Source organism: Manduca sexta, chromosome 8 (assembly GCF_014839805.1).
Source record: "Manduca sexta isolate Smith_Timp_Sample1 chromosome 8, JHU_Msex_v1.0, whole genome shotgun sequence".
Taxonomy (NCBI): Eukaryota; Metazoa; Arthropoda; class Insecta; order Lepidoptera; family Sphingidae; genus Manduca; species Manduca sexta.
The window spans coordinates 2,607,357-2,751,535 of NC_051122.1; the positions used below are offsets into that span (position 1 = coordinate 2,607,357).

The following is a 144,179-nucleotide window of genomic DNA, read 5'->3' on the forward strand; positions in this document are numbered from 1 at the left end:
CGCCCACGCTGCTTTCCTTCTGATACATGAAGCCGATACTGTTTGAAGTGGATAGATGGACTCGTGAAAGTCGTGCTAGTAGCATCACGAAGTTGTCTTTCGTGAAAACGTGGTCTATCCTTTACTATTGTACCAGGTCTATGATATAATATTGGTCTAATTAGTAATTATATGAATTATTGTGTCTAGAACTCGTGTGCAAGATTTTATGCTTTCACATCTAGATCATGACCAGATTTTAGCTTTGGGTTATCTGGTTATTTGGAACTTTATTAAGTAAGACAGCGTGTATAAGAATTGGAATACAAAACGATAGATTTTTCTTGCATCGAGACAAATGTTCGTTGCATTTGGAATTATATTTTTGGTTATATTCCTGTATGCCTTATGATGTATAAGCATACCAATGTTTAATTAATTGAGATCACATTCCTGTGGCACACACGAGTGCAGTCACGCTCGTGGTCTAGTCAAACTGGTAGATAATGAAGGGAGCAGGCCGAGTGCGTCATGTTGATTAATTCATCTGTATGGTTTATGTAAATGTTGATCGTGGAGTGTGCCGCGGGGCGCCCCGGGTTCGACGCCGGCACACTGCACCCATAACTTAATGTAACGATCTAATTTATTTACATACGTAATGCGGTGGTTCTCTTCCCGTTTCAAATTTGAGGAATTTATAAGTTCGATAATTTTGATGTTTATTAGAGATATTATTGGGTTCTTTGTTGACGAAGAACACGTGCTGAAAAGCCGTTTATACAGGTTGGTATCGGGGTTAGCATATGCAGGTCTAAGGCATTGTTTTAGCATTTTCGAGGGACGTGTCACCCGATGACTCTTATTGGTCGATTCTATTTGTAACACACGTTATTGCTTATCATTGCTTACCCGAGAAAAAACAGACGAAAATCCTCTTTTGCATCCATTTGGTACATTGCACAATTATTATTGTAGTCGGTACCAACTTTAAGTATCTAATTATATAATTTCGTTTTGTAGTACTGGTAGAGTACTAGATTCGCATTATCATTGATTGGATTTAAATAAATGGCAAACAAATAACTGAAACCGAAAATACAGGATACGTTATAATATCGAATGAAGAATGTACTTGATCGATTATACATGGACTGCATATAACTTCAGGTGTTTGTATGAATAATGTAATGGAATAAATAAATCATAATATTTGCTCAATTAGAAACAAAAGCAGTAGCGTGCGGTTAGCGTAAGTGGCGCCGGGCGCGGGCGGAAGCGCTGCACATGAAGCGAGTAGCGGCGCTGGTGCTGGGCAGCGGCACCGGCAGCGCTCGCGCCGCCCGCGCCCGCGCCGATAAAGCTCGCGATTTCGCGTCAGTCGGGAGCGTGCCGCCGAGCCAAGCGCTCGCCACCGCCCCGTAGCGCGCAACGAGCGCGGATATCGTCATCCGGTCGCGTACGAGCATTCGCCCACGGCGCGGACCCCGGATTCCCCGTGAGGAGCCCGTGCGATGGTAAATAGTGTGTACATTCCAGGACACGCTGGACTCATGTCTCCTGTCTCGGTATCGTATTACGCAATGCATTGTATATAATTTACAACCCCTACGGCTTGTACTGTTATCAATTTGTAACGATATAATAAATATCGTAATTTCATGATAGATTTGTTTTAATCATAGATAATTAATGTTATGCTTCTCCATGGGTAATGTGCTCTATGTAAATAATAGGGCCAGGGTTAGGAGTCCCTTATCGTAGTAGGAACCGTCCGAAGGCTATCCGATTTGCGCAATCTCCGCGGCCCGTATCACGTCCGTCGCTAAATTAACATGTGTGGGAAACTTGTGATTGTAGCTTTAATTGTGATATACCTACTGGACGACAGGCACCCACATACACCATGTGTGTCATTTAGACAGTTTTATATTAAAATAATAATAACCAATTTATTTCGACCAAAGACTTGACATTAATAATTCAAATAAAGTGTTAGAATTTGATTTTATCATTGTAATTCTATTTTATCCCATAGGTTTTAGTAACATTTTTACACTAGATTATAATTGGTTTTTTATCAGAATAAACGAAGTCCAATATATTTTTTATATTGTTAAAAACAATTTCGTGTGGAGTCTTGAAAATTGCTTGTAATAAAAAAATATTTTTTTTTATGTAGAGTTAGCTTTAAAGCTCGTAGTGAGCTTCGTATTGTCTGGTGGTAGGATTATTAATTTACTTCACAGAACAAGATTCATTGAATGATTGATAATGAACTATCTGTTTGTTCTACATTATATTTTTATGACTCTACAATTTGATATCTTCTCGAAATTTATTTTATAAATGAGTATATTTATAGTATTATATAGTTTTTATGCTTGATGGAAGGTATACCACCCACTACCCAGTAGAATTACAACGCATTACAAATCTTTAAGTCTCATAATTATCAGTAATTACACTGTTTACAGTATCAGAATGACACAAAAGAGTACAACGTATATTGTTGTTTGGGAAAAGTACTTAAAGAGGTACCTACACATACAAATATATTACCTAGGTACTTGTAATTGCGTATTACAACTTAAATCGTTTAAGTCGTAGGCTTGTAACACACTATTAAAGTAAATTATTGTAGAGTTAATAACTTCGCAAATTAATTGTGTTCTAAGTACACTTTACACTATTAAGTTGTAATATTACTTGGATACTTATGAATTGTTGCAATATTATGATATGTGTTCTCTTCGTTATGGAATTTGGTAAGACCATTAATGGCAATTAGTGCTATACTTTATATAATATGAGCCTCGTATTGTGTACTGCCCACTTATGAGCAAGGCCTTCTCTACTACTGAGAGGGTTTAGGTGTTAGTCCATTACGCTGGCCTAGTGCAGGTTGGCAGACTTCACTTTCGCAATTCATATAGAGAATTGTTAGGTATGCAAGTTTTCTCACGATGTTTTCCTTCACCATTAAAGGGAACAATAATTGATAAATAATACATACGTAACTTCGAAAACTTAGAGGTGTGTGGCTTGGCTTTTGAACCTGCGACCCACGACGCGGCAGACCGATTCATTCCCAACTAGGCCCTCGTGCACTTTAACTCGTGCTGATTCATATTTGCACCGTGTTTAAAATGCTACTAGTTCTTGTCGATTTTTTGTAAGGCAGTGGTGCTATATTGGTTGCACAATGTGGCTTTATCATTATAATATTTGTTAAGGCCGAAGAAGCGATGGCGATCATAATTAATAAAAAAAATCAACTAAAGAGGTTGTGACGCTAACATTCTTCTTTTCACCGACTTTATTTCTGCCCCATTGTAATAGATGGTAAGTCTGGCGCCGTAATGTGAAGCTCACTGGCAGCGCAAATAGTTCAGTTGCAACGCTTGGGAATCGAATTAAGAATTACATAGTTCTCAGGTCTGGTATGCTGTCTCTCAATGCAGCTACATTAATGCTAAAGCGCACTAAAATGAACCGTCTGACTCTTCAACTGAACAGAAGTTTGTGTCTTTATGCTGCCACTAGGTCACCGAGTCGATAATAGGTATAATTTATAGGTCTTTCATTTCTATTAACGCAACAATCTTGCAGAGACAATCATCGTAAACATTAAAATCTTTGTCCAGAGCAGCGACGGTCGCAGCGCGTGGCGTCCTCCGCCATTGTTCGTTTTTATGGATGGTCGTTACTCTTTATTGCCGATATTTCTCGCGTTGTCATTTAAAATTTATTTCTGTTGTCAGGTGTTGGTTTTGAAAGGTTAGACTAGTTAATTGCGTATTTTGTGGGGTTTGAAAATTAGATTTTAATTTAAAATCCACTGCTATGATTAGATGAGTCATCAATTACCATTGTCAGCTTTAATTATATATTATATTGACTACATAAAGATACAAGGCTTGTGTCATGGGTACTTTAAAATACTTTTTTCTAACAATACTGCTGCCCGAAACAAATATTAGCAAATTAAACGAATCTTTATACATGAAGGTTGAAAACTCTGTTTCTTGTTCTGCAATCGATTCCCTAACTTTTGCATTTGGATTGCCTGTCGACGTATCTGCAAATTTTGTTTCAGTAAGAGTAGCACAATGCTGCGCCAATACAGCTAGTCCAACAGGCATTTTCCAAACTGGTGAACCGACTCTACCAACCCTGATCTTGACGACGTCAGGAAGAGAATAACGCATTTGGAGAGCGACAAAAGGCGAGGCGACGTAAACTTTGCACAGCTGCAGTCTGCAGCCGCGTCCGCGCGTCCTTAGTGTGCGTGTCCCGTTGACACACTTTGCACATATCGGTTTTTCGCTTGTGGGTCGCGTATCATTGTTTTCGTCGGGATGGCTTAATGGGATTTTTATAGTTGTTCCAATTTGTTCGCGGCTGTTTTTGATATTGTTTGCCGGACACTTATTTGATTGTGGAATTGTGTGGTTGATTATGTAACTGTAGTTTTGACTGTCTCGGTGATGTAGTTGTAATTGACGATACGCGTACGATTATCGCGCTGAGTTTGGTAAGAATTCTGGGTCGGGCCAAAAAAGTGGTCACTAGGTTTTTCTTGCGCCTGATCTCTCTCCGGTAATGTCGGATTGCCGTCTCAACGGGCTATGAGAGTGAAGGAACAGATAGTGCACCTGTGTATTGCGCACACGCTTGGGCACTATAATATGTCCTGCGTACTTGGCTGCTCCTCGTTGAGTTTGGCGGCTGTGGCCGAAATTCGGCTAGGAAGAAATCAACTATCGTTTTTTTTTTATATTACAATGTAGTTTTAACTACCAGTATTCCAATACTGTAATTGTATTCCAGTACAGTTGTATAAATCACAATTTTGTCAGGATCCATCTTAAGGAGTTATATGGTCTAAAGTTACAGTAGGTTTTTGTTAGATTACATAGTGATGCATGCATGGTTTCAAAATAGTGGAATACAATATAATAGTTTACAGTTTTAGAAATATGCTGATACAGTCGGATTAACACAAATACCTAGATTTATGTATGGATTTAAAAATATTGTGTAATTGTTATAATATGTATTTTATACAAATTTATATCATAGTGCAGTTACCATGGAAACGCTTTTGTAGGGTTATCACCCATTTAACCTCTCTGGGGTGTGGTAGAGAAAATCATTGCAAAGTGGTAGCGTAGCTGTTATGTAGTTGGCAACATATTATAATACAATAATTTAACAATGTACGCATTACATTAATGAATGCTGTACATTTTAAGTTGGTTGTGCATCAGAATAATATGACCATCGTTATACTACTGCTGTGGTAACTCAATGTATAATCTGAAATAAATAAAGAAACATATTCCTGATTGGTTTATGTGTATTCAATACCTCATCTAGTCACTTATCACCAAATGACCGACTTGTCCGTTTGCCCAGTTTCTATAAAAATAACTTAATTCTCACCCCACGCTGCAACACATTTATTAAATCATCAGATTTGTTATTATTGTCTGTGTTCAATAGTGAGTTATGCTCTTGTGCCGATTAGCGAAGCATCGACCTGTTTAGACAATTTACGAGCTCTCACGTGCTCGTATATTTGTTTTTGTTTATTCGTGGTTCTATTTCTCCGATGAACTCATGTTTTGTGGTATGTTTTTGTATTTTGAATATAATCAAAATACAATGGACTTAGTCCCAGGAGGTAAGTTTCTACGTTAAATGCGTGGATTTCTAAACAAAGTAAATTAGTTGTTAAAAATTAACAAGCTACCATAATGGACTAACGTTCGGACAAAATAATGGCACAAAAAGCTGCGATAAAGTTCGTAAAATAGTTTTATTTGAATGTCTAACATTCAACATATGGTATATATCTTAGTTTATATTGTTTTCGACATAGAAAAATATCGGTCTTGATCTGCATCCGGAATTACCATCCAAAAATGTTTTCTTTATAGGAAGAGACAGTGACCGTGCGGCCAATACTTGTAGGTTTGTAGTGTAGGTTAATACATAGGTTGCACAATGACTTTAAATCTTAGTCAACCTTACATTCTATTCTAGGTCTATGTATGAAATCCATTATAGAAACAAATATGGATCACATAAACACTTGTTTTAATGTATGTTCTCGCGGTCTCTCGTTTCATAGTCGCTAGCCGTCTGATCGCGCGCCGCACCACGGAAGCTGTCAAGACAGTCTTGCTGGATGTAGATTTAGATAAGATCAGTTGAGAACGCATTTGCATTGCAGATTTCTGTTTATATGTTTGTTTGAAGTTCGAATTTCACATCCATATTTTTTATAATTGCGAATTATATAGGAGTGAAAAAGCTTGTGTGGTATGAAGATGGTTGTTGATTTTAAGTATTCTAGTAGCTGTCACCTTAGGGCAGGCACAATGCAGTCGCATACAGGTGTAATTTAAAGTATTAAGAATTCAGACGTATGGCGAGTCTATGACTTGTAGCGTTTGCGGCGACTGAGTTATAACTTGCGAAATATAATTTAAGTATTACACCTATTCAAATATTGTCGTCATATAGCCAAATTTGTCTATTGTAGGATATTTGATAATAACTCAAAGTAGTTCGATGCATGTACGAGCAAATATTTAATCAGCTTATTTTATGTGGTGGGTAACTGTAGGTGTTGATCACATACATCCATAAATACTTATTAGTGACATAGTGCAAAATAGTCAAACCTATATATATCTTGAACAATTTAAGAAATCTATTCTTTATTAACATGGTATCGCTTCCTTGATTTCAATAGTTGTTACATTCCAATATGTGCTATATCTTAGAGCACACATTTGCGTGGTACATTAAGCTATCTGCGGCACTAAGTGGCCCTTTCATGTAACGCACACCGAGCCCGCTTCCTACTCTGTCAGACGTCCCTTTGTGTTCTAATGGACGATACGGTTACACTTCCACGTTGCTTTCATGTTCTATCGAAGGATTCAATGGGGATGTTTGATTCGATTTGTACGGGAATGATTTTAGTACTCTTCATAGTAGGCAAGATTTTAATGACGGATTAGATTTTAAAGGCTGTTGTTAAAACAATAACAATAAATCAAAACATTTATTTCAGTAATGGCTGATTGGAAGTGTCTAATAGAAATCTGAAGCGACAGTATGTATGGTAGAGAACTATAATGGCATGTTCTGCTCTATAAATAAAATTGGGTACCTTAAACCTCTTCCTGGGATTGAGGTCGTCAAATTAGCCTAATTTCAAAACGTGTGCCCATTTCCCGTGATCAATAAGTAAGAATTCATAGTGAATCCTTATAAATTAAGCGTATTGAATCAAGCCGCGTCGCCGACTGACCGACTGACTGACTGACTAATCTTTGTAGCGGACTGTCGCTCGTGCGGCGCAACCTTTAGCCCCCGGAATCGGATTACTCAACTGATATTAATCATTGTGTATTTTTGGGATTTCCTTGAGGTTCATGTAGCCTCATTTTGTTGCCTCTGATTTGGAGAAGTTATTCCTCCATAGTATGATTTGCAAGGAATTTTCTTTCAAATTGTGTTGACTGTGAAGAAAGTATGTGTACACACAATAAGTACATAGAACCAACTCGTTCTTTGTTCTCGCAGCGATAAAATTGAAATTCATATTGTATAGTGATCGGCCGTGACTTCGTTCAAGTCTAGGGTTGTTGCCGTAAGGAGACACTTCTTTCCAATTCCCAAGTCGAGCAGTTCTTTCTATAGTTCTGATATGATGTGCGAGAGACTGGCTTTACGGTTCTATAGCGTTCGTAAAATGGTGTTTGGTTTAGTGTCCGGACCGCAAAGATATCGTCTTTTCGCTATATTACTTGATTGTTACTTACAGCATAGTTCAAGTATAATGGCGCCCAACGTGTGACTTGTGTCTTTTTGTTACTAGAAATTATGCCAGTCCTAATACACCACAGTATATGGCCTAAATTACAATGAGTGGCCTTGACCTAATAATAGTGCCCGACAAAGATACGTAATTTCGTCACGTATTATATAGCGAGCGATAATGCTGTCTTTATCTAGCAGAAACCCGCGACCCGGCCGGACCTCACATTTTGCTTGGAAATAATAACGCGATATCGTTGTAAGTTGGTAGCAGTAGCTCGGGAAATGAATTTTTCGGATGTTAAGTAATCAAAATACTCGTCAATACCCAAAATTCCAGAAAAATCACTAATGCTGACGACCGTAAACAAAGGGAAATTTTCTAAACTTTGCTATTAAAGGTTGCATTACTTTTTATCATAGTAAAAAAAAATTTTAAGACTAGCTTTTGCTCACGGCTTCGCCTGCGTGAAGGAGTTTTCCGGGATAAAAGTCCCACTATATATTTTCCCGGGATAGTAGCCTATAACTTTCCCAGGGTCTTATACTATCTAAATACCAAATTTTGCTTTCTTATACCACGTCTTATGTCACGTCCCGTTCCCGTGGGAACGGGATAAAAAGTATCCTATGTCCGTCTCCTGGTTCTAAGCTACCTCTCCACCAACCAGCTACCTTTTCAGCCAAATCGGTTCATCCGTTCTTGAGTTATAAATAGTGTAACTAACACCACTTTCTTTTATATATATAGATATAAATACCATGTTGTTAGAACGTTAAAATAATTGTTTCGTACTTGAGTCAGCCTTCGAAATTATGAAATTAGAAGTTCAAATTTGCAACAGCATCGGTGACAATTCGTGTCAGTTTTATGTAAAACATTGGCCCAATACGGCCGAGCTTGCCGATTCATGCTACAACGTGACTAACGCATACCTAACATTTATAATATACTTATCTATACATAGAATGTAATGTATGTTATCAAATATTATTATAATTTATGAATGAATATATTTTATCAATTAAATACAGGCCGTTATGAATGTACGTTTTTAACCTATTTGTTTTAAAACAATTTATTTGTGTGTATATTATACACAAGTTTATAGTTGTAAGCCCGCCTAAGTAAAGGTGCAACTAGTTTTTCGGTATCTCAGACCCATCTCATGCACCAAAGACAACGGTCTCTTGTCGTTTTTCACCTCAGGTAGGTTACGCTTGATATTCTTGTCGCATTTTTTCAAATAGGTGCTAGATTCGTTGAGCTTAATTTTGTCTAATGGTATTATCGAGTTTTCCGCTTTGGGCTCAAATACAGTTGTGAACAACTCGCCTGTTTCTTGGATCAATATATTTTACAGTTTCGGGCTACCCGCGCGTCTTTTGGATCCATAAACTCAGTATTTAAGTCATAGAAATCCATTCCAAGATACCATCGATGATCGATTCCGTAGCAGGGGAACGAACTTTGATCTCATCGGTTGCACAGTCCGCACTACACGAATGAGGCGATGATTTACAACAGGCGTTAAAATTCTACATATTATAAATAGTGAGCTGTAAAACGGAACATTTTATTTGCGGAAAACGTAATGAACATAAACATTGTCGGTTAACATTTTACGATGGTTACTCTACGTTTTAATTTCTGAGATAACACTATGTTTGAACAAGTTTCGATTCCCGGAGAAGAAATATTTTGAGGGAAAATCAGTTTACGCGAAATGTCTTTCAACTGGGATACTAGTGTTTATACAATAATGGCGGAAATAGCTTGCATTTTCCGAGCCAAAAACACCCTCATATTATCCCCCTACTTTAATGCTCGCAGCGAATTGATTCTGCTGATACAGTGGGTGTATAAGACAGGTGAAGATGATTGATCATCATCAGCTCATTTGCCAGTATGTTCAAGATACCCATACAAACGTATCTAGCTATAACCTTGATTGAACCTGAGAATCGTACCGATTACCTCAAGTTTTATTGGAGCAATAACAGCTAAGCGAGCGTTGCCTTAAGCTAATTACTGTGGTGTCGTCCAGGCAGTCACACGCGCGCCGCCGCATCAATCATCCTGCCGACCATGCGGGGCCGACAGCCGCTATTGTAATTAGCCGCGTTTGTTTTACTTATCTGTATCCTGGCCTGATATGCAGGTATTTTGTTTTTGTGAATTTTGTGGGTAAAATGGTGTTGATTAATTTGTAGTGGTGTGATGTTTTGTGTTTCAAACATTTTGGTAAGTTTAGTATGTATGCAATTAATAAAAGGAAGGTAAATGTGGAGTCCTGTTTTGAATTTTAAGTTTAGTGCAGTATGTATTCAATTAATGAGAGGAAGGTACATAAATGTGGTAGAGTCCTGTTTTGAATTTTATTTGTGCTAGTAATAACCCATTATAGTGAATTTGGCGTTATTCTAACAAACAAAAAGGAGTTTCATGATCAGTTATGGAAGTTTAATAATATGATATTATTTTTTATTGCACAGTTAGAGATGAAATAGGTCATGTGACCAACAATTCGAGTACCTTAGGCTTCATATCTCTAGCATTTTATTTCATTTTCTTCAACCTGCACTGCTCTGTCATAGTCTCGTTTAATCGAACAAAGAAACTGACTACATTATGTATCAGTTAAGACTATGTGTCCAGAACGGGTGGAAGGTGCGTTTATATTCCCCAAGATTTATTCATCCCGTATGTAGTGGCAATTGATTCTTCATCATATCGAGCAAAGAAATATGAGCAACTTGCATCTCTATTACGATTTATATTGGGTTCATATTTGATAATCCCAATCCCAATATTTCAATAGTGTTACACCCTTAATACATCAGGTTTAGTTAAAATTATTATGGTGCATATCTCTGTCTATTCTTCCAATATTCCTTCTATTTCTTCAAAGTTCGTCATTCCTCTGGTGTTAGTTATCCACAACTGGTATAAGCATGTTACCCATTTTATTGCTATAAAAAGATTCCTCATTTATTTTCCCATTTGACATTTCATCAGAGTGACCATCAACTTGAGCTTTTGTGCGTGGATTCCGTAATTCCATTTGATAAGTCTCGCGCGCCAGGTATTAACTGGACACAGTATAAACTTACAGTATAGATCATTAATCTTTTTGACTGTGATCTGAGTTCTAAGTTGTAACTTGATCACTTACATTAGCAAGGATATTAATAGAGCGACAAGGGACTACGGCTATACCAAAGTCATCACTGTAATCATTTCAGGCGATATTTTTAAACGGTTTTTTTTTCATTCTTATTGATTTATTTTTCATATTTTATTATTTAATAGTACGATGGCCAGTCTGTTATAAAATTTGACCAGAACTCTCTTACCAGAAAAAGCCAATATTTTGGATATAAAGCGATTAGAGTGTGACTTTCTTTCACACCGCACCGCCGGACCGTACAGCTTTTGCAACTCTTCTTAATAACATACCATTGTCCATACAAGAAGTTTACAAATAGTACACCTTGCTTTGCCCAATTGACTATACGCATTCGAAAATACAGTACTGTTAAACTGTGATTAAAAAGTATTTAGTATTGCTGAATAGCAGTGGAATGTTGACGCGCATAATCCACGTATCAATGTTCGATCAATCATGATGTCGGGCGCCCGGCTGTCTGTTCGTTCGTCGACACCAGCACCTCGTTTGTAATGTTTATGTACGTGTGCTGCGATAGCCTAGTTGGTTGTGGAACGGACTGCCGAGACGAATGTCCGCAGGTTCAAATCACAAGGGCACACACCCCTGACTTTTCTAAAAAATTATGTGTGTGTTTTTTGTGAATTATGGCTTGCTTTAACGGTGAATAAAAAACATTGTGAGGAAACCTGCATACCTGAGAAATGGATTTTTGCTTTTACTTGTAATGGGAGTAGCTGATAGTGTCAACGTCACACGTCTTTTCAATACATACAATGTACTTCATGGCATTAAATTGTACTTTTCAATCGAGATGTATTATCTTGCTTCTATGTAAAGTATATTATATTTATTTGTCTAGTAATTAGATTTTTTTTTTCTATAACGTGAAAGTGGTTCATTTTATTGATTATGGGCTTTCCTTCTGCTTTCCGAGCGACATGTTTGCGTTAAAAAACTTAAACGCGATCGAAAACGTAAATACAGTGTTTACTGTTTTATGGTTGGTCTGTGGCCGATACGGTGGTATATTAATACGAGCTGTGGTTATTTGGCGTTTGTTTATACCAACGTTATGGTGGTGTGGGATTCTTGCATTTTATGGTACTGTTATGGGATGTTAGTGATTCTAATGTGTTTACGATGTTATTCACTGTTTGGCATTTAGCTCGTTATTTTGTATTTTTATTATCAACACAGTAATAGAATTACGATGAATATTGAAGTTTGAAATGTGATTCGCGTGTTTTTTCGTGACCCTATTATCTGCGATTGGTGCGGGAACGAATTAAACGTATCTCATAAACAATGAATTAACAGAATAGATATTAAGAACCCGTCACAGATGGTCAGTTTCGTGGTCAGCATATTAAGTACATTCAGAGACTGTAATTTGTGCTTTACGTGGTGATAGGTGTGCCCTCTATCACAGTATAGGACGGAATACACAAGGTGTGGAAAGTGCGGGCAACAGTTGGGTTGTCTACCCCTTGGGGAATAACAGACGTGAGTGTGTGTATGCGTCACTATAGGCCATTCATAAAAAAAATATCGCTATCATTCTATTTCTTTGGTTGCCGTCATATAGATTAAATGAAAAAAACAATACACATGTTAAAGGAATCCTAGACCTCATTTATAAATTCAATAATGTTTTGTTTGCAAGATTTTTGGAGAATAAAAGAAAGTAATAATTTTGTAACGCACATAAAACTGGAATGTTTTTGTTCCAATTTCTTGTGCTAAATATGTAAACATAAATATTTAGAGTGAGAAGGTAAAATAAAATGCATGTTACGTGATGATTTAGGATTTGATGCAATCTGAAATTTGTATTTATATTTGTTATCTCAGATTCATTGAAAAAGGGATTATTACAACATTACTTTAGTAGTAAGTTGTTTAATAAGTCCTTTCTTGAAGTCCCTAAGTTGAATATAGTAAGCGAAAATTGTCTTTCTGTACAAGTAATTCGCATGTCGATTGCGAGCAACTATGAACATTAATAAAACAAAACATTTATAACAATATTTGTTTTATTAAAATATTGTACATCCGTAGAAACGTATTTCTTCCACATTTATGTAATCCATAGGATAATATGCTTAGAATCTTCGTTGCCCCGTAAGCGTCTTCGTAGAACTTCGTATCACCCGCAATGCGCTGAGTAAAGCAGTGGATTCAATCCCTGCACAAAAACAAATGAACCGCATATAGTATGTTTTGGATTGTGGTATTAGAGTCAGCGAGTTCCCGAACTCAGTATAGCCTGATAATAATCGGATTAAGACATTCTACATTACTGATTGGTATATATTATATTTTTATGTGCTCCACATAGTTAAATGAGTATGATTATTGAGATTTGACTATATTATTGTGTACTAGTGGTCGTCCACTGGTCGAAATTGGACTGTCGAATTTTATATATTTGTAAAATATATTATACATAAATTCATTTTTCTGCATTCCGTAGGAATAGTTAGGAAGGATGTGTGGGGGAAGGACAAGGAACTATCTTAGGATGGGAGGAGGGGAGAAGACCAGGAACTGTTTGCGAGCCCTTATAGGCCTCAGTGTGAATTACAACCATGAGGTTTTTAGACTTAACTGTGCGCCCAGGACCGCGGCAAACGTCCAGCCGTGCATGGGCGTGCATTCGGTGTGGCACACACGCACAAGGAATTGCCTCGGGGCGGTCGCGCAATGTGTTTCAAATGGGGTACAAAGTTTTTTCTTTACGTTCTAACCTATATATTACATAATTTTTCTATCTACTCTTACATGTCTCTTGGGATTAGTCGAAACCATGCTAAGCCGGCCCAAAGGCCGTTCGGAAACAAATTAATTACATTATCTAGTTATTTATCGGCCGCCGCCCACGCTTAGACAATAATTAGGAGCCTTTAATCAACTCCACGTTGTAATTAATTAGGCCCACCGTGGCGGTGGTTTTATTTCTCGTATTGATAATACGGACCACCTTGATAGTCAAAGAACAGTTCGGTAGGGTTTCTATTTAAATCATTAGCTTCTATTCGTAGTCGGAGTTACTGGGATATGAGGTTGTTTACAGGGTTCAGGTGTGGTAAAATTTTACTATTAAGGGATTTGCACAATAAGAACAGTAGTATTAAAGACTGCTACGTTTAGATAAATATAAATTATAAATTTTGAAAACTTTATACTTTGTATTAAAATTTTCATGAGTTAATTATTTATTGTAAATTGGCCGGTGCTTTATTTACTTAAAAATTTTAAAGTATTTTCTTGGAATAAAACTGAAAAATAAATAGGTAGATACTTTTCATTGCTCGTATATGAACGGTTAATTCGCACAGAACAGCGTTCTCTTACATTTGTGTCTGTACATTTTATTGTTATTTTTGTTTCTGCTTTAATTACACAATGAAGACACTCATTGACAATTTAATTACTTCCCTACAAATTGCTAAAGACCCCATAATGTTATGAGATCTTCATTGTTACTTTATTTAAACATCACTTTATCGGTAGAATTTATCTGTATGTAAAGGGCTATTGTAGAGGTTATGATGTGTGTGTTAGCGATGGATCGTAAGAAGTTAGCGGCGCGGGCGCATCGGCGTGCGTTAATAATCGCTCAATTGGGGGCACTCGACCGATGCGCGTGCGCAGCGTACGCACCACGCGCGGGCGTTTTGTATTTTGATCATAGATAATCGTGTATTTTAAATGGCAACAGAACGCAATAACTTTAAAGAAAGACAGCTAATATAGCAAGGAGTTTCTAATATTTATGGTGTTGTTTAAAATACGGTGCCGAGACGTGGACTCTCACAGTACGGCTGGTCCACCAGCTGAAAGTCGCTCAGCGAGCTATGGAACGTGCTATGCTCGGAGTTTCTCTGAAGGATAAACTTCGTAACGAGGTCATTCGTCAGAGAACCAATGTCACCGACATAGCACACAGGATTAGCAAACTGAAGTGGCAGTGGGCAGGGCATATCTGTCGAATAACCGATAACCGATGGGGTAAACGAGTTCTTGAGTGGAGACCACGGCTCGGCAAACGTAGTGTAGGTCGCCCTCCAGCTAGGTGGAGTGAAGATCTGCGAAAGGTCGCTGGTAAGAACTGGATGCGACAGGCCGAAGACAGGGTAAAATGGCGCATATTGGAGGAGGCCTATGTCCAGCAGTGGACAAAGATATAGGCTGATGATGATGATGTTTAAAATGTTGTATTCTGTTATTTTTAGTATCAATCACAATCAACTACTTATGACTTAAAAAAATATTGTAACGATAAAATTTGAGAGTAACGGAAATTATTATTTTTTTTTTAATTCCCTTTAATTCCAGAAAAGTTTTATGCTTGTGGACCTCAGTGGACGGAGGACGAAGAACATAACTAATATTTGTAATGGTCACGATTCTGATTCTTTTTTGTAATGTTTTATATTATGTCCGCTCGCTAGTGCACCATGGTCTGGTTATCGGTATTGATGGGAGCGCGTGGTGCTCGCGAGGATTTTGATATGCCACCATCCATCATGCCGTTTGATGGACTCGTCGACATTAGCTATACAGGCCCGTTTCTATATTTCATCGAGATATGTAGTTAGATGTAGGAAACTGTAAATATGTTATCAAAATAAATAAATATTTACCAACTAGGTTTTACTCTCTCGTAGCACTTTCGCGTTTAAGTTTTTTTTCGGAACAAGAGCAGGATGTGTGCGTTTTTACGAATATGAATCGTGTTTTTTTTGGGTAAAATTAAAAACACTTTTGATATAATTAGCTTCAGACATAACTTACTATTAGCTATCTATCATTGAAAATCTTGTCAAAGTCGGACCAAATGTTACGAAGATAATCATAATCGGAACAAACATAAATACATATTTTTAAGCTATAATGTAAATTGTTCATCTGTATAGCATAAATAATAGTTATGAGAAGCTGTTATTTTTTAATTGTAAACGGTAATTTTCACATTATTAAAGTTTATTGAATAAAATAATTCCTAATCACAAAGTCGCACCCGAATCGAGATCTCTGTAAAACTGTGGAACGCCCACCTGTGTCGTGGCCTTGTGATGCTGTCCACACTGATTAAATTATACAAGGGCTAGATTAACTGTTGTCACGTGGTTCCACACTCCCACGTTCGTCTGATGAGCTGAAGATCATTTTTGATTGTAACAGCACGAATACTGGTCTACTATATTGGGATGATGTCAAGTCGAAAGAAAATTGAATGTCCTCGGAATGTGACATATAATTGGTAATTGTTGGTGTATACAAATTGTATCAAATTGTGAGATTTTAACATGTTTAAGATTTTTCATACCATTTCCTGCGACAATGAGGACTGTGCAAAGAAACTATAAAAATATTGAAGTCACTGTAATCAGTGGATAGTATTGAACTTCATATCTAACATCTCTGGGAGACGAGCTTAATGTAATGTCACGTAGAGCTTCATAATTCAAAGTTCATGTGTAGTGCTCACGATAATGTGCCGGTATTTTTATATCTATGTATTATAATGTGTTAATTATCGTATTAGAAATATATAATATGCTAAAAAAAATTAAATGTGCCAGATAGATCACTGTAAATAATGGAGCTTTTTAACCACTTGTCCGCTAGCTCATGTACTGAGCACGAGGCCGGTATATCTGTATTGATTAAATCGCATGCCGCCGCTTCCTCTGACTGGATGGCGCGCATCACTGATCTCATCACTTCCACGGCTCCGGTCACTACCACTTGCGAATCATCTTTCTTTTGTACTTGTTTGTAACTGATATTTGTGGTCCTTCGAGCTGGATATACTAATCTCTTATCATGGTAATATTTGGAGCATCAGCCTTCTATAACTAACCGTATGCAATATAAATTAAGGTAAACAAAGTCAGTATCACAGCTTGTATTTTGTTAAAGTTGTGGCTTACTGTATACATTCGTCTTAATATTATGCTTCAAATCGTAATGTTTATTTATCGAAGAGTCACGTTATTTGGTGAAAGTTCATCAGATCGTATTCATCGTGTGTTTATTTAACTCCCGAGGGACACAAAACGGTTGTGCGATGTCTCGGCCGGTGAATGATGAATGCGTTTTTGAGTTTATTTATGATGTTCCCGAAGGAGAGACACGTTTCACGCTAAGTGAAATATCGTTAGTTTGATTGTAACGGGAATCGGGCAACGCTGTGTAATCCTTAGTGCCGTGTTAATTGGTGTTATATATCTATAATCTACATCTATAGGTAAGGTGGTAGAGTAAGTAGTAGGTAGAGATTGTGAGGTTTGTAGTGGTTAGTCTTTGGGATAACCGAACCGATCCTAGGAATCTTTTTACTAATAATTGCTAATAAATAAAGAATGCTGCACTATTCTTTAAAAGATTTTGTTTTAATTATCTTTATTCTGTTATACACTGTGGCAGAGAAACAGACCTTCACATGTCCACCCGCATTTGATTATAATATGCTAATGAATATTACCAAAAACGCAATTAGAAACGTACACAATTAGTCATTGCTTAAGCTTAAATAATCTTGACTTTAGTTTTTAAGAAACATCTAGGTTTATATATTGTATTGGTAAATTTATTGGTTACAACACCGACTCTTTGTATTATTGTGGCGTTTATCAGGAGAAGGTAACATCTTTCGTTGATCTCATAACATACTGTATCTTCTCAGATGTGTCTCTCAGACTAAAAAACTAGTAACAATACAGATCGATTCGCCCATTCGGTAGCTCGCGGTGCACGGAGCACGGCCTCGTGGGCGGCGGCATTCGGCAGCGCTGACTCACGCGACAATGGGCGAATGGAATGGATCCTGTGATTGCCCGACACCCATATTATAACTATTACATTCATATACGTGATACGTAACATTTGGGTACTGACGTGAGACACGTGGCTATTGGGCTATAGCGGTCAAGATTTGTGGTTAAATTATAATATAATCTATGCATACAATAAAAGTTTTCAGAGTTAATATGTTTTAAAATAGTCGAAGTGGCTTTTTGCAATGTTGAAGTCTGTTTGAGTGGTAGAGTTGCTGCCGCTCGGCCACGACAGGGATCCGGCTTGCACCAAAATGAATGTAGGGTATGTTTTGCATTTGGTATCGACGTCTGATGCTAAGGGGTCAGACATCCGTAAATTTTTAGTTTATTGTGAAGTGTTCGTCAACCATAACTGAATACGACCACTCACTGTACTACCTTGCAGTCTTGCATGCGGCCGGTGCAACTTCTTAGCATGCTATATGTTTGGCAATAGTAGTACTATCTAATCGGCTATTTCTACAATCTTCAATGTGCTAGTATTTGTTCTTCCAGCTCGAAAGACAGAAATTGTAGATAATTACTAGGCGTTGCGAGTTAAATTACAATGTGTCCACAAAAGCAATGCAGTATCGGTTGTCGACTAGTGTTGTAATTGTTCGAAGAAGCATAGTGCTTAGCATCAGGCAAGTAACTCGCTTTATTCGTTCTTTCATTGTATCAAGGTCAGGCAGTAGTAAATACCGCGAATGAAAATACACTGTATTTTACGCACGTTTTTACATAGAGTGAACAATATGCATCGTTTCGCACTAGATACAGCAAGTTTAGCGTTAGGAGCATGTGCGCCAAGCTTTAAGCTCTCTTATTGATAATGACGACATTTCTAACCACCCGTACACTAAATATAGCCGCTATTGGTGCGTATAGTGCAACGGTGCGGGTCGACGGCCCTCGTTATCATTTCGGCACAGATTCCTTGACCCCCGCCCCGCTGCCCGCGCCAACCCCGCACCACCCCGCCAGCCGCTCTCGCCCTTCTCCCGTTGCACTATCTCGTAGCACTGAATAACTCTATGACGGCTGGATCTCACTTTCTTTATATTTGAAACGTGTCTATACTAAGTAGTGGTCGTGCAGTGATCGAAATTTAGGATTTAATCGTAGAATTTAATATATTTCTAACACATATTTTACATAATACAGTTTATTTTTCCGAACTCCTCTATATGAATTTTAAATATGTCAAATGTCACAGTCGTCCGTGCGTGCAATGGGCTTAATAGGGAGTACATTTTATTCTTCACGTACTAGTAATATTTATAAAGAAATATTTGATAGTTTGGATGTCGAAGGTAATCTTCAAAACTTCTGATCTGGTCCCGAAAATTTCTTTACATATAGGAAGTTGAGCTATCCCTAAATGTTACTTTTTGTTACGGGGATTTTAACGTGGGGCGCCGCAACGTTTTTAATAAAGTTCGACTTTGCTACGTGAATTGATGACTGACGTGTTCATTTTCATGTTGGTTGATCTCTCGTGTGGCAGTCTATCGGCTTCACCATGTTAAGTATATATTTTTGTCGCCGAACATTTTGCAATATTTTGATTTAAAGGACACCGTAGTTAGTATATAATTATTGGACATAGTACATTTAACGTGTGTGCATGACGTGCGCAGTGCTTTGTAATTCGAAGTAGAAGTCCTTCATCTCTCTAAAACTATAGGAAATAAATCACAATGTGACATCGCGTAACGACTTCCATCTCCACAACCATAATTTACAGACGTAGTAAATTCTTCACAATTTCGCGTTGCCTCATCCTAGAGCGGGCTAAGTACTTTTTAATAGTAACTCCAGCTTGGTCATCGTATACTGTGTGAAAAATAAGTTTTTACGTTATTTTATGTAACATCTTTGACAAGTTTATATTTATAAAGACTAGCTTTCATCTAGGTTCCGCCTGCGTGAAAATAATTTCTCGAATTCAAAATCCCGTTAATCTTAGATTTGGTAATCGTATGTATTATGTTCTGTTTGGTGGGCGTTTAAAACATGCGATATTTTTTTGTAGCTTTTTATTCTCATAGCTGATAAGCATTGGATGAAATCAATGTAAATACGAAAATAAACAAAACGTAATCAAATGTCAAATGTTATCTTGGATGCACCAGTTATTGATATGTATTATAAAACATGAGATTTGTGCCAAAATGTGCTCTCTCGATCGGCAACTTTAACGTCAAGGTCTTAAGATAACAATTATCGATGCATTTTTTAAGAAAACATCCTTAAAAAATAGATTAAGTGCGATCTTTTAGTATTTAAATTATTCTTTTGTATATAGCTTTTTCAATGTTATAGAGCTTTATTAAATAGTAGCTGCTTTTCCTGTTGATTCGTAAGAGACATGGAGTACTAAGCGTGTGTATAATTTTAAGAGAAATATTTAAGTAGAAAAATCTAAAGAGCAAAAGTCTTGAATCAGAATAAAGTAATGCATGATTGAAATAATCTTTTATCATACAAAATATATATTTTTTTAATTGCATTTTAATAGTATAAAAATAATAAAAAGGCTAATAGCTAGTTATCTTATTGTTGACGTTGTATCCAACAGGGTGATGGTGCCAAGATGATATCGTGGCGGATAGTGGCAGCATTGGCGCTGCTGGCGGTGGCCGGTTGCGAGCCGCGCTACCCGCAGAGCACGCTGCGCCCGCGCCACTGGCAGCGCGGTCCGAGGACGCTCGACGATCGCACTACCAAACAGTTTGTTGGGTGAGTTATCAGAACCATTATAACTATCATTATCAACATCTTAATAAGCAATTATAAATAAAGAAGTAAGTAAGAGCAGTACATCAACTTATTCGTGAAGTTGTAGAGGGTGTAATAGGCGTTGAAGCATTTTCACCATTTGCTAATAATAATCACATTGACTATGATGAAAGGAGCTTATACTTGTAGTAATGTAATCCACTTGCAGAATATTTTGTAGTCGAAACTCTTCCATAAAGCGTTACCAAGAACCTTTCGATAATGACAGGAACAACTAGTATGATCTACGATTTGTCCATGCAGTTGATGTATTTTATATTGCTACATTATAATCCTTGACTTCTATGGGGACATTTAATCATGGAAAAGTTAGTCAAGAACTAATATTATTTGTGTTATAACTTGTTGCTACATACTTATATTTTGAATATAACCATGTCATTAAAGGTTAAATCTACAATCACACACAAAGTGACTGTGTAATAACATTAAAGCTTTGACCACTTTGAATTCTCATGTTTGTCTGTTGCGCTCCATATTATAGGTAATGAGATATTTGCAATAAATTCTCTCGTATTTCCTAAACCATTTTTATGTATATAGATACCCACAGTTAAATTGGCTGTGTGTGTTCATGGGAAAGGGTGATCACCTACCATAAGGTGATCAGTTTGCTAGTTTTTCTATCCACAACTAAAACGTCCGATTTCGTATCTTGGTCGTATGTGACTGTGTTCATAAATGCATGCACTATTGTATTTTTGTTTCCAACATCGCCACTGGTCGGATCCTTGTTGTGTGGTCAAAACTTTACCCGAGTTGGATTAGCATTAAAAACGGCGTGCGACGCAGCGTCGCGCCGCTGCAAAGATAACCATCTATGTATTCCCGCTGCGTCGGGTTCCGACGACTGACGCGACGTGTTTACACGTCTTTCTTTTATAAGGATTGTTATAATATCTTTGTGCTTTGATTTACTTCCATTTTATTTTTATATATAACCACTAAATAAGTTTGAATTGGTACCATTAAGTAGCTCCTGACTTAACACTGTATGTTGTATCGGGTAATATTGCGCGGTTGTTAGCATTTAATTCAACCTAAGCTAAACTAGAGATCTACTTCAATTCCCACAGAAAATGATTACTTATGTGAAAAAAGATATGATATTAATTGACTAACCCTACATTGTAATTATAAAATAACACATCAATGATTCTTGGGCATACGCCGGGAAGCCAGGTTACATTTCGTAATTTTAAGACGACAGTAATCATGGATACAAGTAGGCGTTAAAATATTTTTTTTTTAGTATACAATATTTTGAAAAATATTGTATAATAAATAAAAATAGTTTGAACTAATCCTGACCAGAGCCACTGAACACAACCCAACCGTGCCATCACGAAACTCCACCCAACAAAGGACTTTTTTAAATTTCCACAACAATCAGCCCATAACGTAACACAATACGTGTGGGCGGTTCCGCGTTCCCGAATGTCACGCTCGCGGTCCAGGGAGCGAGGTTCAGTGGGACGGTGACGCTGCATGAGTCCAAGGTCGGTGCGTCACTCCAGGACTCCATTGAGCGTGCCTAATCGGCGAATTGATTCACACGGCTGTTGTCCAACCGGATATAATGCAATATGTACTGTTTCATTGGCCTAGTGCAGGTTTTGGTCTAACTCGTGGACTACAAAATTTCAGAAGATCCGATCAACCCTTACTGACATAATTTTTTGTATCCAATAGTGACTGACAATTATTGATATTCTGACGACTATTTTCGATAAAATTTGCTCGTTCATATCATCTGCACCAAGGACTACAAATTCCTTGGTGGTACGTGAGCTGTGAACTCCGCGAGCGAAAGCTTCGCTTATAAAGTTGCTTTATGTTGCATCTACTATATTATGGACATTGCCCGGTCATTTGAGAGGTTACTTCTTTCCGAAGACTTTCTTTTATACCTGTGTTATGAGTTTTGTCAGTAAGTCTATACTTATAATTAGGTTAGTTGGGCTACATCTATGGGATGTTATTTGGCTGGCTGTTCCCCATTTTCATATGTTTAGTAAAAAATTCGATTTTTTCAAATTCAGCATAAAGGTTATTTTCGTCAATTACGATAGCTTATCACTATCCGGAATGCAACGCCGATGACTTTCGTCAATGTTACCCGCTTTCGGCAACGTGACCCGTTGACCGTATCATAAGGTTACCTATCACGTGTGTTATATGTGTTTACCTTTCTGTATTTATACTCAAAATGACTAGACGACAAAGTCAGTGGATTAAGGTAGTTGCTTTTCCGAGCGGCACTTTTAGGAAGGTGGTAAAACGTGAAATCGTTTTTTTTAACATTTGAATTTTTGTCGCTAGAGCTTTCTGGCCTGTCCTGTCTCAATGTATGCGCGCGTGTCTTATTTTTAATTATTAAAATGGCCTTGTTTTTTGGTCTCGCCCGGAGCCTTGGGGGGCAAACATACGATCCGCCCTAAACGGCAAGAGCCCACGCTTCACCATTGGAGCATGCTGTTCAATGTTAGCATGCTTATCCATAATCAATCATAACATCTTATAGAAATTATGCTCAAGATTATAGGAGGGGTTGAAATTTCGATGCTTTAATTGCACGGAATACTGGGGCAGTTGAAATAAAAGCAAACAGACAATTAAAATATATATAATAGTTGGGGAATGAGTGATTGCAAAAGGTTTTTACTATTCCGTTACTTTTACATCCAAAATATTTAATATTTCTTTCAGATTAAACATCGAACCTCTAACTTTTCATCGCCAGAAACCTGAGGCTTAAGTAAATGTAACCCCAATGCAAAATGCATCGCGAATCTCATAGATACGTCGGTTGATATTAATTTGGGCTCAAGGTCCCCGCCGTATCGTAAGGACGCGCAGATACTCTCTGACCCGTTGGTCTAGTTTTGAATGTCGTTGATTTATTTCATTCCTATACATCTGTAGATCTTTAGCTGATAAACCAAACCTTGGGAGTTGCATTTGTAGGTATGGCAATTAATTTACTGATTTGATGATTGCGTCATATTTTATTTTGTGTTTATGGTTTTCGTGTGCGAGGGTCTGGATATCTACCACTACTTGTTCTTTCTGTTAGCATTGCTGTGTTCTCTTTTATAAGAGACTACAGTTAGTGTATCTACTGGGCATTATGAGACAATATGTAATGTGTCAACATGACAAGCGAAACGCAGGTTCTGTTGGTGTGGACTGTGGTTACTATTTATATGCAGTCGTATTGTTTCAATAGCTTAGCGACTTGTTCATTTACTTATTTAGTAGTGTTAAAATATTGGCATCCATTACAACTGAATCGCTAATAGTGGCATTGATGCTAAAGTCATTTTTCACGTCACCTTGAATTCAATGTTCAGATCTGTTAATAGTGCGACAATAGAATCTTTTAAATTATTTATCTTTCGCAAATCAATGTTTGCGTTTACTTCGATGATGCGGCCCGCGTCATGTTTCCCGATAACTTTATGTTTGTTGATATTTTTATCATCTTAATTCTTCAGGGCCGCGTAAGTTATTAGAATGATTTAAAAGAAATCCGATTACAATAGCGTTTTAAAGTAGTAACTTAAGTTGGATGAAAATATTAGAAATAAGATTAAGAGATTTAATATTTATTTTGTTTTCGCTACTAGAAACACAAAGCAAGGGTCCGGGCAACGTAGAACTTTAGGTACTAACGCTAAAATTATTTTCATCGACGTGACGTGAATGTGAACCAAGTAGCACATTTTGTAATGGCCAAGTTAAAGTTAAAAGATATTACATAGTACTGTGTAATATTCTAAATATATTATTTTGTTGCAGCCCCAACGTGTGCCGCAGCCGTAACAGTACGCATTGCTGTCCTGGCTGGACCTCCAGGCCAAACTCTTTACTCTGTCTTGTTCGTAAGTACTGATTCATGTGTGTTCACTTTTTGTTCCTTCTGCTTGAAAGTTTGTATATTAAAGCCTTATTGTATTTGATGGGATTAGTTATAATTGTCAAACTAAAGATTTAAATTTAATATTGTAATCAACTATCAGTGTAAGCCGATCGGCATTATCCATTTTCTGAATCTTATTTAATTAAACATCTGCATTGGATATAAAAATTTTTGAAAAGTCTGTAAAGAGATCTGTCTTGTATACCGAATTTTGTATCCGTTTAGGATCGACCCTATAAAGCTGTTATCAATTTATAAGAGAAAAGTCAAAACCTTTTTTTTGATTACAGCGATATGTCGCCCGGACTGCGGCTCGCCGGGCGCTTGCATAGCGCCCAACATGTGCCGCTGTCCCGGAGGAATGGAGGCGCCCTCCTGTGGAGTGGGAGGGATGTACCCTTACCCTGGTATGATTATTAGCATTCCTTTGTCACATACTACTATTAAAAGTTATTTTTTTACTAGAATATAGGATAATTCCGTTCATAGGTTTTAAGACAGAGTAACAGTAACGTTATGTAATGGTTTATGTTAGACGAATGTTTGTTGTAACAATGTATTGTTTGTATGCAGCGCGTACGCAGGGTGGCTGTAGACGGATCTGTATGAACGGCGGCACTTGCACCAACGGCACCTGCGCGTGCGCGCCCGGCTGGAGCGGCGAGTTCTGTACCGAACGTAAGCATATTTCAATATTATACAACTCATAATTAAAACACTACCAACATTCTCATTACCATCGTAAGTGCATACCAAAAATAGCAACATCTCGATCTTCATCATAATTGGTATCAATAATTAAGCATCATCATCAAAAGGTGATTTATCTTTTTATAGTAACCATAAGTTATAATTTGCAGCGATTTGTCGTGAGCCATGTCTGCACGGCGGGCGATGTATAGCACCCGACAGATGTGTGTGTTTCCACGGCCTGTCCGGCACGAGGTGTGAGATCGACAGACGAACTGGTGAGTGAAGGATCATTTAGATTATAGGGCTACTTGTTTCATATTGGCGTGTTAAGATATTGCGTGGGAAACATTGTAAACTGCTTGAATCAGGTCTAGTTAGAAATTGTTTTATTCATTCATAATGGATACTTCTGAGACTCTCTAGATTCATCCCCATTATTTTATGACCTAGCTTTACCTTAATTTAATCGTCATTTAGTGTTAACGACTACTTTCATTACGCTTGAAGAAGTTTGTTCCCTCATTCCACCGCACGTAGCTGTGGTATAAGTCAGGTGTTCAGGTAGTGATGGTGGCTTGTGGTGTAGGTCCGTGCTACACGGAGCAGCGCGGCGCGCTGTGCACGGGCGCGCTGGAGGGCGTGGTGTGCACCAAGCAGCTGTGCTGCGCCACCGTGGGGCTCGCCTGGGGACACCCCTGCGAACACTGCGGCGAGCTCGACTGCCCGCACGGACATCTGCGCAACCTCGCCACCAAGGAGTGCCAGGTCAGGACATTATCCACACAGAAACAATAGAAATACAAAATCACAAATTAATCTTATCGCAGATATACATAAATAGGTTTCTTTTTTATACAAGTACGGCTAAGTGCACCTGACGGCAAGTGAAGTGGGGTCCAATAGAATGTCGGATGATGGGACATGGTTACCCCTCGGCAGTCGAGACAATTATGCCAGCCTATTGGATCCGGATATACACAGGCTGATTTTGAAATGCGTCACATTTTAGTGGACCATTATTGCAGGTTTTAACACCTTGTGTATGAAGATCACTATCCGAGCGAATATAAAAAATATTCTACTACCAGCATATATCTGAGATCAGTTGTAAATGCGTCAAAAGCTTCAAATGATAGTAATTAAGGTTGAAGGAGAGCTTTATTACATTGTAAATTGATTGAACATTTCGTAACTGCTGCTGAGTTCATTAATGTAGTTATGTTTATAATGTCCATATGCATATGTGATGTGTGTGCAGGACATCGACGAGTGCGCGGCGGTGCCGGGGCTGTGCCAGGGCGGGCGCTGCGTGAACTCCGTGGGCTCGTTCGCGTGCGAGTGTCCGCCCGGCCAGCGCCGCCACCGCACCACCAACAACTGCGAGGACATCGACGAGTGCGAGGACCCCGACATCTGCCCAGTACGCGCGATACATTATTAATAGTACAATTACAGACCCACCTACAGAGGTGGCTTACCTTGGGAGAGGCTTATGTTCAGCAGTGAGTCTTAACGGGCTGAGGATGATGATGATTATTTAAATACTCTGAAGAAGTTCTTAAAAATCATTAACTAAATAAACTTGTATTTTTTATAGAACGGCAAATGTGTCAACACGGAGGGTGATTACTACTGTCTTTGTAATCCCCACTTCATCCCCACGCCGGATAAAAAGTACTGTATGGGTGAGTAACTAATCAAACATTGCATCTATTATATAATGTAAAATATATATATCGTGTTTTCTTATAAATATGAGCGGTCCAACAAAGGTCGCAATAACTTCAGAACTCATATTTGAAAACAGAAAAAAAGCTAAATCTGGTATGTTTAACGATAGCTAACTATTACTTACCAGTATGTTTAAATTTTTGTATTTTTTCAGAATGATCAAATATCACAATTTATATGGTTATTGTGTTTGTGTTTTTTCGCCAAGTTATTATACGATAATATGTCCGTTGGTGGCAGACGGTCGCGTGGGCAGCTGCTTCGCGTACCTGAGCGAGACGGGCGAGTGCGCCGAGCGGCTCCCCGTGCCGCTCTCCAACCGCGACTGCTGCTGCGGCCGCAACATGGGCCGCGCCTGGGGAGACCTCTGCGCGCCCTGCCCGCCGCGCGGCTCCAGTCAGTACACACAACTACACTTCAACCATGTAGCATCCATATCAAAATTATACATCATTCTTTCATTATTCATTTTAACGAGTATTGAGAGAATTGGTGAAGGCCCAACTACAATGTCCTAATCCTTGATTTTTAAAAATCAGATCTCATAATTTGACCGATATTAGACAGTTAATGGAGGCCTAACAGCAACTCTAATCCTAGTTTTTTCAAAATCTGATCTTATACTGTGACCGATATTCTTGAACTATATGACCACCTAATAAACAATAAGATACTCAAAACCGTGTAACAATGCGTTGGTTTGAGTAAAGAAGTCAGATTTTAAGGTTGTTTAGGGCTGTAGGTTTGCTTCATGTGGACTGTGTTGTGAATGTATTTGTGTGGTGCAGCGGAGTGGTCGCACCTGTGCGTGAGCGGGTCGGTGCCGCCGAGCTGGCGCCGCAACGTGACGGAGGGGGGCGGCGCGGGCGGCGGCGGCGGCGAGGGCGGGGAGGAGCCGCCGCGCGAGATCGCGCTCATCAACGAGTGCATGCTGCGCGCCGGCATCTGCGGGCTCGGGGACTGCGTCGACAAGGACGTCGGGTAACTACTTAGTCTGGCCATAAATACTGTTACACTTAATTATAAAAAAATATTACATTTGAATTTCGAATCTGTCATTTTTATACGATTGTTCATTGTGTTTTCTCATTTTGGCGCCAATACATTGTAAAATATTTTGCGATATTAAAATGGTGTGGGGTGATAAAGAGAACCGAATCGCTGTGATAGCATTACACAAAGTAGGTATGGAGCCAAATGCAATTTTTAAAACTCTCCATACACTTGGTATTAGTAAAATGTTTGTGTACCGGGCTATTAATAGGTACAATGAGACCTCCTCTGTTTGTGACAGAAAAGATCTGGCCGTCCACGTAGTGTTCGTACGAAAAAGGTGGTCAAAGCAGTAAGGGAAAGAATTCGAAGAAATCCTGTCCGAAAGCAAAAGATTTTATCTCGGGAAATGAAGATAGCACCTAGAACCATGTCGCGTATTTTAAAAGATGACTTAGGACTTGCAGCCTATAAGAGACGCACTGGCCATTTCTTAACTGATAATTTAAAGAAGAATAGGGTGGTAAAATCGAAACAACTACTGAAGCGGTACGCAAAGGGAGGTCACAGAAAAATTTTGTTTACGGATGAGAAAATTTTTACAATTGAGCAACATTTTAACAAACAAAATGACCGTATTTATGCTCAAAGCTCTAAGGAAGCTTCCCAATTAGTCGACAGAGTGCAACGTGGACATTATCCGACTTCAGTGATGGTTTGGTGGGGTGTTAGCTATGAAGGAGTGACTGAGCCATATTTTTGTGAAAAAGGTATCAAAACATCGGCACAAGTGTATCAAGATACCATTCTTGAGAAGGTAGTTAAGCCCCTTAACATCACCATGTTCAATAACCAAGTATGGTCCTTCCAGCAAGACTCGGCGCCGGGTCATAAAGCTCGGTCCACGCAGTCTTGGTTGGAATCGAACGTTTCGGACTTCATCAGAGCTGAAGACTGGCCGTCGTCTAGTCCCGATCTTAATCCGCTGGATTATGATTTGTGGTCAGTTTTAGAGAGTACAGCTTGCTCTAAACGCCATGATAATTTGGAGTCCCTAAAACAATCTATACGATTGGCAGTGAAGAATTTTCCCATGGAAAGAGTGCGTGCTTCTATTGATAACTGGCCTCATCGTTTAAAGGACTGTATTGCAGCCAATGGAGACCACTTCGAATAAGCTTTTTATATTTTTAATTGTTTTATATTTATGTATTAAACTGACACACTGTAAAAGTAATAAATGTTATTTGCAGTTAACAATTTTCTTTTTTCTTTATTACAATATTTATGGCAAGACTAGGTATAGCATCTTCATTATTACTAGCTTTTGTTCGCAACTCCACATGACAAAGTTTTTCCTGGATAAAAATCCCGCTACATAAGTTCTTCCCGGAATAAAAGGTAGTCTATGTGTTACTCCAGATTATAATCTATCTCTGGATCAAATCGTATCTAGTTCCGTTCAGCCGTTCTAGCATGATAGAATAACAAACAACCAAACTTTCGCATTTATGACATGAGTATAGATTATCCTATAGTATCAAGAAACGTGGTTATCCATGTTTTTTGGCATTGCTTTTTGTTACATACGGGAACAGTAAAGTGACCTCTTTGCACTTGAAGAATGGATTAGGATTCAGACAAAATATCAATTGACGAGAGATGATCATCCCTCGTTAGCTAGCCTGTTTGTAACTGGATATACCGTTCTCTTCTTTTCTCAGTATGTTAATATATCAACTCTAATTGTACATTTTCCTTTAAGATACCAATGCAAGTGCTACGACGGCGCCGAGGAAGCGGAGGTGGACGGCAACCCGACCTGCATCGACATCGACGAGTGCGCGCTCGAGTACTGCAAGGGCGGCACCTGCACCAACAAGCCCGGCGGATTCGAGTGCAGGTACTGTGACCATACTCTTCACTATGTTCTCTTCTATGTTCTATGTTGAGCGGCTCCTTTTTCTGCATTAGCCCGTAGTAGGTCGGACTCAGTTCTCTTTTTGCGAATCGTATTCTTCATCACTGAAGGTCGTGTTCTTCTTGAAATGTCTTGACGGAGTCGATGACGAGCTGGTTCCATGTCCTGTGTGTTTCTTCGGCTTTCCTCAGGGCAGTCGGAATAGGAAGTCCTGTTGTACTGTTTATTTGATCAGACCAGCGGGTAAGTGATTGCCTACCTGGTCTTCTACCGTCTACTTTCCCTGCAACCAGCTTTTTGTCGAAGTTATCTGGTTGTTTTCGTGCGTTGTGGCCAAAATAACTTAAGACTCGTTGGTAGAATATTGTGAAGAGCCTAGTCTCTCACGGTTATAGTGCTTCAGGTACTTCCTTGCTCAAGTGATTTTAAATAGGCGTGTAACAAAAGGGACGTGTGAGATATTAACATTTCAACGTTTAAATTCAAATAACATGTTATGCCATTTAGAAATGTAATCTAAAGCGGTAGATCGGCAGTTGTACCGCGTCAGCCATATAACTGTTTCGCCGAAGCAATCGTATATCCAAGTAAATGCAATGTCTTAAAATATTGTTTGGTTCCAGATGCCCGCCCGGATTCGATCCAGTGGAGAACGGTCTTCGCTGCAGCGACAAGAACGAGTGCGAGATGACCAACGGACGCATGTGCACCAACGGAGTGTGCCGGCACGACGGCAGCGGGTCAGTACCATAGTTTATATTTGAAATCAGAGCTATTATTTTAAGAGCTTTCACGTATTTAATAATCATCATTTATATGACAGATATTTTTAAATTTTCCCTATATTTCTTTCTTAAAGTGATGTTTAACAAAAAGTTTTTTTTTTCTTTTTAGTTTCAATCTTTATGTAAGCAGATGCAGACTACATAGTGTATCTACATGCAATTAAGTATAATTGTATTGCAGGTGGTCGTGCATGTGCAACGCTGGCTACGAGTCTACGGAGACGGGGCACGCGTGCCGCGACGTGGACGAGTGCCGCGACAACCCGCGCGTGTGCCGGCGCGGGCGCTGCCGCAACACGCCGGGCGGCTACACGTGCCTGTGCGAGCGCGGCTTCGCGCCCGGCGCCGCCGGCTACTGCGCCGACATCGACGAGTGCGCCGAGCGCGGCGCCTGCGCGGGCGGACGCTGTGTTAACGGAGAGGGATCCTTCCAGGTATTTACTATACTCATGTTCTAGGACTATGGTTTCCAACAGAGAAGACTATCTAGAATTGTCCTAACAGTCTATGTGATATGTCGTACGTCAAAACATTGGATTTTTAGCTATCAGAAGAAATTCTCTTCACCACATTTTTTTGTTGCCATTGACATGTCCCTCTCTCCGTAGTGCGTGTGCGACGCGGGCTACCGTCCGTCGCCGGCGCGCACGGCGTGCCTGGACGTGGACGAGTGCGTGGAGCAGCGCGTGTGCCGCAACGGGCGCTGCCACAACACGCCCGGCTCGTTCCGCTGCGACTGCCTGCCCGGCTTCACGCTGGCCAGCGACGGCCGCGCCTGTCTCGACGACGTGCAGGACCTCTGCTACGACCACTACGACGACGGACACTGCACCGGACACGGCGACAGCCCCGTCACCAGGAGCCAGTGTTGCTGCAACTCTATTAAAGGTATTGTCTTGTATAGTGCGACTATTTTTAGATAATAGCATCATTGTTTGGACTCCTTAGTCCAGCCAGTACAAGAGCCTGTGCTTTTTCATATTCAAAATGTTAAATTCTATCATTTTGACATGCTTAATGTTAAAATTAAAACCTCGTCGTACGACTTCGCAGGTAAACGCGGTTGGGGAGTGAGTTGCAAGGCATGCCCTGAGCCTGGTAGCGAGGAGTTCAAAGTGTTGTGTCCGGACGGCGTGGGCAAAGACAACGTGGGCACGGACATCAACGAGTGCACCCTGATCCCGGGCGCGTGTCCGCACGGCAGCTGCGAGAACTTGGAGCCAGGGTACCGGTGCATATGCGACCCCGGGTACCACCACGACGCGGACGGCACTTGCCGGGACATCGACGAGTGCGACATGCATCAGTCGGTGAGTGGGTCGGGCTTAGTTCTGCCTGGTGCTGCGCTCTACATTTGTTACGACGTACGTGTTGTTGCAGTACTGCACGGGCGGCACGTGCCGCAACACGCCGGGCAGCTTCACGTGCGTGTGCCCGACCGGCACGCGCTACGAGCCCGACGACCAGATCTGCCGCGACATTGACGAGTGCGAGGGTGAGCTCACTTACACGGACTATGACCGCGGCGACATACCGCCCATGTTCCCAAACACAGGTTACCTACCTTTACAACACGCACGATATATTACCATCCACACTCGCCAGCCACGCACCATCATCGGAACATTACTGGACGGCATCTGAGCGCTTACCATAGGGTATGAGATATTGGACGGCATTAAATCATAATTATACTATCGACCAATATTGGGTGACATTTGGGAACACACCATCATGGGCTGAATTTAAAACAGTATCGGTCGAATTGGTTCATCATTGATCGATATTTTTTATTATCAATATTTTCACTATTAAAAGATTAGTTTGCAATATAACCTTTGGACATAATGGGTCGACATTTAATCGCAATCGATCGACATTGGCTTGGCCATATCGAGCTGGTTCATGTAATACACGCAGTCGATACCATCGCACCGCTTATGGTTAACAACGTTTATGGGTAATGTATGTGACAGGCACAATTCGCATTTAAAAATACAAAAAATGTCTATGGCTTTGCAGGAGAGCAATAAATTTCAAGTTTTGTTACAACGTTAAAAATGTAAATAAGATATGACTACATATAATGGTTAAATCTAATTTTATTAACTTGGTAGGATTATATATTGAAAATATTTTAATGAACTTATAATATTTGGTATTTCCTGCGAACTTTGCCTAATATGCGAGAAGTACTCTGACTGAACATGTATGAGGTTTTCATTTTGGTGTTCATAACATTTGTTATGTCAAATAATTGTTATGAAGTCTATAGAAATGTAAGTTGAGAATATAATTAACAATGCAGGTGGCACTGCCTTAGATGGATATCTGTAAGAAATTATCTTATTTATCATAACATAGGATAGATAAGCTCAGAGATCCCTGGCTGTATAAATTGTGTGTCGGCCCAATCTTTTAGAAATAAAGGTCCGATTTTGTATCGACTTATACTAAATTAGTACTGCAAGGATATATTTATATATCGTATTGAAATAGATTTCTTATAGTCCTGGTATAGAGGTCTCGCACTTTGTGACACTACATATATGATTCATGGGTTATGCAGCAGTGGCCTGAAGAAGTTTTCCACAATTATGTTTCAATTAATTTTAATTATGACATCGCAATAGTTATTACGTTTCACCGATATATTTTATAAATATCGATAGTTTTATATCGATAACTTATATCCATGTGTCACGTTGCAGAGCAAGCGAACCCGTGTGACAACGGTCGGTGTATCAACACGCGCGGCAGCTACGAGTGCGAGTGTGAGCTCGGGTTCGTGCTCGACGCGACCGCACAACACTGTGTCGGTGAGTGTGTACATTAACGTTATTCAAAGAAAATAGAATATGTGGTAAACGAATATGTATGGGGATTATGGTCTTTGTATTTTGAGGTTCATCATTGATCAATTATTAAAACCATTGGTATTATATTTATTTGTGTAATTATTTAGGGTCGTCACAAAAAAGTTTCTTCGTCTAATTCTATAGCATGTAAATGAAAAAGGTTTTGTTCGTAAAGTATTTTGTTATTTGTAGACAACCGTCGCGGGTCTTGCTGGCGGCGCGTAGTAGACGGGTCATGCGAGGGCGCGGCCCCCCGCCCGCTGCTGCTGCAGGAGTGCTGCTGCAGCGTGGGGCTGGCGTGGGGCTCGCCGTGCGCGCCGTGCGAGCCGGCGCACTGCCCCTGCAGCAAGGGGTTCGCGCGGCTCGACGGCGCCACGTGCCGCGACATCGACGAGTGCGCGCTCGACCCCGACCTGTGCGTCGGCGGCCGCTGCCTCAACACCGACGGCTCCTACCGCTGCGAGTGCCCGCCCGGCCTCACGCTCGACGAACACGGCAACCGCTGCGTCGACACGCGCCGCGAGTACTGCTACACCGAGTACGTCGGCGGACGCTGTGCCAATCCCATGAAGGTGGAGGTGCATCGCGCTGTGTGCTGCTGCTCCTCGCTCGGACGCGCCTGGGGAGACAGTCGCTGCGAACCATGCCCTAAGAAAGGTATGTTTGCCTTTTCGTGTAACTCCAAATGTTAAAACTACGTTATCGATCTTTAAATAGAGAAAAAACATTAAGGGAAGCGGCTGTTCCCTCTCGAAATCCATTCTAATACTAGCAATCTCACTGTCCACGTCAAATTTAATGCCAAACCACAATTATATGTTGTACCTAACGTGTTGTTAGGAACGGACGCATACCGCAGTCTCTGCATATCGGACGTGACCGGTCTACCGCCCACCATCCGTGAGTGGCCACTAATGGGCAACGAGTCAGGCATCGGTGGCGGCATCGGCATCGGCATAGGCGGTGGCGGGAGCGGCGGTGGCGACGGGATGGATATCGGCGGCGGAGTAGTCGGTGGAGTGGGCGGAGGAGGAGTGATCGGCGTCGGCGAGCAGCAGGTCGAAGTGAACGAGTGCGCCGCCTTCCCCGGTCTCTGTGGGCACGGCCGGTGTCGCGATCTCGTCGGCACATTTACCTGTGACTGTTTCCCTGGATATGAGAAGGTGGGTTTTTAGTATTTATGCAGCTAAATATAGGTAGTATTACATTATAAACTTATTAGTGAAAGGAAAGCTTATATATGTGTCAAAAAATTATAAAAATTACAGACATCGCTTCTAGTCTCTTCACTTTTTTTAAATATCGAATTATTCAAGTATTTATAAATGTGTGTGTATGTATATCAGGACTCTAAGAACCACACGTGCGTGGACGTGAACGAGTGCGAGATCGTGGACGGCGTGTGCCGCGACGGCGAGTGTCGCAACACCGAGGGCGGCTTCACGTGCCACTGCCACGCCGGCTTCAGGGCCGACGAACTCTCCAAAGTGTGTGTCGGTGAGTGAACTTCTTTCTTGTTTTTTTTAATTCAAATACCCTTATATAATTTTTGTGATGTTCTATGAAATATTATCTTCATTAGCTTTGATTTAGTGATATAGGGAACCACTTATTTCCATAACAACTACATAGCTAGTTTTCCTTATCGGATGCTCATGAACATTGACTAGTTTAGAAGAATTCTTATAATGTCGACCCTCTGTAAAAAGATTGAAAATTGGGAATAGGCATTTTATGGAATTACCAGCACGACTAAACTAAACTAAAATCCGTGCAGACGTGAACGAGTGCGCGGACGAGCCGTCGCTGTGCCGCGGCGGGCGCTGCGTGAACACGCCGGGCTCGTTCCGCTGCGAGTGCGGCGCCGGCATGGAGCTCGCGCCCGACCGCCTCTCCTGCAAGGACGTCGACGAGTGCTCCATCACCTCCGGCATCTGCAGCAACGGCGCCTGCGAGAACCTCATGGGCACCTACCAGTGCGTCTGCGACGAAGGCTACGCGCAGATGTCCGTCAAGTCGCACTGTGACGACATCGACGAGTGCGCCGAGGACCCCACGCGCTGCCAACACGACTGTGTCAATACGCCTGGATCATATCACTGTACTTGCAAGTCAGTATTGCTTTAGCTTTTATGTTTTTAATGGTCCTCTAAGGTGATTTGATATCTATACTGAACATGGCACGTGTGCAGGGAGGGCTGGCACCTGCGCGCGGACGGGCGCTCGTGCCGCGACGTGGACGAGTGCGCGGGCGGCGCGCGGCCGTGCGGCGGCGGCACGTGCCGCAACACGCCCGGCTCCTACCGCTGCACCTGCGCCGACGGCCTGCTGCCCGCGCCCGACGGCGCCAAGCCCACCTGCCAGGACATCGACGAGTGCGCCGACGTCAGTACCAACACACTATACCTACACTACTGCTCGCCACTTATTGACCTGCCTCTAATAACAAATGCATTTAGTATTTGCAATTAGCTTTTGTAAACCTCATAACCATGTCATCTGTTGTGCAAGTTAAGTTTATAGTAAAAGGAGTATAAAAAGAACTTGTTCTAACTTGACTTCTTGCACAAATTATTTTGATATCGATTTTAATTCACAAATTTTTACAAGAAATTGTGCTATTAAAACTGCCAACAATTAACCTGATATTTCGTAGGTACCGGAGCTGTGCGGCGCGGGCGAGTGTCGCAACACGATCGGCAGCTTCGTGTGCCGCTGCCCCGACGGGTACAGCGTGAAGCCGGAGCAGGGCCCCGCCTGCACCGACGACGACGAGTGCGAGCTCGGCACCTGCGACTGTCATCCTGCCGCCGACTGCATCAACCTGCCGGTAACTTAATTTCTATTATCACATACATAGGTGGTATTTAAACAATTGATACATGGAAACGGTTGTGAATGTAATGTGAGAAAGAGAAAGAGTATTTTAGTGAGTTTTTATAAGTCTTCTTTAAATCTCTTTATACTAAGATAGATAGCTATCAACAGTTAATAAAAATAAATATTCTATTAGAGGTCAATAACTAAAATAATTGTGGTCATAAATTTATTTTGGTCCTTCGATCCGGATACACAAGTGATTATTTTGCGTGGCAGGGTTCGTTCCAGTGCCGCTGCCGCGACGGCTGGCGCGGCGACGGCACGGAGTGCGAGGACGTGGACGAGTGCCTCACCAACAACGGCGGCTGCCACCCGCGCGCCACCTGCCGCAACACCGATGGATCCTTCCAGTGCCTGTGTGATACCGGATATAAGGGTGACGGGTTAGTAACAACAATCATTAGTATATCTTAATTTTTTTTTGTAACATGTAAGTTACAATCAAGGCACAGTAGCTCGATCTGGGAAATCAATGATGTTCTTAAAGAGACAAGAGCGGTGGATAAAAAACCTTTTGTGCTTTCTCCACCAGATCCAAAGCAAAGCTGTTTCAGTGAGGGCTATGATTTATCACTGTCCCATTTTTATTTGGATATAACCTAGAAAAATTAAGTTAGAATTGTATTGCTTATTAGTCTTATACATTAAATAATTTGCTGCTAAGAACTTGGTTGTTACAACAAAGGAGAAAAAAAATATTTGGGAGGCGTTCATGTCCTCCAAAGTAATTGTTTTTCAGTAATATTGGATTACATAAATATGTAAAGTAAATTGAAAAGAGTCCATATTTAATGAAGTTAAAGTATAATTTGGTGTGACATGACTTGTTTGCGTCAGGTACTCGTGCGTGGACATCGACGAGTGCGCGAACGACCCGACGCTGTGCGAGAACGGGCACTGCACCAACACGCCCGGCGGCTACGAGTGCGACTGCGACGTCGGCTTCACCAAGTCGCCCGACGGCAAGTCCTGTCTCGGTGGGTACTTGGAACTAACGCATACACGTGGAAAACTCATCCTTTCCGGGGAGAATAGAAACACAATCGGTGGACTGCAATTTGTTCATTTGTATCCTTTTAAAATAGATGAGCTTTGGTAGTATGTTTAGAACATATTTAATAAAGACCTAACATATACCTGGAGATGTGTGATTCTAAAGACATTTATATATTTTATTTATTTATTCCACATACTTACTACTAACTACTGGTTACACCCATTACAGTAGTGTAGGACATCTTCAACATTATATTAAATACAATTAACCAACATTTTAACATATTAGGTACATTAATCTCGTATAGTATATGTTTTCTATTTGTTTTATATGGTCAGATATGGACGAGTGCGCGACGTTCGACAACGTGTGCGTGTTCGGTAAATGCGTGAACACGTACGGCATGTTCAAGTGCATCTGCGACAAGGGATACCAGTCCGATAGCGTCGACGATCGTGAGTGATCTTTCTTCTATGTTTTGTGTTATTACAAACTTTCAATTACAAAGTAATAATTGGAACTGCTTGACAGTCTTTATTGGCTAAAGTAGTGACTCTGAGTGCAATAAAAATAGAAAGATCTAAAGGTTATTATTATAATGAGTCGACTTGAATTGTTTTTACTAATGATTATAATTTGTTTATTTGTCATGAAAATTAATAGATATAACATATTAAACATACATATAGACCACCAATCAACTAGAATGAGGCTTCGTATAATGGCAATGAGTCGTTTTCAGTGATGCCCGGATTTAACTGCACGGACGTGGACGAGTGCAAGTCGCCGCAGTCGTGTCAGTACGGCGAGTGCATCAACACGCAGGGCTCGTACATATGTCGCTGTCCACCCAACTACGAGCTCGTGTCCGACGGCACCGCTTGCTTTGGTAATTATATCTTTTTTATTGTAGGGTTGTCAGTAAGAAGTAAACTAGGGTTGCCAGTAATCAATCTTTTACTAAAATTACTGCTATCATGATTATTTTTAAAGGTAAAATTTTTAAAAGCTTTATGTTTGAACGGGATAATCTTTCGGATTATTAAATCGACTTGAAATTCTTTGCCACACACACAGCTACACTGTCGAAACAATAAAATATCTTCAGAAATGTTTTGCATTAATTATATCAGTAAATATAGGATTATGTATGACTTTGCGTGTTTACATTGTAGATCCTCGGAAGGCGCGGTGTTACGGCAAGGTGGACCTGCGCTCGGGCACTGAGACCTGCCAGGAACGCGACGAGCTGTCCGAAGACGGCACCATGGCCGCTTGTTGCTGTTCTGTTGGTCAGTTATATTGTATCACTTTTTTTTTTTTTTATGACATAACCTAAATATACGAAAAAAAACTGCTATCGTAATTTTTAGTATTCTTTTGACTTGTAATAATTGGATTGGTTAAATGTAACAGTAAATTTATTTAACAAAATGTATTTCTGTTGCCTTATATATCTAGTTTTACTTTATATTATTTCAATTATTTCTGTGTTCAATCAATAGTGAATTTTGTAACTGGTTCGGTTGCAGGTGCCGCGTGGGGCAACTATTGCGATCTGTGTCCCGAGCCGGGATCCGAGGCGTACAGGCAGCTTTGTCCCGGCGGCGTCGGATATCAACCTGTTCTTGAACCGGTGAGTATTGATTACTTACATTATGACTGTAGTTAGTTAGTGATTTGCTGGGAATTGACATTGCATTATGATAGTGACAGTTTAGTAATGCTGCGAGAGTTGTTAACGTGTTTGGGTACGATGACTGATCGCGTGGTGTCTGCCACAGCCGTCGTACGTGGTGACGCTGGCGGACATCAACGAGTGCGCGCAGCACCCGGCGCTGTGCGCGGGCGGCGCCTGCACCAACACCTTCGGCTCCTTCGTGTGCTCGTGCGGCGCGGGCTGGGCGCTGGCGCCCGACGGCCGCCGCTGCGACGACCTGGACGAGTGCGTGTCCTCGCCCTGCGGGCCCGGCCTGTGCCGCAACCTGCCCGGCTCCTACGTCTGTCTGTGCCCCGAGGGATACGTCGCCATGCCCGACGGCAGTACGTACCGTTCAAACTACCTGCGTCATTTTACATAATAATATACCAGATAAAATGTGTAGGTAATAGGAATTTCATTTTTCACTTGTCATTTATTATTGCAGAGGAATGCGTGGACGTTCGTCAGCGTCAATGCTACTTGAACATAGAGCCGTCGGGCCGATGCTCGGAAGCCGTGGGCGTGCCGCAGTTGAAGTACCTGTGCTGCTGCTCCGTGGGTCGCGCGTGGGGCGAGGACTGCGAGCCGTGTCCCGACAAGGGCTCGCGTGAACACGTGGCGCTCTGCGGCTCCGAGCCCAGCACCTACATCGACCCCGAGACCAACAAGACGCGGCCCATCGACGAGTGCGAGATCATGCCGCAGCTCTGTAAACCAGGCTCCTGTCACGATACCGCTACAGGATTCCAATGCTCTTGTGATCATGGGTATGTGTCGCGAAACATTTTATAGCTTTCTGAATACAAACATTAAACAGCCTTTATTCAATAGCGGTCTTTGTCAAATAAAAAAGTGAATATAAATTAAACATTTTGTGTTGTAGATATGAACATGACAACACGTCGCACCAGTGTCGCGACATCGATGAGTGTCTCGAGGGTGGCGTGTGTCGCGGACTGGCGCAGTGTGTGAACCTGCCCGGCGCGTACGAGTGTCGCTGTCCCGCCGGATATGCGCTGGCGCCGTCGCTCGATACCTGCGATGATGTCGACGAGTGTGCTGAAAGTAGGCTCTGCGACCACGGTGACTGCCGCAACACTGTCGGCTCTTACAGGTGACGCTACTGTTGTAACTGTTAATGAGTATCTAGCCGAGTCAAATTATTTTGAACATTAATAAGTCTCTCCTCTCAGTAGTAGAGGAGGCCCGTGCCCAACAGTGGGACACTATATAATATAGGGCTATGTGGCGGTACAATTGATGCATACACCGCCATCTCGTCAACATCGCCGGAACTGCAAGAGGATCGATGCAGTGACGCAACTGCAGTGATATCACGATACATGGCGACATCGATCCTGAATCACGCTTGCACAATTTGCGCGACGTGCAGCATATATCACCGCCGAATAGGAACTGTCGGAGGGGCCGCGGCTGGTCAGGCGCAACATCTGTCTGACTGGGAATCTTCCCCTTCCATAGAGGAACGCAACCATCTGTTCCTCTACAGCGGTGTCTACCTTTACGCCGCTAAAGCTGTTATTATATCTAAACCGATTTGATTGAACGTAAAACATGAAGTATAATAGCTTTGATACTGGATTCCGTCGTAATTACCAGATCCAAAAATTTTCTCACTTCCCTTTTATTAAAGTAGCTGATCACTGATCACTTTATCGCCAGCTAGACTTATACTCTAAAGCTAACAAGCTCAGTTAGAATAAAGCTGTATGATTGTGACATGTCGTGCCGCCAGATGCGAGTGTGCGCCGGGCTACACGCTGCGCGACAACGTGTGCCGCGACGTGGACGAGTGCGCGCGCCCGCGCCCCATGTGCCGCAACGGCACCTGCGAGAACCTGCCCGGCGCCTACACCTGCCACTGCGACGACGGCTTCAAGCTCGGGCCCAACAACGACTGCGTCGGTGAGGAATATCGATACAATCCATTTGGCTTTCATAACATTTCATTAAATAATTTATCAGAATGTTTCCCTCTAAACCGTATGCCACTCAGAATTTGTAATGATATGCTACGTGATAATGCGTGGCGTTTGTCATCCTGATATATCTGATGTCTTATACTATGAAGTAATTTCGCTAGATTAATTATTTTTTGCATAGTAAAAAATAACGCATTTTTTAATCTTGTAGATTTATCAGATTTAGGAAGTGGAAGATAGGCAGTAGGACGAGTTGTTTTATATAATGATGTGTGTCAGACATCAACGAGTGTCGCGAGGGCAGCATGGTGTGCCGCAACGGCCGGTGCCGCAACACGGCGGGCTCGTTCCGCTGCGAGTGCGCGGCGGGCTACACGCTGACGGCGGACGCGCGCCACTGCCGCGACGTCGACGAGTGCTCCGAGCTGCAGCTGCCCTGCGGCCGCGACGGCGACCCCGCCTGCACCAACACCAACGGAGGGTACAATTGGAACTCATTCATTAATATTTATTGCTTCATTGAAATGTTCGGTTCAATTATTTTTTACAATAGAGCGCTTTTACTAATAAGTGGCTAGTATAATATAGGGCAACTATAATTTCAATAAACGAAAATGACTGCCTAATAGATTGTCTAGTTTTGTCGACTTACCCGAAAAAGACAGCAAGGGGAAGGCTCCATAGCTTGTTCCAACTGAACCTTACTTGCATGATTTGCTAAGCTTGGCTCCAAACATGATGGAATAAAGTGATGGTGTGTGGTCAGATACGAGTGTTCGTGCGGGCCGGGCTGGCGGCTGGTGGGGCGGCGCTGCGTGGACCGCGACGAGTGCAAGGAGCTGCCGTACGTGTGCGCGGGCGGCGAGTGCCGCAACTTCAACGGCGGCTACATGTGCGACTGCCCCGCCGGCTGGCGCTTCGACAAGCAAGCCGCCATCTGCGTCGACGAACGCAAGGAGCTCTGTTACGAGCAGTGGGACGGCGGCCGCTGCCACCAGGCCAGGTCGCTGCTGCTCAGCAGGCCGGAGTGCTGCTGCTCTGAAGGTTAGTAATACTTTCAATGGCGAGATGATTTAATACGTATAGAAGATTCAACAGAAAAACAATAATATGAATAAGTAGAAAAAATGCATTTGTTTTATGTGATTTCTTTATAAGAATATAGTTCTTTACTTTTAACGATTAAAGGGTTAAATACAGCTTGTATATTGTTACGAATCAGGTGCCGCATGGGGTAGATACTGCGAGCGCTGCCCTACACCGGATTCACAGGAGTTCCTAAGAATATGTCTGGAAATGGGAAGACTTAACACTACACAGGTAAATAAGTAACTTCTACAATTATCACTTTATTTTTATTAAATATTTAAGCCTGTTATAATTATTACTGTGTTCGCTTTTTGATATTTAGAGGTATAATAAATATTTGCTTGTTATGATAATTTAGTTATAAAGCACGAAATGAAAGATGTTTATATGTTTGGTCGGTCAGGACGTGGACGAGTGCAAGGTGCGCCCGGACGTGTGCGTGGGCGGGCGCTGCGTGAACACGGACGGCTCGTTCCGCTGCGAGTGCCCCGCGGGCTACGCGCTGGACGCGTCGCGCCTGGCGTGCGCGGACGCCGACGAGTGCGCCGCCGACCCGCGCGTCTGCGGCAACGGCACCTGCACCAACACGCCCGGCGGCTACGAGTGCCGCTGCAACTACGGCTTCACGCAGGGACCCGACCAGGTAGCCGCCCACCTACCTTATACAACTTCAACTGCTTACTTGTTTGTTAAACCTGATCAGGCTAGGACGAACATAGCATAGAAATGTTAAATGATAATTTACTTTCTCCTCTTATCCCTTTCCCCTTTCATACCACAATTGTTTTCCTTAAATTTAAACAATAAACTCTAAACTAGTTAGTGTGTGTGCTCATGAGCAATGATAACCACTCATCAAATAACTCACTTTTGAGTTGGTCCAATTTACGTTTCTATCATCATCAGCCCTGTATCACTATTGTATACTGTCCCACTGCTGGGCACAGGTCTCCTCTACTACTGAGAGGGATTAAGCCTTAGCCCACCACGCTGCCCTAGTGTGGATTAGTAGACTTCATACACCCTAATTTTTTTATATAGAACTTCTCGGGTATGCAGGTTTCCTCACGATGTTTCGCTTCACCGTCAAAGCAAGCGATAATTAACAAAGAATACACACCAAATTTTTTAGAAAAGTCAAAGGTGTGTGTCCTTGGGTTTTGAACCTGCGGACATTCGTCTCGTCAGCCCGTTCCACACCCAATTAGGCTATCGCCATTTCTATGAACTTAGTAATACGTAATACATTTATACAGCATAATTTGTGTGTGACCGTGCGTTAATTCGAGCCTGTGTTCAGACGTGCGTGGACGTGGACGAGTGCGCGGAGGGTCGCGCGACGTGCACGTTCCGCTGCCACAACACGGTGGGCTCGTTCCGCTGCACGTGCCCCTACGGGTACGCGGTGGCGGCCGACGGCGTGCACTGCCGCGACATCGACGAGTGCGCCGCCGAGAACAAACCCTGTCCGCACGCCTGCGAGAACGTCGTGGGCTCCTACATCTGCAAGTGTCCTGAAGGTCAGATTTTACTTGGGTTGTTGCAAGCGCAAGTTAGATAACTCACATTCGAGAACTGTTAAGTTTCTAACAAATTTAAATGGTGTACCATATCTTGGTTTGCATTAATTACCTAAGTATAGTTTGGTACTATAAATATTATAGCGAAGATTGTACAGCCATCCTTATATAAATTTGAGTACAACGCCATCTATCGCTACATGAGTGAAATGTTTCCGCAGGCTACCGCCGCACGTCGGCGCCGCACGACGCGCCCAACGCGTGCGAGGACATCGACGAGTGCGCCGAGCGGCCCGACCGCTGCGCGCCCGGCGTCTGCATCAACCAAGACGGCGGCTTCCTCTGCGACTGCGACTCCGGCTACGAGCCCAGCGACGACGGCACCGAGTGTCTGGGTATGCACTACTTGAGTCTGGACATTAGCTGTTATGTCGAATTAGTTTCAATATCTTGCAATTATCATTTCGAAGCAAGTACTTGAGTTAAAAGAAGTACGCTGAGCTGGACTGAATCTGAAAGGTATCCATGACAGTTTCACCAAAGAAATTATTTTATTCATGTATCGATAAATCTTTTTTGCTCATTTATTCGTCCTTATCCCTTTAGTGATCAAGTAGAGTTTTCTATGTTTTGATGTAATGAGATGTTCCGCAGACCACCGCACGGGCATGTGCCACAGATCTCTTGTCGCCGGCCGCTGTGTACCGGAACCATGGCCCCGAACCATCGCGTCCACACCGGTACCGCCAGCGCATGTTACTAAGTAAGTTTCTTGAGACGATGCGGAGCTCTATCATGGGAGACTTCACACCACCTGAATTTCAAGAATAAGCAATTAATATCTAATTATTTACTGGCACAGAAGCTCTTATGTATCATGCGTGTTGCAGGGCGCAGTGTTGCTGCACGCTGGGCGCGGCGTGGGGTCCGGAGTGCGAGCTGTGCCCGGCGCCGGGCTCGGCGGAGCGGCGCGAGCTGTGCAGCGGCGCCGGCCTCACCGGCGGCGGCATCACCGGCGGCGGCGGCATCGGCGGCGCGCTCGACGTGTTCGGCGACGTCGACGAGTGCGCCGCGCTGCCCACGCTCTGCGCGCCCGGACGCTGCGTCAACACCATCGGCAGGTAACCACACACCAAACACTCGTCATTACAATTTTATACCCTTACTGAACACTACTGGGCGTTATTCACTTATATCTAGACATTCCATGTCCTAGTTAAATATTTGCCTCTCCATTTATAAATCGTGAATGACATATATGGTTTCGGTTGGGCAGTTTCCGTTGCGTATGCGGCCGTGGGTACAAGCCGGCGGGCGAGATTTGCGCGGACGTGGACGAGTGCAGCGCCCGCGCGCCGCCGTGCGAGCAGCTGTGCCGCAACACGGAGGGCTCGTACGAGTGCCTGTGCCGCGCCGGCTACGAGCTCGACGAGGACGGCGCCAATTGCCGCGACGTGGACGAGTGCGAGCGCGAGACACACACCTGCCAGCAGACCTGCTCCAACACCGAGGGATCCTTCGAGTGCTCCTGCCACGAAGGATATGAGAAACGCGGCGATGCTTGTGTTGGTACGTAAGCGCTTTATATTTATTCTTCGTTTACTTAACAAAAAAGGACACACGTCTTGCCGACCTTTCACCAAATGTTTTCCATCTCATGATATGATAGTGGGCGAGCCTATTGCATATCGGTTATTGGTTTAATATTATTTATTCATATTTTTTTAAATAATAACCTTACAACGTCCAGATATCAACGAATGCCTCGAGGAGGGTCTGTGCCCGACGCCGGGCAAGTGCGTGAACCTGCTGGGCTCGTACCGCTGCGTGTGCCCGCGCGGGTTCCGCCTCGACCTGGAGGGCACGCGCTGCCTCGACCGCGACGAGTGCGCCGACGGACGCTGCCAGTCGCCCTGCAGGAACTACGCCGGCGGGTACCGCTGCGACTGTCCACCTGGTCAGTATCTTATCATTCATTAGGGTAACAGGAATAAACAATATTGGATGATGTTGGTGAATTGCTTAAGACATGGAAAGTTTATTATTTGTCTACAAGATTTTGATTATGGTTGTATAGGATTAGTGTTAATAAATTATTTTTACCGCAATTATTTGCAAACATATATTGATTATGCTCTGATTGCGTAATGTTTTTTTGAATAACACAGTGTGTTTGAAGTATATTAATCGCGTGCAGGTTCTATCCGCGGCGCGAGCGGGCTGTGCGTGCCGCAGGACCCGTGCGCGGCGAGTCCGTGCGGCGGCGCGCCGTGCTTCGCCGTCGCCGACAACTACCGCTGCGGCTGTCCCGCCGGCTACGGCTGGGACGCCGCGCACGCCGTCTGTCTGCAGGTCAGGCACCAATACACAACATTATAGTCTAGCTAATTCATCATAATTTATACTAAACTGGAACGGTTCAAATCTGGATGGAAGGACCAAATATTTATCATTTAATTATTAAAAAAATCCGTAAGATGAGTGACGAAATGATGAGGAAGTAACGAGTTTGCTAGGATGATAACAGTTTAAAGTGAACTGTATTTGTGTGGCAGCTGGCCGGCGGGTGTGCGACGGCGTCGTGCCTGTACGGGTGCACGCCGCTGGGCGCGTCGTTCCAGTGCGGCTGCCCGGCCGGCTACCGCGCGGTGGCGGGCCACTGCCTCACGGCGCTCGACGCCGCGCTCTCGCCCGACGACATCGGCGACGCGCCCGTCTTCCCGCTCCGGGACCAGTACAAGATCGGCGGCGACAATGAGCTCATCTCCAACGAGGGCTGCTTCTCGTGCAAGGTGACACCAGTACCCGACTATATTTATATGGACGTGATCTTATATATCACGTTTAAATAAGTCAATGAGTTTTAGTGTTTTACAAAATAACGGTTTGTAGTATTTTCAAATTTAGATCCAATTATAACGTAACATTTAATGCAAATGGTTGTTTGTAGGTGAACGGACGCCGGCGCAGAGCTCCTGATGAGGCGATCATATACGCGAACGGAACTACTGTCATGAGGAAACGAAAGAGGCGCAGCCGACGTGAGTATCGTTGGGTGTTCGTGTTTTAACGTAACTATTCTAATAATAATTGTTATATTATGATTCCGTATCGTGGTGCAGGTCGTCGGTCGCTGCTGGAGCCGGAGGCGGAGCTGATCGTAGTGAAGGCGCGGCCGCGTCAGACGTGGGGCCGCGCGGCGCTGGTGCGGCTGCTGCCGGCCGCGGGCGGCGCGCGTGCGCACTACCGCGTGGCGTACGGCGACGACGACCGGCTGTTCTCGCTGTCGAAGCGCGACGGCGCGTGGGCGCTGCGCCTGCGCAAGCACCTGAAGCCCGACGCCGTGCTGAGCCGGCAGCTGGAGATCGAGGCGCGGTTCGTGCCGGCGCCGGAGCCGGGGCGCCGCCGAGGCCGGCGCGCGGCGGAGGTGCCGGCGCCGCTGCGGCTGTACGTGTCGGTGTCGGTGGCCCCGGACGCCGCGCGCTGAGCGGCGGCGCGGCGCGCTTGTACATATCGGTATTATGTCGCCAATTATTCTAGTGACAAGTTCAGGTATTTACTTCGCTCTCGAAAACTTTGGAAAATCTATACAAGAGGTATTTTTGTTCAAATAATGCATTTCAATAGACATTAAAAAATTTCGACCTCCTTAAAATTCAAAGGTTTGTTAAATTATTTTATATAATATTATCGACTGATTCAAAACCGTACATTCTTTCAAAATTGTGTAATGGAATTTAATATTACTTCTGTGTACATTTCAGTGCCATAAAGTTACCATTTATTGTACTATTGTTTCACTAGAGTAATTGGTGATGCGTAAAATATTTAAATTCGAGGATCACTGCCACTAAAGAACCATTACTGCACTGCCATTTTGAGTACTTTTCTATTTCAAATGTATCGATTTGAATTTTGAAAACAAATGGGATATAAAAACAGATAAAAAAAACATTTTTAATTATATAACTTTTATATACTTTCATAAATATTGGATAATTGGGATGGGACTTGATATCGATAGTCCCATCTAAAAATACATCGATAGACTGGTTCTTTTTGTGTGACGAAATATTATGTGTCGACGATTTTTATGTATGATTTGTCCAGTGTTAGCGAATTGTTGTGCCAAAAAATAAGTGCCAATTTAGTGTAATCGACAAAACGAATACAACGAATCTTTTTACATGAAATATGATTTGCTAGAATCTCTTTATCTTCAAAATCGTTTTTAAAGATACGTTACGGAAAAGATAATGATATTAAGCATATGATTTTATACGATTTAAAAACATATATATGTTATATGTCCTTACTATACATACATATGTGTATCCCCTTTACTCTGATGGGTACGGGCAGATACGTTTAAAACTTTCCTATACATCTAGCTTGGCCGTCGCCACAAAATATTTGCCGCACTTAAATCGGGTTCAAATGAGAGCGAATTCGACGGCAGTATTAGAATGTGAGAGAATGACGTAAGGATATGGCAATATTAGTCGATACGTGTAATTTATCGATAACAATGTAACACTAGTAGTACATCACTTTACCAAACCAAGGGCCAGTGAGTAGATTATCGATTTATTTATTTTTTTTTCTTCAAATAAGTTTGTTTACTCACACATAACGTTTTTGGTGACAGCTGTAAACGTACTTTAAGATGAATATTTTAGAGATACTTTTCAATTTGTCGATTTAATTATGTTAAAAAATCCTGCGTGATCTGTTAAGCGGTTCACGCAAGTAAAATCAAGAAAGAGATTAATTAATGTAAATGGAGTAGGTATCGATATTGTTGGACATCTCTAGTCCATGTTACGAAACTGAGATTTGTTGAGCATACACACTGCTTTATATCTGTGTACAGCTGGCCTTAATATTCTTTTTTATAATTTTCTAGTACAAGAAATAATGCAATAAAGTTTTTGTAAATATGTGTATACATGAAATTTATTATGTTAGTTGTATTTAGTTGATATATTTTAACACTAGTTGTAAGCGACGAAGAAAGAAATAAATGTTTAATATGAATTTGTTTTGTTTTTATTTAAATAACCTTTTCATTTAAAAATATATCTCAGTTCAAACTTATGAATCTATAAACGCTAATGGCGAATATATTTAAAAGTTACCATAGTTGCCCACGTAAGTGTGTCGCGTTCCGGGATCAGCCTGTGTATATCCGATTCCAACAGCCCGGTATAGTTGTGTCTAGGGATTGCAATCCGGTCCGGCGGATCCGGTAATCTGGCGGATCCGGTACGTTTTCGTTGTCTACCGGATCCAACAATATCACCGGATCCGGTGGCCGGTTCCGATATATTAAGAAAAACGTAATTTCTCTTATCAAAACCGTGCGAAAGTACTAAAAAACTTGAGAAAGAAATGAGCGCTTATGAAACTGAAGGAGATAGAGGGAAATACTTGTCTCTAATATATGACTTTTTGACTTTAGTGAAACCAACCAGTGTTGAAGCTGAAAGGGCTTTTTCGGCCGCTGGTTATATTTGCAGTTCCTTGAGAAGTAGGCTAAAGGATGATACTATTAATACAATTTGTTTTCTAAGAGCGTTTTTCTAACAAGAAAAGTGATCTGTGATGTAATGAATGCATGGGTATAGTATCCATAAGCTGTTGATTTTGAAAATTTTTATTTGGATTATTGAAGAATATGATTTTGATTTAATTTAGTTTTTATGAACGGGTTTAACTTAATTTAAACCATAAATAATTCACTGTTGTTTGTAATCTTTGAGACTAATTATTATATAATAACTGACTGATAATAATTATAAATAAATAAGAGTTGATTTTCGCACAAAATCGTTTCTATTTTTTCCCTGTATATTATTCCTTAGATTATGCCATGAAGTTAGAAATATGCGTTATGTTGCACACCCAAAATACCAATCCGGATCCGGCCGGATCCGGCGTAATTCTCGTGATTCCGGCTGAATCCGGCCGGATTTAAGTTTGTACCGGATTGCAATCCCTAGTTGTGTCGACTGTCAACGGGTAATTATCTCTCGTCAGTGAACCAGCTATTGGACCGCTCCACTTACCATCAGGTGCAGTCGGTATACTTTGATGTATCCGTATAAAAAAATAGCCAATAACAAATAAATATATCACAGGGCATGTAGATCCGTATTCGCGCGATAATTTAACTGTCAGTTTAAAACCACAATTTTGGCAATAAATTATACTATTTTAATACATTCGTTATCTATTATAGTATATATACATGAAATTTATTTAAATGAGAGTAAAATTTTAATAAAATCTTCATCCCTGATGAATTGAAAATGAGCTAGCCCTTTCACTGGTAAGTGTGAGGAGTGCTAATTGCCAGCCAACCTCCGATTTTCATAAACAATGCTGGTCACTTTTTTGACTCATCGTGAAAATGGATCAATCAGATTTTTTTTGACATGATTGTTTATGGACATCGGCCATATGCCAGGTATTGTATAATAAGAAACTGCTTGTCATTGTTCTGAGTAAGAAACGATCGACTTTCCATTAATTACCGTCGACAATTCTAGACTCCGCGCAATACTGAACTAAAATTTGATATTTTACTCTACCCGGGAATCGGATCGAAGATCTTAAATTGTACTCATTTTTATGGAAATAAATAAGAAATAATTTTAATTGGTACTCCAAAACAATATTATATAGAGAAAAAGTGCGAGTGCGATTGAACTTAATCAATCTCCACAGATATCTGCAGGTCAATAAAAAAACATTCTATATTGCGGCCATTCTTTGTTCAGATTGTTCCATTTCCGTGACTTGCCAATAATATCAATTAACTATTTAGAAAGGTGGGTTGGGATTGAAATAAAATTGAAATTATTAATTAAAGACTTCGCATGGGTAGGCATAAATAACATTTCATAACACTAAATAAAATAAAACATTATTTACTTTTATGAAACGTAAAGTAAGCGTAATGAAAACAATATTTTATCCAGAAAGTGTTCCACTTATCGAAAACAGAAGCGTCAACAAATATTATTATTGTAAATATTGACACGAGGTAATCCCACGATTGAGGGCGGATGGCTCCAACAGAAATTCATTCTGGCTCAGTTTAAATGGGTCACGAAACTCCTTACAGCGGCGCGTGTCGCGTGAAAAATAAATCCTCTGTCACGTCAACATGTCACGGAAAAGCATCAACGACCGATAAGTTATATTTTTATGTAATTACCCTGAGACCCGCACTAAATCCCTGAGTATCTAGTAGCGGTGTTGACCATCTGATCACATCTCAGCGGTGACTGGAACAGTTAAGTCAACAAAATGTCTAAGAAACCGAAAGAGGAATTCTCGTGCGCGATGTACAGCGACAAGTTTTTTATGCTGTGCGCAGCGGGCGGTGCGTGCGCGTGCGGCTCCACGCACACCTTCGTCACGCCGCTCGACCTGGTTAAGTGCCGCTTGCAAGTCGACCCTGGCAAGTACAAGTCCATATTCAAGGGCTTCGGCATCTCGTACGCGGAGGGTGGCATAAAGAACCTCGTTAAGGGCTGGGCGCCCACCCTGATAGGCTACTCCCTACAAGGCTCCGTGAAATTCGCCGGATACGAGTACTTCAAATATAAGTTTGCCAAAATGGTCGACGAGGAGAGTGCTTACTTGTACAGAACGTATTTGTATTTAGCTGCGTCAGCGTCGGCCGAGTTCATAGCCGACATGTTCCTGTCACCTTTCGAAGCCACCAAAGTGAGGATGCAGACGACGCCTGGCTACACGTCCCAAATGCTAAAAGCAATGCCGCACATGCTGTCTACCGAGGGCTTCGGAGTGTTCTTCAGGGGCCTAGCGCCTCTGTGGGGTCGGCAAGTGCCGTATACCATGATGAAATTTTCGTCTTTTGAGAAAACTTTGGAGTATTTGTACGAGAATGTGGTTCCAAAGCCGCGGGAGCAGTGCACGAAGACAGAGCAGCTGATCGTGACGTTCACGGCGGGGTACATCGCCGGCGTGATGTGCGCGATCGTGTCACACCCCTCCGACACGATAGTGTCGAAGCTGAACAAGGACCCGGGCGCGTCCATCGGGGGCATCATAGCGGAGGTGGGGCCAATGGGCATCTGGCGCGGGCTGGTGGCGCGCATAGTGATGATCGGCACGCTGACGGGCCTGCAGTGGTTCGTGTACGATGCGTTCAAGGTGTACACGGGCATGCCGCGCCCGCCGCCCGCGCCCATGCCCGAGTCACTCAGAAAGAAACTCGCTGCCAAAAAATAACGTTTCATGTGTATATTAATTATGGTCACATTTGTAAGTCTTTTGTGCGGTTTGGAATTATCAAGTATTTTTCATTTATCAGTTTTTATTTATTTCAACTTTATTCTGGAAATGATATACCCGTCCGTGTCGGGACTATCGCTTTTTTATGTCGCAATGTACCTACGACTTACACCACCTGTACAATTCTGTTGTATTTTAGTGTAAAAAATAATTGTTATTTGAATAATGTGCAGGTGATTTTTTTTTAATAATTTAACAGAAGTAAGAATAAGGATAAAGGGGTGAAATAAAAGGGTGAATGACATTTAAACTCTAACTTAATTACTGGACAGAAAATTAAAATTCTGGCGCTATTACTCAAGTCTAACGGCGGTTGTATTTTTACTATTACTCGACCGACATGTTGGTTTAAATATTGCTGGTTTCAAAATATTGTTGTTTTAAAAATACAATCAGCCAGCGCTCATCAATGTTAAATCGTCTGCAAGCAGTTGTTCGATATTTATATAAGCATGTAAGGTTTCTCCATGACCTTATCACATCATTCCGTAGGCGTAGATTTCAATCATAAATAAAACATTAAAAATAATACAACATGCTTCAAATATATTGTACAAATTTACGTAAACTGCGGGAAATATAAGGGGCTTAATGTCGTGGTTGGTCGTAGAGGCGCGGGCACCGGGGCGGGCACGGGCGCCATCAGAGGCAATAACAATAATATCGGGATTTATTCGAACATCGTGAGGCACTCAGCGCGGCCTGGCCGGACCGAGCCGCTGTGGACACCAGACTTTATGAATGTGCCAAGGATATTAGTTATTGATGCTATTACAATCGACATAGAACTCATCTGATAGAAAACTTCTTATGATCATGAAATGATGATTGTTTTATGGTCGTAGATGTTTTAAGGCTTGTGTGTTTATTTTTTTTGATGCTGGATGTACAAGAAGGATTTGTTAAGGGTTACTCTTATGGAGTCATTATACAGAAGACAAATGTATCGGCAATGCACGATACGGACTCGGTCGTTACATTACACGACGAAATCTAGATGTACCTATTAGTTGCAACTCTCCATAATTCTTCGATTCTTCTAGTATAACTTATGAGTCCCGATCACTTATAAGGAGCAGCTTGCCAGTGGCGAAGGGTACATAACCCGATTCCACCCAGCTTCCATTTCGTATTTTGTGTAAAATCTAATTATCGTTAGACCGATTTGCAAACCGCATGTATGCATATTAGTACTTATATTATGTTGTGTCGGGTTCCCTCTTAGCAAATTCATCGCTCGCCACTGCAGCTTGCTGTTATTACATTTTTGATTGGGTGCCAGTAACATGGTCGCCGTACAGCCGCGGCATCATTCTACAGGAGACTAGATCACCTTCCGCCCATTTAACACAATTTTACAAGTATCCGCTGTCGTCGCCCTATTCGTTTTATTGCATACGGATCCTCAAATTGGAATATTCTTGTGGGGATTTTTGGAATGATGTATTAGTTTCGCTTTTAAGCATTAAAAGGTTAGTTATTAGGGTTGAAATTTTCCAAGGAGTTTTTGGAGGCATGGAAAATATCTTCCTTGCCAAACTTCATATATGTATAGGTACATATTTACTAGAGGTAATAATGTTCTATTTTGTCACATATTTTCTAAGATGAAACTAACCCCTGATTTTGATTCTGATAACATTTATTAGTAAGGGGCTATATCTTGCTAATTATTCAAATAAATCCAGATATTGGTAAACTTAAATCAAATGACAGTTTACTCAGAAACAGATTCATGTATAATTCTGGCAATGTGTGTCGGATATATGATTCGAAACCGCGCCAATTTAAACGCTCGAAATCTTTAGCTAAATATTTACACAGATGTTCATAACATGGTTTCTAATAAATCTGTAACTTGTAACATACATGACGTACCAAAAGCATCTCTATCACAACACAATAAGATTGATATTGAGGATGAAGAGTCAGATAAATGTATTCCAACCACGACACTCAACGAGTTAGCAACTTGGCCGAAGTTGGTCGCGTTTCGCAAAAGTTATCAAATCGAATTTTTACTGCGGCTCCGCTCTGGATACAGTCGCTTCTGATATTGAGTTGTAATTTTGTATCTAAAGGCACATCAGTAGAATTGGCGTCGATGTGGGAATCTTTAATGGTTCGTCGAGAAGTGAAAGAAATGTCGAATAAGTTAAGGAAATTTACTTGGACTGTTTCACCTGCGCAAGTTGGTTAGCGAGTGTGCGCGATTCAATTTTCCTGTTTGTTTCGAAGGTATAGCTGGATTCAGGTGTGATGTTAAATTGGTTCATTCTCTGACATTTTTTATGCTACTTATAACTACGTTGTACTCTGTTCCAGGAGAGATAGGTTACTGAATTTAACTATCGTATTTTTTTCTTACGTTTAGTAGATTTGGAACCTGATCGATAATTCTCTGTTAAAAAGATAATAAAAGTTACAATCAACATTTAAATATTTAAAGTAGCTGCTGAAGTATACAACGGAAGAAGTTCGTCATTATCCCAGATATCTTCTTTCTACAACTCGCGCCATTACTAAGAGTTGTCCTCAACATCCAGCCTCCACAATCAAGTAACTCCGGCCAAGTTGGCCGATTCCAACTTAGGAATCAAATAGCGCTCGCCGATTCAAATTCAATAAACTACAACAGGGTGTATAATTGGAAAAGTTGGCATTTTAAACGCTTCTCCCCTCTTTTCTTCCCCTCGGTGGTACAGTTTCGCGGTAGTTTATCGACAAATCGCCGCGACGGCCCTGCGGTCGGCGGATACACTGGAACTGAATTAAGACTAGAGTGTAGTGAGTTTGTGAACTTGCCGTCGACTTAGTTGTCTGGAAACGGCTTTAATGCATACGAATGTTTTTTTATGTCACAGCTAAAATGTTGAAAGTCTGATGACTATTATACACACACACAAATCACGGATTTATCCCCAAAGGGGTACCAGGGCACCCACTTTTTGCCAAGTATGTTCCGTCCCACTATGTGATAGGGGGCGAGCCTATCGCCATATCGGGCATCAATTTCTGACTCTGGGCTGATACTGAGCAGAAATATCCAAAAACACTTTGCCCGACCCAGGACTCGAACCCAGGACCTCAAAGCGCAACCGTACCGCGCATGCAGTACTACTACGCCACCGAGGCAGCCTGATGATTATTATGAGCGTTGGATTTCTAAGAATAACTAACTATACTATTTAATGTCTGGTTGAAAAGAATATTTCCTGGATATTTTTTATTTGATGATTGAAAAATTACCTCTGATAGTTTACATATTTTTCCACACACAATTCGTTTACTTCAATTAAATGAACAATAATAAGAAGAAGTTTGTTGATTTATTTAACCTCTATTTGAAAACATGTTACATAAATTATTATCCACAAACATATAAAGGCACTCAATTAGCTTCAATCATTGAAACAAATTGGTGAGGGATGGGGAGGGCTTCAAGAAATGGTAGGAATAAACGGCAAAGCGGTCGTAACATATTAAATGTGCGACGTAATTTGTTACTTATAGTAATGTGCCACACAACTAATCGATTACATGAAAAATTGCTTTTTCGTGGAATTCTGGGTCATTGAGAAAAATATTATATCGTCAGTTTTATGTGTTGTTTAGATAGTATCTTGTCTTCACGTTACGTTCAATTATATTTTAACAATATAGGCGTAATATCGTGAGAAAACATACATACCCGGGAATTCTCCATAAGATTTTCGAGGGGTTGTGACGTCTGCCAAACCTTTGTAGGGAAGCGTGGTGGATTATGGGCTGAACCTTCTCAGTAACAGAGGCAGCCTGTGCAGTGGGCAGTATTTATGTAATACAGGGCTGGTATGCATATAATATAAAGACAATAAAATAGTTACGATAGTACATATATGAAACATATTGATAAAATTTCATAATTAATGTATTACTAATAAACATTGACCCATTAGTCAGATCGGAATAAAAACCATTCGAATATTTACCGTAATTGAATTCCCAAGCGTTTCGCATCACTAGCACTTCGACATCAAAGTAACAAAATTAATAAACTAAATATTAACGTTAAAGTATGTTTGATAAAAATCTAATTTGTTAATGACATTCAGGTTTGAGTCGCTTTTAGTTTATTGAGATGCCTCGTCGGATAAGTTCGCGACATTCCAAATGTTACGTTAAAATTATTAACATTTGCGTTTATTTTACTTAGTCACAAGCTTTTACTTACTTTTCCACTCGTATTGAAATGTATTCCCGGAAAAGACGTTACTAATTAAAATAAAAATAGTCTGTAGAGTAGCTTTCTATAAGGTGTGCTAATAAATATATTAAATTCTTTTGGAAACATCTGAATATTATTTACGACTTGGCATTGCTTGAGGCTTCGTCCGTGTAAAAAGCCTTTTTCTCCAAGAAAGACCCTAAAACACTGTACGACGCTACGAGTGCTAAGTATATATTAAAAATCATATAAAAAATACGTAATTTCCAATGGGAAATAACTGGGATTCGATGTTGCCTTTGTGTTAATTCAGGACATGGTCTACCAATATACCAAATTTTATCCAAATCCGTTCAGTTGTCACTGCGTTTACTTCAGATAAAGGTACAGACATTTCACAATCTTTCATTTTGGTAATATTGTTTTGTAGGTAAGAAAAAAAATAAATAACCTAACAAGTTGTACGTATGTACCTGTAAGTTTTAATATTAAAATTTAAATCCGTCGAATTTCCACATGAAGCCACCACTTTACTAAACATGGTAAATTATCTTACTAGTTATAATCTTTCAGGAATGTTAGCATGTTAACCAGTGGCTTGGATGCTGACGAACTTCAATTTATTACCAATTACGACTTATGACGTATTAAATCTAAAACTTTCTAGAAAATACGTTCATTAATTTCATAGCTACTATTTTTAATTTGGTGCGTACATTACTGGTCTATTTCTAACGAAAATAGCGAAAAAAAAATCCAAACAAGCAGTTCAATCTATAAGATCTTAGGTTAATATCCATTGCTGCGCCGCTCCTTTGTTATAATAAAGTGATAAGAAACGGAGCCAAGGAAAACAATCTAATTTCACACACCGATTCTTTCCGGCAAAGGCTCCAATCTTTTCAGTGATTCGTTAAAATTTACCCGCCCTTGCTGTACTACGGTGCAAGCTGCTTAGCCTACAGAAGGTTCACTTACCTACTGGCAACATTTTGGAGAGAGATTTTATTCAAGTCGCTATATGAAGACATTTGTCTATAGCACAAACTTGTCCATCGATAGATAAAGGACAAAACTCATTTTCTAATATAAGATTTAACATTATGTCGTCTTTATAGGGGTAGGCAGAGACGCATCTATTGCAGCCGAGATTTAGCGAACTTATTCGTATTCTATCGTGAGATAAGGATCAAACTTAATATCACGCATTAATTACCAACCAGAACAATTCATGTGTGTTTTTCTTAATCGGCAATCCTAAGCAAATTTAATACAGCGACTCTGAGAGTCAAACTCTCTCTTCGTTTGTCTATTGAAGCTAGCTACGACTAGACCAAGCTGGTTTTTCATTCGTCCGACGTTTTGTAATGGGTAAATAAGTTAAACATTATGTCTATTTTTTTCATAGAAAATATATACAAATTACAAAGACTTTCGTTTAAAAAAATAATCAGTCTGTTGAAAAATGTTACGTATTGTAACTTCTGTGCTCTAATTATACTGTGCTGTCGGCAAAAGCATAAAACACAGCATAATTCCCGGTCATTATTCACAGTTTTCCCAAGGATTTCGGGCGTGGGTAATGACTTTATTTGAGATGGAATTTTCTAAGACACCGGTGGGAAGTTTCTGGGGCGGCTGTTTCGTGCCGTTGAATTAAACACCCGCTGAATTCTCGATTGTGCTGCTGTGCGGAGGTTAGTTAAAGAATTTTATCATTTTTTCATTATGTTATTAGGCTTAAGTTTGCTTACCATTGGATATATGAAATACCGTGGATTTATGAAATATTTGCTTTAAGGAAGCCGCTTTTAAAATGAATTGTGCACTATTTAAAAAATGAATATAAATCCATATTAAATCACGCACTAAGCGGCCAAAGCATAGTTAGCGTCTGCATTGGTATGTAGTTTACTATTTAAAATTAACTCATTCAGTAATGTTTAAAATATTATTTTTGGATGCCTAATTCCATAAAAGATTTAACAAAAATATGCTTTATATATTCCTATTAATGACCATTATGGACTTCCTAAATTCATCAGAGGACTTTTTAAAAAAGTCTATGTAACGTCACTACTAATAGATTATTTCACGGAATATATAATAAATAATAATATCAGCCCTGTATTATATACTTGCTCATTGCTGAGCACGGGCCTCCTCTACTACTGAAAGGGATTAGGCCTCAGTCCACCACGCTGGCCTAGTGCGGATTGGTAGACTTCACACACCTTCGAAATTCCTATAGAGAACTTCTCAGATGTGCAGGTTTCCTCACGATGTTTTCCTTCACCGTTAAAGCGAACGATAAATTCACAAAGAATACACACATGATTTTAGAAAAGTCAGAGGTGTGTACCCTAGGGATTTGAACCTGCGGACATTCGTCTTGGCAGTCCGTTCCATACCCAACTAGGCTATCGCCGCTTTCACGGAATGCGAACAATAATTAAATAGAAAATTATTGACCGGTCCGAAATAGTCGTACATACTTACAAATTACACACACAGATTATCTGAGAACTGCACTATCCACGGCCTTTTAACGTGATTACTACACGAATATTATATGTAATAGTTACTTTATATAAAACATATTTCCAAAAATATACTTTTACTATTTTTCAGGAAATATGATTTTAGATAAAGATAACTTAATGCTATCATTAACTCGATTATGATATTATTTTTATATTTTTAGAGCGCGTTAATTAAAATTCTATTACTTGTGTGTTCTCTAATCACTCATCGAGATTGATGTTCCAATATTTTGTATAATAATGAAAATTTAAAAACATCAAGTCAATTGAGAAAGGAAAATAAAAACAATATGTCTTATCTAATTACCAATTATTTTACAAATGATTTTATTTTCGAAGGAAAATGTAAATGAAAACTGGAAAAACGCGCTGACGTACGTCCTGGCTTCAGTTTTTCACGTCAATCAAATTCTTGAGTAGCTTTGTCGAGACTGAGACCCTTGGGGCCGCGAAAGAAGCGGCACGCGGAATCATCAAATTAATTAATATTTTTTGTCTTACAAAGCAAAATGACATTAATAAGCCTGATAGTATATTTAGTATAGTAAAATAAGTCGACCAATGACATCCGTATGTCCGTGGTGCCTTCACAGTGGTCCTTTGAAGGTTTTTCCCCCCTAATTATTCCATGTGTAATATTTACAGTGATTCTCTTAGTAACTAAGTTAATTTGGTTCACATGGGGTGAAAAGGGGTGGGCGGCGAGGTTCCGCTATTAGATACATAATTACCCCCCCCCTCCCCCGGAAGTTCCACAGCCGGGTTACACATTATAATATCCTGTTAAGGATTTTAATTTACAGTAACTTATGTCACTTTACAGTATACCTATAGAATACCAAAACACGTATTAGTGTTTTGTGGCCAGAATGACCTTGCCTTATTTTTTTACACCAATTACAATGGATGAGTAACCGGTATGTGATAAGTCAGAAGTCAGGACGGTTATTTAAGTGGATAATATTGTTGCAAGTTGAACAACTATTTACGTTCTTTTTTCTGTTGTACTAATGGCCAATTTGAATCAAGTGGTGCTGTTTTAGTTAAATTGACTTAAAACCATTGTTTTGAGGTTATTATGATGCGAAGTTAGTTTGTCAGCAGTGGCGGTTCTTCTATAAAAGTCTAAAAGCTTGGCTTGAAATAAAACTATTAAAACAAAATGGAATATGGAACAATAATCATATTTAATTTTTGGTCGGTACGGTAAAGATAAAAAATTCTCGACCTCTTTCTTTCATACTTGTAGATCGAATACGGATAAAATGCTATTACACACGTATACCTAGAGTATCAAATAGCCTGCTTTTCAAAATAATAATTTAGATGTATAGTTTTGATAGTCATTTTAAATTAGAAGACAAATTAGTTTCATGCATTTTCAGTCTTTATAACTTTCCGGATTACAATAAGGATTACATTGAGAAATATTTCAATTCTTAGTTAATTAAAAATCAAGTTTAAATCGCTGTTCTTAAGGTTGCAAGTAAAATTCAGTAAATGTTTCGATCCGGCTCGGTTCGTGCAGTCGTAAAGACCCGAGCCTCAGTCCCCGGCCTGCCTGCTGACGTACCCTCGCTTTATATACTGACAGATAAAATTCAACGCGATTTATCTCTCGGTTTATATATCCTAAATAGAGATGTACTATGTCTCTTTGGTCTATTTGCGTTCTTGAAACTGGTGAGCTTCTCTACCGGCTTATAGATCAAAGGTTATAGGTTTTGATCACGTTATAACATCAATGATTAAAAATGTACATGTGAGATTAAAGATTCGATGAAACGATTCGAATCGGAATCCTCTTCAGTGAAAACAAGTCCTCTGGTAATGTGGTATTGCCGCCTACGTCGAAATAATTTCTGGGAATGTAGAAATATTAGTTTTTCAGATCTAATACCACATTAATAAAATAAAATTTGGTTGTATTCATAAATTAGTACTAATGTGACATATTACTCAGACTATTATTTTAAAGTTTATGATTTGTACAAAAAATTAAAGCGTTCTTTTGTCTTTTATCGTGCTAAAAGATTTTCATAAAATAACCGGAAACTAAACGACAATTCACGCGGATTTATCGAGAAACGACATTTTCAATCACCAGTTTTTCATAGCCGTTGACAATGGAGTTGTCTTTGGAGAGGCGCTGAATGGAATCGTTCGTTCATTCGCTCAGATGGTGAATGGAAAGAAACAATGAGTGAATTGTTCGCTCCAACGGTTGTCAAAAGATTGAAATAATGTGTTACTAATATCTTCTGCTCGTATTACTTAAAGTTAAGAGAAGCGCAATATTAAATACACTGCATCTTCAACAAGGGTGGATAGAGAGGTATAAAACATATTATTATAGATACTATTCATAAACAGCGATGGCTTACCCTGACTGGACTGCCAAGTTAGAGGCCAAGGTGCCTTTTGTTTTGCCAGTCGCATTCATATGAAATACTTATTATATAAAACTGTCAGATATGCAGGTTTCCTTATATCTCTTATTTCGGTAGTTCGTGAAATATTGTCTTTATAAGGAATACAGTCATCCTTCATACAAACTCAGTGAGTCGCTACGCTGCACCAATATTCGACGCGACACGCTCTAAACTCTTTCAAATTCCACACAATGTGCAACGCAATTTCACATGACGTATTTCCCTTGTCTTTTTAGCTTCAACCGCACTATCTTGGCTGCAGTGTTGAAAGGGTAATATTCTTTTATGGAACTCAATAGCTGACTGACGACAATTTAAAGAGTTAAATATGTCAATCTTCTTAATTCTTAAAATAAGGTAGATAGAGGTCCTTATCCAATGACATATCATAAAAGGTAGGACTATGTAGACATTTTTGTCTGTAACATTAATGTACCTAAAAAAGGACGGCCTTACTGTTTCATACAATTTGTGGATTGCCGAATAAAATCATCATTCTCTACATTGGGAATTGTCTCATGCCATCTTAAAATCGCTACTCATCCACTTTCTTTGGCTGTAGGTATTCATGGTCAGTTTTATTCACCATCAGGCTGTGGTTTGCTGGTAATACGATATATTTTATATCCGCTCGGATAGCGACTATCGTACACAAGGTGTTAGAACCATAGTGATCCACGTAAGTGTCTCGCGTTCCAGGATCGGCCTGTGTATCCGGTTTCAACAGGCCTGCATAATTGTGTCATTTGGCCAGGTGTAATTATGTCTCGTCTGCCAAGACGAATGTCTGCAGGTTCAAATCCCAAGGGCACACACCTCTGGTTTTTCTAAAATCATGTGTGTATTCTTTGTGAATTTATCGTTCGCTTTAACGGTGAGGGAAAACATCGTGAGGAAACCTGCACATTTGAGAAGTTCTGTATAGGAATTTCGAAGGTGTGTGAAGTCTATCAATCCGCACTAGGCCAGCGTGGTGGACTAAGGCCTAATCCCTCTCAGTAGTAGAGGAGGCCCGTGCTCAGCAGTGGGCAAGTATATAATACAGGGCTGATATTATTATTATATTATTATAATCATCTCTCGACAGTCGACGTTCTGCTGGACACCACTCCACTTACCATCAGTTACAGTGGGGTCATTTTGCAGTGTCCGAATAAAAAAAGGTAACCGACCTGTATCTTTAGTTTTCTTCGATAAAAAAACAAGGCTGATATTATTCCTTTACAATTCTAGAGGCACTAAACATGTTGAAATATAGGGTATGGCGCATTTTTGTCGAGTACGTACACATTTCTGGGCGAGCATTAAACCCTTTAGAGTCCTTGGGGAACCGCGTAAGGTGTAGGAAATAAAATATCGGCTCAAACTTGGACCTTGCGGTGTATACAAAATGTTCAGTGTAGCACATGTGTTTGAGATTTTTTTGTAGCATAGAACGCCGATCGCCTGATCTTTAGATAGTGGTATAGTCCCAAAAGCGGTGCTGTAAATGAAAGAGTTTTTAGCGTCTGTCTGATTGCAATCAGTGATTTATGACAATACTGATTATTATTATTTTTTCTGTTTGAGTTGTCAGGATTGGATTTAGTGATGTTAGGTTGAATAAGTCTGTGAGTCTTTACTACCACGTGCTTGAAAAAGTGTTTACAGCCCACATTGGATAACTACAAGGCCAGAAGAAAACTAAGCCTACAAAAAAGTTACATTATAAAAGCCAATGTGTGACCTATTAACGCTTGCCTTACTGTAAACTTCCAGCGTGGTGCTACCAGCCATATCATATGTAATATGGGCGCATGACAAGGGTCCGTTATATTCGCCCCTCGTCTCCGCTGACCTATTGATTCGCTCCCAACGTTTGATTATATTGTACCAAGTGCCCGCTATCAGCTTTCCATATTTAGACCAAATAGTAACATGTCAATGTGGCCGGGAGTTGCTTATATTTTTAAGGCTTTCTTATAAGCCCTTTTAACCTAACCTAATTTGTATTTTGCGCATAACTGTGGTGGTTTGCGAAGATTATTGGATGCTCAGTTGTTGAGATGAAATTTAGCACAAATATAGCTCAATTCCTTGATTAACATAAAGGTTATTACTACCAAAAAGTGCGCTGTATTACTTTAATTCCAAGACTATCACGCAGACGGACCGTGAGCAAAAATATAAAATAAATTTCGTATTCTATTTAATTCCGTTGCAGTAAAAGGATTTAATAATAGTTCCGTCGGTTTCTTACGTCGAGTTCTTATTTCGAAGAGTGGTTTTTTGAGAAGTTTTAATTTCCTTTCAGACGGCAGACCGGAAGTCCGTGTACCTTGCAATCTGTACAAATGCAGGTTATACTGGACCCTTAAAGCGGTCTTTAACGTGTGGTTTTGGTTAGGTTGAACTCACACGGTCAAGCTTTATCAAACAATTAGAGCAAAGAATTTGTGTAAATATTTGCAATGGCCAAAGCAAGAATTTTGTAATAGAATTAAAACGTTTGAATAAATCAACTACCCAAGTCCATATTACGTTAAGCAATTCTGTGAACTAATTACGTTTTGCTTCATTTCTTTTTCATGGATTAATCTCACGTAAGTCTCACTAATTGTTCATTATTAAGATACGTACAAAAAATAGGTTCGCTTAGTTTTAGTAAATCTTTAGAATTTATTTTACTATAAAAAGGTTTTTGTCGTCACCTCAACTGCCAGACACAACGTTTAACCATCAAACATTCAACAGTCCATCGATACTGTCAATATTATTGAAAGCGTTCGGTCACCCTTAAGCCGTCATCGAGTCCGTATGCTTTTAACTGATTGCGCCGCGCTGCACGTTCCGATAGCTTAGTGGTTGACATGCAAGTACATACGAGTATCTAACGCAGCCTTAGTCACTTACAATATAGCTCCTGAGTTCAAGTTTTTGAAACCGTCTTATTTTCAGGAAGTACAAAGCGTGCGATTGCGACGATGGCCTAGTTGGGTATGAAACGGTCTGTCGAGACGAATGTTTGCAAGTTCAAATCCCAAGGGCTCACACCTCTAACTTTTCTAAAGTTATGTGTGTATTCTTTGTGAATTATCGCTTGCTTTAATGGCGAAGGAAAACATCGTGAGGTTGGATTGGGTTTATATTTCGCATTACTGATGCGAGGTGACAGCGATGCTGTTGTTGGTCGATCAATATAATGCTGGTTGCCACCCATACCACCCTGAGTGATGGCAGGACGAGAGTCACATCAAGTTACAAGTTTTACAACATAATATATAGTCGAGTAAGATATTCTTAATATAAGGTGGTAGGATATATTTTATATCCAGTCGAATAGCGACCACTGTACACAAGGTGTTAAAACCCGCCATAGTGGTTCACGTTAGGTGGTTCCCTTCCGGGATCAGCCTGTGTATATCCGGTTCCAACAGCCTGGTATAATTATGTCGACTGCCTAGGGGTAATCACCTCTCGTCAGTCGACATTATATTGGACCTCACTTCACTTATGAACAGGTGCAGTGAGGAAACGTTGCTGTGCAACTATAAAAAAAATAGGTACTCATATAAATATAGTTGTTACCATTCGTGTACAGAGTATATCAGGTTCCCTTCCACTAACACGCGTCTAATGTTACTTATAAGTAAAATATTCTGATATTTACATAGAGTTTGCGGCGTCCATCGATTATCACAGCGCGTAATTACTCGATGTTAATTAAATAACAGTCAATGATCGATCGAAATATTCCCGTCGAAAAGTTCGCACGGCTTTGTGTTTGGATGTAAGGATAAAAACATATTTTTGTGATTTATAACGTGCCCTGCAGAACACTAACTGTTTGTAGAAGAGTGAAGGGAAGTGTGTCTGAATTTACTTTAATTTTTGTTTTCCACACAACATTATAATTAATTATTTTTTATTGTAATTGAATGAAGGGACAATCGTCAGCTTACCTAGCGATGCGACCGCCCATAACCAGCAGCCATTCTATAGAGAAATTTTATTTAAGAATTACTTGGCATTCCATTACGCTCATCACCCCGCGACATACGCCTTGTAATGCCTAGTATTTACGCTGGCTACAATTTGCTTTAAACCAGAACATAACAGTGCATTCACACTAGTAATGTTTATATCCATGTTACCTTTGAATGGATCAAAATATGTCGGTGTCCGCAATAAGGTAGCTTAGTGATACAGCAAAAATTTATTTTATACTTTTATCCATCTTCTGCTTGTATAATAAAACAGTGCCTTGTGTATAGAGGTCAATCTTTGCATTTCTATCAAGTTAATTTACGGTATCGGGATTTTAAAATATTAAAAAAGATATCTTCTCTGTGCGACGATAATTTCTCCATCGGATTACAAGTTTCAATGATCAAGAAGTTAGAGGAGAGTTGGGCGCGATTGATAATTCTATTAAAATTAACAGTTCAGCTTCTTGAGTTTTATTGGTATGTACGGGTTTGCTTGTGCCACAATAATATGTGTTTTTAATATTAGGGATTTTTTCCTTGGGGCCATTTATAAACATAAAATCCCTTCGTTGATTGATAAGTTGAATTTTTATCCGGGTTTGTCGAATACATGATTTTTCCCGGAAATGATAATTACTGTAGTGAATAATCGAAAATAATGATAGTCATGATAGCTTATATAGAATCTAAATTTTATCCAAAGACATAAATCAGTTTATAGACGTGTACCTAATTTCTTTTTTTGATTTAACATTTCTCTAAATGTGTTCATTTTAATCAATTTGTAAATTGTATGTCACAACCAGATATTTCGTTAAAAACTATATTACGATTGACAGATGAAAATCCGTTCATTAATGACAATGAAACTTGCACGAATCAAAAATTCAAATGACACAAATGAATGAGAATAAATCAAAAAGTTATCGCGAATGTAAAATGTTAACGAACGGCCGAACTTGCGCCTTGTTTGATACGAATCAAATTTTCAACAGTTTTCCAACTAAATTACGATGTGATACTCGGATTGGTTCGCGGCGACTCCTGTCGCATTCATTTTTGGTTGCAATTGGCTGATGCATCTGGTAATATACACCTTTTGTTAAATTCAATGTTTTTTCATTTTTATTATTATTTTTTTATTGCTTGTATGACGAGACGAGCTTGCCGTTTGCCTGATGGTAGGCGATATGACCGTAAATACTAGAAACATCATTCAACACCTAGAATTACAAAAGTATTGTTTGGTATTCCACTGTGTCCGCCAACTTAAGACATGATATTTTAAGTCTTATGTTCAGTAGTTACACTGTATTGGCCTTTTGATTGTACACACTGAAGTTACGATTTTATTTTAATTATGCTCGTTCTATTATATGTATTCTTTGGACGACGTTACATGGCTACGTTAATGTGTATTTCAGCTTCTAATCGATGGCTTGGTAGCACGATTCTGTATTGGTAGTAATAGTTCATAGTAGCCAGAGGAACTGATGAATTTATTGACCAATATGACACTCAGTTTTATGTTTCACGGTGAGAATAAGATGCTTAAAATGTTATCCAAGGGCAATAAAGCTATCATCAGAGGCCTGTTCGTATCATTTATTAAAACAAAAGGAATACTATGTACCCTCCACATGCGGACAAAAAAACAAACTATCCAACAATTCTACGTAAGGATTTTATTTAAAGTACATTTACAAACGTACAAAAATAAATGAATGGGCAAACAGTTTTGGAGCTGTTTGCTCGAAACGTATATTATTTATTTTTTGAATTTGGAATCGCACGCGCTAATATAAATTGATACTTCAGGGTCAGCACACATTGTACTCTTAGTAGAAACGATCAATGCGTTTTTTTTTGGAAACTAAATACAGCTACTTCGACTCGTCTACTATTCTCTTGATATCAGCTATTTTATAAATCAACAATAATAATGTAAGTATTTATGTTTTGAGTGTGGCAACTTTATACAAAAAAAAAAAAACACAAGATGAAGGGTAGTAAGAAGAAAGAAGGGTAGATTGAGTGCGCTCGGCAGATTGATTCATTCGGTGTAGGAATGCGGACAAGTTATGTATTAAAAATAAAACTGTACCTAATATATACTTTGATGTTTGTAGTTATTGGTTAGTATATATGAGAGTCAACGTGGGTAGGTACTATCGCAATGTCTATTTTTGCCACCAAGCAGCAGTGTATAGTCACTGTCATGTTCCGGTTTGAAGGACATTGTAGCCAGTGTAACTACTGGACATAATAAGACTTAACATGTCTGAGAATGGCAAGCGCAGTGGAATACCAAACAATACTTTGTAATAAAAGGTGTTGGATAGTGTTTTTACTGTTTGTGAGCGGTCGTATCGCTTACTATTAGACGAACGGTAAGCTTGTCTCGTCATTCAAAGCAATAAAAAAAAATTTGAACCTGAAGTTTAATTGGAGAGATTCCTACAACACATAGAACTAAAGAAATAGGTCTGCGTCACTCACTGACACCATGCTTAAATCGTAAAATTAATTGCTCTCCTGTTACGATTTCCCTCATTGAAGAACAACAATACTGACTGTAGTACCCTACGAAGCTCCCATACGAGAGATCTACCATTAATAAGGTCGTAAAGTGTAATAAAGGAAATTAATTTACAAGGCATTGTGCATGAAACAGCGCCTGAATTCGGTGCTGTGCTCCTTCGCAAATTAATTGGAGCTGCATCACCATCGGATAAGGCTTCGATTGCCACGCAATTAAGCGCCGTGGAACTTCTAAATTGAACGGCTTTTCTTTTGTGGATATTTGGTATTATTAAATTAGAATGATTGAATTATCATCAGCTACATAAAGGCCACTGCTGACCATAGGCCTCCTTCAAAGATTTTCAGACGGACGTGTCGAAAGTGGCCTGCATCCATCGTGTTCCTGTGACCTTTATGAAGTCGTATGTCTACCTTGCATACAGATGAATAATGATTGAATACAGGAAATATATTTTTAAAAGATGCTAGGTGTTGCTCGCAGCCTCGCACTACCTTTTCCGCTACCAAATTCCCTAAATCATTGTAATGATCCATTACGTCATCTGTACGACGTCAAAGTAATTAAAAATCAAAATAAATGTTATCCACGGGAACAAATTACCGTGATAAAAGTAATTGTTGTAATTAAAACAATAGTTAGCCTATCGTACAAAACCTTGGTGTGACAAATCTATAAGAGTAAGATTAAACAAGAAGATCCAAAGACGAAATGATCTCACCAATCGCCTGCTAGTATTCTCTTCAAGCAGTAGTAACTACTGCTATGTTTGAGTTTTAAGTGACTGGCTCGTTACATCATACACTTATAATATAGTTAGTAAGAAAAAATAAAGATGTTATAAAACATGCAATTAAAAATCACAGTAAAAACATTTCAACCGCCGAAAAACATTCAAAATATCAATCACGAATACCATTATTATTTCCGACACGGCAGCACCAATCATAACGTCTCAAGATCCTGTATTTATTATGTCGGAGGTCGGAGATACGTCCCAGACCTATCACCTACATCCGCTCCTATAAATCCCCCATAGGCGGCATTACGAGCCAGATAAGGCCCGAAACACAGATAACGCAGGCTCGATTGATCGTCAATGAGCAAGAATTCATTTATCTCGACGAAACCATGAGTTTAAATTTAATTATAATTGAATTTATACTTTGTTGCGTTGGTGTAAGGTTTAGTTTGGCGCGGTGGAATTCCGTGTGGGAAAGGTTAAGATGCGGTTTCGATGTCGCGACTGCGGTCGTGGGATCGTTCACGAATTATTAATTGGAATTGATTGGGTTATTAACATATGCGTTGAATTGTACTTATTTTATAGTCTTGTTTAATGTCCTTGGCTAGGCACGGCATCAACTGCGTAGGTCCGCTGCGCAGCAGTGTTGAGATTAAAAGAACGTAACAGCTAATGTAATTCCTGGACGTTCAACGACAAATATCTATAGGAGTTAAGGGCAGTGCGGTTCCATACAGTACACGAGTCTCAGTATTCAACATCGCCAGTTTAAAATAATAATTCAAAAGACTCATATTAAAATAAAAAATTAAACAAGAGACAAGGTAACTAAAAAACTAATAACAGTATTTCTCAAAAGAAAAATAATAATTGTATTATACTTACGCGGTACGGTACTGTAAAAAAGTATTTTATACAATGATTTAATATCAAAGAACACTGTACAGCTTTTAATAAGACATAAAACAAGATTTACTAACAAGTTCTCAGAATTGTGAAGCGTTTAAGTGAATCTACATGAAATGGTATTGTTCACTCACGGATGCTCGAATCAATATTCCGAGTTTCGAAGAATCTTCATTATTACTACACTTTAGAGAATAATTTTATTTGCTTAAACATTTCTTATTTTAAATTTAAATAGACGCGTAATCTTATTATTGGAATTTACATTTTCATCCTAAAAGTAAGTATTTTTGATTTACAAAATTAAATTACTTTGTCTAAAGCTAGGTAATTAGTACCAAATAAGAAACAATTTACGGTTTTACTGAGATCCTTGTTTTGAGCAGACATTTGTTGATTTTTTTAAACGTCAACTCGTTGGTATAATTAATGTGTACTAAGGGCCTTACTTTAAGCCCTGTATACTTCTGCCATATTAAAGCAACATTTTGTCTTACTTCTTCTGACGGTAAATGTCCGTCAACATAGCTCTACGAAATACTAAATAACTATATATTGCAAACGTATTAAGTAGTAAGACGGTTAGTCATTAAGATAAACACTCTTTAGTCAGGAATTATTCCGGCCTGCCTTTCTCGGTTTACACTATCTAACCCCGAAACGTTCGAATAACCCTGTATATTTCTCTTTTTTATGCTTAATAATATAAGCATACAAAAAAAAAACAAGTACACATCACCCCTCTATCCCTGAAGAGGCAAGTAAAGTTGCAATTTGGTTACATTCGCCATCTGTGTTCCGTCCCATGATGTGATAGGGTGGAAGCATATCGTCGTATCGAGCATAAATTCAACAATACGGGGTCATACTGAGCAGAATAACCCAATATAATTTTGCTCTACCCGGATTCGAATCCGGGACCTCACATATATATCAAATTCTTGTGAAGGTCACGATGTGCTTCCTCTATAAAGTGAATAGTAATTATTAATCAAATATAAATACGTAGCTCAGTCAGAGGCGCATTTCGTGGAAGTAGGCCTGAACCAATGACTAAATATAAAGAGGACAGGCCTCAAAAGTTAGCTATATGAATAAGTTATATTTATGTTAGGGAAATCGACGCAGAATTGTCAATATATATGTCTATCTCTTTTACTCAAAGCTTATTTGGAACGCAACAAAAAAGACAAAAATAATTGCTTTCTTCGCATATGGCACTATTTCGTTTACTTCAACACACTGGGACCGCCTTGCGGCAGAAACGCCATTTTATGCTGGCCAGTCGGCAAGTACATGTAGTGTCAGACGATGTAAACAAATCTTCATAAATATTGAATTTAAAGTAATATAATCATATTCTCAATTGTTCAGTGTGTTTATTAGTGTATTTGTTAAGTTTCGAAAATGACTCAGTGTTGTGTGAAAGGATGCAAATCGAATTCACGCAAGAAAGACCCCGAAATATATTTTCATAGGTTAGTAACTGTTTTTACCGAAAATTAGCAAATATCTTTGTATAATTACTTTTTGGATGTGTTTTTATCAATTAAAATGATATGTGGATCTGGTTTGTTAAGCTTTGGACCCTTTTAGGCGTGATTTATACACATTAAAATCATTATGTTTGTTTACACACGAGCTTAGGGATGGGTGGGTGGATTTGTTTAGAAATTATTGATATCGATATTTTAACAGACGCCCGTTTATCAGTTACGGTTTTTGTCTTTGAAAGAATGTTAGAGCACACATCAATATTGTATTATTCAGAATGACAAACTAAGTGAAATTAGAATATTTTTTAAGATAACCAAAAAATTTAAAAACCAAGGCAAAATGAATTGAGAATATTGAGCGACGTGATTGGAATCCTACACCAAATACATATTTCTTTACATTTTGAGAAGATATGCATAAACCACACGTTTAATTAACGCGAGTAAAGATAACTGTTTTCCAACAATATTCCCGATAAGTAAAATAGTAATGATTATTATACTTCACCTAATAGTAATATTACTTTAATATATTGCTATGAATAAAATTAGAATTGTTACATAAAAGAATAGATAAACATAAAAGAAACAACATAAAGATGAAATGTAAGATATATTTTTACAATTGGCGATCTTATGTTTCGAGCAACCTTTGCATGCACGGAAATAGATACTAATCATATTGTTGTTATTGCAAATAATTATTATAATTGATTATCTTAACCACCATTTTTACGGTCATTGATTTTAGTTTGCTGAACCATAGTTATGTTTCTCGATCAAAGAGCATAATAATAAAATAAAATAAAACCAACCAAATAATTGCTGGCTACGCTATCTTATTCCATTTATCATGTATTAAATAAATATCTTAATCTGTAACTTAAATTTTTAGCAAGGAATAGTGCAACATACAAATATATATCAAACACAACTGGATGTTTGTCACAACAGGTACTGCTTTGTTTAACAATTGTTACTTATAAATCAGTTTCAGTGTGTTTGTTTACATTATGGTTTGTTATATTTATATTATGGTAGTTCCTAACCCCTTTCGTATTTGATCTTTTTGGGGCTTGTTTGTCTCTCTTAATTCTTCGATGTCGATACAAAATTTTCGGTACTAGCATATCACTATTGTAAGGGGCGGAGTCGGCACCATTTTGTTCATGAAATGTGCCGCATGTCACGTGACCATATTACCCATCCTCTATACTTCTTTTATCATTGGCCTGAACTCGTGATATCTACTTCCTCACACTCCCAAGCTACGGGTGGGGTTTCAAGATTAATTATTATGTAAAAGTTTCTGCTAATATTTAAATCAGTTTATTTCTAGAATTATTTATAAGAATGTCAGATTGGAGTAATTATGTTAAAAGCGTCGTTTCTAAAGTGAAATTAAATAATTTTCTAACCTAATTATTAATGAGTGACTTGATGTTTAAGTGGCTGTTAACTGGTGCTAATTGCTTTGAAATAGTCAACTTTACTTGAAATGTAAGGCTTCTGCTTCGATTGTAAATTTAATTAATTTCTAATATTAAAAACTTCGGTATATTTTGAGCTACAAAATAATTTGTAGACATCAAATTGTAAGCTTTTATTAGGATTTAGTTGGAAAAAAGGATAAGCGTGGGTCGAATTAGAATAAAACAGTAACATGGAAAAAAATATAGACAACTCCAAGAATACTTTGACCTTCAGAGACTTCGCTTAACTAGGAATAAACATGAAGGTATTATTTATCTATTTTGTAATCTGTATTTAATATTTTTTTTAAATAAATTCAATTGAATTGAGATTATGTGTTTCAACTCATGAAACCCGTATGCCTCAAATAAACCACAAACGAAAACAAGTTCTGAAAAGCTGTCAAAATCACTTTGTGCTAATTTTGTTCCACATAACTGTTCCTATTTAACATTTTTATTGGATTCCTAGAATACTTGTTTTCGAATATTCATATTTCAACGTTTAATATAAAGTTACACTGAACTCAGTGAAATGTAATAAGTTTGGTACATACATACGCGAAAGTGATCCCACCTATTGATACCATTTTGCGCAGTTGCTTGGTTTTGTTTAATAATTTTTCAACTCTTTATGGTAGTTAATCCTGTTAGTACTAGAAGAGGATCACTATGGAGTATCATCGGCGATTTTTCTTCTACATTAGTCACACCTCTAATAACAAATGCTTCCTTGATGATGTAAGGCAAAAACGCATGAATGTCGAGTCGTTTGTACGGAACTCAACTTTAATTCAAGGAAGCACATAATTTGTGTCCGCTATCGACACATAGATAAAACCTTTCGATTCGGCGCGACTTTAATTTCTTCCCCGACGATAAATGCTCTTTATCTCGCGTTCCTTTCTAATGAGTGGTAAGAGAGCGAGACAGAATATCCCTGTAGACAAAGAAGTTTAGTTATTGCGTCGAAAAGCGAACGGAGCCAAGTTAAATTGTGTTTATTCGCGGTGAACGTAAATGGTTTTAAGATGTTGTGTCTTGTTTCAAGGAAGCAAGAGGATTTTGTGGCGAAAGATTTTAAATTTTGTCCAGCTTGGAAGCGGTTTTACTGAAGTAGCTGGAATTGGATGTCTTGCGGTTGGAAATATTGTTTAACTAAGTGATTGTTTTAAAGTATTAAGCAAAACCTTCGTTTCGTCAATGATGTCGCCGCTTGTTGCTAAGCGCCACCATTTGCAAATAGGACCGAGGATAATTGATCCGGGATTTTTTATAGAACAATGTACCCAGGAATCATTAGATATTAATAATAAATTAAGTGTTTTACCGACTGCTTTAAGATATCTTGCAGGACATGTACATTTATCCGATGTTTTGAAAGAATCGTAGACCAATGTTTTTACTTTCTTTGTGTCAAATTACTTCTGCTTACTGTTACGGGTTTTGTGAACAAACAAAGGCATAAAACGGGCCCAAATTGAGCGCCGTTTCTACATTTTTTGTAACAAATTGTTCTTATTATGATTGTGTGGTCGGTTCAAGTATCTTTCATATTTGAGGATTATTTTGGTCTATTGAAAAATCTCAAATAATTACCATTTCAGAGTCGGCCACGGCAACATAATTTAGATTATTTTTAATACGGCTGTTTATTTATGGTGACCACCTCGGATAAGGTCATCGATTGGTTTGCCTAAAATTCATACTTAGGCGATGCCTAAAGGCTACTTACTTACTATGAGTTTGAAAGGTGCTACAGCTACATTATCAACAGTTGAGCAGCTGTCGTTGACTTGTGACTGATGCAACAAGTTGTTACCGCCCGTGCAGCGCTTTTGGGACGGAAATGAGAGTTAATACGTGTTTTACAGAGTATTTTGAAATATATACACAAAGGTTATATTATAAAAGTCCTTTAATAAGACTTTATTTGTACTTCTCATGGTTTATTTTCCCACATCCGTGGTCGCAAGTAGGAAGCACCTCAAGAGTCAATAAAGATACGATTACAAATAAACGTAAGTGAACGTTAAACAAAGCGGCCACTCTTAGGCTTGATTAGATCTCGAGTGACGCGGAGGAATGACCGGGCTTGCAGCAAAGCCCTGGCTTTACCGCGCTCTCATTCACACCGTGCTGTATCTGCGTTGTAGAATTTATAGCCAGCGAACAAATGGTCTTCAATCGCCGCCAGTAAAGGGCTACTCTGACAGGATATCTGACCGTGGAGTATCAGGCCAGTACCAGAGTTATCACCATTTGTGTTGGACAACTTATTTTTCTTTCATAAATTATATTTTGACTACCTCTCCTAGGAATCGGTTCCAGAAATCGATTCATAGCCCAAATATGGTTGCATTAGTGATTAGACCTGTGAATAAAATATTTTATAAGCGTTAGGATTATCTTGTTTTAATAAAAATATTACTTACTATTTCTTATTATATTTAATCCATTGAAAAAGCCTCTAAATTCTCAAAAAGCAAACAATTAACATTTATAAAAGTGGTGTGACTGAGGTCCGCGCGGAAGTTTAATCCAGTGGGTCCGGTACCTGCCCCATGGGACTTAATCTAGGGTACCTGTGGTTGCTGGAGATATGGCCGGCCCCAGCGCAGCAACCTCGACGTCTTGACTCGGGCTTTAGCACAGTAAACACAAAGGCGTCGTGATTTCCTGTTAAATAAAAAGGGTTCTGGGGTAAATACAAAATGGATGGGTATATGAGAATAAATTGTAAAATATGTTTGAAACAATTAAAAAACTTTAAAATGATAAATAATGAGATAAGAAAATATAAACCTCGACTCAGTTGACAATGAAAAAAAAAAATCTAGACTGATGTCTGGAGTCTGGAATTTGTGCCTAATATAGCGATAGGCTCGCCTTCTATGGATACTCAATCCACACGGCGGAATGTGAGTGCACCAATTGCGCTTCCATCTCTCTTTAGGACTGAAAGGCGTGAGTATGTGTGTGTAAGAAAAAAAATATATCCAGTTCTTTTAAACGGTTTTAGCCATAGTTTACGTTTTAGCTCATAATTGAGAGACGGTTTTTTTATATGGTCCTGGCAAAGTGATCTCCTTGTACCTGATGGCAAGTGGAGTGGGGTCCAATAGAATGTCGACTGATGAGAGAGAGATGCCGGCCTGTTGGAACCGGATATGCACAGGCTGATCTCGGAACGCGACACACTTATGTAAGCCACTATAGCGGGGTTTAACACCTTGTGTACTTTGGTCGCTATCTGAAGGGATATAAATATATCCTACCACCAACAGTAAAATGTTATTAGATGTCGATGTGGTTTGGGACTGAGTTCAGCCAGGTTTTTAATATATTCTGTGCATAAATTTACACGCAATATATATTTTTGATAGTAGTATATTATAAAACTTATATTAGAAATCTAGCAAAATGTTTTCGTCTAACAATATAAAGTCAATTTTAGAATTAATTCAAATTCTATGTTTGTTTACAAGAATAATATAAACTGTACCAGCAGCAATATAGGGTAAAAACGAATAAATGTAAAATAACATTTCAAATGCAATAAATCTATTGTAAGAACGCCAGAACCTAGTCTCACTTGTCTTACTTCCAGCAATTCATTCCATATTTTACTTTAAAATATACAACATAAGAAATAAAAATACATTGCCAGGAACTAACTGGGGTAAGTTGTTAAATGGATTCTAAATAAATTAGTTTCTTCTCGACATACAAACGATGTGAATAATAATTGATCAAAATAGAAGAGACATTAATCAGGGAGGATTTCTTCAGTACTTTATCAATATTTTATACTATTCTTGTTGGCATTAAGGTGAGCGCTTCGATGGATGAGGTTTTATCAAGCTTAAAGTTGATAGCTTGGAATTTATCGGAAAATTTTCAAAGACGTAACTTTAAAGCGAAGTCTGACTTTTTCGGAGGTACTTGCTTTTTTAGTCATTACGTTCATGACCTTAACTCTGAACTAGAATCAGAATAATAATATTTGAGTTTTCCTGTCTTAGCATTCATTGTTAATTTTGTAGCGGCTTATATTTAAATACCTGTCCAGGGAGTTTTCTTCAAGTCAGCTGAGTTTCGCTTCCGTCCTTAAATTCGGGTCATCGTTGATCCTGGCTTACAGGAAATGTAGTAACGGGTGTGAGGGCGGGATAGTCTTTGTAACTCAGAAAGGGATTTGACTTGGATTGCGGTGTAGTTAATTCAAAAAGTATACTGAAATTATGATAGTAAAGTCATCTCCTTAAATAAAACAAATCATCAACTGTATGAATAATTAATAAGCGTAAATAACCATAAATTCCATAAATGCGTTGTCAAATTATTCGCCTTATAAACCTTACGTTGACTGTATAAGTGATACAATTGCTTAGTTAAGTCAGTATAAATAATTTTCAAAAGGGGTAAAGTATACACAAGTGCTCGAAAGGTTCATGCAGTATTCCAGCTCTCGGCCGCAGCTATAAATTCAAATATAAACTTAAATAAGAAATATACATAATAAATGCATTCGCTGCATCCGTCTGAATAGAACGCATCAGAAACTCTACCAGTGATGAATAGTTTGGGGTACATTATTAAGTTTCTTCCCAGATACCCCATTCCGGCACGCTTTGTTTTGAAACATTGCTGTTGGGAATTATGCGGGGAATTTTTATGATTTTTGCATTTTTATTAGTTCTCAAGGGAAATTTCTATTATTTTCTCGATAATGAACTCAAATCTTACTCTGTTGGGATTGCCTAGTCGCAATAATTATAATACGCTCGCGAATGGTTTTTCGGAGAAAGTGTAGAAAAATTGATTTAGGAGTGGTGGAGCTGTTGGTTTAAACCAGAAAGACGGATATAATACTCGTGTGCGAATAAATGTTATCGTTAGGTGGATGGTCGCTCATAAAAACTATTAGCTATTTGTACTTGGCTTATTTATAAAATAAGTATTGTTGGTGTAGTGTCATCAAAAAAGACCGACAAAATGAAATGGAGGTCTACATTCTCTAAATATTTCGAGTTAGCTTAATTATTAAGTATTCAGAAACTGAATAATCCAGTTGTTTTCGCTTTTGAAGGGTAACATACTTACTTATATAAATAGATCCATTGGTTTATATATTTTTATTCTACTATAGCTGGCGGATTTTTAATAATAATTTTAAATAATATGCTCATTTGGATATTTTATGGATTCTTAAATGTTAAGCGTTTCTTTATAAAGATTTTGAGAAAGGCTGTTGAGGTAAATTTTATAAGTACATTCCTTTCTTGGATTGTTCCCAAGTCTCAACGTATTTGTAGTTTCCATGGTAATGTAGTTTTCGTAAAGGTTAAGGTATAGTTCATAGTTTTCGGTTTAAGTTTTTAGGTTGTAAATATACATGATACCGTTATTTTATATACATGACCGTATTAGTTAACGGCATATACTACACCAAAATTATTTGTTACATAAATCAATATATTATAAGGTTCGTTTCTATGTTATTGTAAAGATTTATAACTTTACGTTAGATTATCTTAAAATGACGTGCGTAGTGCAGTACAATCTAGTTTCAAAACATAGTTTTCTGCAGAGTTGATACTGTTTCTGTAGAATTATGGAGCTCGTTTCGTCTCTGAGTTGTTTAAGAAAAATAAAACATAATGTAACCTGTATGGGGTATAGGGTAAAGTTCAACGTTGCATGTAAGCCATAATGTCTGAAAACTAGACTGGAATCCTAATAAAACTCATCTAATTAGAGAAGTTCAGTCACAGTTCTTAGCTGTAAAACGCGACTGAGGTGAAATTACGTCGCATTTAAAGGATTTTTTATTATTGGGGTACTTTGTAATTCGAAAGAATGAAATGCAGAATGTATCAGACAGTACGCGATATAATTTTTTGCACTATCATTATATGCTCTTAACTTCTAATTTTATTAAAGCAGAAATGGACATAGCGCTACTATCTGCAGACGACTGCCTCGGTGGAGTAGTGGTACTGCATGCAGGATACGACAGCGCTCTGAGGTCCTGGGTTCGAATCCCGGCTCGGGAAAAGTAATATTTTGGTATTTCTGCTCAGTATCCACCCGGAATTGGCGAAATAGGCTCGCTCCCTATCACATCATGAGACGGAACACAGTTGGCGAAACGTGGTGCCCTCCGGGGATAAATGCATGATGTGTGTTTTTACTGTCTAAAGACTGCAGAGTACAAACGCATTTCTGTGTAAGACATAAAAAATAATAAGATCGAATTAAGTATGGTCAACATTATTGTAAAGCACGTACAATATTACTTATGTTGATTTTTTGGAAATAAAACTATTTTAAGGATTTTATCTCGGCTTTTTATATTATAATTTTCTACTACGAATAAAAATTCGATGTCTAACATTAGAGTAAACAGAAATCATTATGTTGATTCTACTTAAAAGAGATAAAGATTTACATTAATAGAATCAAAAAAATATCGTAGGTTGTTCTATAGTAATGGGACTCAAAGAAAATAGATTGTCTATCTCTAGAACTCCATTAATTGAAAAGAGGCTTTGTAAGATCAAATAAAAAAATGGTAATTCCATGCGTTGACTTCACGGACACGGTACTGGAGCAACCAGCAAGCTCGTTTAGATTCTCTATCGACCATTGATCGGGAAGAGGCTTTACAAGATAAAAAAATAATAGTAATTCCATGCAAAGACCATCGCGCTCAACCAGCAACGCGTTGGGATCCCCATCAACTATATTCATAACCCACTCGCTTCAATATGAGTTTCATTACTAGTGACGATATTAAAATTATCCGGACGTAACTGGAGCGAAAACTTAATTACCATCTCCAAATGTATACTTAAATTATTAAAAAATCACATTTTAATACCGAGAAAGAACTAAAAGGACAGCTCGTCCTGGACAATTTTAATTAAGTTCCGAGTGCTCATTATCTCCCCGTGACGTCACTCTGCAAGGCGGAAGGTTGCGGAAGTACTTAGAATTATATTTGGAGACGCGATCCCCTAAAATATATTCAAATTAATGTTATGTTTGATCTGGGGATAAGGGACAGTCGAATTGGAAACCTTGTAAATCCAATGCAGCATAATGGATTCAAATAACAAAGTTTATATTTCGAAAACTATTTTATTTGGTGATTCTATGTGTTATAGTAGCATTTCCCTGGTTAGGCCTTTACTGATGCAGAATTGCTCGCACTAATATTAGATGTATTATTACACAACAGATAAAAATCAATCTAGGAAATCGTAAATAATTTGAAGAAATGAGACAACAAACTAAGAGAAAACAAACTAATCTTAGAAAATTAATGTGGAATGACATACAAATTGGTAAAATATGTATGGAAATAAGACATCGCGAAATCACTAAATGCGTCCCCTTGAGGCGAGAGAGTTTGTACAAAAAAATCTTTTTTGCGAGACACCGCTATCTGTGCCGCGAAATGTATCCGACTTGTAATCTCGACTGTTATAAGTTTTTCGATTTTAATTTTCTCGGAAGACCACTTTCGGGGTGCGAAAATATTACGCGACATTCCAGAGTTAAAATACCCGAGTTCATTGGACTTGGGATCTTGTCTTTTGTAAATGAAAAACTAGGATTAAAAATAACTTCGTCTCATTGACCTTGTTGCCAGGATGGGTCTGAAAAGGTTTAAGATTTGGCTTTATAATTTGGACTAGTCATATTTCATACTTGTGTGTCACCGTGATTTTTAATTTTAGGTAATTTTGGACAACCGCATAATTTAGGTTTTGGTATCATTTGCTGAGTCCGTGATAATAATATCAATTTGAATCATCATGCACTTACCCCAATCTCATTGTAATGGGTTTATAGCAATACTTAATATGCAGATTCCATGAACTGTTTTGCACACTTTTCATTTTAAGCTATACTACAGTTTTACTCAGCTGGAAGTCTTTTGAGTGTGAGTGAAAATGATTATGCTTCAATTTAGCGCCAAATATTGTTCAAAATATCACTCACATCCACGTTTTTAATTTGTGTCAGTATACTCTGTCAGTTTTTAGCTTTATTGATTATTCCATTATTTGTTCCTCTACAAATTTGTTTTTTCATCGCTTCTTCCTGCTATCGTTTAATTAATTTTCGAAGTTCAATTAACTTTTTATGGCGTTTGTATCAGGAGAGAGTGCTGGTAACTCGAACTGTTATTATATAGTAACACGTCGGCATCATTCTGATTACTTGCAAGGTTTATTGTTGGCTGTACTTTCTAGTAGTAGGATATTTGTGTCCGCTCAAATAGCGACCATTGAATTTAAAACCCTTCCATAGTGATTTTTATTTAATTGAAACTATTTTACGGATTTTATCGCAGTTTTAATATTTTACTTTTCTCCCGACGTTTCGAAGACTTTGCCGCCTTCATGCTCACGGGGGGGGTACTGAGGTGTTAATTTAAATAAATACATATATACATACATAAGAAATTGTTATGCAAACCTTCCATAGTGGCCTAGTTAAGTATAGCGTTCCGATATCATTCTGTGTATATCCAGCTCCAAAAATAAGTTTATTTTATTTACCTTTAGCTACAATGCAGTCACCATGCCAATAATATAAGTATAAAAAAATTGGCATAGCATCGTAAGTATAGAAGTTCAAACATTACAAATTTGTCGTTTGACCGAGACACGATTATTACCTACACGAGCTATAAGTTGCTTACCTGGGCCCTTATTCTGTATGATAGTGTAAACGCGTAACGCGGCCGTGTCATGTTATCTTCGAGAAATGTGCGTGGAATGGTATTCTGTAAGCCAAATTTCTATAGTCCTAAACATGACGCGTTGTGTTGCGTGCTTGTTACACACTGTCAAAATAAGTGCGGGATAGAGAATAAGGCCCCTGATTATAAACCTTACAACTGTATAATAATATAGCATCTTTGTCATCAATAACTTTACATTATATGGTATCGACTATACTGCGCTCGCCACATTACGAAATAATCAGAAGAATTTTGTCTCAAAACGCTTAGTTTATGCTTTCGCTGTTTATAGCCTACAGTATAATGCCCCCTAAGCCCGTCTTAATCGTCTGTCTCGATTGTCTATTATAAATATTTTAGTAGTAGGTTGGAATTAATTGGCGAAGGTTAAGGGTTGATGTCCCTGTAGAGTGCGTGGAGTTTTAAATACTTTACTAATGGAACTCGATACGGCATCTCCAGTATCCAGACTTTGCTAACTACTAGAAACATATTAGAACTTGTTGATAATCTCTTTAATGTAAATATTTCTTCAAATTATACTTTTTAAGTTGAAAATACTTATAATTTATTACATATTACTAGGTTTTCTCATGACTCCATTTTAGTTGAAGTATATTCGCCATATAAAAGAGTAACTATGAAATTTTCTGGGATTAAAAATAGCCTAAATATCTAGACTTAGCCAGTATGCGAAATTTTATCCAAATTCATTCAGCATTTTTTGCATTAATTTCTAATAAATCTAAACATGCATTTAATCTTCGATCCTTTCTTATTGTTAGAAAACAATAAACTAATCGATATAAATGATTTGTAAGCATGTCAAAACACCTTTGTTCTGATTGGACCACTTACGCGATGGAACGAAAAAAGCGATTGGCATCGTTTATCGAAATGGCCATCGGATGATTGTCATCTTGTCCAATTTACAGCACTCGATTGTCACGTGTGACAATCAGTAGGGCCGCCTCTTTCGACGTCACAATTACTGTGGCGCGTAACCCACTGTAACGAGTCAGTGTCCACTCCTGATACATACTTGAATATGTGGCCCAACCCTTGTAAGAGATGTAATTAAGCCTCGTTTGTGAGTGGAAATTAAACCTGTGGTTAAATCTGCTCGGGGACGGAGAGCGATGTACTACTGGTTTAATGGAAAGGGATATTTGCTCCCCTGGACAGTTTATTAGTGTCTCTTTCAAATTAAAGTACTTTTGTCATAGAATTTATTGCTGTGTGATATGTTGTTCTATTTGAGAACTGGACTCAAGATGTCACGTTTTAAGCGTAAATACGCTATGATTATACCCATAAAGCATAGGTATAAAAAATCTTTGAACATTTTGGTATGATTGCCTTGATGACGTAGTTGTATTGCGTGTGCGGTACGACCATTGTTATGAGGTCTTAGGTTCAAATCCCGGGCCGGGCAAACTGATATTTGTGTATTTCTGCTCACTATCAGCCCGGAGTCTAGAATTTTGCCCGATATGGTGATAGGCTCGCCCCTATCACATTACGGACGGGACATATATGGTAAAAAGTGAGCGTACGGTTGCACATCTGCTTACCCCTTCGCGAATAAAGGCGTGATGTAGGTATGTGTATATATTTTTGTATCTTGCTCTTAGTCCATTACTTGTATATTGAAAATCATCCAGTAAACAACTTTCCAATTGAATGATTCGCAGGTTCCCGCGGGAGAACCCAAAATTACTTTTCACAAGCGACAAAACACAAATTCAGACAGTCAATTAGTTGTGTGGAAACGCGGAAGTGGAATTTCGTGGAATTCACAAAAGTGGTTCATTGGGAAGTTTTTTTTAAAGAAATTGTAAAAGTTGCGCAGTTACAACAGAATTAGGGGAGACCGGTGAAACCCCGACTTTGGGGGCATTCATTAAATCCGAGATATTTTCGCTTTATGAACGCGGTAAATATGACGGAATTATTGCTCACAATTTATTTATGGGTTTCAAAATTAAATGGGCTGAATCATTCCGGTATTGAGTTAGTTTTTAAGTAGGTATTTGTGGTTGAAACGAAAATGGAGCATTAGAGCTCTTTGTTGGAATAGTTTGCTAAAGGAAAACTTTTTGAACTTTTAATAAACATCTTTTATTTGTACTTATAAATGAACGACATTGCACGATCAACATTTCACACAGACCATGAACTACAAGAGAACAAATACAAACCTTAGTTGCCACAAACTAGATGGCGCCACAAGTATGATTTATTTATAAGATTATAATATTTGCATAATACAACACTCTAATCGCCTTCATTTGGTAATTTATACAGACTGACCAACTTACTAGCTATATCATCATATTTAAACACATTAGACCAACCAGTACATCATACTTATAACAATAAAACATTACATTTGAAGTAGGAACTGAGCTCTTCCCTTAGCTTATTAATAAAAACTTACGTATTTCGCAATTTATTTTATTTCCGAACGTTCCCCGCGGCATTAATCACAGATGCTTAGTGCTCCGGTATCAGCCACTGAAAAAATATAACTTAAGAAGTTGATTAAAGCGGCACATTCGTCTACCCGCTGCGACGAGTCAACAGTTAAATGCTCCAAGAGATAGAGAACACGGTAGAGTAAGATGGCTTGTGGGGATTAAATCGGGATAAATTGTTGATAAATGATCGCTGACTAATAAATCTTATCTTCTTCTATACTTATAAAAATCTGTAGAGAAGTCAATTCTGTACATGAAATATATTTCCAAAATAACTATCAGGGGGTGATTAGGGATCGATACTGATGCCAAAAATGCAATTAGTAAATTTTTTGTCTGTCTGTCTGTCTGTCTGTATAACCGTTATAGAAACAAAAACTACTCAACGGATTTTAACGAAACTTGGTACAATTATTTGTCATACTCCTGTGCTGGTTATAGTATACTTTTCATCACGCTACAATTAATAGGAGCAGAGCAGTGAAGGGAAATGTTGGGAAACGGGAGAAGTTACTCCATTATTTACGCTTCCGTCGCGTGTGCAACCTTAATGGTTAAAGCTACACAGAAATCATGTATGACGGAAATGTTCTCCTTAAAATTATGTAAAAAATATCCCACGACAGCATATGTCTATCTTTTATGGTTGACTCACAATACCTTAGCAGTTCGAAGTTTTCTCATTATATTTGTCTACTCTTACGTTTATAACACTGTCAGTCATCCCTAATTAAAAAAGTTAACATTATTAAATATTCCATAAAAATAGAATCATAGAAATCGGTATAGAAACACCAATGTTATACATGAGATACGCTAATAATAAGCCATCATGCGTGAATACTTAATCATGCTATAAAGATTATTTTTGTATATATATATAAGGTCGCGAACGCACAGGCAGGCGGCTTGCTTGGCACCTAGAGGCTAGCGAATCACCTAGCGAGTAGCTTCGTAAAACGAACATTCTCGAACGTTCGCGACCGGCTCCATTATTGAAGTCCGAAATCAACGCGGGCGAAGCTGCGGGCGGAAGCTAGTCTGGAAATAAAACTATTCTTCCGGATTTTGTCGCGATGTTTTATATAATAATTTTCTACCGAGGTTACGAAGTCTTTGTAGCCTACATGTCACGAGGTGGACTGGGCGTTGGTCATTCCCCCCGTGGGCCCGAGTCGGTTAAATTTAAATGTAAAGAAAAGACCTTATATTCCTTTGAAATCTCCTTGAGGAGAAGATGATAAATAACACGATATCAAATAACACCGTCTTCTATTTCTCAAGCCTATGTATAAAATATCAATTTATTGCTACATCATTTATCAATTTTAATGCATTACATGGTTTCTTTTCAACATTGTTATTAAAATAAAGTTCAAAATGAAGAGAGTACTTTATAGTAACTTGACCCTTATGAACAATAACAATAAGCCCTCACCTACCAAACTCAGTAGCGGGCAAAGTCATACATTAAAGATTCTTTCTTTTGTCAGATCATGAATGCCTTCCCGGGAAGTAGAGCTCAATAAACGAACTTGTACTACGAATTTCCATTCGTGATTCGAGTATAAGCAATGGCGGCTATTTTTAGTTCAATAGCGTCTAGTCAACTTAATGCATAACGAATGAGAAAAGGTTGGAGTGATGGTGAAATTATTGCCATGGCTTTATTCAAATGCATTATATTGAAGGATTTTGATTCGTAAGTATTTAGTGTTGTAGGTAGAAGGAAAGTAAAAAAAAAGAACATGTTGTTTGATATGTTGTGTTAACTGCAACTTAGAAAATACTGTTTAAAGAAAACTAATTGTAAGAATAAAAGGTTACTGTTACTCATAAATATAGAGCATCAAGGTATTTTCCTGTTTCAGACGTAGTATGAGGTGTTATCATACCAAAATTTTGCGAGCTATATATTCGAGTTTGCTTTGCCTGCCTTTAAAATATAGTAAAGTCGCCCAAGAGCTTTAAACATTATTTCATATTGACTGTTAAATATCTGGCTTCAATGGCCACAAACATTCAGTACTTCTTATTTGCGATCCAAGACTATTTATGACAAATATTAATTATGTTGTTACTGTAATTACTATTGCCTCAGTGGCGTAATTATATTGGGTACGCGATACGATATTGCTTTGAGATCCCAGGTTCAAATACTAGGTCTGGTAAAGTGATATTAGATTTTTTGCTCAGTATCAGTCCAGAATCTAGAATATGTGCCCAAAACGGCGATAATCTTGCTCCCTATCACAGAACTATGGGTCAGAACACATGACGAAATAATACCCTTGCTGTATTTCTGTTTATCCGTTCTTGGAAAAAGGTGTGACGTGGTGTGCGTGAGTTATAATTAAATGGTATACATCCTTACAGTTCTCTCTATTTAATGTTCTACTGTAGAATTCCATACGAAGGCAATAAATTAGTGGATCAAATTCTGGGTCTGGTAAGCGCCTAATACGTTAGCTTTAGACTGGATCAAAGTTCCCTATTTAGGCCATAACTGTGTATGCTAACTTCGGGTTTCAAGTTTTTGATTATGTTCAACTCACTAATTGTTTAAGTATTAAGCTTGCGTTATCGTGTGAATATGAAAATAATTGAATATTAATTATTTATGACTGTATTATGATGAGGTTAAATATTCAGTATGATTTATTGAATGTTACAAATAAGTAATTTTTGTTTAATACGCGGAGGTAGGTCACCTGATTTTGTTTGGTATTTTTGTAATGTTGCCAATTTTTTGAATTTACCCCTGTAACTGGTGGTTTTGACACTATTTTTAGCGGAAAATATAGGCATTAGTGATTAGTGGTGATTTTAGTGGATTAGTTTACATTTAGTGAGAGGAAGACGAAAAGTTTGTAAAATTTTGTGATACTGTAGCTAAAAAAAGATCAGAAAATTGTACTTTTAGTGGATCCTAGGCGTTTGAAACAGTAATTTCCTGTGGTTTGGGTAAACAAGAAGGTAGCAACACTGATTTTTTGACTGGATGGGTGTGGTCTGGTTACGTTCAAAATTTTCGCAATTATTCGTTGGTTCAATTTTCACTACATATTCCATCACGTATCGAACGGTAACTAATAGTACTTACCTACACCTTTATAAATAAAAGTATCCTTAATTTGATCAATTTTATTTTTCAATAAATTTCAATAAATATTTATTTTCATATAACACGACCTAACAAGCATTTGTACGTATTTTATTTTTTTCGAGTCGCAACGCCTCCATGTTTTGTATACGTAGCAGTGTGACTATAGAATCAGACATTTAGTAAAATTAGATTTTAATTATTATTCGCAATTAATATGGCATCTATATTTCCAAAAAAATATAAATGTTAGAATCATATTATCAATACATCTACTCAATAGTGGCAAACATAGTTTCGACCATATAAAACAGATTTACAAACACTTGCGTCAGTGATTACAGAGTCATTACACTGGCTGCAACCATCAAATGGGAACATGACAATCGTTGCACATTGTTGGACGTGTTGGTTTTCTATGTTTCAACCTGAGTAATCGCAGACCGATTCAAAGTAGATTTACAATAAAGCAGATATTTCGCAAAACACCTACTTTCTATACAGTATCGCCTACACGGGTGTTCGTATAGCAGAAAATTGATTTCGGCAGCTACACAGGTGGGCGCTGGCACATTGTTCGCGGGTCATACCTAGAGCACAGCGGCCATTACCGGAGATAGTGTGGAACGAAATTATAATAAGGGCAACAGAATTAGTTTGAAGATGTTTGTAAAGGAGGTATAAGTGGTAAAGTGTTTCGGATAGATTAAACCATCGATCATACGGAATGATTAAATTCATGGTGCTTTCAATTTATCTGAGAAACTGTAGTAATTCGCAATAGTGCAATTTTTTAATTAGGCGTTGTATTTTATCCTGCGAATATTATCTACTGACACGATTAAACTGTTTTTTGTTTTATATTTTCAAAGTCAAATCGAATATTTTGATTCTACTCATTCTAAACGGGATATGTTGTAGGCGAGCATGTAGGTTACCATAATACTAGTTAGTTATTTGTTTCTAAAGTTTGTTTATAATATAAAAATACCTCGATTTAGATTATAATTTTTTTCAACATTTCATTTATAATATGCCCTCCATTTTTAATGTCAGTACTTACTAAAGATTTTTCATGCTAAAATTCTAAAAAGGCTTTAACAAAATCTCATTTAAAGAACTGGTCCAAATATTTTCCGTCCGTATGTCGCCAGCTTAAGTTGTATAGCGTCTGGAAACTCGTGGAATTTTCGTTGGAAATGTCCAGTAATGGGGCACACTGTTGGAATAGTTATTTTTAATTACACGCAAGCGTTTTTACTGGATTTCATTGGATATTCTAATGATAATGTATTATAATGTGAGGATATATGGTTAAAATATAAATATTAATTTTGCTTCATTTAAGTTCTATGCTCTAGAGTATCTGTTTTAATTTCTGCTAACTCATACCATGCATTTGGCTATTTAAAGGAACAAGCACATAAAACACACACACACACACACACACACACACAACATCACGCATTTTATCCCCCGAAGGGGGTATGCCGAGCGCAACCAGGGCACCCACTTTTCGCCAAGTATGTGCCGTCCCATGATGTGACAGGGGGCGAGTCTATCGCCATATCGGGCACAAATTCCAGACTCCGGGCTGATACTGAGCAGAAAAACCCAAATATCACTTTGCCCGACCCAGGATTCGAACCCAGGACCTCAGAGCGCTGCCGTACCGCGCATGCTACGCCACCGAGGCAGTCGACAGTCAACACATAAAACAACTAATAAATACAATACAATAATATTTATTGACATAATAGCAAATGGCTATAAATAAAGAACAAATTCGACTGTCTAATTCAATCCTCTACAATACGTTTCAAACAAAACTGTGCCATATTTACATTTGAAATCCGTAGCAGAAACTGGCGCGTCTATCAAAACATTGTATCGTGTAATTTTTCTACACGACTGACTTGGGATCGATGTCTGCCTCCGTCTGTGTTTCATTGCTTGGTTTTACGATCACTCATAAATCGTATTTTATATCGATCGATTGAAAACCGGCAGTTGTTTTGTTTAATATTGCTTTTGTTTGTTCAAGTTGGTCTTTACGCATTAGGTCAAGATGTTCGCTTTAACTTCACATTTGGATTAACAACCAGACCAATTCTGCTGTAGCCTACAGCTGTGTGGCTTTCTTGTAGGCAGAGCTAGATGTAGGTGTACATAATAATTAAATAAACTATGACAGGTGGAAAGCAAGTTATAATTACCCGTCTAATTAACACAGATGTCATTTAATTGGCACGTGGTTAGTGCACGTGAGTGTTTGAACGCTTTGTTAATGCGGTGTTAGTCAATGTTATGAATTCAGCACCATATGTGTATAAGTTTGTATAAATGGTTTGGTAGCTATTGTGGTTTAACTCTTAACAAATTTTGTAACTATCTTTTGGTCTTTTTTCGCCGCCAAACAGTTATGTTCTGTACTATATATATGTATGTGTTTTGTCTTTCGCTGTTGCTAAGCAGTACACAGTGATATATTCTGCACTACCAAAGGTGGAATCATGTGATTTTATTAACTAGTCATAGTATTTGTAAAAACTATGAGGTGCAGGATTATAAATACAAGGTATAAAACTGACTTTGTAATGTTCTCAAACTCGTAATGTCCCGTATTGTTGTTTCACATGAAATTTAAAGTTCCACAAACGAAAAGATTGGCTCGTAATTTAGTTGCATAATTTTTTTATTACAATAGTAAAATTTTGTACACCTACTCAACAATGTTTTTTGCTACTGGTAGGACTTTATATCCGCCCGAATACCACTGTATACGAGGTGTTAAAAACCGCCATAATGGCTAACTTAACTTGGTCGCGTTCCGGGTTCAGCCTGTGTATAACCAGTATGTGTGTATAGACAGCCCTCTCAGGTTCTCGTCAGTCGACATTCCATTGGACCCCAATCCACTTATCATTAGGTGCAGTGGGATCAGTTTGCCGTGTTTGAATAAAAAAAATTGTATGATTTTCTATAAGTATTTTACCTTGCTATATTAAACTTTATTTGAATTGTAAAAGTGTATACCATAGTTAAATTCACGCAACTATTCCATTTTCGCGTTGATTCTTAATACAGTGTTGCAACGAAGTCTTGTTTTTCTGCACACTTTATACAAAAGCAATAACGTAGACTATAAAGCATTCACAAATGATCGTAAAATTACAGACTTCAACTGCGTTTGAAATGAATAAACTCCTAATAACGCTTTGTCCTGTAGACAATGACGCAGGATTTAACCCGGAACAGACGTAAAAAACACCTGAGTGTACAGTTTTAATCATCTCCCCGGGGTCTGTATTGACGTCTCAATTTTGGCGTGTTCCAGAGACACTGGCGGAGGCAGGCGATACTGTAACAAATGAAGCGAGTTTACTGATGTACATATGTTAGAAATATTGTTAAAATTCAGTGAAATTTGACGAAATAAAAATAATTCCCTTTTTCTTTAAAGGTGTAGGTTCAACCAGGGCACTTTTGTCATGTGTGTTCCTTCCCTTTATATGATAAGGGGTCAGCTTATACTGTGCTAATACTGAGCACAAATATTTGATGGCGGGTCAGCCTATAGTTAGCAGAAAAACTTAATGTCACTGTACCGCTACGGGATTCGAACCCGGGACCTTAACCTAAAGCAGGTAGAGAATTTAATAAAACGACTAAAACCTATAAGTGTGTTTAGTCACATAAATGTTAGTTCTCATCTACGAAATTCAACTGGAGGGTAGGTCATCTCGTGAAGGCCATTCGATGCCGAGCAATTCTAAGATAAAATTCATTTAAATTAAACTATTTTACGAATTAATTAATATAAAATTCATTTTTCAAACTTGAGATAAAACTTATTCATAATACAAATACATGAACAAGTCAAACATAATCGTATGAATATAAAAGTTCAACCATATATAGTTAATCATTTATATTTCGTATTCAGATTGGAAAATCAGCCTTATGTATCAGTTGAGTTCTAAGAAATTGTCTCACGCATACAATAATGTCTGGTTGTTCGCTGTCTCTCATCACCCAGTACTGCGCACGTAAGAGCCTCATCTTCGCCGGCAGCTGCGAGCCCGTAGATTACTTTGCAATTGAAAACAAATAATAATAAATACAGGAATTGCGAGCACGCCCCGCCGTCGGAAAAACGGCAAGTATTATACGCTGGTAACCATCGCACTGAAGTATTGGATCGAGCCAGATGCTACACCACTTGTTTCATATCGATATTTTTAAAATATTTTGAGAATATTTCTATTGATTTATTCTCTACAGTGTTGATATTTTATTTACGAGACTTTGAAATTGTATAACTGGGTTTTGAAATTATAAGTGACTGAAAGCACTAAAATTGTTCACTCATCCAAATAGCATGTTCAACCAAATCACGAGACAGCATGCAAGCATGTTGGTGGTAGGATATATTTTATATTAGCTTGGATGGCGACTACCGTACACAAAGAGTTAAAAACCGTCATAGTCGCCCACATAAGTGTACCGCATTCCGAGATCAGCCTGTGTATATTCAGTTCGAACAGGCCAGCATAAATGAAACCCTTTAGTAATCTTGGCCAAAGAGGAATATTGATTGCCTTCGTGATCTAGCGAAGCATATGTTAAGTTAGGTTAGGAAAGTTCTAGATCCGATTCCCGGGTTGGACAATACAATGCGCTTTTTTGTACCCATTTTGCCTAGTATCTGATAAGAAATAACCGCGCCGAATGGCGGCCGATGTTAAAAACAAAGCCGACTCGTTTCTGCGTACGTAAAAATGCGTTGTGATGACCCCGTATTGTAGTTAGGATAAACCGAAGTCCAATAGGTATATAAAATGCACATCAAGCCGTACAAATGAGCCCATAACTGGGGCTCGGAGGCGGCCGGTCGGATGACGTCATTGAATATAAGTCAATAGCACACATTATAACGATTGGTGTCATAATGCTACTGATGTAGGTCGCTCTGGATGTGACAGATTTGGTCTGTTTATTTTATTGAGATTGTCAAGGAAATTATGTTTTTTTTAACATGTTTAATTGAAGAAAACAAAATGAGGAAACCTGCATACTTAAGAAGTTTTCAGGAAGAATTTTGAGGTTGTATGAAGTCTACCAATCCGCATTAGGTTAGCGTAAACTAAGGCCTAATCTCTCTCAGTAGTAAAGGAAGCCTGTGACCAGCAGTTGGACATTATATAATACTGGGCTGATATTGTTGTTGTTCAATTGTTACTGATTAATCAATTATTGTACTCGATATCTGAGAAAGGCAACTAACTAGTTTCAATGAAAAAAGTTGGCTGACTTTTCACGCGCGATTTTCTTGCATCACATAATTCACTAGATTGTATATAAATTCACACAATTAAGTTGTTTGACCTGGAATCTTAAACCTCACAATGCAAGCTAACTTCACCTTCAATAATTTACTTTGTCTAAACGTAATAAGGGTCTATGTCCCTTCAATACGCCACTGTTCCGTGTGGTATTCGTGTCACGAGCGCCGTGGGTTCCGCTGACGGATTGGCCGCGCGGCCAGCCGGCATACTGATGCTGTGACACGGGATAGTTCACATAAACATATAACCAGGATTACGATACATTCGCACAACTGCCGCCATTTGTTTTGTCCTAGTTAACGGCCAGGGACATTCGTCATGATAATGTCCCGGATTTGACTGTTTACAAAAATAAACTTTGGAACTACTATTGTTAAATTTTCGTGCAATGAAAATTATTAAAATAATTGTTTGTGCTCGATATGGTAATTTTTTTATATCAATCATAGGTAACATAGCAACATACCTTTATACCATCATATTATGCTAGCTTACTTTGATAGCTTTGATACTGTCATTTATCTGGTCATGTCGTAAAACATTGCGGACATTTTTAATCGTATTGCTGCAATCCTTTCAAAATAATGGTGTGGCTTATATGGTTTTATTGAACAATACGTTTTTGTTTTGCATTCCTGCTGAAAGTAGATACTTAACTCTTCTCAACACCAATCTTTAACTTTAGTCAAGCTAATTATATTTGTCCAAAGTTAGACAAAGTCGAGTAGAATATTTGGCTTTTGTTATGCGGCCGCTGTCCCCCTTAAACAGGGATTATACTAATTGTTGGGTATACATTTACTTACATAGTTTTCCTCCCTACCAGCTCCACTGCTTGGCATTCTGCGACTGTTTCTCGGATTGTACCTTAACGCGTAAACTTTGAACTTGGACAATATTGTTGGTCTTTTTTATGTAACTGGCAACTGAGTATTCAATTTGAAAGGAAAGTTTCTTTACAATTGGATGACAAGATGAATACCTAAGTGAATTGTTTCATGATCAGACTTTTTCCAGAAAAGTATTTCTAAGCGGCTATAAATTCGATCTAAAGTTATATTTATTATTAAGTAGTTGGGCAAGCGGCTCCATCCACCGGAATCGACTTAAATACTATTATTTAAGTCGATTCCGGTGGATGGAGCCGCTTGCTTTCTCATTTAATTTACACATTCCTATGAATATGTAAATTAAATGAGAAAAAAATAATATTCCACTGTATATTTTCCTAAGTTAAAACGTTTGTATGCCAACTGTTATCAAAATCTGTTTCATGGAGGACTTTTACTTTTATTAAACATTCAGACTTCTCAAATTCATGCATTAAAAATAATATTATAAAAGTCCGAAGTCCACACATCTCACAGTGGCACTGTACCTGTCCGTTCTCATTTCATAAGAATAATGATAAAGATGTGATACATTCGGTTCATTTGCGGTTGGCTCGCTGCCCCGCACGACTCACGAGATCTATTGCTTCTCGTGCGCTAGATGGCGCTGATTTGGAAACTTATATAAACTGATGGAAATTCTACTCGTTTATAGTATATGTTTAAATTAAACTTTATGTTTAAGGTATATAGTTCGAATTTTGAATTTTAAAATTGATTTGGTATTGGTTTTGTAGAGATGTATGTACTTTATTAAAAATTAAATTAAGAAACAGTACGAAGTGACAAGTGCCGCGTCGGACGTCCACCCATAAGGGAGACAGCTGACCTCATAAAAGTCTTAGGAGGTCGCTGGATGCAGGCCGCTTACAATAGGTCGATCTGGAAATCTTTAGGGGAGGCCCAGTCAGAGAGGTTCAGCAGTGGACATCTTGCGGTTGATGATGATGATAATGGTATAACAAGAGTTGTAGACAATTTTGCCTATTTGGCTGGAAAAGGCGGAGGGGGGGGGGGGGGGTGATAACCTTGTTATTGGAACGTAACGCTAGTGACATTGCTATAGAGGTCAATGATAGCTCTCTCTTCCAATCCTCAATCTTCATACCAAAATGTTAGCAGCGCATTCAATTCCTCAGACGCTGGATGTCAATGATCTACGGCGTATTTTAAATGAGATACTTGCATGTTTACTTTATCATTAAAAACATGGATTTATTCGACACCTTTCCGAAATACAAACATAAAAGTGTGTATTTCAAAAATAATAAAAAATGATGTAAAACGTAACATGAAAAATCACGCTCATCCGAAAAATTTTATAGGATAAGGTCAGTATCCTGTGTTTGTACTGAATTGTGTGTATTGGGTAATTGTGTTTGTAATAGTTAACAACGAAGCCTGCCCCGCGGCTTTGTCAGTATTGACTACCGGTGGCGCGGGTTCAATTCTAAAGCGAAGGAGGGCGCGTGCGCTGGAGCGGGTTTTTTTAAAAGTAGTTTTTAATTGTATTTGTTTTTCGGCTCATTATTAGTCCGGAATATGAAATTTATGCCTGATAGGGCGGTAGGCTCGCCCCGTATTGCATCATGTAACGGAATACGCCTAGAAAATAATGGGTGCTCTGGTTGCATCTTTCTTTGGGGTTAAAGGTGTGAAGTATGTGTATGTTTTTAGTTTCTACGAGTTAAATTATTAATTGGTCAACAAGCTCCTGTGTGTTTTTTGTATTCCGACGTAAAAAACATTATTGCCAGAGTACCTTATCATAAAATACATAATATGAAATTAATGTCTCAATGGGACTGGCGTTTTGTGGTGTCATCATGTATTTTACAATAGAAAATCCTAGGTGATGTTGCTTCTGTAAATACATTATAAATATAAAAGATGTATAAAATGCATAAATATCAAAGATGGTTCATTACTTCAAAATATAACCAAGAAAACTATAATATTATACTTAATTTACAGTATAATTTTGATATTTTTTTTATCAACACTATGTTCAACAATACATACAAATAAATTAAAATCAACGTATTATCATAGATAAGTTTAGCTAAGTGCCAATGATTTTAGTTGACGACTGCATGCAAATTGAATATAAGTATTAATCATCATCATCATTATATTTTAAGAATCTAATATAATATATTCTAATATTATTGTTGGTTATAGTAATCAAAAATCCTTATTGGATATCTATAATATGAATAGATATCTTTTATATGATTATTTAATCAATAACAGCCTTTTGCTTCTAACTTGAACCATGTTCAGATACTTGGGTGTTATTAGGTTTATTCGAGGGGAATCCGCTTTGTTCAGCCGCGGGTAAATACTCAAACATATATAAGTGTGATTTAGGCTCCATAATTGGCCAGTTACGTATTGACCTCATTCAGTTTAACCTTTCCCACGTTATAACTGCTTGGTTCATTTATGTTAACTTTAAGAAACGTAGGAATAAGTTATTGATGTTTCTTATTTATTTCGTTGACTTAAATGTCATGTCGTCTTCTATTAGCTTCGTAAATTATATATTTAACTAGCGTTTGCTCGCGGCTCTGCCTTCGTGATTTTTTGTTTCGGAATAAAGGTTCTGCTTTATATTGTCGGGATAAATTAAGGCCTATATTTTAAATTAGACTTCTAGAAATATATCGGTGCATCCAATTCCATGTAGTAAGTTTTGCGTGATGTGTGTACAAAGACTCGCAAAAAAACTTAGCTTTTGTTTTGTTGCATAATAAATGTTACTTTTTATTTATCTATAATTGTACAGACATTGACCTTCTACGATTTTATAAAATAATATATCGATTATAAAAATGACAATCATTATACATTTTAAATGCTTTCCTTTGCGGTTTTCATGCAGGATTAATTTAAGAGTCCTTCGAATTTAACTAAATCATAATGGTTTTCTATCCACCATTGGTACTACACGGTTACTACTACGCGGTTCGACCGATCCATTCACATGTCGAAAACTGTCTACAGCATGGCTTTATCATTATGGTATATTGTATAAAAACATACAAACTCTATTCATTTAAACATGTGTTTCTCGGCTTCCCATTCCAATATTTGCGTGATGCATTTCACGCATCTCTATGTCATCCAAGGACCTGAAGGTAAACACGTCGATACGAACTCATGAAGGCACTGGAGCACCTTTATTTTGACATTTGTAAATAAATCCCAATTTGAGAAGTATGGCCGCGGCTTGCCAACAAACTGCGACATGAGTGCTTTGTGGAAACGTTGAAGAATACAGGTGAATATTGGGAGCGGTTATCAAGTTTTCTTAACAATGAAATTATTTAGAAAATTTCATAGCATTAAAATATTGAAATAAGGACTGCCTGATCAACAAGAATTCTGAAGGATCTCTGATTATTTTTATCGTTTTATGTTTTATAAAATTAAACCAGCTTATTACTGTGATGAAGCGTCAAATCTGATGATAATAAATTATTATTAAATGTATAAAAAAATAATCTACGTATTGAACTATGTCAGGTTTTGTACTCGAGAAATAACTCGGGAAAGTATGTGTTGGTTTAATTATATCGTCAAGCGACAGGATGCAAGGAAGTAATCTAAGGCTTTGAAGGATATTGTAGCAAATAATATTATAATTATTGGCTTTTATAAGACTCTGTTTCGACTTGCACGAGACGACGTTATAACAAGGTTATAAATCGATATATTTTTTACTGAGTTATTACTCAGACTCAAATATCAAAGGTGTTGCCAATTTTAACATCGATGTAATAAATAATGCCGAGACGTTTACCTGCGGGATACGCGTCCGTATGTCCCTCCCCAACCTGGTGGCACATGCAACGCCGAGACATGAGCATTTTGAATCTGCATAACCTATTTTTCCGACAATCTTTATCTTGCGGGAGTACATTTATGTAAATTAAATGTCGTTTTCAAAACGATGCATAGTTCTAGAGGGTTATTATTATATCATTATAATACTTGTATGTCACAATTGTGTTTTTTTTTAAGATATCGTTGTTTACAGTAGCAGTTTGGACAAAATGTGTCAATATCCTTAGTGACTTGACTGGTTCTGAACAACTCGACTCACAACTACGAATTACAAAGTACCTAGAGGCTAGAATACGACATTATGTATACTGGCTGCAGCGTACTACAAATCAGAAATCATCATAATTGACGGCTGAAATAGACAATGCGGTGGCAGATAACCAAAGACAGATAACACTCATGTATGCATAGGTACATATCTATCTATTGAGTTCGTGTTTTGTTCCGCGCGAAATATCTACCTTCTGCCACAATATTTTTTCTCTTCTCTATTTTTATGTCCAATATTGAATTCGCGGATTAAACAACGGAGTCGGAAAAACATCTCTGTTCAAAGGCATTCGCAAGAATGGAATTAATCAACAAAGGCAAAGTTACGATATCTTGGAATAAGAAGAAAATTTACTCTATTTTTTTCGAGTTTAACGCTTTTTTCATTTATTATATAACTCAGTTATTTTATTATGTGCTGTCCAAAATTTCCAATGCCAGGGCCGTAATCAGACATTCTGGTATTATAAAATGTATATTGATAGGCAGATGTCTTTTGCAAAAGGTCTTTTTGGGCACTTATTTTATTTATGTATTTCTACCTTCACGTATTATTAAAATACTGAAAAGTTATAATTAAGACGAAACTGATGTTAATAATTTCATTTATATATTAAAAATTATGCGATTGTAGCAGTGTCGAATGTAGTGCAAAGCTAGCTAAATAAAAATTTTAGAATTTGAAGTTTAGGGAAGTTTTGCTTATGTTAACGGGCAAATTGCCGCCTTCTTATATCGCCTTCAGATTTTGCATTAAGCATAACCTATCGCGTCATTCGATTCAATAAAAAAATCAAAATGGCGGCTGTGAACTTTTCATGGAATTTAATTAGCTGCGAGTTTATATGAATTTTTGTTTCGGACCGTGCACGTTGGAATGGAATGTCTGTTTTTCATTAAGTACATTGTTTGTCGATGGAAATATCTTGTGTAAATCTGAGTTATCTGTAGTTCGCGATGGCTAATCAATTTAAGCCGTATTATAGTAAATTTTAGTTAGAATACGAATAAAAATAATTGAACTACTGCATGACGACTTTTTATAAGTTATTTCGCAAATTGATATATGATAGCTTAAATGGGTCCTTATTTTTAGAGTTCCGTACCTCAAAAGGAACATTTTTAAAATCACCGTTGTTCGTCTGTCTCTCTGTCAAGGCCCTTTCTCTTAGGAATGAGTAGAGGTAGTAAGATGAATATCAAATACTCGGCCTTTAAGTTTCTTTTTGCTGTGAAAATATCAAACTTGTAAGCCAACGAGATTGAATAAATATGACAGTTGTTTCGAACGTTTTGCGATTACACAAGGGAATCAAAAACTGTAGGGTACTTACTTTCAGTTTACCTAGCATCGTGTAATTTGGCAAGTAGCAATGTCTCAATATGTACTTTAATAACAAAAAAGCGAATTTACTACTGCACACTTATTAGCTGGTGGTGCAATAAAAATGTAAAAGTTAAGCTTGTCGCGTTCGAACTGATATATTTAAATACCTTACATACAAGGTTGTATGAAACACTCGGTACACGAGTGCCCATTTTTTTTTCTCGGACGGATAAATTACATTAAATGTTAGTCAAAGTTATGTGCTACTTAGTGACTGTTTTGTACGTAATTGTCATTAGAGGTTATATTATTCTGGCCCATCAAATAATTTATACCGAAAAATAGTCGGATGTGATCTTTAGTACCTACTAAATAAATAGTAATGTTCATTCAGGAAGGTTTGGTCATGAGTGTAGGTATATCAACCTAGTTATTATTGTAATTGAATAAGGCTAGAAAAGTAATATTAATTTTCGTACAATTTTGACCTTACAGATAAAAATATGATATAAAAAAAAACAATTAACACAAATTTAGAGAATCTTTGACCCCCGTAGATCCTGTCTAATCCGTCCCCTACATTTGTATTCTTAATAAAGATAAATTTGGTAAGCTATTGCTGCCTATGATTAATGACTTCAAACAACAGGTGGAACGTTAATGTTCCCCTATTTTTCCCCTTTATAAATCCACCCGTGGTACCTGTTTTATTACTTTTTTATTTGTGACGGAACTCGTCAGGTAAGCGTTAAGTGTCCATTAATTATTTTGTAAATGTCTGGTACTTAATTCTTGAATGAAACAGCACAAGTTTATTGAAATTTTATGGTTTTATATTTAAAGTGATATAGTCAAGTATTTTGTTAATATATTTATATTTATCAGCTTGGTATTACTTTAATAGATTTAATGATACAGCGGACGGTAAGCTGAAAAAGCAAATGTTTTGTATCAGTTCTTTTTGTTTGGGTTTTGCGTTGATTTTGTCGCATTTTAGGTGTAGGAACAGATTGGTGAATGATGTATGATCCACGACATTCTGGCTTAGTTTGTCAGCTATAGCGATTAAAACCTTTGAGTTGCCACGTGTCTGTACCTCGCTGGCACCTCATAATCATAATATTATATTTGCATTGAATGTACATACGTACAAAACATAGGATGGTAATATATTATAAGTTCCGACACATTCTGCCAGATGGCGTGCATAAAATAAACTTTGTACCTCATTACGACAGAAGACTGTTGATAACTTCACCGGCGTGTTAAAGCTCTAGTTGCGTCTCTACCTAATCCTCACGGTAAAGATTTGAACATATAACATAACATAAACGACATGATAGTGCTACTACTTAAAAAATATCCTTTATGTAGTAAAAAAAGCCTTTCAAATTACTAAAACAAGCCAACTTTTATGAAATTTTATCATAACCATGATAATCTGGCCTACTTTTACTCTTCCAGTATAAATGTTTAACGAGGCCCTTCCGCGAAGGCACGATACCCCGGCCGACAGGATAACCGGGTTATGGTCCCCATGGAGACGAGCACTAAACTCGTTTTCCTGTAGTGAGTACCTGATCTTTTATACTTGTAGGGTATGAAATATCGAGAATAGATTATACAATCTCTTGCTTTATAATAAGTTTTGAAGATTGTTCATAATATATAGGACGAAATGGTGATTTTTTTTATAAGAGTATGTTTAGGATACATTGTAATAGTGGCGAAGGTTAAATCTGAAAGGGAAGTCGACACAAAATATAGGTAGTAATACTAATTATAATTAAATTTTAGCCTACTATTCTATAAATGTTCATTATTTATTTATTAATAATGTAATTTATTCTAATACTTTGCTAGAGAAAGGAATGCTGGCAGAAATCGGGTTATATAGATCCTTTGCCACTGTTGTAACGTCTAACTCTGCTGCCACACACAAAACCGCAAGCAGCGTAACATCGTGTTCCTATTAGAAGTCTTTTCAAGTCCATTGAAGTTTTAATAGACTGACTAAATTAAATTACTGGGCAATAAGACATGACATCCAATAATATCTCATAGCATACACTCCACAAGGACTACATTACTCATGCCTGTATTTTTGGGAATTAAGAGATATTACAATAATATTTCATGGCATACGCTCAAAGACTACACTAAGCTATGTACTCTACAATCAGACATGCAATCACAATTTGAATTTAATTAACATACGAACCTCCAACACTGCCCCACAACAGACCGTAACAGATGTTAGATAAAACAGGGCAACAATCTAGGTAAGTGTGGATACCATCGCGAATACCGATGGTGCAAATAGGCTGAGTGAGATATTGCGGCGCGCAAGTAGCCGCCGTGCGACATGACACAGGGTTACTTGCTACGGTATAGGATGAGATGTGGCGCTGGCCGACACAGCAGCTATATAACAGTGAGATCAGTGAAGGAGCCAATGATGTCCCTTCTCGGTTTTCAAGCTGTTGTGAGATTTGAAGTGATTTCCCTATGAAAAAAGGAAGTTATGTTCTGTCTCATGGTTATGTATACGCATTTTTTAGTTGTGACTTCGAATTATAATTGTTATAAGATTTTTTTTTTAATTTCATGTTTAGTATCATCGAAAAGATGCGGCATAAGTTGGTTATTCAATATGGGATTAATCGTTTATATTTGTTAGGTGGAATGAAAATCGTTGTAACATGTTTGAAAAAGTGTGTCTCACCGAATCTCATAGCTCCCATTGGAATGAGATATAATAAGCAAGCACATTCTTCTTTTATTCTCGAAGTTATAGAGAAAGGTGTAACAGATGCACCCACTTCCCATTGCATGTATTCCATCATATCATATGATAGAGCGTGAGTCTATCACCATATCGGACACAAATTCAAGACTCCGAGCCGATACTGAATGGGAAAACCCTATATAACTTTATCTAGTCCGGGGATCAAACACCGCAGCATTATAGTCGTACCGTAATACAACTGTGCCACCATGGCTGTCTCGAGATACAATGTACAGAAGAAAAATGAGCTTATAATTAATTATCCTACTACTTTCAAAGTAACTGTAACAACTGTATTACAGTTTAGATATTACGTATTTAATAAATGCATACTGCGCCACACCGGGGGCAAATATCTCGACTTGAGACCCGCGGCTCTGATAAGCGATAATGCTGTTTGACGCCGCGCCAGACGTCAGCTATTTCGCTGCTTTGACGTCGACGTGTATTGTAACGTTGGATATTAGTTTACGCGTTGGGAAATGTAACAGAGATGCTTTGTAGTTTGGTAATCAGTTATACGTTTAAAGTAGGATTTATTCGATGTTTGATCGCCTATTGTATTGAAAAATAGATTTAAAGTTGGTGACGGATAGTATATTTTACGTATTATAAAATACGATGCGGATTTGAAATTCACATGAAGAGATAATGAGTAATAATAATAATGTACATATAAAATGTATCCGTATACCATGTAATTTAAGTCCATTTTACGGTATTCAAATGTTGTAAGCCTGCATTTACTTTTAATTATGAGGCATAATTTTCGGTTACATAAAATTACGGTTCCCTACCAACAGGCTTAATTTTTTAATTAATCCTAATAAAACTAATTAAAAAATAACATCTTGCCGAAAGCAACAAGCCGAGTAATGTCTGTCAAATAGAGTTAAATCGTATTTTTTTTATAAACTTCCAAACAACGTCAAAATTAATTTGGAAGTAACGTTACCGTTAAAAATAGGAGTTTTTATAAAATACGTCATTTTTTGAGCTCCTGATTTAATAAATTGTACGAGAGTTGATCTAATGCAGGATGAGATGATTTATGGACGTTACAACAGGTGAATTTTAGCAGTTCGTTTAAAATGTTTTTGGATTTTTTTTTTTAAATTGAAAAATGAATTATATTTAACGAAGTTTGATGAGAAATATTGTTAAAAAACTTTTTTGTATTTAGCGATATTGGATGCACGATACGTGATGTTAAAAAATCGACAGCTAAGCTTAATAAAATAATATAACATGTGAATTGCGGTGTTAATAAGGACCCGCGCAGACGCTATCGAAAAAAACAAAGCCTCACTTTGACTCACGTGAAACCGCATAACACAAATTCTGCAACAATGATTTTGTAATTCAAAGCAAATAATTGTTAATAAGTACTATTTTTTATACTCGTTCAATCAGCTGAATGAATTTATGTATAATAACAAAAATATTTTTTAAAACAAAATCCCACAAATAAGTGTTCGTTAGCGTCATTGTGGGGTATAAAGATAGGATTGCATTGTGATCGCTTGATTGATAATCGATGTACCGTCGGCACAATCAACGCGCATTGTGCTCGTGAATAATCGTGGGTTATTGACATGCACACTGTACTTTATACAACAGTCTATGGTTGAAAGTCACGGGCGTCGAATTACGAGTGACAGAAGAGGGCTAGTTAATTAACTTCTGTGATCTTCTAAGGCGTTTAATAGGTGTTACTCGTGACTTTGCCCAAATGTAAAGATTTAAAAATGTAATTATTTCCTTCAGGAGCAAATTACCGGGACAAAAATATAGTCTATATGTTAATCCAGGACATAATCTTTATGTGTGCTACATTTCATCCACATCGATTCAACAGTCTCTGAATTTACTTTTCACAAACATTCAAACATCCAAATCTTTGCATTAAGATTGGAAGTAAGATATCGCCAAACATGTGAGTGATCTCTATCGCTTATATATTACTATACATACCGACAATATTGGAAGAATCATAGATGCACTGAGGGTATCAGAGTAAAGAAATAGGATTTAGAAAGGCGATGACCTTCGGAGGAATCTGGACCTTCAGAGAAATTTTCCCTGTCCTTCAAACTAAAACAAAACTTCAAATTTTTTATTAAAAACAGACAAGTCGATAATCCCTACCTACATAGCAATATATATATTTGAAATAGGAAATTGAATGCAATAACATTTTGTGATACACGATTCGAAGGTATTCATGCAATAATTTCCGATAGAGCCTTCCACAGCGAGGTTCCGATACAAGCCAGATACGCGCCGAGCTAAGCCAAGTCCCGACACTGTAAAGGTTTGCCACATTCTTGCATGCAGCACCGCGATACCACGGTTGGAGCGCTTGTCCACTGCTACCGAATATTATATCAATACCGTGAAGATTTTTTCCCTGTGTTATTGTGAAATGAGTTTTGAGAGTTGTTGTGGCGTGTTGTGTTTATCTATGTGTCTAGGGTCTCGCTTTGATACGGTGGCCGCTCCTCTTGCTGGCGTTATGAGTTCGGGGGCCCTTCTTGTCCGCTCTTGACGCCCGTGACGATTACTTCCACTTTAATAAATTAAGAGGGTTCAGTTTTCATTCGTACACTGCTGTTAACGGCTTCAGTGGATAAATTCAGGGGCTTAATCCTCTGAACATTTTTATCTAATAGATATAATATTATCTCAGACTTATTATTAATGTCGTTCTTATGAACAGAGAACACAAGTTACATTCGTAAATAGTTAATGCCATGTATCGAGAATTATACTCTTTTATTAATGTGTTTTACATTAGAATTAAGTTCTGGAGTGAGGTTTTCTGAATAGTTAATAGTATTTTGGCATGTTATAACAACAGGCTAATTTATTGCGAGTTCAATAAAACAAATGAGCGGTGGCACGCAACTGTACTGCATTGGTAAGTATTCTCGTTCTCTGTGTCGGCGACTGTGGACAAACGCTCTAACACCGGTGACTTCTCGCTTTTGCGGAATATTTGTGGCTTTAGTTAACACTAGATATCCAATGGTTTCTTGTTTGCGTGATTCCGTCTAGATAGGTATTGCAATGAATAATTCTGCCGCCAGGTAGTTGCTATATGTATTGTCTAGATTGCAGGATTATGTGTAATTATGCCGTATTAAAATTAATACTCGATGTTGTATAATGAGCCTATTTCTGTACTTTTTACAGGTCAATTATTTATTATTCTGTAGGCGTTGTTTCTGTTTATTTAAGTTGGGTTTCAATATATATGTATTTCTTATCCAAAAAATACACTGACTGAAATACCCACTGACTACAATAGACTTAAACTGGAACACGACACTGCACTCCGCTGCTAGGCGGTGAAAATTGGAAAAAGATACTTATCTTGCCAGACTTTAGGGGACTTTATCATTCCGCAAGAAATAAATGTAACAAGGTAATTTAAAGTTAAATACATCGTTATAAGGTAAGTAATCCAAATTGTTGGCAAAGAGCCCGCGGCACGTTAAATTATTAAATAGACAGCGTAATTTGTGTCACCTCCCCTGTACAGGTTTCGCCACAGGCGTGCTGCGGTGACCACGCCGTAGAAAATTATTGAGACATAACTCGCTTAGGTTTTATTCACTGTTTCGTACATGTCATAATTCTTTCTCGGAATAAAAGTCCTGCCTTGCACTTTTACGTAGTCATGTTCTATATGTTAATGTAGATATCGGTCTATTTCAATTTAAAATTTTATTCAAGTTTATAAGGACATACTGGGCCCTTATTCTGTATGATAGTGTAAAGGCGTAACGCGGCCGTGTCATGTTATCTTCGAGACATGTGCGTGGAATAGTATTCTGTAAGCCAAATTTCTATAGTCCTAAACATGATGCGTTGTGTTACGTGCTTGTTACACACTATTAAAGTAACGTGCGGGATAGAGAATAAGGCCCCTGTATGTATTTCATAGAATTTATATTCTGTTGATTTTACATTCTGTGGCTATTCGCGAGCGCGCTCGCCAGCGTTCGTTAGTTGTTCTCCGTCACGCGTTACGCTAGCTCAAGTAATCGTAGACAATAGCGTACATATTATAGTGTTAAGTGATTTTATATTTGGGACCAATAGACTAAAGAATAAACCACCTCTGAACTTTTATTTGCAACCTTTTGAGATCATTCATTTGGAGGATTATAAAGAGTATTCAGAACATAATAATTGGTATTCGTAAACCCCACAAATGTATTCGTTTTTGCGTTTGCCTAAAAAATACAAGTATTAAACACATAATGTAGTAATTTGTACGCCAGATTATAAAAATAACGCCGCTCTGTACCAACGTTCAACAGAGTTAATTTCCTTTCGAAGATAATATCATGCCTTTATCACACCATGGGTCCCATGTATGATTTATTTATATAATACCTCCGTGAATGGAGTATAGGGCCCGTAATATAGATGCCTATGATAATCTTTAACGCTATTAGAAAAAAGAAAAAATGTATGGGAATGATATATCCTATCGATAAGTCCATCGCTACCTACCTATATATGTCATTCTTATACATAATGTTAACGCTATGAACTTATGACAGTATATTTTAGGCTATAACAATGTCATGAAGCAGCGATAGCCTTGTTGGGTGTGGAATGGACTGTCGAGACAAAGTCCGCCGGTTCAAACCCAAGGGCACAAATCTCTGACTTAAAAAAAATGTATTTTTTGTGAATTATCGCTTGTTTTAATGGTGAAGGGAAACATCGTGAAGAAGTCTACATAACTGAAAAGCCCTTTATAGGAATTTTGAGGGTGTGTAAAGTCTACTAATCCGCACTAGGCCAGCGCAGTGGACAAAGGCCTAATTTTCCTCATTAGTAGAGGAGGCCCGTGCCCAGCAGTGAGACAGTATATAATACAGGGCTGATATTATTATATATTTATAGCAATGCTCTCTAAAGATTTTATGTTGTTGTTAGACAGATTATGCGGTTGCTTACTTATGTACTTAAACAAAAAGGTTTTATAATTAAAAAAGTTTATTAGTCTTTGAAAAGTTTAATGAAAAAAGTTTACAATTTATTTTGACGCTAAAAATATGTACGATCAGCAACAAAAGTCGATGAACAAATACTAATTTACAAAACACCTGAACATTGAAACGGACCACAAATCACTTACCAAAGACGAGTACAGATTAAGGTTATCATTTCAATGTTACAAAAGTCGCTAAACATTTTATAGCTTGACAATGCATTAGTTGAGGAATCTCATTATTGAATCTATACTTCTATACTATTATATAAAGCTGAAAAGTTTGTTTGTTTGTTTGACCGCGCTAATCTCAGGAACTACCGGTTCAGACTGAAAAAATATTTTTGTGTTGGATAACCCTTTGTTCGTGGAGTGCTATAGGCTATATATCATTACGCTATGACCAATAGGAGCGGAGCAGTAATGAAACATGTTGCAAAAACGGGCAAAATTTATTAGTTTTGAGAGCTTCTGTTGCGTGCGCTGCTTAAACGGTTAAAGTTATGCAACAATGATGTATGATGGGATTGTTCCTCTTAAAAAAGTTCTACATAAATATATAATAAAACAAAGTCCCCCGCTGCATCTGCCTGCCTGAACGTGTTAAACTCAAAACCTACCCAACGTATTAAGATGAAATTTGGTACGGGGACAGTTTGAGACCCTGGGAAGAACATAGGCTCACGGGAAAATATATAGCGTGACTTTTATGAGGGAAAACTTTAGCCCGAAAAACTTTATATCGCGGGTGGAGCAGCGGACAAAAGCTCGTACACCATTAAAAAATATGAAAAATAATCTGACGTTTACGTTGAAACCTTCGAGGTGAATCTCCTGTCAGAATAATTTTGAATTTACACATTTGTTTTTTAAACCGGCCAGTGCTCTATAAAATAGGATGTTTAAAATGTAATTAACCTATTCCTATTAATGTTATAATATTACTTTCTAATATATTATGATGTTTTGTTCATACTTAAAAATGTATAATTCTGGTTATTAACTTCAATATATACTATTATATAAACCTAAAGGGTTTGTTTCTTTGAATGCGCTAAACTCAGGAACTACTTAACTGATTTTGAAAATATTTCACTAAGCTACATTACTCTTAAGCCCTACACGCTACTTTCTATCCAGGGTAAATATAAAGCACGACTTTTATCTTTGAAAAACTTTTTCACGCGGGCAGAGTAGCGAGCCAAAGCTAGTATGTTATAAAATAACAATTTAATTAACATCCTGGACTGTTGTATTTATTCGACAATGTTTTGATAGTAAAAACGCGGTGCGCTGCGCTTCGCGATATTGGTGTCTTGAAGCTTGATGGGTTCAATTTAACGAATAGAAAAAAAGCTTGCATATAAAACAAAGAATCTGCTAATTTCAGCCACATTTGTATTTATTACAGATCATAAAAATTGTCGCTAGTAATGTTTAGCAGTGAATGGTTTGACAGCGTTCAGCTACTTTTGTAGTTCAATTATGACAAGTTGTTTTGTTTTTAAATTAATCAGCAACTTATGGTAAATGATAATGATTAGGAAATATTGGAAACAAATTATGTTCAACGACTTCTGTTGCTGACTGTACGCGTTAATTAATAAGCGTTATTCAGTTTCATATTTAATTTGAAAAGATTTTATGAAATATTCAAGTGGTTTTTCTGTAATTTGATTTGTATTTATCATGCACTCGTGAAATTCAGGAAAATTAGTTTAATCTTACTTATCGGAACTATTGATTTTAATCGAGGCTCTGTGCGATACGTAAGCGACAGTAATCGGTCCGCCAACGGGTTTTATTAACACTTTTGTCAGTGCTATTTTTATCTTTTCACGACAAAATTACACTGGACTTTATACTTAGTAAATAATATCAGCCCTGTATTATATACTTGCCCACTGCTGAGCACGGGCCTCCTCTACTACTGAGAGGGATTAGGCCTTAGTCCACCACGCTGGCCTAGTGCAGATTGGCAGACTTCACACACCTTCGAAATTCCTATAGAGAACTTCTCAGATGTGCAGGTTTCCTCACGATGTTTTCCTTCACCGTTAAAGCGAACGATAAATTACAAAGAATACACACATGATTTTAGAAAAGTCAGAGGTGTGTGCCCTTGGGATTTGAATCTGCGGACATTCGTCTCGGCAGTCCGTTCCACACCCAACTAGGCTATCGCCGCTTTTTATACTAAGTAAAGTTACGTCTAAATTTCGCTTAACAGCAAACGTCTATTGACGGTTGTTATTCATTACGTCCTTATAAAATAATATATTCCGAAGGAGTAGAATGACACTTGAGGTTTAAGTGCATCGATGATCGATTTAACAATTATTGTAGCCGTACTGGACATCAAAAAGTTTACAAGCCAAATCAACTACTATATATGAACACCGAAATGCGCCTCATTGGAGGATGGTAGATATTCAAGGGCAACTGTGGTTGATTGTTGGTTATACAGTGCTGGTGGTGTTAAAACCCCTCACAGTGGCCTATGTGAGTGTCGCGTTCCGGGATCAGTGTATGTATATCCAACTTCAACATGCCGACATAATTGTGTTGACTGCCGAGAAGTAATCATTTCTCGTTAGTCGACACTCCGTTGGACCCCACTTATCATCAGATGCAGTGAGGTCACTTTGGCGTAAAAAAATACAGATTTACTTGTATATTCCCTAACTGGACACCAAATTACAAGCCATATACTACTTAATCAGGATGACGATACTCGCTATCTCATTCGGTCACGGGCTCATTTGTAGATTCCCGAACTCGATTTAAGTACTACCTTATAACCAAATACCTTAAAAAATATCCTAAATATTCTCCCCAATAGATGCTACCTGTACCTCTAGACACACACACGTAATCCTATCGCGCGAGACACATGTGCTCTGTATCGGGCTACATAAATCAGGAGCCCACCTTGGGGCCGCGCTGTTTGTTTCTTCTTGTTTATCTTCTTATGAACCAAGTGTTACCTGTCGTAGTGATGTGGGGTTATTGGTTCAGCTATGATTGGAATAGTTGGCGCCATGTTTTATAGGTTTGGGTAGCGTGGCAGCACGTGTATGAGATCCCGTTTAAGAAGTAGCTTAGCGTTAGTTACAATTAATTGTATATTACAATTGCTTGCGGCTAGGCCTGTGTGTAAAAAATTATCCTGCAAAAAAGGTTGCCTATAGTATTGATGAGTAATGTAGCTTTTTATTAGTGAAAAAAAAAACAAAATCGCTTTAATAGTTCCTGATATTAGCGCGTTAAAACAAACAAACTCTTCAGCTTTATTGGTATAGACTAACTTTTGCACAAAGATAACAAATACGTTAGAAAGACGATGCGAAGGTCTGGATTGAACGGGATGAAAATACCTAAATGCCGTAACGCACGGAAATTATTAAAGGAGATCTATACTGAAGAGGTTAAAAAACGCTGACAAAAAGAAGAAGAAACTCGGTGTTGCTCGCGGATACTTCGACATGACAAACTTTTCGTATATAAGTGCCATTATGTGCTTTTTAGAATAAAATTCAGTATATTTGTTAATGAAAGTATAGTGTAGTTACACTATACGTTCATTAACAAATATACTAAATACACAGTTGTGTACATCCAAATCCAGTCAACTGTTTCTACATTTACGTCCAAACATTTTAAACTCACCCAAATATATCAGTCAAATATTATATTAATATTCTTATCCTCAGATAGTTTAATACGAAAATCCTATATTAACATGTTCAATAGCGGTCAGAGACATCCAATACATAATCCTTGGGTCAGCGCTGCTAAATGAAAACTGCGGAGGGCACAATATGGCGTCCTAATTACACGCGGGTTCGATCACGTACGTGTTTCGGGTTGTGTGACGAAGTTTTGATACTTGTCATAGGATTTGAAACAGAAAGGCGAAGTTTAGTGTCTTATTGTAACTGATGAAAAATTGATAATCATTGGACGAATGGAGAGCAAGACATCGAGAGGCAGGAATCCAATGCGCTGGACCGATCAGGTCCGCGCCACACTCAACATTAATGTGGCTGAAGTGGTTTGTGACGCCAAAAACCGAACCAGATGGGACAACATTATGCGCGAAGGACTGTTTCCCTGATGACTCACGACCCCCAGCACTGGGGAATCGACCCAAGGAGGAAAAGGTTGTAACTGATGACGAGCTGGTCGCCTACTCGCCATGTGCAGTACTACGCTGGACTCGTCATGAGATTGAAATAAAACTATTTGCGGATTTTATTGCGGTTACTTATATTATTATTTCCTCTTGACGTTTCGATGAGTTTGCAGCTTTAATGGTCACGAGACGGACTGAAGGCTGCAAAGTCTTCGAAACGTCGGGAGAAAATAATAATATAAATAACCGTGATAAAATCCGAAAATAGTTTTATTTCAATGTCTAACATTCGCGTAAACATAAGAAATCATCATTATGAGATATCACTGTTCTCTTATTGCTCATTGTCCAACCTACTAAATATTTCAAAATGAAAACTTCTCGATGCGTATTCGGAAATATCTTGCTGTGATTTTGACAATTATAGAACTCAATAAATGTGTTATTTTACGACTTTTTTGGTAATGGTATCAATAAGATCGATTTGATCTTTGACTCTAAAATTAATAAAAACTTAGTCTAACAAGATTCACCCTTAAGATAAGAGCTTATTTGCAATTCCATGACACATGTTATGACAATACTATAACAAACCAAACCAGTTACGAAGTGTTAGGCCTCATAAAAATATATTTCAAATAGTAACCAACAACATTATCGAAAAACGAGAATGTATGCCCGATACAGCATTACCGGAGGGTTGTGTGTAAATAAATTTATTATTATTAAACAAAAAGGGTTGCTACAAATCTGTGCCGGCCGTCGTAAAACCGTTAAATCCATCGTGTATACGGCATGGTAAATATTTACATAGTAACAAGAGTTCCACAACTACTAGGGGCGGGACAGCGCGGGTTGACTTGTGATTACAATAGGACGACATTTTCTTCTAAAAAGAATTTAGCAACTTAGGTATTTATTCATGACAGTTTCAATATTCTTGTGGCAATAATGACATTGAAATGTAAGTATTTGAATTTAACTCATATTGATGAGTCATTTTAGATTGTAAATTTATTTGAATTAATTTGCACTTATTTTTATATACAGCTTTTTGGATATTTATAATAATTCATGGTTCAGTAACTATATTTCAATATTTTAATACGGCATGCATATTTTATAAGGTTCAAACTTTTTATAACTTCGTGAAAGATACGACTCAATACAAAACGAAACAAGTATTGTATATATTATTATCTATTACAAATGAATCGATATAAACAACGTCTAGACTACAGCCCACGCCATCTAGCCTCGAAACAAATATTTATTTACCATACTAAGTATTTCAAACTAAATATTTTACCATAGCAGATACCAGAACCATAGTAACATTTCCTTCATGTGGCCTCTGAAACCATACATCTTGTTCAGCTTCTAAGTTCCAGAAAATTCCTAAGGAGCAAAATATGTTTTATGACCCAATACAAAGGACTGAACTGTGTGAATCGAAAAGAACTATAACGTCCCTACGTGTCTTTATCCTTTTTATTCTTATAAACTCACTGGAGGAAACATTTTAAGGGGGATTCGGGAGTTGTGGAATGGATTCTGTGTTGACTTGGGCCACTGTTTATTAAAATCTAGTGTCGAACAGATTCCGTTCTAGTGTTGATATTTCCAAACGTAGTACGCATTAGTGCGGTCTTTACTAGAATTTATTCAAAATTTCACGTTTGGGAAAGAATATTTTTTGTTTTGAGTGTGTTTTTTTGGTTTTCCTTTTAGCGTGATAACGATGATGTAATTCAGTCGTTATATCGTACAGGTAAGGTCGAATTTGAATAGAAAGCAGTTTTGGTTAATGGATGAATTTGATTTGTTTTTGTTCACCTGTGCTTCACACTCCAATGTAAGGGCAGTGCTATATACTTTAATAAACATTTAAAAAAGGAGTTGGGTTTAAATAAAATTAACATCTCTGAAGGAGCAGAATAAATGACAACTGGTACGTACCAGTACGTCAAAGTACGTACATTTGATTGGCCGATGAACGTCAATATTACGATGTAATTGATGAATCTACTATCATGTCCGGGCAACTTTGAAATGCCTTTTTTGCATTAAATCTCTTGCAGAATTCAGTTTTCCTAGCTGAAAATCAAATTTAGAATCTCACAATTAGCGGTGAAATACAAAATAACTAAACCTTTGTCAAGAAATCCTCCTAAATTGCAATAGCAAAATGCAACAGCTAAGTCTTACTTCCAAATGTCTTATCTCAAGTCAAATGAGAAAGGTATCGTCATATTGTAATAGAGAATATTGTAGTTGAGAGTACGTTGTTTCAGTCTCGGTGCTTGCTTCGACACTCGCTTAGAATGGAGTAAATGAGATCAGTACTGCAACTTTTAATTAGATTTATACAGCTGTTTGAGCAGGTCATTCGCCTGATGTCACTGACTGCCATAACACGATATCAGCATTCGAATTTGGAATAAAAACATTCTGAGATTTTAGATAATATAGTGGTTTATTATGTCATTAGGTACAATATATTTTAAACCGTAACACAATATTGATTTTTAAAGTGATTTGTTGTCGTACTTATTATTATTATCGTAACACCGGTTTTTATTCTTCCACGCATAAATAGTCAAACGATACTATTAAAAAGGCCGCATTGGACGGACAGAAGGAGTTATTCTCTAACCGTCGCAGAGTGCGGATGTCTATCACTAATCATAGTGAATTATTGTAATATATCTGATTATATAAAATTACATTTATTACTGTGTTGGCGTTTTACTACATCTTCTTATAGATTGCATCCTTGTTTGGAGGTAACGTTAGTCCCTGGCTAGAAACGATGCAAAATATTTTGGAGGATAAAATCACATTAGTCCTTCACGTAATAGTACTTTATACCATATGATTCAAAGTTAACTCAGGATTTCGTTTATCCATGTGCCAAATTTCATCGAAATGCATTCAATAACTTAATCTATTCATCTGTTTTTTTCTTTTTATACTTTTTTGTGGTATTTATGTGTGTGTAGAGAAATAAATGGTTTAAATCTGCAGATGTTAGTAATCATAGTAATTTTTATATTGTTTCTTCAAATTAATTCACAAGATATCTTTGAATCAAGTACCTTACCGTCTCCTACATAGCAGCATTGTTCTGTTCACATATGAATAGCATTAGCATTGCTAATTACCTTTTAACGATACACGAGTGCGTCGCGTTCACGGTTGAAATAACTCCATTGTGCTGTCAACACTACACTTGCTATTTCCGAGACTTCCGAGGTTACGTTACCCCCTAACTTGTTTGTTCTATTTGTTTTATGTTAGGGAAATTAGTTGGAGTATAAGGGTTATAAATATATGTATAATAAAATATAAGTGGTGTGTTGCAAAGTTTTGAAATTAGATCAAATCATCATTTATTATGTTTATGTTAGTACCGTAACAAGGATTATTTTTGTAGTTATTTTAAGTTAATTGTTTACAAACTTATATTCACACCTTTTATCCTCAAAGGGGTAGGCAAAGGCGCAACTGGTGCACTCACTTTTCGCTGTGCGCATTCCGTCCTATTATGTGATAGGGGGCGAGCCTATCGCCTTATCGGGTACATATTCTAAACCCTAGGCTTATATTGAGTAGAAAAACCCAATATGATTTTGCCTGACCCGGGAATCGAACCCGAGATCTCAGCAGAGCAGTCGCATCCTAATACAACTACGCCACCGTGAATAACATAGTTGAATAATGTTTTAGATATTTTCCGTAACAATAATATTCATTATCCATAATCATTCATTTATTTAAATATTTTTTTTTTGAATTTCGCTCTAATGCGTGAGAGAAATCAATATTTAGTAATCACAACATACTTTGGTTCGTAGAATTCAAATCTATTTAATGAATGCACAAACTAATTGTAATGGGAAATCTCATTATTATTCTGGTCATTAATCAAATGTAGAATATATGCGATTCGGCAAGGAGAATTATTATAACTAACTCATTAACAAAATGATTTAAGAGAGGGAATAATTATAATTGAATATCTATATCAACAAAAGTTCTTTAAAATACAAACGTAGAGCCTTTTTACGTTTTATTTAGGTTCTGTTTATATTCATTTATTTTGAAGATAAATACTTAAACTACAAATCATTTAAATCTAATTTAAATGAGCTACAAAATGCTACGAAACAAATTTTGAGCATAAGGTTTGTATACAGCCTCGGTGGCGTAGTTGTGTTACGATATGATTGCAGTGTTGAAGACTTGAGTTCGATTTCCTGGTCGAGAAAAGTGATATTGGGATTTCTACTCAGTATCAGCCAAAAGGCTGAAATTTGTGCTCGATATGCCAGTAGGCTCGCTCCCTATCACATTATGGGACGGAAATAGGCGTGATGTTCATTAGGGTAATCCAATAGGTTTTTGCAACGAGCAAACAATATTCAGTCAGGTACAATATATAGATTCAAGGCTTTGATTCATCATCAGCTGACAGCTTTACTGTTGAAACACGTTATCGATCTAAATAATAGAACAAAGCCCAATTGAGATTAGAAGTTTAGTTTAAAACGCGGCCGCGTCGCATCAATTTAACTTTTTTCCCGTGACACATTCCCGGGGCGTTTTTGTCCCGTTTTTAGAGCTGCAAATGCGGGATTGTGATTAGAGTTACGTTTTATTATAACTAAGTGACTGAGGTTTATTAGACAGGAATTGATGGTATTTTTAAATTCCAACAAAGGACAAGGTATTCAACTCGTACATTTTTTAATTAGTTAATTTTATTATAATATATTTTTATTGCTATATAAATATTTTGTTTAAGATACTTAATTATGTCTATTTAGGCAGCCTGTTCGGGAGACGTTGTCTGCTATGAATAGTGTTGCCCAAATGCAAGAACAAGACGAGACTTAGCCAGTCTTGGTCTTGGTCTTGCGCCAATACACCTGATCTTGGTCTTGGTCTTGGTCTTGCGCTCCCAGTCTTGGTCTTGGTCTTGGTCTTGCAGCAAGAGTCTTGCAAGTCTTGCAATTACCTATTAGTCTATTACTATTTATTAAAGTTTACTTTAAATCTTAGAAAAACGTATTAGAATTGGAACATTGTGAGCTTGAATTAACATAGCCATAGTAAAGATCAAGCAGATTAATAAATAACTGAAGATTTGATAAGAAATTCGAAAAATCAACTGACCTATATGTCGTTTTCCATGGAAGTAACTGTTTCTTAATAAACATTTATGATTTATAAGCTCACATTTGCTAAAACATGTAAAAAAAACAAATTAATTACAATAACTTGACTGTATTTTAAAGAACAATACTTATCTGTCTAGAAAGAGATTGAACCTTCAACTTATAAGAAATTTAATAAAAGAGTTTTACGATTTATCATTGTATCCCAAAGTAAAAATGAAAAATTATTATTAATATTTCCCAATTGGGACCCGAGTGGGGCCAAAGTGGGAAATCCCAAAGTAAAAATGAAAAATTATTGTTAACATTTCCTAATTGGGGCTTGAGTGGGATTTAAGTGGGAAATCCCAACGTTGAAATAGTAAATTATTGCTAATAGTTCCGCTTGAATAAATCTAACTAAGATAAACGAAAAACAGAAACAAATATTAAACATTTAACTGCAATATTAGTAATATCATCTAGTTGATTCGATGTACATCAAATAAAGCGACGAATGTAATATTCCCGCTTGGACCAGTGGTAACGTGAACGACTGATGATCAAGAGGACCCGAGTTCGAGCCCAACTGACGACAAGGATGCATTCAACCAATAGTTCACTTTCTAATCGAAATATAAAGTTATAGTACCATCAGAGTCCGTAATTCAAAATTATTTTTGATTTTTTGAAATTTTAGATTTTTTATAAATTTAGATTGGGATCTGATGGGGATTTCCCAATTGGGCCCTATTTGGGATTTCCCAATAGGGGCCCATTTGGGATTTCCCAATGGGAGCCCAAGAGGGCTTTGCGTGACATCCCAAAGTGGGCCCCAAGAGGGAAGCCCAAGAGGGGCCCCATTGGTCGCACTTTTAAATTTCTAGTCGGGCTATCCTTACCATTTTATCCCAATCATAATACTACTTGCGTGATCAGTATAATGTATTCATTTTCATTCTAAGCACTCTGAAACTTATTTATTCTTTGGAACACCTGTAGGTACTCTTAAAATTCGAAATTATTTTGCATGAGTATACCTACGCCCTATGGCGGCAATCAAATAGTGTCAAATGTTATGATTTCGGCGTGGCGGCAACGATTGTTTTAGATTTCAAAAGAAGCCGCCGGCGCGTGTATCATAACCATGTACTTCCGAAAAGCGGCAAATTTCTTTGAGAAGTAAGTACAAAACCTTTGATGCCGCATTATCAAAGTGCCGATGGTTAAAACATAGCTATGCATGCACTCAGTTTGATTTTAATAGATATTTTTTTATTCGCTATGTTTATGGTATTAGTCGTAATGCGCATAGGTCCAGTTTTTCATATTCTTTGATACAGTTTTTGCGTCTCATAGAATTCCTAAGCGTACCTACCTATACACCGAACTGTTACACCTAACTACTCAGTGAAATAGCGCTAAGTCCTAGCTGCAAGACGCAAGAGTCTTGCAGGCTATGTCTTGTTCTTGCTCAAGTCTTGCACGGTCAGTCTTGGTCTTGGTCTTGCTAAAAATACGCGGTCTTGTTCTTGGTCTTGGTCTTGCAAAAACGCAAGAACAAGACCAAGACTGCAAGACCAAGACTGAATTTGGGCAACACTAGCTATGAAATAAAATATGCAAGGAAGAAAGGGAAAAACATTGATTAATCACTGCAAATGTATATATATTTTTGTAGTTAATGATCTGCTTAATAACTTCTCTGGCCTTTGTATGTATTAGTATAATGGATCTAATACTCCTAAATACTCAAACACCCGCAATTTCCATTGAGAATTTTTGTGTTTTGTAGTAATATAGCGATTTTGACGCCATATTGGCCGCAAATCCAATCACGCCAATCATTTTGTCTGCTTTTTGATTCGAAAAATCCACACAAAGTAAGCCTGAACGTAATCCGCAACCAGTACATTTAAGCGAGCTAGATATACGGATTATATTGATATTTACTAGCAATCATTTTTGTGTTGCAAATGGCGGCTTAACGGGCAATTTTACTACGAAATAGTTTTGAGTGTTTATTTATTATAGTTTATTTTTTTTATATGGACATGCCTTGTGGTTGTAGGTCTCTCATATGTGAGAGTCCGCCTGGGTAGGTACCACCGCAATGTCTATTTCGGCCGCCAAGCAGTGGTTAATAATTAATGATTGAGTTCTAGGGTAAAATAAATACATGTCGAATTAAAAACCTCCTTTTTATGAACTCGCTTAAATTTTCTAGACAACTACACAAAAGAACTAGCAAACGTACAAACATAATTAATAACGAACACAATGAAACAGTTTGTCATAGTTTAAGTGGCAAGTTGGAGCGTCGCCGTTTTGTCATTAAAATTAACTTGTATGTTCGAGAGTTTCTAGTTGCAAACAATTAGTAATATATTTCGCGCTTCTGAGTATTCATGTGTGTGGATGAGACTTCTTTTCGTGACTCTACTTAGTTAAGCTGAAGTCGATTATATAAGCTGGTCGAGAGATACTAAGTGGGATTTTGCATGTGAAAGATATATTAGCCCTGTATTCTGTCCCACTGCTGGGCACGGACCTCCTCTACTAAGAGGGTTTTAGGCCTTAATCCAACATGCTGGCCTAGTGCGGCTTGGTAGACTATACATACCCTAAAAATTTTAATGGAGAATTTCTCAGGTATGCAGGTTTCCTCACGATGTTTTCCTTCGCCGTTATAGCGAGCGATAATACGAAGAATACGCTTATAACTTTTTTTAGAATGTTGGAAGTGCATAATACTCTTGGGTTTTGAACCTACGGACCTTCGTCTTGGCAGTCCATTCCACTTCCAACTAGATTATCGCCACTTCATATGAAGGATACTTATGTATTTTATTTTTTTATTTATTTATTATAAGACACGCAGTTATAACAAACTGATAAGCGCCTGTATCTTGTTAAACACTAATTATTTTTTAAATTCGCAATGTAGCTGTTAAGTCGTTCTTGAATATATTGTTATTTCGAGCTGACACAACATTTTTAGGTAACTTGTGCCATGCTTCAACCACACTATTACTTAGAAAGTGTTTATGAGGGTTGTTTTGAGATCTGGTAGTGACCAATTTAAGGTGATGACCCCTGTGGCGGATATTTGTAATATATATATTTTTTTCTGTTATATAATAAAATGGCGAGGAGAACGACTTGCTTCATGGTAACCATCACAGATCCATTCATGCCGTAGTTATAGCGTGGCTCTATAATTTTTAAACGACAAAGTTTTTACCATTTTCATTTGTGTTACTAGGCGCACATAAATTCGCGGCTGGATAGTACCTACACAAAACGCAACATTACAATAACCCTGACATAGAATGAATTATAAACACAAACCGGTTAACACTCGATTTAACACTAAAACGCATATTAATAAAGCGAGTTGCACCATTTAATTAGGGTGAAAACCGCATCGACCGCCGCGTCCCCAACACATGTCAATATACGTCCCCGAACAGCATTATTTATTTAATGGCCTAGCATTGGAACCATTTTAAATAATTATTTATACATCAACGGACCAAGTGATTTATTTCGACGTTGGGTTTTGGTGTTACGAGTCATTTTAATTGGCACGCTTAGTAACTGAGCATTTGAGGGTGAAATGTTCGGTGGAATTAATTTTGTATTATGATTTGAATAGCTTTTAAAAAGGGAATGCCAGTTGTATTTTTATTGTTTTTCAGTCACAAAACGGGTATTTTATTAGTAAATATATTATCTTTTTAAATATTTAAATATTTGCAGAGCTTTTATATGTTGTTGTGTGTTTTCTTTTTTAATTTAAACACAGAATACAGTGCCTATTTATTTGTTTTGCTCACACAACAAAGAGGTCGGTAACTCATATTTATTATTTATGGTTAACAACTGACGTCATTGTCGTAGCCCGTACTGTAGGCTCCACTAAACGACTCAAAACGACACGACCCATTACACTTAAACGCCGTACAATTTAATAGAAGCTATACTAATCCCAGTACCCGACAGCTATAACACAGTTTATGTACAAAATGCCATGAATAGCCGAGTCCACACTGGTCTCATTCACTCACAAACGTTTCTTCGCACAACGGCTAAGGCTATAGTCACTATTACAAGGCATTTGGCACATTGTTAAATTTTTCGTAATCTAGAGATAGTTTGACTATCACCCTGTTTTCTATTTCTGCTAAAGAATATCTGAAGAGTCACTGTGGCAAGGAAATTCATGTGGCTGTGTAATACAAAATTGCGTCTGGCTTTTTTCTAGTATATAAAGTTAGCGCTTATGATCGGGAGAAAGTTTTGCTTGATTCGTCATTAACCGTTATTTAAAATAAGCGATCTCGGTCGCTTTTTTCAAACTATCTCAAAAATGGACCAATCAGAATGAAGTATTTTTTTGATATGCTTATAACTTTATTTTGATTGGTTCTTTCTCGGAATCGGATTAGGTATAGAAAATTAAAATTGAGATCGTTCATTGAATGAGGCTGTAAGTTAAATCTAACACTTGGTTAGCGAAGCCACCGTGCCCTCTCGCCCAGTGTGGACACACCCTACGAAGCAATGCATAACAAACAAATTAATCCGGCCAAATCCGGTTCAATGTCGATTATTCCTGATTATTCCGGTAATAACCGGGTGGGCTGAGGGCGCAGGGCGGCATTATAAACACGACGCTCGACACTAACGCGATTTAGGGCTTTGCCCCAGCGGACATCAGGTGCAAGGGATAGGAAGGTAGCGGGAAAGAAGGAGTTACGTACGATGGTGAGATTAGCGATAAAGAATTTGCTCTTACGTCGTTTATAAAAGTCCGTTTCCGAGACAATGAAGCTTTATCAGCCTTCGACCCACTCCAAAGAGAAGATGGTACAAGATATTACCAACTTTATACCTATTTAACTCGCTCCCTCCCGTCCCTTGATCCCCCATTAAAACTAAACCGTGCGACTTAGACGCATTCTCATGCTTAATTTCTCGGAATGAGCTCTTAAGCGGGCCCTTTGGTTCTCTAAAGGCTTCTGAGTTGCCCACCTGAAACTTCCCTGACCCTTCGCCTTAAGTTAGGGCTCTTTGGATCTTACAATAACAGATTTGTTGCGTGATTGTTGACTTGGAAATGTTATTGATTTATTTCTATAAGGAACTGTGTTGATGGGCTTCTGCAGTCTAGCTACTTGTAACAATGTATTTATAGTATATTGGATCACGCAGCGTTTAATAGCATTGGAAGCGCCTTCGAGCCAGAATCAGAAAAAGTAACAGCATGTCTGATCCCATTCCCCTTTTCATATATATTATCATCACTTATTTATTACAAATTTGCTAAATGACTCAACAATTTTAAACGTAAACAATTCTAAAAGCCGACGTGAAGAAGTATCGAAAAACGCTCGAAAGGAAGAAAGAAAACGATAATTGACAAAATAAGCAAAATTGAAAATCGCTCGGCGAATACTTTCGATACACAATTTGGATGATAAACGGACTCTTTAAATACTGGCTCGGGGAAAATGTTAGAAATTAAGTTGTGCCTTAGTAATGCTGTCACGTTCCACGATTTCTCATTTAGGCTGGACGCGGACGGAGCAGGTTTTGGGACGTTATTTAGAGTTGTTAGCGAATATTCTCGTCTACAGATACCCTATTTAGCCGAGCACAATGGACTTGCACGCAGTACGTTATTAAACATTCTTTTATTGCTTTATATGTCATATTGGGAGGAAATTTATATTTTCGTGTTGAAAACAAAATAAACAGTCCGCGTACCTCCAGCCTCGCAACGAAAAATATTCTTTTCCTCATTCCTTCATTTAATTTGGTGTAAAAACACGGTGTTTATATTTTTACGTGTTCCATTTGTTCGGATCCGAAGGTTTTCTTTGATCAGTGCGATGTCTTCATTACTTGATAGATATTGATATATAATATTGATAGATAATAGATTATTTATAAAAAAGCTATATTACTATTTATAATGTGATTATTTGTGTAAGTTATTGTAAACAAATGCATTAAGGTAACTAAAATAGAAATTGTAAACGTTTGTCTGAAATGGCGGTAGTGCTTAAATGTTTTGACGTTCGAAATGATATAAATACCGGCCTCTTGGTTGATACGGGGCATTTCATCGTGAGCCGTCGAGCAGAGCAATACTAAGAGACTGACAAGTTAAGTAAATACACTTTATTTCCTTTTAGTTTCTTTCACAATTAAACATTGTTTATTAATATGAAGATTAAACATTTAATAATTTGGGAGTCGTACCTATGTTAGGGTATCTGATCTATCTGATCTGTGTATAAAAATACACAATTATTCTAAAATGTCTCTACTTAAAAATCTAACATCAGAAGTGGGATAGATATCACCTCACATACTAATACCATGAAGTTTTAGTTTCAGAATCCCGTTATTTTAGAAGTTCTCCTCAAAACAAACCGTGAGGCTGCTGCCTCAGGACATCGACGCTCGGATGACGACGTGACGCTCCCGGTCTTCGATCCAGTGACTAGTAACAATGGTGCAGACAGCTGGTGTCACAGTATCGAGGAACTGTCCAACGAATTTGCTTGGGGAAGTATCAAAATCGTTGCAAAGCCTTACAGGGACCAGTCTTAATATAGTTCGAGTTATGGGAACAGCTGGGAGCAAGCCTGGGAGAACTCCCGCACGGACCTTCCGGATTAAATCCGGAGAAACAGAACTTGGTTGAGAACTTTCCAAAGCCGTAATCTATTACTCCAATTCTGTAGATTCTTGTTGGGTAAACGTAAAAAAAAGAATAGGCTGCTGCGAGATACAAAGTTTTTGTTTAACGAAAGCCAAATTGCAAAATTAATCTGCGGAAGTGTTGCAGATTAAAAACATCAAAATGGGTTCCCTCAATAGTAATATACAGACTCCTCCTGAGATTATATCCTTATGTTTCAGCTATGCCCGTTAGAGCACAGCAACCCGGGGAATACATCAGGGTGGGGTTCTGGAATGGAGGCTATGAATTGGTAAGCGCAGCGCCGGACATCCACCTACCACCACCTGCGAGGTGGACTAGATGGTTGCTGGATGCAGGTCGCTCCCGATAGGTCGATCAGGAAATTTCTAGGAGTGGCCCATGGTCAGCAGTGGATAATGGATATCCTGCGGCTGATAATTATCGTATAGCTCCTCGTAAAAAGGAGAAAGTAAAAATAGTCGTCAATGGTTAACTAGAATTCATATAATGCGTTTGCAAGTCCAGTACTATTTACTCTCCCTTTCATTAAAGACCAAGTTGATACCTTAAGCAGGACTAAGTTCTGTTTGTCAATAGACATGAGAAATGTGTATTTATCAAATACCAGTTTCTAGAGACTCCTTTAAATATGACTTTCTTAACCCACGATCATAATGAATTTATAAGATGTGGATTGGCATCCGCAATGGGCCATTTCTAAAAGCCGCCTTACATTTAACTTTCAACTGGTCTATAGGAACGATCCCAAATATTTGGTTGAAACGGTTTTGGATCGCGCTGTCTCTGGATTTAGGGATTTTAAGATCTTTTTTTGTCGATATTGTAGAATATTTGGGTGAAATAGAAAAATCATCCTAGCCGAATTTTCGGCCACAGCGGCAAATTTCAACGGAGATCGGTACGTAGGAAATATTACAATGCACAAGTGGTTGTGCAATACGTAGGTGCACTCTCTGTTCCTTCACTCACAGTTCGGAGAAACGGCAATCCGACATGACCGGAGAGGATCAGGCGCAGAACCACCGACTTTGCGTGTTTTCCGCGGCATGGGGGTATCCCACCGCCAACTTCCTCACTTCAAGCTGTAACTGAGTAACGTTTTAAGATGGAAAAACCCAATCGCAATTATTGCGGCTCGAACCGGGCTTCGGGTCGGCGACCCTAGCGCAGTAATCGTACCGTGTACAATTAAAACTGCACCCCTGGGGCAGACCGAGGCAGAATGTTCGGCTCTAGCCGCCTTTGTTCGAGAATATACATCGCATTTTTTGGTATTAAGCACAAGGGGTACAATGGTCCCAAGCAAGGCTTCCTTCACCAGATCGAGAAAACAGATGCTCGTTTTTGTACCATTAACTTGGATTGCACAAGACCTTTTCTCCGCTCAGATAAAGGATTTGGACATATTCTGTTAACGGACAGGTATACTAAGTTTTGCTTACTCCAACCACCTAAAATTCTTGCTGCTCCGGAATTGATACGAGGCTTACAAGATACTATCAGCATACTTGGAACTTCTTCTATAGTGATTTCAGATAAAAGTACATCATTCTTTGCAGAACTATATATAGAACATATAACCGTAGTACTCCAAGACATGGTGATTAACTGGACATGATAATGTCTATTGTGACCGCTATGCTTGGTAGTAAGAGTATGTGTAATGATCAGTCAGATTGGCCGAACGTTTTATGGAAGGTCCACCTATGGACATAACGGTACTAAAATTGACATGTTTCTCCCTATTGCGTCTACTTACGGGAATAGATGTAAATATACCTTCTGTTTAAGCCCATTTAGATAATACACTGGAAAACAATATTGTACAAAATCCGATAGAATCTTTTGCAAATCGTAGCCATAATCTAATTTGATTTGTAATCAATGAATTAATGTCGTGATGTAAGTTGGGATTGTCAGTGTTTCCGCTGGCCGGTCATTTGCTTGGTGCAGGTCTATCTTACTAGCAGCGGGTGAAAGGGACTTAGCATGTCTAGGCAATTGGCAAAACATGTGAGACAATCCAATAAAAATGTTTCCGCTGGTCGGTCACTTGCTTGGTGTAGGTCTATCCCACTTGCAGCGGGTGGAAGGGACTTTGCATGTCTAGGCAATTGGCAAAACATGAATGGTAATCCAATAAAAAATATTTGCGCTGGACGGTCATTTGCTTGGTGTATTTCTATCCCACTTGCAGCAGGTGGAGGGGACTTGACACGTCTAGGCAACTGACAAAATCATTACAAAATGATATACGAAGTAATCACTGTTCTTGTTTGGTGTTGGTATATCTCAAAGCACCGATTGAAAAGGAATAACATGTCAAATCGGGTACTATGCTACTAGCTGCTAGCCACACCTTCGGGGCCAGTCGATCTCACCGGTAGCTGGTGAATGTGACTGGGATATCTAGTCGTCTGGCAAATAAGTTTAAATCAATAGTACGGAAATGGTACATGTCTAGAAAATAAAGGAAGCCGACTACCAAACCTTCACTCGTTGGAAACACAACAAGAAGTAGTACTTCGGGGACGAAGTACTGTCAGTATGGCCGTATTAGCATAGATTATTTATAAAAAAGCTATATTACTATTTATAATGTGATTATTTGTGTAAGTTATTGTAAACAAATGCATTAAGGTAACTAAAATAGAAATTGTAAACGTTTGTCTGAAATGGCGGTAGTGCTTAAATGTTTTGACGTTCGAAATGATATAAATACCGGCCTCTTGGTTGATACGGGGCATTTCATCGTGAGCCGTCGAGCAGAGCAATACTAAGAGACTGACAAGTTAAGTAAATACACTTTATTTCCTTTTAGTTTCTTTCACAATTAAACATTGTTTATTAATATGATGATTAAACATTTAATAATTTGGGAGTCGTACCTATGTTAGGGTATCTGATCTATCTGATCTGTGTATAAAAATACACAATTATTCTAAAATGTCTCTACTTAAAAATCTAACACACGCACGTTTTCATCGTATTTTTGGGAAGGTAAAAAGTTTTATTCATAGTAGAATGTACAGTACATTGAAGATAGTTCGTTTTTCACTTAATATGTACGCTATTGGACGAGTGTAATATACCTCATTCCTTAAAAGGGAACGTATTTAATTTCAATGTGTATTTTTTTACTTTTAGGGACCATATTTTTATTAATTTTATTATTTCCATCATTGTTTTGCTGTTTGTCGTTTATTGAACTTACATCAGTAAACCTTGAAGATTTTGTTCGTTTGTCCTTCATGAAATTAGAATTTATCTCCTCAATGGTTTTAGTGTCAGTATGCACAGATACAACCTAACGAATCGAACTAACAATTTTTGCTTAAAAAAAAAACTTTTTTAAAGTATACAGCCGTATAAATTGTCTTTTTTATAAGTTTTCAATTTCTTTTTCTCCCGTCTGATCTTAAACATTTGAAGCGATATTCAGATAATCAAGTTTCAGTTTTATGTCCGTCTGTGAAGAATTAATCAATTTCTTCCATTGTACCTTTAACTTTGGTTCCATTTGTAAATTTCGTTCGGAGTGTCAAAGAATAAATGAGAACTAAGGAGATTGGAAATTCTTTAAAGATTTTGATATACTTATTTTTTTATTAAATAATGTCATTGGGACAGTTTAAAGGCTGACAAGCGACATAGACTACTCTTAACTTCAAGGAAATATGTGGTTTTAAGACAATATTATTTCGAGAAAAGACGTTGAACCGGGCGTTGAGAACTAGAAACATAAAAGACAACATTTTGTTTCGTGCCTCGTAAAGTCATTTTACGGCATAACAAATAGCCCGTCTATACTCTCCAGGACCTGATCTATGTTTATACCAAATTTTATTCTAATCCATTCAGGACTTCCTGCGTTTAATTCTCACAAACAATATGAACATCTAATTTATTCCCCAACTTTTCGCACTAATTACGTTTATTTATAGTTCGATGAGATTCGAAAAACAAAAACTTTATTCCAAACATAAAAAAGAAACGTAATATCTTAAGCGCTATCTGCAAAATCTTAATATTTCCTTAATCTGTGACGCTCGGCGACTTTTCTTTCAATTCGTACCTTTATGTAATGAGATTTTACTGAAATTATAACAGTTTGAATGATTTATTGAGAAAACTTGTTCGTGAAAATGATTTTTCTCATTTGCAAGGCAATCTTGTTGTTACAATGTGATTAATAATTGCATTCTGGCAATTTTCACGGATATTTTTAAAGATAAGATATTTTTGAATAAAATATTTTAAAGGTAATATGGCAGTAAGTTTGTGCACTATGGAGACGTGACAATATTATGGTTTGAAATTTGGATAGCGAAAGGTTTTGGTGCTGACCTGAAACTATATTTCTTTAAAGCATCATTAGGTTGGCTAGAACATATATATCGTGTTGTGATTCGTAGAACTGGGGGTTTTAAGGCGTATTTTTGGGTTGCTTACAGATTGCTTCCAATTAGTGTTAAATAATCAATTTATAAATTGAATGCGACCGCGCGGAGTTTAAGTAATCCTTTGATTTCTTACGTATTAATTACTAAGCAATGTTTTCAGTTAAGAAGGGTAATCAACTACAACAACACATACCTACAAAATAAGACAGACCAATAAAACTTTCCACTCGCAATCTGCGCAAAATGTAAAACTTTAATTACAATATCTGCCTTTATCTATAAGAATAATTAATAACATTGTCGAGTCGGGCAGCAAATGAATATTTTCATTTGCTCTGTTGGCCACTGATAAATATTTGTGATATTAACACTGGCGAGTCTGATTAACGATGCCGCATTGCCGCCGGGTAGAGAGGCCTCCTCGCACCGACATTGTGTCGATGTCTCGAGAAAATATCTAACTATATACGACGAAAAAGAAAACACTCTTGTAATCATTTGTACTATATGAATGTGAAAGTTTGTAAATGTTAGAAGGTAATGTGTAAATATACGGATTTGGATGAATAACACAAATATTAAGTCATGGTTTAACCTATAAATTACTTATATTCCGGGTAATGTACAGTGGCATTTATTCCGTGAAGGACTCTTGCGAACGGAGTAGCAAGTAAAAGCTACTGTTATAAAGAGATATCTCTAAATGAGGAGCGCAGTTAAGTACCAAGGTTGATAATTTAATGTTCTATTTATTGCTTTGAGTAGTTGTGGTGGTACTGCCAGATAGGCCGGATACTTGTCTTGTTACTCCAATGTGGAGAAACTGTAAGATTTTAGCGTTATCGTAATAACTGAACCATCGACTTTCAATATACTTACTCCGTTGGCTACGTGATTCAAACTGAGTCTTGGTCTCCGAAACGGGAGTACTCCAGCTGTCCCTGCCACGCCAGCTCTCGCCAGTTACTAGCTTGAAGTCGGTGCAGGTCACCTTCACCACATCGCTCCAGTGGTATCTGGGTCCCAACGGCCGGCGACCTGGCAGCGAATTTTAATATAGGTGCGATTATAAGTAATAAAAAATATCAAAACAAGAAGACAGCCAATAATCGAATAACACCGAAAATCGGGCGGAATTGAAGGTAACAACTGGAAACATCGACACTCGTCAATCTCTACCGGACCGGAGTGTCACACAGCTGAAATTAAATTTACAAAATGAAAACCGTTAAGTTATCGACTCCAGTGGGTAAGAAATTGATGAATGGCGCCTGCATTGCAGATCACAGTAATAGAATATAAATGTGACAGTAATTGAACGATCCTCACCCTTATTTATCATTGTTTTGTAAATAATAAATGATTTATTGGTTTAAAGGAGTTTACATTAGGATTATTTGTGCTACCTTAGCTCGTGTTAGTGCTACAACCACGGGATGGAAATAGGTTAAAGCAACAGACCGGCTATGTTACTAGTCATATATTTCTTATTTAGTTCGTAAACTGTTAATACTGGCTTCCAGAAGGTGCTGTGGTGGATGTGAGGGACGATAGTCTCTTTGTTAGTTGGTGCATTTGCAAGCAATCAAGAACTTTAACAAAATTATTTTGAAGTTACGCAGGTTTCTATTGAAGTTTATATATTATCATTATTACTGCTGGGCACGGGCCTCCTCTACTACTGAAATAGTGGGATTTGGCAGACTTCACATACCTACAAATTTATTATGGAGAACTTTTTAGGTGTACAGGTTTCCTCACGAAGTTTTCCTTTATTGTTAAAGTAAGCGATAATTCACAAAGAATACCCACACATAACTTTAGAAAAGTCAGAAGAACATTCCCTTGGGATTTGAATCAGTGCGGATTCGTCTCGGCAGCCAATTCCACTCCCAACTAGGTTATTGATGCTTTTAAGTATAAGTTAAAGTATAATTTTTGTCGTTACAATAGCTACAAACTGAGTAGTTTTAGTCACAATTTGAAAGCAAAAATCTTAAAGCAAGAAATAAAAGTAACATAATAAATCGTATGAAATATGCAAAGAGTTGAAAACAAATATACTCTATTAATTTCAAAAGAGCCGAGCACGAAATATGACATAATACGAAATAAAAGTAGCGAGCGGTTGAAAGTTGCGCAGTAGTTTTGTTTGAGCGTCCCCGTACCATACGGCAAGTTAATTTTATACTACGTGACGTGAGTTCCCAAATAAGTGTTTAAAGACTTAAAATCATAGAGGATGGAATTTTTGCAATATTTTCAACAAATATTGTGATTTAATTAGATAATTTTACTGTTTAGAAATGCAATGTGTTCCTAGTTAGCTAGCAGCGTATATGAGATAGGATGACCTGAGTTACAGGATCGGGTTGGACCAGTATAAATAATTTAAGTGGAATTTTATTTTAGTATTTACTTGTGCTTTTTTACCCATAACCTTGGCCTAATGATGGCAGCAAATGAACTGGCAAGCGCAGCGTCGGATGCCTACCCACGAGGTGGACAGATGACCTCATAAAAGTCGCAAAAGGTCGCTGGACGCAGGCCGTTTACAATAGGTCGATCTGGAAATCTTTGAGGGAGGCCCATGTTCAGCAATCTTATGATGATGAATGATGGCAGCCGAGTGTATATAAAGTATAGGCTGCAACCAAATACTTTACATAACCTTCAGTAAAGCCAGGACCACTACCAGCAACTACCAAACCGACTAACAGACTTCACATCAAAACTTTTAACCCCCAACTTAATTATAAGCGCTAATTAGAGCTGCAGTTTATCAAAGGCAACAAAAACGTAAACAAAGTCACGAGCGGTGCCAAACCCAGCGCCCAAATGTACAATCCCCTGGCGACATATTACGTGGCATAGTTAATTATTCAACCGCATGCAGCTCCCTTTGTTATTCAAATTAAGATGCTGGCGGAGGCGGCTGTGAAAAGGCCGTTATTGCCACCGTGCCTGCCCGTATTTACATCTAGTCTACTTATCCAACCATCAGGTGACGGGCTTTATGGATGCTATAATTTTGCCTTGTTCTTCTACGTTGGAGTTAGCTAGGGAAATAGGATATCGCTGGTTGACTTACAAGGTTCTATGTTAATTTTTACTTATGTTGGAAATGAAATGACATAGAATTATGTGATATATATTTGTGCAAAAATATAACATATACCCTTTTAATAGTGACTCAGCGATATTTTGTTGATGGTTGCTAATGTTGCTTAGGAGCGGATGAAGTGGATTTATTTTGATATCATGAATGGCTGCTGCTTACGAGGATTTTTTGATAGTATTTCAGACTAAACTTATGAATAATGTAGTCGAGGTTTAGATTGACACTACATTATGTCGACAGTACTTTTCAATGTGCGAACTAACAAAACAAGCTCATTACGACTTTATCCCTGAAGGGGTAGGCAGATTTGCAACTGGGAAACCCACTTTTCGTCCTGTGTGTTCCGTCCCATGATGTGTTAGGGGCGAGCTTATCGCAGTATCAGGCTCCAGATATGTTATAATGCATGCTGAGACTGAGAAGGAAACCCCAACATCACTTTGCCCGAACTGGGGTTTGAACCTGAGACCTCAGATCGGAAGTTGTACCGCACACGCAATACAACTGCGCAACCAACGCAGTCCTGTGTTACACTATATAAAGTCTTTATTACTACCTATAAAGCATTTTAAAAAGAAATCCTCGGTGATATAAATATATCCAGTGGTTTCCACTCAAACTTCTCTTGCATACGAGATTCGAATTACCAACTATTCTGTATTCTACAGTATGACCACCTAGTATTAAAGATTATTCTTCTCTAATTCGTTCAATAAAGCCGTTAGAATCGAAAAACTTTTCACATTTTCGAACGTGAATGAAAAATAATAAATCTGAGCCTATTAAATAAATATTAATGGTTTGACGAGTCAGCATGACCAACGAAAGCTTTTATAATTTTTCTTGCTTATTTTGAAATTGGCCTAGACCTAACTTTTCAAATTCTCGGCTTCAATCTCGTAACAACTTTATTGCATTATACTACTTAAGTAATAAAGGTGAAAAATATATTTTGATGTTGTATTTCTTTTTATAAATTTAGATTTATTTTCGATGAATTATGGATATATTGGTCTAGTGGTTTAGTGTAAATTGGTTTGAAACCTATAGGGCCTAAGATCTATCTCTGGGTTGAGAAATATTTTTTCCTTTGCAGTAGCACATTGTCTAACTGTAATCAAGTTCTGCCACAGCATCCAAATCTGGATAAATCGTTATAATAATCCTTAAAAAATATTTCTTTACAGAAAAAAATTACCCAGAAGTTTCCAGAAAGCAAAAAGATTACAATAACTTATTGCAGTAAATAAATCAATATAGATATTAAATTTCACGCAAATAAACTATATTACGTACCTGCTTGTAAGTCAAATTATCGGCAGCAACACGTTTTTGTAACGTGTATATCATAATATAATAAAGAATATTGTATAATGGATATTTTTAATGAAAAAAATAATTAATATAAAACGAAACTCAAGAAACTTACACCACGCAATTAACTATTTAATTTATATTTTGTTAACTTCAGTCTAGTTCTCTTCTTTTATATTTAATTAATAATTTGTAAACTTATAATAACACTTGGCATTCACTTGTTATTTTATTAATTAATTATTTTTTTAGTGATTAATAACTTTTACCAATAACATCTACTTTTACTTTGTAAAAGCTTTCTATAAGTGGAAACTATTGATATATGTATTTTTAATTTTCTTAACTAGTCTATAAATCTAATATTGTATAAATCCCATATAAATAAATAGTAAAAAACTACCAAGAACTCATTTATAATGCCAGAGATATTGCTGGTGTAGTTCCTCTAATCAGTGACGCGTTTGGTCGCAAACAAGCTAATCCGATACTAGATTCAGATAAGGTTTAAACTTTCAATAGGGTTTGTTAGGCTAATCAGTTTTATTTGCAGTGTTTATATAGTCGACATAGGAGTGGGTGATAGTAAGTGACCTTTTGATTCACATGAAAGGAATTTCGTTTTTGTTTTGTATAAGTAGAAGACGCAATGAGCAAACCACTTGCCTGAAGCATCACGGTTGACAATGAGCAGTAGCGACACCATCCGAATTTTGAATGAAAACCGTTACTAAAGTTGTAGGTCCCGTGTAAGCAAAATCATTCCCACTGCTGCTGCAACTTACAGTATTGTTTACATCTGGAGAATTTCATGAATTATTATTGATTTCAAAAATGATCATATCGTACGCTTTTAATTAAGTGCAGCCTGTAAGTAATTTTATGAATACAAAAGCCAGCTTATTTATCACTAAGCGCAATATGAATTATACAAATTTACTGTAACTATTTGCAGAAATAGAAGCTCCGATTCCATAACTTGATATAAAAGTCGGTAGATATAGTTTTTAACCTAGTTTTTAACACCGGCATACATTCTTCTTCTTTATAGTTTCTTCAGTTATTCTGATCTGGTTTAACAGCCTTTCTTTTGTGATTAACTATTGTGCGAGGAACTTTATTATTTATATGTAACGAGCTATTGTTACTTTGCTTTTGTCTGATGCTATTTATTCACAAAGAGGGAGGCAATGAAGGAATAGGTAACTTTTCTGGTACTTTAAATTTTTTGTGGTGTTTTTGGATGATTTAGATTAGAACTTTGCATAATGATGTCATCAAATTGTAGTAATGTTTGGGTTGAATTGCATTTGACTCGTAGTTTTGTCTAAAAATTTAAGGTTTACTTTAGGGAGACAAAATAATAAAACACACAATATTATATTTATATGCATATACTGCCAAGAAACTTGAATTTAAATACTTTCAGAAACGCTACTTCAAACATTACCTATCAAAACTAACTCCTGTACCTATTTACAAACTAGTGTGTATTACTATTCAAGATGAATAAAATATATTCTTTAAGTTCTATAATTTATACACAGATTGACACATTTTTAAAAGCGGGGTAGTTGTAACAATGGACAATCTACCTTCATTAATCTTAAGATATCAATACTTATATATAATGTTTGTTTGTCCAAGATGTTACGATATTAATAACATTTAACATTATTTTGATACAGGCTTACTAGCTCACGCAAACAATATTATGAGGATGCGTTGGAACCCATAGTCGGCAATTTCAGTTTTCTCTGGTTTTGTTTATCTGACATCTAACTGAAACAAAGTTGTATTTCAATATTAGCCAATCACAGTGCCACTTAGCAACGCACTATGAAGGCTGTCATCCAGATGCATGCCAATATTTTTTTTATTGCTTTGAATGACGAGACGAGCTTGCCGTTCGCCTGTTGGTAAGGAATACATACATAACATAATACATACATACATAACATCACGCATTTTATCCCCGAAGGGGTATGCAGAGGCGCAACTAGGGCACCCACTTTTCGCCAAGTATGTTCCGTCCTATGATGTGATAGGGGGCGAGCCTATCGCCATATCGGGCACAAATTCCAGACTCCGGGCTGATACTGAGCAGAAAAACCCAAATATCACTTTGCCCGACCCGGGATTCGAACCCAGGACCTCAGAGCGCTATTGTACCGGACATGCAATACAACTACGCCACCGAGGCAGTAATGTATGGTAAGGAATACAACCGCCCATAAACAGAAGAAACACCAAACAACACTTTGAATTACAAAATATTGTTTGGTATTGCTCGCCATCTGGAGACATGAGATGTTAAATCTCATTATGTCCAGTAGTTACAATGGCTACAATGTCCTTCAAATCGGAAACAACAGTTACTACACGCTGCTGCTTGGCGGCAGAAATAGACATTACAGTGGTAACTACCCAGGCGGACTTTCACATATGAGAGATCTACCACCAGTACCAGTAGGATGACAGAAATATATTTAATTTTATAACATCTAACCGTACTTAGCTAAGTAACGTTTGTGAATATGGGCTTAAATTTGTTAAGAATTCCCGTACGTAGCACCCCTATCGCAAATTAGGACTCCCTCGCACTATAAGGGTTAAATAACGTGCAAACTTACCAGCAGCGACCGCCTATTGTTTCGCAGGTGGACTGGCTCACAATTGCCCTAATTTCGCAGTTAGATTTCGGCCACGGTACGTACTGTTGTCTACAAATTGAAAGGAAACTTGTGTCTGTCAGTTACAGAGTTGCCGTGTTTCTAGTTGTTGTCCCGTTTGTACAAGGGATTTGTGTTTGGATTTTTGGGGTTTTGTGAAGCTGACGGGTTATTAGTTTTGTATATATATCTATTTATATGTTTGCTACTGTTTATGATTCAATGATAGAGTGGAGACATTATAAAATATGGATATTATCATCTTTTTTTTGCAACAGAATAACGAAAGGGACATACCACCCGCCTCATAGTGAGCTATGTGACCGCCCATATAAACAATAGTAACACCATACAAAACTTTATAGTACAAAGTACAGTACGGCACGCTGTCCTCGTCATTCAGAGACATAAGATGCTGAGTCTCATTAAGCTCAATACGCGGGTTACAATTTCCTTCATATTGGAATACATGAATACCAGTGCTTGGCGGTAGCAATAAATATTGTGGTGATATCCACCCAAATGACTTTTTGGATAAGAGAGTCCTACTATCGGTAAACAAATATGTTTACAACATAGTCACGAAGGGACTGCCGGGACGAATGTGAGATTCAAATAACAAGGGCATATAACTCTGATTTTTCAAAAAAATATGTGTTTATTCTTTGTGAATTATCGGTTGCTTTAACGCTGAAAGAAAACATCGTGAGTAAACCTGCATATCTGAGAAGTTCTCTATAGGAATTTTGAGTGTGTGAAGCTTGAGTGTGTGGTGTGTGAAGTCTATCAATCCGCACTAGGCCACCGTGGTGGACTAATGCCTAATCCTTCTCAATAGTAAAGGAGGCCGTGCCCAGCAGTGGGACAGTACATAATACAGGGCTGAAATTATTATTATTTATAACATTAAAACTGTTTTCTCTAAACTCGAACTTGGTAGTTTAGTTTAAAGGCTTCACTTTAATACTTGGAAACTGCTGATGCACGATGCATGTGCGGAGTACGGAGCGGTGAAGTCTGATGTATTAATCTCGCTCGTAAGCAGTTGTAAGGACGTCGCCACATCGCGGCTTCATTGAAAGACAGTAAAGCAGTTCAGGAAGTTTGGACTGTAAAGGGTGTAGATGTGGTAATTATATTTTTATAAGAGAGAGAGAGAGAGAGAGAGAGTTGTGTTGAACATGAAAGGAATGGATTGATAAAGATGGTGCAGCGACCTCATAAAAATATTATGAAAATTTTCTATTGTCTGAGGTCTCTAAAACAGATTTTTACAATTTTAATTCTTTTATTGTAGGTGAAGAAATTGAAAAATAAGATGTTCGTTGGCGACAGTATTCAAGAAGTACCTTATTTAATCGATTTATAACTTTCTGCTTTTAAAAAATTATATAATTTTAAACTACGTAACTAGATGCTGATTATCAGAATTACAAACATCTAAAGGCAGACAAAGCGTAACATACCGAGCACCTATCCAATAACGTTCGGATCGGAATTCGAATCCGCGTCCGAGATTGTGCAAGTTGAAACCGAGAGAGCTGCGAGTTCATTGTTTCCACACATCAATTGAGCTCGATTTACCGCGTCCAAAGCGAAGTTTCGCTCGGCGAGCGTTAAGTCGCCGAAGTTACTTCATCGTCGGCGGCTGAGTGAATAGTTCTGGACTAAGTTGCTTCTAAGTCCGCTAAGTAAACCGAACTAGGCGATGTCGCCAACTTGCGCCTTCCTTGACGCGCTTGATCGCCGCGATCCGTTTAACGCAACTTCTTTCGGACATTGTGTTTTGAATTTTGGTCGCTTCATTGTCGATTGTTGGCTAATTAGTTGTATAATTATCGCTTTATTGCGCTTTCGTTTATAAATTGTAATATGGTTATGTGTTCCGTCGATGTTATTTAAAATTGGGATTACAATATTTTAAATCTGTTTATATAAACCTCAACAATTGGTGATCATCGATGTCGAAACTGCATATTTGTCTATTGTTATTTTTAGTTTAATTTTTGTTTGTTATTTATTGCTTTATGTTATTTGTAGTTTTTTTTAGGATTTTGTGTTATCCACGACTACTGTTATGGAGTTTTATTTGTATTTGCTTTGTCACAATGGAATGCTTTGTTGTATTCAAAAGGTAAAGCAAACTGGGATGCGTGGCGAATGCTAGCTGAACTTATTTTGGCTTAACTATGTTATATTATACTAAAACTATTTTAAACAGTAAAATACAGTTATAAGTCATCTAACCCTGCCCATATGGTTAAAACAACAGTGAGTATCGCAGATAATGGGTGTAAGCTAACGGTTATTATACATGATATATTGACTTCACGAGTGAATGCCGCGGTGTCAATCATCCGAGCCGTATATAAAATCAATTCGGGCTGCGGCCGGCGTCGGCGCCTGCATGGAAATATCGCTGGCTCCCGTTTCATTGTTTGAAGCTATCTGCGAGCGCCTCTATGTACCATCGACACTGCTGGAGCCATGCTTCTGTATTACATGAACTTTTCTAGTACTTATTGTAGAGGCAGAACAGGAGAGTAGAGGCATCCAGAGGATACTACGCCGAACATCGATTTCTCTCTTAATGTTTTTAATTTTTTTTAATTTAAGGACAACAAACGCTTACATGCTAAAAACTATATAAAATAATCTTAGACTAAACGAATATACAAATACTATTTAAAATAAATGTATAACCCACACCATTGTCCGCGTAATAACATATAGGTAGATTTGAAAATAGTTATAAAACAAACAATATTCTTCTACTTCAGTTTTTTTTTAAATTATGGGAATATGAGGCTGACTGGCTGGGGGACTGTCTAAGATGGAATTCTTCTAAGAACCTCAGGGTATATATTCAAATACAATGAAGTGATCAACATTATGAAGACTGCAAAGAACTATTTATAAACAGTATTTTTGCTACTCATTGTATATATGTATTTATGTTATTTCCTTTGCATGTTTTCTCTGAATAACCTAAGCTATTTTATACTAGATTAAATACTTTTATTTATCGAAATAAAAAGCGGCGATAGCCTAGTTGGGTGTGGAACGGACTGCCAAGACCAATGTCCGCAGGTTCAAATCCCAAGGGCACACACCTCTGACTTTTCTAAAAATCATGTGTGTATTCTTTGTGAATTTATCGTTCGCTTTAACGGTGAAGGAAAACATCGTGAGGAAACCTGCACATCTGAGTAGTTCTCTATAGGAATTTCGAAGGTGTGTGAAGTCTACCAATCCGCACTAGGCCAGCGTGGTGGACTAAGGCCTAATCCCTCTCAGTAGTAGAGGAGGCCCGTGCTCAGCAGTGGGCAAGTATATAATACAGGGCTGATATTATTATTATTATTATTATTATATTTATCGAAAATATATCCATACACACAGAGCTGCAGAAGTCAACTAGTTCACAATAAATACAAGGGGAATATGAAATTGTTTCCACTCTATACGCTGCTAATGGACTCGCAAAACATATTGTTTAATATAATGTAATAAAGTTTTAATGTGTTAAATTAGCGACACATTAGGCTCGGCGCCAAATCGGCGAGCGCTCGGGTTTGTTTTTTGGGCGGATGCGGCGACCTCTTGTAATGAAGTATTGCTTGTTTGTAACAGAAAATGTTTTAAAACTGAAATTGTAATATTAAGAGATGCCGTAGTATCTGACAGGATGGCGAATTAGAGCACTCTGCTGTAGATATTGAACATACAGCGGCAGAAGGAGATACGGAATTCTTTAAAAGTGCAGATACTCGTCGCACGCTGCACAATTACCAAGTGAAACATCAAGTCCGAATCACGGCGGTGCAATTTATACAAATTTCAAACATAAACTATAGAAGAGGGTCTGCTAACCACGCATCATCCGCTTGGCTTTAAATCTTCCTCATTACTGAGAAACACTATCCCACATCCATCCATTCCTCTACAAAAAGTCCGCGCTAAATCACGAATCGTAGTCACAATGTTCAGATCAAAGCGATTCGCTTTTGTTCCGGCTCACGGCGTCGCCGGATGATTCTGCGTTAGATCAGTGATTGCTTTTCGTATAGTTTCGGTTCGATACCCGACTGGGCTCGCATTACTATGGTGCTCCGATATTTACAAATCCCCTCGAACATGCTCGGTTATTGTTCCAAAGGCATTCATTCTTTTTGTCTTTCAAAATGGATTTTTCATTCTTCGGGTTTTAATAGTCGGTACGTCTGTGGGATGGGTGTTTTGTTTTGATTGGTGCTCGTTTAGCTTAGAATATCGTGGAGATAATGAAATCCTAGTTGGCAGCTTCATGTGATTTCGCTTCATCATTGTTAATAATATCAGCTCAGCCTTACCCCTTCTTGGCCTCAGGTCTTTACCGCTAAGAGAATTACGACCTTAGTTCACTACGATAGTCTAGAAATAGTGCCAGACATATCCACGACATACTTGTGCAGATCACTTAAATATGGAGGTTTTATCATGCTGTTTTCTTTCACGGTTAACTGTTAATAATATATAAGATTAATTATTAAATTTGTCTAAATAGTTTTACTTACAATATTACGTGTTGGTATTTAACTGAATGCACGGCTCCTCTCAGCCAAACTTTTGCCCAACAAGACCAGCAAAAGTCAGTGAAATTGAATTTAAAAATTGATCTCGCCACACAAATCTAACGTTTCGTGTGCTTGAATAAAACAAATCGGAACGTATTTGCTGTGAGATGCTGCGAATACATCCGAACGTAACATATTTACAAAGCGTGGTTAAGGGGACTGGCGGAGTGCGAACTGGTACACGAAGCTTTGCTGCCACGAAAGAACACATTTCTATCACATTTAAATTCATCTTTCGAATACATTTGCTGATACAAAATGCGGCCCCCACTGTAAGCTAATTGTACAATCCCTTCAAACTTCGTGCAAGTAGCACGTTGATAAAGTTTTATCGCAATCGAACAAACGTTTGTCCAAATTTCATAGAAATTGGTTCATTGGATCAGCTGTGAAATTTTAACAGAGTTACTATAATATTTATAAGAATGAAAGTATAAATACGATGATTAGAATAGAGTAAAATTTTATCTAGCATTTTTAGGAATGTATGTTTAAGTTTCTACGACCGGGTGTCGGTCTACTTTATGTCACTCCTATCTAAAAGATCCGGGTTCGACAATTTCTCTAGAATGTGTTGCCCTACGTGAGATTTGAAAGCGTTAGTTAGCTTACATACCTTGCCCCTAAACCAAGGAGGTAACAAAGGTCAAGGGTAAAGACGATATGATAATAAACAACTGTTCAAACTCAGTAGCAATTAGCAACACTCTGTAGAACCGTGAATAACAAAGTGTTTCGTGGCGTTGACCGCGGCTTGACTTTGCTTAAAATCTTTATTAAACTTATGTTATGTTATTGATATGTTGAATTAGGGCATATATTGAAAACGAATCCGTTCAACATTTCTTTTTTCGTTTCTAGCAAATATTCCAACACTCAAACATTCAGTCGTCTTTACAAGTAGAAATGTTAAAACCATATCTTAATTATCGCATAGTACCAGGTAAGACTTGCCCTTTAAATCAACAAAGCATGTTGCAGATGCATCGGCCTGATCGGGCTCGGTCGGCAGTGTGTTTGCGTGCGCCGGATCCCCTACTTTCAGCCAAGCACTGTGTTTATCTTCATCAAGTTTTTCCGCAGGGTTGGAGGACATGAATGGACATCGTCGCTCGAAGATTTTGTTTGTGTTAAACGATGCGATGGAAATTTACAGTCTTGTATTATAGAAGATAATGATTCAAGTATAGACGAAGTTAAGAAGTTCTATGAAGTTTTGTTCTAGCATTTCACAGTAACTAACTTTGATCTAATGGTAGTAGCCTAAGTATGATTAATATCATTCAACAAAACATCGGTGCTCTTGTTAAAATTATGCCACTGATATGAGGGATAGAGTGTAGCATGTCGGGATTTTTGTAGGTAGGACGGTTAAGACCGGTGAGTCTGACGAAATTCGTAAAAGCATTTTCCCGTGTTAAATCAAAAAATAAAAAAGGCTTTATTGAATGACGTAGATATTCTCTTTGTTGTAGAGGAAGCCCCTGTATCTAACAGCGGGACAAAATACATAACCCATAGAGCTGTTGTTATTAAATTACTGGATGTATTTAACTAGGAGACGTGACTTAAGATTTGTTAAAATTTTTGAGCATGTACGATTGTCGCTGTCCAGTGGGTACAAAATATATCCAGTTTTCACAATTTTATAATAATCAGTAAACAACTTTACGTTACCGAATTAAAACAAGTCTTCAGATTTAATCGCGGTTTATTTGTATAATTTTTTTCCGAAGTTTCGTAGACTTTGCAACACGCATGGTAACGAAGACCGCCACTTAGACCGAGAGAAAATTAAAATATAAATAACCACATTTATTCAAAAACTACATCGATGTCTAACATCCGCGTAAATATATGAAAGCTTGATGTTACTGTAGTTATACCTACTTACGTATAGAAAATTTCTCCCATCACACAGTAATGTGCTCAAGTTGTTTGCCGCCTATCATTCGGAGAGATGATTCATTAAAACAAAGGGAGAGTTTAAACAACGCATTTCATTGTCAGCATGAAAATCAATTTCCCAAATATCCTTAGTGGAATACTCGAATATTTCCAACACTTAGTATTTCGAATATAAAGGATGTACAAAGGCAAAAATATTAAAAGTAAATGCATTGTGACTTTTATGTAAAGTGTTGGAGAGTAGAATTTATCACAATATTGCTGAAATGTCAAACATTTCGATAAAAATATTGAGAATCCAAAGAATAAAGTAAGTTTATCTGATCTGTTTATGTTAGTGGACATAGCATGTATATTATTGTCGGCCATAATGCCTCGGGTTGTGTTATATCTTAGGGTATTGTAGAAATGAGACGGGGTGGGGTATTCGTATAATGTATTAAAACAAAGAACAGAAATAAAAAGTATGTAATTAGATACATTAATATATATCTATTAAAATATACTTTTGTAATAAATTCATTTATCAATAAATGTTAAAAATCAAAGGTTCGTCAATAAATAAAAGATGGATCGTCAGCCAAATAAAATTGGCTATATAATTTTTTATATAATGCAATTTTCAATCCACTATCTACCGCCTTAAAATCCAAATTCCAGCAATAAAACATTCTGCTTTTCAAAATACACTACAATGCAACTAGGAAACGGTACGTGCATTTAGTTAACACTGGTTACAAGTTTCTTCAACTGAAATTCACAACAAAGCGTCTGAGCCGAATTGGGATCCGTTGGTTGAATAGATGTTAGGATTACTCCATACGGCGGGCAGAATAGCAATGTTTAGGAAACTCCAAGACTGTTTTGAATTAGATAGATGCTTTGGATTAGGAGTGGAATGGATGATTTTCAAGTTTTAACTAATTGGGCAAGTGTATTTATTTTGTAAATAAGCTTGGTTGGATTTAAATACAAAGGAGAACGTCGGTTATTTGATGGTAACTGACTATTACCGTGTCCGAATACTGACAAAAAAAGGAATTGAGCCTTGTCCAAGTTTCAAATACCAAAAGAGCATTAGGGTTGGGTACTCCAACCTTGGGCAATCTAACTGAGGCTATTAAAACTAGAACGTGAGATACTTAGTCAACGGTCTACACATTTCTTTTCTGCTGGAGACTAATATTTCCACTTATCTGTAGACATCCTCGGTGGCGTATCTACGCCATAGTGAAGTCATGACCATTGTATTGCGTGCGTGGTACGGCCACTGCTCTGAGGTCCCGGCTTGAATCCTGGGTAAGGAAAAGTGATATTTGGGTTTTTATGGTCACTATCAAGAAGGAGTCTAGAATTTTTGTGAGGCCACAGGCTCACCCCTTATCAAATCATGGCATGGAACACTTTCGGCGAAAAATTGTGTCCTAATTTACCTCTGCTTACACCTTCGGTATAAAAGGGTGATGTGTGTTTGTTTGTTTTTTTAGACCTGTGGAAAAAAAAATGTCTGCACTACAATTTGTAGCTTGCGTCTACAAATTTCTTTATACTTTGTTATACAGTACAGAAATACATTTTTCCTTCGTTGAATCAAGTTCCAAGTATCCTTTTAGATGCACCGTGTTTATCAACAGTAACACCTCCATTCGTACCGTGAGAATCCATTTAAAAAGGCAAACACACCTCCGACCGCGCATTTAACAACTCCCATGAATATTCAGCTCGCGAGAAGCCATTTTCTTAGAGTGCGTACTTTATACCAATTAGTAACGTCATTAGAGGATGCGTTGATATTTTTATTATAGCTAACAATATGGAATATGGAAGTATGTGAATGTGTTTGGATATTAAAAAAGTAGCATAAGCCGCTGAATATTTCGTACTGGCATGGTCAAGTGACTATAGAAAGAAAGCCCTTGATAGAAAGTGGTATTGTGATTATTTCTCGCCAGCCGCCATAGTTATGCCAGCCTCATTAAAACCGAATAAAAGGGAATATTGACAAATAATACCAGGCTTCAAAAATTTTGACATCTGACATTAAATACTAAAACAAAAAGAAGACAATCCAACTAGATCATCATCATCATCATCATATCAGCCACAGGAAGTCCACTGCTGAACATAGGCCTCCCCCAAGGATCTCCACGTCGACCTGTTGGAAGCGGCCTGCATCCAGCGACTTCCTGCGACCCTAGCCAGGTCGTCCGTCCACCTTGTAGGCGGGCGTCCGACCTTTCGTTTGTTTCCAACTAGATAAGATTGTTATTTACAAGAGTTCCTTCACGTTCCACAGCGTCACAAGTAAGCGTGTCTTGAATTTCTACTTGTAAGTCCTTAGACTTCGAAACACGAGATGTCCCGCAACTAACCCTAAAGCCAACACTGTTTTTTAAATTCACAAATCCAGTGACTCAATTAAAGCTATCATGTAGATGTGATAGTGTATTGTTGATTTTAGTGCTTAGGTCCATGCAGTATGTTTGTCGTGTTGAATGCCGTGGAAACGGACAGGCGTGTGGCTTCTGATATTACATCAGCCGACATGTGACAACCAAACATGGGTCAAATTATTATTGCACTGTGATCGTACAGACTGCGAGACGTTTGGCGAAGGAAAATGGTGATATTTTTTTTAACAATAATATTTTTTTTTTGGTCTTAACATACACATAATATTTATCCACGAAGAGGTAGTCAGAGATGCACCCAAAGCACCTTCATAGTTGGGTTTTTACAATAGTCAGGGGCCTTAATCCGTCTACAGGGGCACATCCGGCTTTTTGCAATTACGGGCATTCTAATCGAAGGAATACTTTGATGCTCTTATAGCTAAAAGAGTAAACAAGTCCCCTAGTTATCTAAACAACTATCAAAGCTGTTTTTCGATAAGAATGCCCGTAATTATACTCCTAGATGGAATAGGGCCCCTAATATATATGTTTTTATGTGCCTATTTTATGTTTATATGCGTTAGCGCTAGGTTTACAGAGATATAGCTTTTTGAATACCATTAAAAATATATGTCAATTATTGGAACTGGATTTTAATGTATTTATAATTAATAAAAAGTGAATAGGTTTGGACTGCATTGGACGTGACTTTTAAAGTACAGTGAAGAAACAAGCTGTTAGTTGTTAGCCATTATAAGTAATGATTGCTGTCTAAAAGTATTCGGAATATCGAATAAACACGTGTACGTTTCTGACATTTTGTGAAACAAAACCACAGCTAGACGAGTTTACTGAGTTTTTTTAGCTAGCAGTCGTTACTCGTGTTGATTTTGTTTTTTATTTCATGTACAGTCAGCAACAATAGCTGAACAATATAAAATCGGTTATGTAGGTTTACATAGTTATCAATATTTTTTTTATAAATAAATTAAAGAGTTTATTTTAGATAAAAAAATAGTTTCAATTAAACTTTACGTGTATAGGTAATTTCATGTTGATCTGATAAGCTATGATTTTAAATATTTTTTAGATGGCCACGATAATCATGTATCCTATGATAAGCTGGGATCCAGATAGAGTGTAGACTGACGAGTGATTATCCCACAGCAATCGACACAATTATGCCGGACTATTTCTAACCGATACAGGCTGATTCCGAAACGCGACACACTAACATGAGCCACTATGGCGGGTTATACACATTGAGTACGGTAGGATTTGGAACGGCTACAAATATCCTACTTCTAACAAATACATACAGATGTAACATATAATTATCAAGCCATTGCAAAAATCCCAGCTCGTTTATCAGAGTCCCCGAGTGTGTACACCCACGGCTCTATACGTGGGCAACAAAGGGTACCCAACTCATCCGTAGGCGATTTCTTCCCATTCATTGGCCAACCCTCCCGCCGCTGCCCTTTTTTAATCCGAAACTTATGACCGTGTAAACGTAACGGCAAGGGTTAATATCGTATTTTATTGGACATGTTTCGGACCGAAGAGGATTTTCACGTTTTTTAGAGGGAAACTTGA

At 38.0% G+C, this 144,179-nt stretch overlaps 2 protein-coding genes and 1 long non-coding RNA gene across 6 annotated transcripts; 2 read left to right on the top strand and 1 right to left on the bottom strand.

Annotated features, from left to right (window-relative positions):
- The first annotated feature begins 1,341 nt into the window (after positions 1 to 1,341).
- LOC115451372 (fibrillin-2) lies at positions 1,342 to 47,909 on the top strand. Of its 4 annotated transcripts, none has more exons than XM_030179661.2 (48): positions 1,342 to 1,496; positions 20,403 to 20,563; positions 24,425 to 24,507; positions 24,836 to 24,952; positions 25,119 to 25,223; positions 25,406 to 25,513; positions 25,825 to 26,003; positions 26,497 to 26,658; positions 26,836 to 26,923; positions 27,210 to 27,365; positions 27,758 to 27,950; positions 29,728 to 29,865; positions 30,507 to 30,623; positions 30,850 to 31,102; positions 31,277 to 31,556; positions 31,722 to 31,978; positions 32,049 to 32,223; positions 33,380 to 33,487; positions 33,719 to 34,183; positions 34,367 to 34,689; positions 34,873 to 35,023; positions 35,304 to 35,637; positions 35,719 to 35,911; positions 36,183 to 36,356; positions 36,623 to 36,789; positions 37,244 to 37,383; positions 37,742 to 37,858; positions 38,146 to 38,292; positions 38,579 to 38,695; positions 38,936 to 39,039; positions 39,188 to 39,446; positions 39,551 to 39,872; positions 39,989 to 40,219; positions 40,862 to 41,031; positions 41,328 to 41,529; positions 41,815 to 42,092; positions 42,271 to 42,368; positions 42,541 to 42,780; positions 43,438 to 43,657; positions 43,879 to 44,052; positions 44,312 to 44,420; positions 44,548 to 44,778; positions 44,934 to 45,226; positions 45,408 to 45,614; positions 45,855 to 46,009; positions 46,213 to 46,449; positions 46,608 to 46,698; positions 46,780 to 47,909. In XM_030179661.2, the coding sequence occupies exons 1-48, from the start codon at positions 1,494 to 1,496 to the stop codon at positions 47,142 to 47,144; spliced, it is 8,997 nt and encodes a 2,998-aa protein (XP_030035521.2). In that variant the 5' UTR covers positions 1,342 to 1,493; the 3' UTR covers positions 47,145 to 47,909. The 4 variants fall into 4 exon arrangements, with proteins under 4 accessions (XP_030035521.2, XP_037292480.1, XP_037292481.1 ...); XM_037436583.1 differs by lacking the exon at positions 1,342 to 1,496 and adding an exon at positions 1,518 to 1,547; XM_037436584.1 differs by lacking the exon at positions 1,342 to 1,496 and adding an exon at positions 1,518 to 1,547 and having other exon boundaries at positions 32,049 to 32,163.
- A 2,775-nt stretch (positions 47,910 to 50,684) lies between these two features.
- Positions 50,685 to 52,144, top strand: LOC115451370 (phosphate carrier protein, mitochondrial). The gene has a single exon (XM_030179660.2). It carries the CDS (start codon positions 50,972 to 50,974, stop codon positions 51,920 to 51,922), a length of 951 nt encoding a protein of 316 aa, XP_030035520.1. The 5' UTR covers positions 50,685 to 50,971; the 3' UTR covers positions 51,923 to 52,144.
- A 31,074-nt stretch (positions 52,145 to 83,218) lies between these two features.
- LOC115451371 lies at positions 83,219 to 88,669 on the bottom strand. The gene is made up of 3 exons (XR_003939363.2): positions 88,485 to 88,669; positions 87,704 to 87,859; positions 83,219 to 83,574 (listed from the first exon to the last, which is right to left on the bottom strand). It is a non-coding gene; the product is annotated as an uncharacterized LOC115451371 (long non-coding RNA).
- Positions 88,670 to 144,179: the final 55,510 nt, after the last annotated feature.

What these genes read in the sequence shown, in the direction of transcription:
- LOC115451372 (XM_037436583.1), top strand. An exon ending in ACTCTCCAAAGTGTGTGTCG is followed by an intron (nt 35,024 to 35,303) that starts GTGAGTGAACTT and finishes AAATCCGTGCAG; the next exon opens with ACGTGAACGAGTGCGCGGAC. An exon ending in ACGCGGCGATGCTTGTGTTG is followed by an intron (nt 45,227 to 45,407) that starts GTACGTAAGCGC and finishes TACAACGTCCAG; the next exon opens with ATATCAACGAATGCCTCGAG.
- LOC115451370 (XM_030179660.2), top strand. Translation starts at nt 50,972, where the DNA reads ATGTCTAAGAAACCGAAAGAGGAATTCTCGTGCGCGATGTACAGCGAC.